Source organism: Heptranchias perlo, chromosome 26 (genome assembly GCF_035084215.1).
Source record: "Heptranchias perlo isolate sHepPer1 chromosome 26, sHepPer1.hap1, whole genome shotgun sequence".
Taxonomy (NCBI): Eukaryota; Metazoa; Chordata; class Chondrichthyes; order Hexanchiformes; family Hexanchidae; genus Heptranchias; species Heptranchias perlo.
In genome coordinates, this window is record NC_090350.1 from 10,258,437 (window position 1) to 10,402,615 (window position 144,179).

At 42.7% G+C, this 144,179-nt stretch overlaps 1 protein-coding gene across 1 annotated transcript; it reads right to left on the reverse strand.

Moving 5' to 3' along the window:
• Positions 1-22,389: 22,389 nt before the first annotated feature.
• Positions 22,390-108,849, reverse strand: LOC137342498 (protein tyrosine phosphatase type IVA 2-like). The gene is made up of 6 exons (XM_068006400.1): positions 108,722-108,849; positions 60,123-60,711; positions 54,753-54,845; positions 34,262-34,392; positions 29,188-29,262; positions 22,390-27,410 (listed from the first exon to the last, which is right to left on the reverse strand). Exons 2-6 carry the CDS (start codon positions 60,216-60,218, stop codon positions 27,299-27,301), a joined length of 507 nt encoding a protein of 168 aa, XP_067862501.1. The 5' UTR covers positions 60,219-60,711; positions 108,722-108,849; the 3' UTR covers positions 22,390-27,298.
• Positions 108,850-144,179: the final 35,330 nt, after the last annotated feature.

Sequence of the window (144,179 nt, forward strand, 5' to 3'; positions counted from 1 at the left end):
TGTGTATTGGATGCACTATTCCCTGGGCTGTGTATTGGATGCACTATTCCCTGGGCTGTGTATTGGATGCACTATTCCCTGGGCTGTGTATTGGATGCACTATTCCCTGGGCTGTGTATTGGATGCACTATTTCCTGGGCTGTGTATTGGATGCACTATTCCCTGGGCTGTGTATTGGATGCACTATTCCCTGGGCTGTGCATTGGATGCACTATTCCCTGGGCTCTGCACTGGATGCACTATTCCCTGGGCTGTGTTTTGGATGCACTATTCCCTGGGCTGTGTATTGGATGCACTATTCCCTGGGCTGTGTATTGGAGGCACTGTTCCCTGGGCTGTGTATTGGATGCACTATTCCCTGGGCTGTGCATTGGATGCACTATTCCCTGGGCTCTGCACTGGATGCACTATTCCCTGGGCTGTGTATTGGATGCACTATTCCCTGGGCTGTGTATTGGATGCACTATTCCCTGGGCTGTGTATTGGATGCACTATTCCCTGGGCTGTGTATTGGATGCACTATTCCCTGGGCTGTGTATTGGATGCACTATTCCCTGGGCTGTGTATTGGATGCACTATTCCCTGGGCTGTGTATTGGATGCACTATTCCCTGGGCTGTGTATTGGATGCACTATTCCCTGGGCTGTGTATTGGATGCACTATTCCCTGGGCTGTGTATTGGATGCACTATTCCCTGGGCTGTGTATTGGATGCACTATTCCCTGGGCTGTGTATTGGATGCACTATTCCCTGGGCTGTGTATTGGATGCACTATTCCCTGGGCTGTGTATTGGATGCACTATTCCCATCTCGTACCTGGTTCAGGAAATATACCCAGCCTCAGTGTACCATATCTAATACCCAGCGCATGGATTAATATGTGTCGTACCCAGCCTGAGTACATCATAACTAGCACCCAACACAGGTATACTGTAGCAAGTGCATAACCTGAGTATACCAGACTAAGTATATCAGTCTAGTACCCATTCCAGGGAATATCACATATAATACCCTCTGTGCAGTACCCACAGCAAACTCCCACAAACAGGAATGAGGTCAGTAAACAGATAATCTATTTTTAAGTGTTGGTTGAGGAATAAATATTGGCCAAGACTCTGGGGAGAAATCCCCTGCTTGTTTTCGAATAGTGCCATGGGATCTTTTATATTCACCTGAGAGGGCAGACAAGGTCTCGGTTGAACATTTCATCCAAAGGATGGCACCTCTGACAGTGCAGCACTCCCTCAGCAGCACACTGAAGTGTCAGTATAGATTATGTGCTTGAGTCTCTGGAGTGGGACTTGAACCTATAACCTTCTGACTCTGAGGCAAGAGTGCTGCCACTGAGCCACGGCTGACAGCACAAGGGACAGTGAGATATTGATATTAAAAGCATTGCTGTGGTACTGATGAAGTCTGTCAAACGGGAAACAATCCCAGTGACGACACCTTGACCTAAAAGAACAACCCCTTTTGAATACTCTGACAAACATCAGCAACATCTGAGTAAACCTGACAATTCCATCCTGATCAAGAAATCTCAAAGCTCTTGCAGAATATATAACCACAAAAGGTAACAGCACAGAAGGAGGCCATTCAGCCCATTGTATCTGTGCTAGCTCTTTGCTAGAGGAATCCAAAACTAATCCCACCGCCCTGCTCTCTGCCATATCCCTGTATCTTCCTCTGCTTCAAATGCTTGTACAATTTTCCCTTAAAAGATGAAATGGTCTCTGCTTCAACTATTCCCTGTGGCACAGCATCCTGTGCTCTAACAACTCTACATAAAGACAATTCTCCGAACCACTCTCTCAGTGATCATTTTAAATTGATGACCCCTCATCACTGACTTTGCAACTAGAGGAAATAACCTTTCCCTATTCAGCTGATCAAAAACCCGTCCATTGTTTTAAAATCTCTATTAAATCTCTTCTTAGCTTTCTTTACTCCAATGGGAATGGCCCCAGTATCTCAAGTCTGTCCTAAAATGATAACTATTATCACCATCATGTACTTCTAAAATTCTCATAATTGGGTAATTATTGGACAGGCTTAGCTATAGAAGAAAACAGCAATAACTTGCTTCAGGAACTTAATTTAAACCCTGGCTCCCAGCACAGATATGTGACTGTGAGAATTATTTCATTGTGTTAGGGCATTTAATTTTAAATATTCATTTTGAATTTTTATATATATATATAAAAGTAATTCTTCTTGTGACGGTGACATGAATATCATCTGTAACTTGACTGCAGGCCACTGATTGATGGTGGCTGAACAATTGGAATTCCATTCGGATTACATGGATTTTTGTTGGTCTTTTGGTGGTGAAATTGCATCCATTATCCCACAAATCCGTGGTGTTGATCATTCCATTCCAACGTGTGAAAAGAAGGGCAAGAAAAGACCATCGGCCCCATCAAGCACACAGTGCATCTTCACCCACCCCCTGAACACACTGGGGTAGAACTTCCGCAGTGATTCCCCACGGCCCCCCGCCCCCGATCTCTCAGCATAATTTTAGCGGAAATTCCGGAGAAATGGAGCAATGGGCTGTTTACGCCGTTTCTCTGGGGCTAGGAACGTAGGAATTGCTAGACGGAAAAAGCTCACGGTCCATCCTGGTCGTCTCATGATACAGTGATATTGGAGGTGTTGACTAATCATAGCAATCAACAGACCCAGACATGAGACGGGGTAAACCCCCAGTGTTGGAGAGCTTTGGGATAATCCCAAGCATGCTACACTTACCATATGTCATATCTCAAATGGCTCATAATAAGAAATATATCCACTAATTTACATTTGAATGAATCAACACTTTCTGCTACCACCGTCTCCCCAGAGAGCCTTTTCCATAGATTGACCACTCGCTCACCGAAATAATCAAAGTTTCGCTTTGAATTTACCCCCCTTCAAGCGCAGGCCGTGTCCTCTGGCTCTACTGTTCTGGATAAGGTGAAACGTGGTCTACATTATCTAGTCCTTTCAGAATCCTAAAAACAGCCATCATGTCACCTCTCAACCTTCGCTTTTAGAATGAGAACAGGCCCAATTTACATAATTGCTCCTCATAATCCAATTTCCCATCCCGTCAATCGTTCTGGTTGCTCTCTTCTGTATCCTCTCAATAGCTGCAATATCCTTTTTGTATTAAGGCGACCAGAACTGTACAGAGGTTTCTACCCAAATTATGGCAGGCGATTGGGAGAATTTCTAGGTGACGATCTCCTGGAAGAGGTGAAAATGAAAATCTTTTTTCATAAACTCCAGTATAGGAACACACAAATCACCCAACAGAACAAAAACAGGGTGAAAATTCCACATCTCTCACTCCCAGTCAGTGCCATGAGTGGCCACAGTAAAATATCTACCCCAATCTGCTCTTAATAATTAATACATTACAATAGTCTTTTGGATGAGACATTAAACCAAGGCCCCATCTGCCCTCTCAGGTTGATGTAAAAGATCCCATAGCACTATTTTGAAGAGGAGCAGGGGAGTTTCCCCGGAGTCCTGGGCCAATATCAACCAACATCATTAAAAACAGATGATCTGGTCATTATCGCATGGCTGTTCGTGGGACCTTGCTGTGTGCAAATTGGCTGCTCCGTTTCCTACATTACAACAGTGACTACACTTCAAAAGTACTTAATTGGCTGTAAAACGCTTTGGGATGTCCGGAGGTTATAAAAGGCGCTATATAAATGCAAGTTCTTTCTTTACAACCGAGTAACCACACAACATACACATCAGCAACAGATCAGCTGATGTCTAGTCATGTCACACACTGCTGTGTGGGTCTCCTTGCTTTGCAGACACTACGTCACCTGCTAAAAGTGACTGTGCTGTAAACATTGTACCGATGTAACATATTGTTGAGGTACACAGAGCGGTGATGTCCCACCGATCTGATGACGTTAATGTTTCCTTGGTGGCCGCATATCTAAATGCCTCTGAAGGTCAGCAGTCAGTGTTCATCATGCGAATTTTGTGTCAGTATAATTACTTTGACCCACTTAGGCAAGATTGGAGAGCGGTTTTATCACTCGGCTCATCCTTGAAGATGATCGCAGTGTGGAATGTTTCTGATAAAGCATTCGCTTTGTATTTGCCCAAAAGGAAATGTCAGGAACTTTGTGCCCCTGCACACACAGCTTTCGTAACACACTGCAGATGGAGGGAGGGGGAGACGGCACATCAAACCTCTCACTGGATCTCCTTCCTGGGACAATGCTAGACTTTAATCGGAAACAATGGAAACACATCGAGACATAGGTACAGACAGCAGCGAGATTACTAGAGAGGAGACACAATTATTTTATATTTGTAGGAGGTGAAAGCAGGTTTTCGTCTTACACTGAGCCTAAGCTCCAAACACTCCAAGTATTGAATGATAGACTGGCCCTATGGGAGCTTTTGTCTATTGGTAGCAAGAGGGTGAGGCCACCTGAACTAGTTAAAGGCTTTAAGCCTCTCTGTCTGGCGCTGTGGCAATATCGCTCCTGCAGCAGGAATTTCTGGAATGTCGTTTAATTAGAAGGTCCTGCAATAGTCTGTGGCCTCATTTTATGCAGGCTCTTCCAGGAAGAACAAAGACTTGGTAGGACAAGAAGAGAAGGGCAGAGGAAATTAAAAACAAAATACTTTTGACTTGCATCATGAAAGGGTAGGCACCAGAGCCAGTTTTTATTCCAATCGTGAATGGGGCGGTGCAGTTTGACTGGTTATTCTCAAGACACCAGTAAAAACAATCAGTCGCTTTATCGGTTGTGAGTGTGGCCCGTTTGCACGATGATAAAATATTCTGCATTTGATCTCTGGCACTGGGAAGAAATACATGAGGGCAGCACAGAGGGAAAGATTCTGCTGGGCCCGCTCCTCATACATGCTCGGAGTGCAGTTTGAAAAACGATGGATTCTCCGTCCATACGTCCATAATGCGCAATGCAATACTGCTCCGCTCCAGGAGTGGACCCTTAGTGAGTGATATCACACCCAACTTGCCAATGTGACCCCTTGCAATGGGTTTTTTTTTGCTTGCGCAGTATGTGAGTCCAGGAATCACTGATGGCAATAACAGCCGACCAATGCTTAGCATGTTCCTGTGTCTGCTAATTTAATGGAAGTGTCAACCCATCTAAAATAAACCTTTAAAGCATAAGAAAAAAATTTTAGACAAGAAAAACCCACTCCATTGATGCTTATCCCTCCATCACCTGAACAGTCCCATCTGAGCATTCCATTCACAAAACCTCATTATTTTGGGCTCTGTTACCCTATCCAGAGACACATCACTCTTTGAGTGAAGAAATCCGTCCTTATTTAGGTATCAGCCTTCGCTCAACCGAAGCACTCTTGCCACAAGGTTGTGGGTTCAAGTCCCACTTCAGAGAATTGAGCGTATAATGTTGGCTGACACTTCACTGGGGGAGTGCTGCACTGTCAGAGGTGCCGTCTTTCAGGTGAGACTTAAAACTGCATCCCCGTCTGCCTTCTCAGGTGGATCATAGAATCATAGAAAGGTTACAGCATGGAAGGAGGCCATTCTGCCCATCGAGTCCATGCCAGCTCTATGCAAGAGCAATCCAGCTAGTCCCACTCCCCCATTCTATCCCCGTAGCCCTGCAAATTTTTTCCTTTCAAGTACTTATCCACTCCCTTTTGAAGGCCATCATTGAATCTGCCTCCACCACCTCCTCGGGCAGTGCATTCCAGATCCTAACCACTCGCTGTGTAAAAAAGTTTTTCCTCATGTCACCTTTGGGTCTTTTGCCAATCACCTTAAATCTATGTCCTCTGGTCCTTGACCCTTCTGCCAATGGGAACAGTTTCTCTCTATCTACTCTGTCTAGACCCTTCATGATTTTGAATACCTCTATCAAATCTCCTCGCAACCGTCTCTGTTCCAAGGAGAACAACCCCAGCTTCTCCAGTCTATCCACGTAACTAAAGTCCCTCATCCCTGGAATCATTCTAGTAAATCTCTTCTGCACCCTCTCTAAGGCCTTCACATCTTTCTTAAAGTGCGGCACTTAGAACTGAACACAATACTCCAGTTATGGCCGAACCAGTGTTTTATAAAGGTTCATCATAACTTCCATACTTTTGTACTCTATACCTCTAATTATTAAGCCCGGGATCCTGTATGATTTTTTAACCACTGTCTCAACCAGCTCTGCCACCTTCAACGAATTGTGCACATATACCCCCAGAACTCTCTGTTCCTGTACCCCATTTAGAATTGTGCCCTCTAGTTTATAACACAGCAGAGGAGTGCCGTGTTTGAGAGGATGAGGGTTGTATTTGAGAGGAGGAGGGTTGTGTTTGAGATGAGGAGGGTTGTGTTTGAGATGAGGAGGGCTGTGTTTGAGAGGAGGGCTGTGTTTGAGAGGAGGAGGGTTGTGTTTGAGATGAGGAGGGTTGTGTTTGAGAGGAGGAGGGTTGTGTTTGAGATGAGGAGGGTTGTGTTTGAGAGGATGAGGGTTGTATTTGAGAGGAGGAGGGTTGTGTTTGAGATGAGGAGGGTTGTGTTTGAGAGGAGGAGGGTTGTGTTTGAGATGAGGAGGGTTGTGTTTGAGATGAGGAGTGCTGTGTTTGAGAGGAGGAGTGCTGTGTTTGAGAGGATGAGGGTTGTGTTTGAGAGGAGGGCTGTGTTTGAGAGGAGGAGGGTTATGTTTGAGAGGAGGAGGGTTGTGTTTGAGATGAGGAGTGCTGTGTTTGAGATGAGGAGGGCTGTGTTTGAGAGGAGGAGGGTTGTGTTTGAGAGGAGGAGGGCTGTGTTTGAGTGAAGGAGTGCTGTGTTTGTGAGGAGGAGTGCTGTGTTTGAGAGGAGGAGTGCTGTGTTTGAGAGGATGAGGGTTGTGTTTGAGAGGATGAGGGTTGTATTTGAGAGGAGGAGGGTTGTGTTTGAGATGAGGAGGGTTGTGTTTGAGAGGAGGAGGGTTGTGTTTGAGATGAGGAGGGTTGTGTTTGAGAGGAGGAGGGCTGTGTTTGAGAGGAGGAGGGCTGTGTTTATGAGGAGGAGTGCTGTGTTTGAGAGGAGGAGTGCTGTGTTTGAGAGGATGAGGGTTGTGTTTGAGAGCATGAGGGCTGTGTTTGAGAGGAGGAGTGCTGTGTTTGAGAGGAGGAGTGCTGTGTTTGAGAGGAGGAGGGTTGTGTTTGAGAGCATGAGGGCTGTGTTTGAGAGGAGGAGTGCTGTGTTTGAGAGGAGGAGTACTGTGTTTGAGAGGAGGAGGGTTGTGTTTGAGAGCATGAGGGCTGTGTTTGAGAGGAGGAGTGCTGTGTTTGAGAGGAGGAGGGCTGTGTTTGAGAGGAGGAGGGCTGTGTTTGAGAGGAGGAGGATTGTGTTTGAGAGGAGGAGGGTTGTGTTTGAGAGGAGGAGGGTTGTGTTTGAGATGAGGAGTGCTGTGTTTGAGAGGAGGACTGCTGTGTTTGAGAGGAGGAGGGCTGTGTTTGAGAGGAGGAGGGCTGTGTTTGAGAGGAGGAGTGCTGTGTTTGAGAGGAGGAGGGCTGTGTTTGAGAGGAGGAGGGCTGTGTTTGAGAGGAGGAGGGTTGTGTTTGAGAGCATGAGGGTTGTGTTTGAGAGGAGGAGTGCTGTGTTTGAGAGGAGGAGGGCTGTGTTTGACAGGAGGAGGGTTGTGTTTGAGAGGAGGAGGATTGTGTTTGAGAGGAGGAGGGTTGTGTTTGAGATGAGGAGTGCTGTGTTTGAGAGGAGGAGGGTTGTGTTTGAGATGAGGAGGGCTGTGTTTGAGAGGAGGAGTGCTGTGTTTGAGATGAGGAGGGCTGTGTTTGAGAGGAGGAGGGCTGTGTTTGAGAGGAGGAGGGTTGTGTTTGAGAGGAGGAGGGCTGTGTTTGAGTGAAGGAGTGCTGTGTTTGAGATGAGGAGGGCTGTGTTTGAGAGGAGGAGTGCTGTGTTTGAGATGAGGAGGGCTGTGTTTGAGAGGAGGAGGGCTGTGTTTGAGAGGAGGAGGGCTGTGTTTGTGAGGAGGAGTGCTGTGTTTGAGAGGAGGAGTGCTGCGTTTGAGAGGATGAGGGTTGTGTTTGAGAGGAGGGCTGTGTTTGAGAGGGGGAGGGTTGTGTTTGAGAGGAGGAGGGTTGTGTTTGAGAGGATGAGGTTTGTGTTTGAGAGGAGGGCTGTGTTTGAGAGGAGGAGGGTTGTGTTTGAGAGGAGGAGGGTTGTGTTTGAGAGGAGGAGGGCTGTGTTTGTGAGGAGGAGGGTTGTGTTTGAGAGGATGAGGGTTGTGTTTGAGAGGAGGGCTGTGTTTGAGAGGAGGAGGGTTGTGTTTGAGAGGAGGAGGGCTGTGTTTGAGAGGAGGAGGGCTGTGTTTGTGAGGAGGAGTGCTGTGTTTGAGAGGAGGAGTGCTGTGTTTGAGAGGATGAGGGTTGTGTTTGAGAGCATGAGGGCTGTGTTTGAGAGGAGTGCTGTGTTTGAGAGGAGGAGTGCTGTGTTTGAGAGGATGAGGGTTGTGTTTGAGAGGAGGAGTGCTGTGTTTGAGGGGAGGAGTGCTGTGTTTGAGAGGAGGAGGGTTGTGTTTGAGAGCATGAGAGCTGTGTTTGAGAGGAGGAGTGCTGTGTTTGAGAGGAGGAGGGCTGTGTTTGAGAGGAGGAGGGTTGTGTTTGAGATCATGAGGGCTGTGTTTGAGAGGAGGAGTGCTGTGTTTGAGAGGAGGAGGATTGTGTTTGAGAGGAGGAGGATTGTGTTTGAGAGGAGGAGGGTTGTGTTTGAGAGGAGGAGGATTGTGTTTGAGAGGAGGAGTGCTGTGTTTGAGTGAAGGAGTGCTGTGTTTGAGAGGAGGAGGGCTGTGTTTGAGAGGAGGAGTGCTGTGTTTGAGAGGAAGAGGGCTGTGTTTGAGAGGAGGAGTGCTGTGTTTGAGAGGAGGAGGGCTGTGTTTGAGAGGAGGAAGGCTGTGTTTGAGTGAAGGAGTGCTGTGTTTGAGAGGAGGAGGGCTGTGTTTGAGAGGAGGAGTGCTGTGTTTGAGAGGAGGAGGGCTGTGTTTGAGTGAAGGAGGGTTGTGTTTGAGAGGAGGAGTGCTGTGTTTGAGAGGAGGGGGTTGTGTTTGAGGGGAGGGGGACTGTGTTTGAGAGGAGGAAGGCTGTGTTTGAGAGGAGGAGTGCTGTGTTTGAGAGGAGGAGTGCTGTGTTTGAGAGGAGGAGGGTTGTGTTTGAGTGAAGGAGTGCTGTGTTTGAGAGGAGGAGGGCTGTGTTTGAGAGGAGGAGTGCTGTGTTGGAGAGGAGGAGGGCTGTGTTTGAGAGGAGGAGTGCTGTGTTTGAGAGGAGGAGTGCTGTGTTTGAGAGGAGGAGGGCTGTGTTTGAGAGGAGGAGGGCTGTGTTTGAGAGGAGGAGTGCTGTGTTTGAGAGGAGGAGTGCTGTGTTTGAGAGGAGGAGTGCTGTGTTTGAGAGGAGGAGTGCTGTGTTTGAGAGGAGGAGGGCTGTGTTTGAGAGGAGGAGGGCTGTGTTTGAGAGGAGGAGTGCTGTGTTTGAGAGGAGGAGTGCTGTGTTTGAGAGGAGGAGGGCTGTGTTTGAGATGAGGAGGGCTGTGTTTGAGAGGAGGAGTGCTGTGTTTGAGAGGAGGAGTGCTGTGTTTGAGAGGAGGAGGGCTGTGTTTGAGTGAAGGAGGGTTGTGTTTGAGAGGAGGAGTGCTGTGTTTGAGAGGAGGGGGTTGTGTTTGAGGGGAGGAGGACTGTGTTTGAGAGGAGGAGGACTGTGTTTGAGAGGAGGAGTGCTGTGTTTGAGAGGAGGAGGGTTGTGTTTGAGAGGAGGAGGACTGTGTTTGAGAGGAGGAGGACTGTGTTTGAGAGGAGGACGGTTGTGTTTGAGAAGAGGAGGGTTGTGTTTGAGAGGAGGAGGGTTGTGTTTGAGAGGAGGAGGGTTGTGTTTGAGAGGAGGAGGGTTGTGTTTGAGAAGAGGAGGGTTGTGTTTGAGAAGAGGAGGGCTGTGTTTGAGAGGAGGAGGACTGTGTTTGAGAGGAGGAGGACTGTGTTTGAGAGTAGGAGGACTGTGTTTGAGAGGAGGTGTGCTGTGTTTGAGAGGAGGAGGGTTGCGTTTGAGAAGAGGAGGGTTGTGTTTGAGAGGAGGAGGACTGTGTTTGAGAGGAGGAGGTCTGTGTTTGAGAGGAGGACTGTATTTGAGAGGAGGACTGTGTTTCTAATATTCCCACATCACACTTCCTTACTGCCACAGCAGATCACCAGTTCTGTCATCTTATTTTAAATGCTTGTAGCATTCATAGCATCTTAATATAGAATCATAAAGGTTACAGCACGGAAGGAGGCCATTCGGCCCCTTGAGTCCACGCCGGCTCTATGCAAGAGCAATCCAGCTGGTCCCACTCCCCTGCCCTTTCCCTGCAGCCCTGCACATTTTTTCGTTTCAGTTATCCAGTTCCCTTTTGAAGGCCATGATTGAATCTGCCTCCACCACCCCATTGGGCAGTGCATTCCAGATCCTAACCACTCGCTGTGTAAAAAAGTTTTTCCTCATGTCACCTTTGTTTTTTTTTGCCAATCACGTTAAATCTATGCCCTCTGGTTCTTGACCCTTCCGCCAATGGGAACAGTTTCTCTCTATCTACTCTGTCCAGACCCTTCAGGATTTTGAATACCTCTATCAAATCTCCTCTCAAATTTCTCTGTTCCAAGAAGAACAATCCCAGCTTCTCCAGTCTATCCACATAACTAAAGTCCTTCATCCCTGGAATCATTCTAGTAAATCCCTTCTGCACCCTCTCTAAGGCCTTCACATCCTTCCTAAAGTGCGGTGCCCAGAACTGGACACAATACTCCAGTTGTGGTCGAACCAGTGTTTTATAAAAATTCATCATGACTTCCTTGCTTTTGTACTCGATGCCTCTATTTATAAAGCCCAGGATCCCGTATGCTTTTTTAACCGCTTTCTCAACCTGCCCTGCCACCTTCAATGATTTGTGCACATATACCCACAGATCTCTCTGTTTCTCGACCCCTTTTAAAATTGTGCCCTTTGGTTTATAGTCTACAGGAGAGATAGGGAAAATGGAAGAGGGGGAGGAGTAGCCTTAGTGATTAGAGATTAAATCACTTCAATGATAAAGGAGGATATAATGAGAGGTAAGCAGCCAACAGAGACCTTATGGGTTGAATTAAGAAATAGGAAAGGATCTAAGACTATAGTGGGAGTTGTATATAGGACCCCTGGCAGCAGCTCTTTGAATCCCAAGTGCTAGATTGTATGAATGCAGAGATTAGACAAGCGTGTAAGAAAGGCATAGTGGTCTTAATGGGGGACTTTAACCTTCACATAGATTGGGAAAAGCAGACTAACAACTGTCAGAAAGGTAGTGAATTTCTTGAGTGTGTCCAGGATAGTTTTCTACAGCAGTATGTCCTCGAGGCAACAAGGGGGCAAGCCATACTAGATTTAGTAATGAGTAATGAACCAGATTTAGTTAATGGCTTAACTGTGCATGAACATCTATCCAATAGTGATCATAACATGATCGAGTTCAATGTAGTGTTTGAAAGGGAAAAAAGTGAATCAGCTGCTAAGATTCTAGACTTGGGTAAGGCCGACTTCAATGGGATGAGACAGAGACTGTCCACAGTAAACTGGGCAAATCTGTTAATGAGTAAAACGACTGATGATCAGTGGGAAATGTTTAAAGAAACATTTAATGAGATACAGAACTGGTTTATACCCCTGAGGGGCAAGAACTCTACTTGCCATAAAAAACAGCCATGGACAACTAAAGAGGTAAGGGACAGTATAAGACATAAGGAAAGGGCATACAAAAAGGCAAAAAATGGCACAGATCCTGGCGAATGGGAAAGATACAAAGATAAACAAAGGGTCACAAAACAGATAGTGAGAGCTACAAAAAGAGAGTATGAAAAGAAACTTGCAAGGGATATCAAAACCAATACGAAGAATTTTTATAGTTATATTAGGAAAAAAAGGGTGGTCAGGAGCAGTGTTGGCCCCTTAAAAACTGAAAGTGGGGATATTGTCATTGACAATGGGGAACTGGCGGACATGTTGAACAATTACTTTGCGTCAGTATTTACAGTAGAAAAAGAGGATAGCATGCCGGAAATCCCAAGAAAACTTATATTGAATCAGGGACAGGGTCTCGATAAAATTAACATAAGTAAAGCAACAGTAATGAAGAAAATAATAGCACTAAAGAGTGACAAATCCCCAGGACCAGATGGTTTCCATCCCAGGGTTTTAAAGGAAGTAGGTGAGCACATTGCAGATGCCCTAACTATAATCTTTCAAAGTTCTCTAGATTCAGGAACTGTCCCTCTGGATTAGAAAATTGCACATGTCACTCCGCTTTTTAAGAAAGGAGAGAGAGGGAAACTGGGGAATTATAGACCAGTTAGCCTAACATCTATTGTGGGGAAAATGCTGGAGTCTATAATTAAAGATAGGGTGACTGAACACCTCGAGAATTTTCAGTTAATCAGAGAGAGCTAGCATGGATTTGTGAAAGGTAGGTCGTGCCTGACAAACCTGATTGAATTTTTTGAAGAGGTGACTAAAGTAGTGGACAGGGGAATGTCAATGGATGTTATTTATATGGACTTCCAGAAGGCATTTGATAAGGTCCCACATAAGAGACTGTTAGCTAAGATAGAAGCCCATGGAATTGAGGGAAAAGTATGGACTTGGTTAGGAAATTGGCTGAGCAAAAGGCGACAGAAAGTAGGGATAATGGGAAGGTACTCACATTGGCAGGATGTGGCTAGTGGAGTCCCGCAGGGATCTGTCTTGGGGCCTCAATTATTCACAATATTTATTAACGACTTAGATGAAGGCATAGAAAGTCTCATATCTAAGTTTGCCGATGACACAAAGATTGATGGCATTGTAAGCAGTGTCGATGAAAACATAAAATTACAAAGCAATATTGATAGATTAGGTGAATGGGCAAAACTGTGGCAAATGGAATTCAATGTAGACAAATGTGAGGTCATCCACTTTGGATCAAAAAAGGATAGAACAGGGTACTTTCTAAATGGTAAAAAGTTAAAAACAGTGGATGTCCAAAGGGACTAAGGGGTTCAGGTACATAGATCATTGAAGTGTCATGAACAGGTGCAGAAAATAATCAATAAGGCTAATGGAATGCTGGCCATTATATCTAGAGGACTGGAGTACAAGGGGGCAGAAGTTATGCTGCAGCTATACAAAACCCTGGTTAGACCGCACCTGGAGTACTGTGAGCAGTTCTGGGCACCGCACCTTCGGAAGGACATATTGGCCTTGGAAGGAGTGCAGCGTAGGTTTACTGGAATGATACCGGACTTCAAGGGTTAAGTTATGAGGAGAGATTACACAAATTGGGGTTGTATTCTCCAGAGTTTAGAAGGTTAAGGGGTGATCTGATCGAAGTTTATAAGATATTAAGGGGAACAGATAGGGTGGATAGAGAGAAACTATTTCCGCTGGTTGGGGATTCTCGGAGTAGGGGCACAGTCTAAAAATTAGAGCCAGACCTTTCAGGAGTAAGATTAGAAAACATTTCTACACACAAAGGGTGGTAGAAGTTGGGAATTCTCTTCCGCAAACGGCAATTGATACTAGCTCAATTGCTAAATTTAAATCTGAGATAGATAGCTTTTTGGCAACCAAAGGTATTAAGGGACATGGGCCAAAGGCAGGTATATGGAGCTAGATCACAGATCAGCCATGATCTTATCAGATGGCGGAGCAGGCACGAGGGGCTAAATGGCCTACTCCTGTTCCTATGTTCCTATATTGCCTCTCCTCATTTTTCCTACCGAAATGCATCAACTTGCATTTTTCCACGTTAAACTTCATCTGCCATATGTACACCCATGCCACCAGTGTGTCAATATCCTCTTGAAGTCTATCACTATCCTCCTCACAGTTCACTACCCTACCAAGTTTTGTGACATCTGCAAATTTTGAAATTGTGCCCTGTACACCCAAGCCCATGTCATTAATATGTATCAAGAAAAGCAGTGGTCCCAGCACCGAACCCTAGGGAACACCACTGTACACCTCCCTCTAGTCCGAAAAACAAGTGTTCACCACTACTCTCTGTTTCTTGTCACTTAGCCAATTTTGTATCCATGTTGCTATTGCCTCCTTTATTCCATGGGCTGCAATCTTAATAGTAAGCCTACCATGTGGCTCCTCATCAAATGCTTTTTGAAAATCCATATGCACCACATCAACTGCATCGCCCCATCTATCCTCTCTGTTACCTCATCAAAAAACTATCAAGTTGGTTAAACACAATTTGCCTTTAACAAATCCGTGTTGGCTTTCCCTAATCAATCCACACTCGTCCAAGTGACTGTTAATTCTGTCCTGGATTATCGTTTCCAAAAGTTTCCCCACCACCGAGGTTAAACTGACTGGCCTGTAGCTACTGGGTTTATCTTTACATCCTTTTTTGAACAAGGGTGCAACATTTGCAATTCTCCAGTTCTCTGGCACACCCCCGTATCTACGGATGTTTGGAAGATTATGGCCAGTACCTCCGCAATTTCCCCCCTTACTTCTCTCAGCAACCTAGGGTGCATCCCATCCAGACCAGGTGACTTATTTATTTTAAGTACAGCTAGCCTTTCTAGTACCTCTTCTTTCTCAATTTTTAGCCCATCCAGTTTGTTAACTACCCATTTACTGTTAACATGTCTGTCGAAGACTTTTGGATTCCCTTTTATGTTGGCCGCCAGTCTATTCTCATACTCTCTCTTTGCCCCTCTTATTTCCTTTTTCGCTTCCCCTCTGAACTTTCTATATTCTTCCTGGTTCTCACTTGTGTTATCAACCTGACATCTGTCATATGCCCCTTTTCCCCGCTTCATCTTACTCTCTATCTCCTTTGTCATCCAGGGAGCTCTGGCTTTAGATGCCCTACCTTTCTCCCTCGTTGGAATGTACCTTGCCTTTTTTCATGTCTCCCAGTGTCAGCTTTTTCCTGGGCTCCTGTACATGTTTGTCTCTCAAGGTTACTGTGTCCATACCCAATTGTTGACGACCATCTACTCTGCAACTCATCCTATTTGGGATATAGTTGTCTTCCTGTCCTACTCTGCCCCACCCCGCCCCTTGCCTGTCCAGTTTAAGTGATTTTCAATTGCTGTATTAGTGTTCAGCGCAAGTCTCTCTTGTTCCTATTAGATCAATGTGTAGCCTGTCTCGCCTGAACCAGTCATTTTTGTTAGAATCATAGAATCTTACAGCACAGAAGGACGCCATTTGGTCCAATGTGCTTAAGCTGGCTCTTTGAAAGCTTCAATTAGTCCCACTCCCCCCTGCTCTTTCCCCATAGCCCTATAATTATTTTCTTTTCAAGTATTTATCCAATTAGTTTTTGAAAGTTACTATTGAATCTGCTTCCATCACCCTTTCAGGCAGTGCATTCCGGATCATAACTCGGTGCGTAAAAAAATTCTCCTCATCTGCCTCCTGGTTCTTTTGCCAGTTATCTTAAAATTGTTGTGATAATGTTCATTGGTTATTTATGAAGTAGCATTGATACCAAGTTACCAACCATTTAGTTACATCCGTAATTTTATTATTGAATTCCTCTTTCCCAAACACTGCAGTATACTAGCGAACACTACTTTTTATCCCCTATCTTTGAGTTTGGAGGCAATCCTCATGTATATGCCTTTTAAGGCCCCTGCACTACTTCTCCCGATGTTGTTGAAGCAGTGTTGCTGGCACTCCTGCAGCCACCAATGTCCTTAGAAACCTCCTCCTGCACCTTGTGGCTGCAGAAATCTCCTGCCCTGTCACTCTTTCCAGGGTCGTCTGCATGTGTGTGGTCGGCTAAAGAAAAAGAAAGAACTTGCATTTCTATAGCACCTTTCACAACCTCTGGACATCCCAAAGCGCTTTACAGCCAATTAAGTACTTTTGAAGTGCAGTCACTGTTGTAATGTAGGAAACAAAGCAGCCAATTTGCACACAGCAAGATCCCACAAACAGCAATGAGATAACAACCAGATAATCTGTTTTCGGTAAAAACCTAATAAAGCTCTGATGAAAGGTCATCGACCTGGAACGTTAACTCTGTTTCTTTCTCCACAGATGCTGCGTGACCCGCTGAGTGTTTCCAGCATTTTCTGTTTTTATTTCAGATTTCCAGCATCCGCAGTATTTTGCTTTTGTAATCTGTTTTAGGTGTTGGTTGAGGGCTAAATATTGGCCAGGACACCTGGAGAACTCTCCATCTCTTCTTCAGATCTTTACTATCTGCCTGAGAGGGCAGGCAGGGCCTCAGTTTAACATGTTATCCAAAAGATGGCACTTCTGACAGTGCAGCACTCCCTCAGTACTACACTGAAGCGTCAGCCTAGATTATGTGCACAAGTCTCCGGAGTGGGACTGGAACCCACAACCTTCTGACTTAGAGGCAAGAGTGCTATGACACTAAGTTACTTAGTGCATTAAGCAGTGTAGATAGGAGCAGAAGGTTGCAAAGGGACATTGACAGATTAGGTGAGTGGGCAAAACTGTGGCAGATGGAGTTCAATGTGGGGAAGTGTGAGGTCATCCACTTTGGACCTAAGAAAGATAGATCAGAGTATTTTCTAAATGGTGAGAAGCCGGGAACTGTGGATGAGCAGAGAGATTTAGGAGTTCATGTACAGAAATCACTAAGAACTAGTGGACAGGTACAAAAAATAATTAAAAAGGTGAATGAAATGTTGGCCTTTATTTCAAGAGGGCTGGAATACAAAGGAGTGGAAGTTATTCTACAGTCATACAGAGCTTTGGTTAGACCGCATCTGGGGTACTGTGTTCTGTTCTGGACATCGCACCTCAGGATGGATATCTTGGCCTTGGAGGGGGTGCAGCGCAGTTTCACCAGAACAATACCGGGGCTAAAAAGGTTAAATTATGATAGGCCTGTATTCCCTTGAGTGTAGAAGATTAAGGGGTGATCTAATTGAGGTGTTTAAGATGATTAAAGGATTTGATGGAATAGATAGAAAGAAACTATTTCCTTTGGTGGGAGAGTCCAGAACAAGGAGGCATAACCTTAAAATTAGAGCTAGGTCATGCAGAGGTGATGTCAGCAAGCATTTCTTCACACAAAGGGTAGTGGAAATCTGGAACTCACTCCCCCCAATAAGCTATGGATGCTGGGGGGGTCAATTGAAAATTTCAAAACTGAGATTGATAGATTTTTGTTAGGTAAGGGTGCGGAACCAAGGCGGGTAAAAGGAGTTAAGATATAAATTAGCCGTGATCTAATTGAATGGCAGAACAGACTTGATGGGCTGAACGGCCTACTCCTGTTCTTATGTTCCACTGAGCCAAGGCTGAGACCTACAAATCCCATTTATCCATCATCTCATGCATGGAAACCACCTTCACTGCCTGCATGAGATCTATGTTCCTGAATCATTGTTCTTTTGAAGTCTGGGCCACCAGACTCTTTTTCCAAGAATGGTCATCCCTTCCCTATCTGTGTAGGAACAGAACTCTCCCTCTTTCACTCCCAGATCCTCATGCTCACTAGTGCTCGGTACTTCACCCAGTGAAAACCCTTGTGACTCATTAACTACTTACTCCCGCATGTGTGTATCTGGGTTGTTGGGACAGGTAAGAATCCATCACACAGTTGGTGAAGATGGGGTAAAAGCTATGGATCTTGATGAGCCTGACTGTCGACCTCTTCCTCCACAACTTTCCCCGGGATTTCAAAATCACAAAGTTTCTTTAGCCATGTGAACACTTGCACAATTCCTTGAAGGCGCAGTGGTCGAGAGCATGGCCATTATTTGCCTTGTAGGCTCCTTTTTCTCTCGCAGAGGCCTAGAGACAGATGGCTCAGTGGGAATGGGGCAGTGACATGCACCATCTTGCTGTCTGTGTTGGGGCTTTGGTTGGGGTTGAGAGCACACAGGGAGCTCCATGACTGAGGCCCAGTGACCATGTGAGTGATGATCAATAGTTAAAGTAATGACACAGCCCACATCGGGCATGCAAGCCACACATTCTTAAAATTTATAACTGGAGCGGACGGGGTGATTTTGTTATACAGCATTAATCAGGTGGGGGTAGGATGGAGGTACGGTCCGCTCACTGAAAAGAAAGAGTGGGGCCCCAACCATTTTCGGGTTGGGCCTCATTAATTCGGCAAGCTGCCAGCGTTAAATGTGCTCCTTACAGGCAGCTGAGCTGGGGGCATAGGGAAGGGTCTTCAGTAGCACCTTAATGGGGAGGTGTGGTAGCAATTTTGAGCAGCAAGGAAAATTATTTGCAGCACCTACAGCAGCAAGGAGATTGGGAACCTTTAAGGCACAAACGACTACAGTAAAAACGAGTTCCAATCCTACTTGCAACTTTCCGACTGCAGCTAAGGATCGCTTTAAAGATAGCTCAAAATGCCCTCCTTGCAACTCCTACTGCCCAAGTTTGGTGGGTGGGAGCAGGAACTGGTGGTCATAACACAAGTGGGGGCAAAAAAGGCGTCAGGAGTCATATGTCAACTGACACCTGTTTGTACTTATTCACGAGACCCCCACCTGTTTCCAACGGGAGCTCTGGCTGCCTAAATCATGGTCCACACAAAAATCGGAATGGGCGGACAACCAGTGCTAAGTCGATTCTTCAATGACACTCGCTATTTTGGTGCTGTGACTGCACCATTTTTAAGCACAAACGGAGCCGTAGTGACATGAAAATCAGGCCCTTGATATCTTGTGTTTTGGTTCATCATAAGTAGGATTTTTAAAAATATATGACGAAGTATACAGCACACATTGTAGTACTATTTACTAGTTAATTTACTATGACTTGGGGGAGGGGGATAGAGTACAGGATTTTAAAATTCAAACCAGTGATCTCTGTAAAGGCTTAGCTCGAATAGTGCCAGAGAACCTCTGTACAGGCTTAGCGCTAATAGTGGCAGTGATCTTTGTAAAAGCTTAGCCCTAATAGTGCCAGTGAACCACTGTAGAGTTTTTCTTCAAATTTGAATGATTTGGCTTGTGTATATTTTGCAACTTGGGAAATATTATTTATAAAGCAACAAATGCAACTGGACTCAAAAGAAGATGGCAACTAAAACTGCTTTGATTTGTTAAGTTTGTGATTACTATCGAGCAGATTAGAAAAAATTAAAGCCACTGGTTTGTAGCTATTTGTGCCCATCTATATTTGAGCACATCAACAGCAGCCTAAAAGACGATGGCTATTTGAGCCAATAAGAAAGGCGTGATGACTTTTTATGCCAAGACATATTTAACGTGCCACCCTACACAGCTAATGTGGAACAGTTGTTATGTACAAGACTTTTAATTATAGGTAATTTATTTTGTGTGATGTGCAGAGGAAAAAGTCTATATGCAATCGTCCTCAATTCTGCACTTTCCACCACTTTATATGCCTTTCACCCTTCAGGGAAAGTGGTGACTTTTTTTTTTAGAAGAGTGCCTGAGCTCACATGTGCATACAGCTTGTTGTAAGTAAACAGTATCTCCAAGCCTTTCACAGACTTCAGAAACAGTCATGGGATTAAATGATAGTAGTTAAATTGAATTTTCTAACCCTACAACAGCTGCATCAGAGAATGAAAGTGTTTTTTTGGAAAATATATGTTTGTTTGAGACCACCTTTAACTTGTAGATTCAGAGTACTCCAGTACATAGATTCTTCAATCTGAAATGGTTCAACAGATGAATGTGGAGAGTCGTGTGAAATCCAGATCTAGATCACCGGGCATTTCAGTCATGCGTGTGCAAAGACCCAAAAACTATAGGAAAGGATGGTTGAGCTAACAAAGTAAGCTCCAGGAAAAAAGAGAAAAAACTGGATAAAAATAGAAAATGCTGGAAATACACAATAGATCGATCGGCATCTGTGAAGAGAAAAGACAGGTAGGTTATTGACATTTTGGGTGTGCAATCCTACCTCAAGATTCTGATGAAGAGTGCACACCGGAAACGACTAATTTTCTTTTAGCAGACGCTGGTTTCTTCCAGTTTTTATCCCAGAGATAGGGTAGGCCTTTAGGGGCAAAATTTATTGCATTGCTTACCATCAAGACATGGAAAGCTGTATGTGTAAGTTTAAAGATTTTTTTTTGACTGATCCATTTTTGTGCATTTGTGAATTGGGATTTTTTATTTTAGCTGAATGTATAGTTGGTGGGCTGGGGAAACAATGTGGCAACATAAAGAACGCTGTGGGGGAAAGAGAAGAGAACTCAGCAATTTGATTTGTTCATCTGATGGTGCTTCTTGGCTCCAGATTGGTAGCTTGGAAAAAAAGCCTAGTGATTTGATTGGTTGGAATGGTGTGGTTCACTGGTGCCCAATTATAAGCTGCCCCTACCTGCCTACATTTAAGCAAATCAGCTCAACTAACTTATCAGAAGATCATGATGGATTAATTTTTGTGCTATGGCCACATTTAAAATGCAACTAGGCAGAGTGGGTAAAATGCACAGATTGAAGGATAAACTGAGGGTGAAAAATGGGAACCATCATAAGAGGTCAAAAAACATTGAATTTCACCCCACCCCAATACTCTGGTTGGTCCTTGGTGTCATATGGTTGTATGGAACAATGTTGGGATTGGCTTGGTCTCAGTGTCAATTGGTGATCAATCAACAATGTTAGCTCATTATATTCAAACAGTATTACAAGCATGTGTTAGACAAGATTTTTAATAGGGAATTTTTCAAATCCACCACCCCCCACACACTTTCCTTGCTCCCCACCCCCCCGCATGCTTGCATGACTCCTTTCTGGACTGTGGTCCCACTGGCATACCCTTGTTCCTCAGCCAAGTGGACATATTTGAGGTGTGCACGTAGATGGTGAGTGTTGGCAAGCTGTTGAACCCCAGGCATCACAGCCACCCCCAATCGTGTCCTCATTGGATGTTCACACATACACATTTCCACCAGCAGAAACTGGATAGAGATCAGGAGCAGGAGCCCTGGCCCTTTACTCATCTTTAACCAAAAAGTGCACTGTAGGCAGAGAACTAAATACAGGTAAGGAACACAACTATGCTTCAGATACTCACTGATTGGGGAGCAGCAAAATGGCAAACTTTTATGGTCTTTTTTGTTTTTGAGGGGGAAAAAGAGTGTACTGCCCACTATAGTCTGTTCTGGTTTATCAAGGCAACGTTGAACCGACACAATGAGTGTTCAGTCCTGTTGGAACGCTACATCCTGCATAAATATAGTACGAATGCAGAGCATGGAGCAACAGCTTTGGAATTTATTGCTTAACAAGAGATGAAACTGTGACAGAAACTCGAGAACACAATCTGGCTAGCTACTCAAGTTGGGTCCGCGGCTACAAGTATCTCTTTCCATATCAGGCGAGCAATCAATGACAATATAATCATTCTATCAGGTTTGTGCACAGCATCGACCTATTTATACAATGGATGTAGTCCATTATGTTTCAAAAGAAAACAAACCTGATTGCCTTTGTAAGAAGGACTTCATCCTGATCTAACTGATTACAAAGGGAATCGACAAAATTGATTCAAGCAAATTGTTCACTACAGCTAAGGGCTCAATACCAGGGGATATGTAAAGAAATCTGTAAGTTACGGGTAAGGAGGGAAGTCAGGTGGAACGCTCAGCACTTGAGTAATAAACTTGTGAAATCAGTTACCAGGTTAGGCCATTAAAACAGAAAATATAATTAGATTCAAGAGACGTTTTGCTGCATTTCTGCAAGAGAAGGGAGTGAGGGATACGATGGGAATATTATGTTCCTGTTCCTACAAATTCTTATGGGTCTGTGGCCAAGTTGAAGCATTGCTTGGATCTTAGAACCAGCACATAGATGGTCACAGCAGTGAACTGCTGACTAAGATTTGGAACAGTTTCGAAATAAGTACTTAAGTTTTATTCAAAAAAAAGTTTTGAAAGAGTATCAATCACGATGGAAGCATTCAGTCCCAAAAGGCTCGTGATGAGATTTTGTCACAACCAAAGACCTGAGCACAAACGCTCTCACATGTTGCTTGTTAGATGTCAGCCTTGGCTCAGTATTAGTACTCTTGCCTCGGAGTCAGACGACTGTAGACTCAAGGCCCACCTCGTGAAAGGCACTATATAAATGCAAGTTATTTCTCTCGTGTACTATTCAGGTGGACTGCTGGTTGTGAAATACGTTGTTCTACACCATTCTTCGTTCCTCTCAGTTCCTGCCACAGGCATGCCAGCCCACAGAAGCAATGAGTTGGTAAATTCTAACTAGTCAGTATCCAGAGATGCTACTTTTTGCCACACCATAAAAGTGGATGCCTGCTCAACTGATTTTTATAACTGATTATTGAATCAAGAATGAAAACCAAAGTTATGAATATGTAGTCAACCTTTTTAGCCCAATGACTACTAAGCTGCATAAACAATGAAACAAAACGCAGAGTAAGAGAGCTCTGTAATGCTGAAGACACTTGATCTCTTTAATATCAAATCAATAAAAGCAGAATTTATGCTAGAAACACTATTCCAGAAAGACCGCATCCCTTTAGTCTACACAGGAGACAATAGCAGCTCACAGCAGGGGCAGCTTTCCCGCAACACTAAGCTGTACTTCCGACGTCATTTTATTTTGCAAAACTGTAGAGAGTGAATATATTTGCTGAATTCATTGTTAAAAAAATACTTTTAGAAAGCTAGGTGATTGATGGTGTGCATACACACCAACTGGGCATGCAAAGAATGCTCACAGAAATGACAGATCAGTGTCAGTCAACCTGGAAGATTCATGCCAGTGACGAGCATCGTGTCAAGCTGTCATTTTAAAGACTCAGCACTTCTCCTGCTTGTTTCAAATCACATGCAACAAAACATTGGCGATCTACTGTGATACACAAGGTATCACGATTGCGTGGGACAGGCTGGATGGACCAGAGGGTCTTTTCCTGTCCGTCAATGGTCGTACCTCAAGATGCCCACCTGTGAAACAGGAAACCTCACACTCCAAGGCCCTGCTCAAGTTTTAGATTTGGTAACTATTCTCATCAACTGGAGTTTCCCTCTGAGAACACAACATGTGATAACTTAAAAAGGAATGCAGTCTTTCCAGGACAGACATCACTAAGTTCTTCAATAATTCACCATTTAGCATAGTTTGTTAATTCTGAAATGACAGAAAATTGATTCTAAATACCAACAATCAGTTTGAAAGTGACAGACCAGCAATTAATGTAATCATTTCACCCTTCTGTGTCTATTTTAGCACCCAAAAGCACAGGTCTGGTAACATCAAAGTCCACGAGAAAAAAACTGGACATGAGTATAGGAATTGGGACATCCAAGCTCATCACTGGAAGTGACTCAAAGTGGACCCATAACTACGACCTGGACCTTTTCCAACACAGGTCTGGTGGCTGTAGTACTTGGATATAGGCACCAGTCCAGTATTCCTACCAGTCCGTCACTAGTCTAGATTTCTTAACTCAAATATGTTCTCCTAGACAAATATTTGAACTTGTCAGCTGCCATACTGAGGTGTGTACAAGCAAAATAGGTACCCAGCTGATATCTATAGACAAACATAAAATGCGAATCATTTCCAGGTTGGAGAAAATGATCTTCTGAAAAACTGTTATTGAACAATTTGCAAATATAACAATTAAGCTGCCTCTTCACCCCCAGAGCCTCACCTTGTTTCCAATGTATAAAATGTAGCAGGTGTCCCTACCACACCTAACACCAAACCCAACTCAGGAAACCCTCAGACTAACATGTCCTGTACAACCTCGAGGAAACGAGGGGCTAACTGCTCAAAGTTTTCTTCTTTAAATAAAAGGGTAGGTTCTTTAAGAAATAGGTATAATATCTGACTAAGTGAAACTGGTTAAGTTCCTAAAAGTCGCAATGGAACAATTAGTGCACACTCCAATATGGCAGAATTTGGGAGGTCCTTCAATTACAAGTAAAACATTTAAATACTTGAGATTTTCCTTCCAAATACCAACTATAATTTACACATAAGGCCAGATCACATTATTCCACATCCTTTCAGATCAAAAACAAGTGCAATTCCTTCCCCTCCCCCTTCCATGAATTTTAATCTGACTCACTTCCTTCCTGATCTCTTTTAGAGTTGATGGGGAAAATGGTTTGGCCCAAAACATTCTGGTCCTTATCAGCCAACAGCATGTGTGCTTTTTAGGGCCTGGGAAGGCCTTCTTACTGATTTCCACCCATTCCCTAGACTCAAGCCAATAACACAAGGCACTCCATCTAGAGCCCTGCTTTGCTTACCACGTAATAGATGTTACACATCAGGCAAAGCTGAGTGTCCAAATAGCATGCTAGTGACAAAGCTACCCAGGATGCCTAAGTCAAGTAGTTCAGCTGTTTCAAGTCTACATGCTTCTCAACAAGGATTCATCGTGCAGCTACTACTGAGGTCATTGACACTGATGAGATTTTTTGACTGTGTGTGGGTTAAGATATCTAGGACCAGATAGAATCAGAATTCTGACATTCATTGTGCTGCAATTAAGGCATAATCTTTTGGATGTTTTTTTTGGAGGATTGGGGATTCACCTAAAAACAAAAAATAAACTAAGTAACCCATTCCCCGTGACATACAATTAAAAAGTTCTAAACAAGATATAAAATTGGTTTAGAAAATGCTGCAGGAGCCTCTCATGTAATAATGGAAAAAGGCAAATCACACCAAAAATAGCCATGATAAATTAGTTAAGGACCATTTTATAACTAACATTGTTCCAAGGTTATATCAGGTTAAACCTTGCAAAAAATGATTTGAGGGGACAAAAAAATGGGTTGAATCAGGTTTAAAACACAAGATCATACTAGACAGACAGGCACAGTTACTGATTAGCCAGGCTTTAGCTGATATAACTGGTATGCTCCAGTTACTCAGCTCTCTTTCCTGTTTTGTTACATACTGTACATTACAAGATGACTGCAACAAGAGGTTGGCCACAAAACTGCTCCTGTTTTGTGGCCAAATTACAAAATTACACTTAACAAGCATTTGCCGGGTGCTTTGGGGGGATTTAAATTTCGTTACACCCTACTTTTCTGTGCTGGACCCCGCACCCCTGCAAACACATACTGCAAGCGAACAAGTCATGGTTAATGGATGGCAACAGAGAGCAGTGTGCAGGGTCCTTAAACGTTTAGACAACAGGAAGTCCTCTGGCATTAGTGCCATCTAAGCTAATAGGCACTGGTCACTTTATATTGTGTCAGCAAACAGCAGCTTGACCCCCACATTTAACGAGGAGCGTTGAAGGGGCACATTTTCCTTTTGTAAAATTAGTACCCACTAGAGTTGAAGAGAATTATTTTTTTCAAATTATGAAAAGGCTGCACATTTGCTCTGCAGAGTCTCAGCTGTGCATCTGTGCACACTTGGCCCTGTCTGTGATGTAAGCTCTTATAGCAGCCACACCCGTAGGACCAGAAACGGCCCGACTAAAACTGCAAAACTGTTTACCGAAGCAACCATTCTGTCCTTCTTGCACCATTACACTAGCATATCTGTTGCCGTTCATCCAGCAGCGGCACTTTCTGTACCACACAAATGCCTATCCAGAGATAACAGTTTGAAACATAAAAACTGAAGAACAAAAAAAATTAAACCACGGTTCTGGAGCATTTTCTCCTTAAGTATCAGGCTGGTCACTGGCCGCAACTAACAAGGTGCCCCCTCTCACCTAATGCCTACATAACAAGACAGACAATATTCATTTTACACATCAGCCATCCCATGAAATTCCTGCCATTCCTCTAAATTTAAAGTGAATAAAAATTAAAATAAGCCTAGTTTGTATTTCTTTTGATTTTTGTTTTATAAAGAGTTGAAAATAAATTTTATCTTGTAATAAAACCAAAGAAAAAAAATCCAATAAATCGACATTTTGCACGAGCTTAGGAGAGGTTCAGTGCTAAATCCAAACAAAACCATCCACAAGAAAGGGCGAACTTTCACAGTAGACAACTAAGAATTGTGATTTTAAATGGGAGCATTAAATAGATTTCCGTTCTTTTCTGCTGTAGATATGTTTTAGAATTTAATGTAACATTAATGGCCAGATGTTAGACATTTGTATTTTTCATTTAACCATTTTCCATCTCTTTTTAAATCCCTTCCTTTTACTCACCCCAGCCCTTCCATCGGCCAGCTGGCAAAGCCAGACAGGCTGCATGTTCTTCTGACTAGCAATTGATTGTAAATAGAAAATGGCAAGTGGGGTGGGGAGGAGAACAATGAGTTGGTAATGATAAAAAGGGGACATTGCTGTGATATCATTCTTCTGCTCTCAAGTCCACAGAACAATGCACATAGAAACAAGTGTTATGTTCAGAGGGGTTCACTTCTAGATCAATATCCCTGCTGGGATGGACTCAATATGTACTGGTCACCGACTACTGCAGACACTTATCTCTTTTGTGGGTTCCACAAAAGAGATGACACAGGAGCCAGAGTCAGTGTGGTAATTTACCCTTTTTCTCTGCCCGTCCAAAACCCCTTGCCCCAGAAAGAGACAGTATAGTGGGACACACTATGTAGCAAACTGGCTGAAAAAGGAATCCATCACAGTAATATTGGTACATAAGTTGGAGCTTTTGCCACTAATGGAACTCAAACCCAATACTGCAGAAATACTAACATGCACACATCCCACATCCTAGGCAATGCCTCATGCCCACATGCCAGATTGTCACTGCTTATGGGTTCCAAAGCAAAAATTGTTCACTTTCTAAACAAGAAGGACAGATACTTGCTTTCTCTCACCCCTCAACATGCTTGGATGAAAAACTGGTAGATTAAAAAAAAACTAAAATACAGATGTTCATACAGATTTAATTCTTTCATTTAAAAAAAAACTAAGTATCACACCAAGACAAAGAGATTATTCTCTAAGATTGGCATTGCTTAACTCCGGAAATCAAATACAATACAATTACAGTGCCAGATTCCATTTTTTTATTTTGCCTACCTGCTGTAACCAGAGGGATAAACTATTGCATCGAACCATATCCTCAAAGTCTTTGTGCAATGCAAGTGAGGTTTACAAAGTGAGGTGACAGCGGGGCTTTGCACAGACATAATCTTAACCCCCTTTTTACACAGAGGCAGTGAATTATTTTCTATACAGACCGTTTCAAGATGCAACACCTCCCTGATAAGATCAATCATAATATGAAAAATACACAATTCCTTCACCACAAAGACAGATTTCCTTTTTAAAAAAAAAATTCACTCCAAGATTGCTGGTCCTGACTTCATCGCAATGTGGATATAGCTCAATTTCTGTGTCCGCGTCACCAGGGTGTCTACAGTCCGGAGATACATCTCTACTGGATGCAGCAGCTAGTGCTGTTGGAGGCTCTGAAGCGCAAACGCAATTTTGGCCGATATTTCTCGAGGTAAAGTAGTTGCTTTGAATTAAAAGCTCCACGTCTTTTTCTGAAATGGGAAAAATAATGGAATGATTTGGTTTCAGTGGATTCACACATTTAAAAACAAAATCAAGTGAACTGTAATTCCTAATTATAACTCACACCTTTCACAAAAGCCTCCCCCCACCCCCGCTGCATCTGGCATTTTCTTAATTAACATTAGATTTCAACTTGCCCAAGTTACTTAATTTCACAACTGACAGTTCCCATAAGCAGGGCACTTGAGTTTTCCCAGTACTTATTTTCAGAGCTCTTTTTGGAAATGGCTTGGAACGCTGCACTCAATCATAGCCTCTTGTTACTGCTGCTGCTAAAGTGCAGCACTTGTAGTCGGCAAGGGAATCAGCTACAGCTTTAAATGGAAGTCAGCAGAATGAGGTGGTTCGGCAGGAGTCTGATTTGATAATTTGGATATCCATTCTATAGCGGACATTACCAATACTTCTATATAATCAGGTCGGTTTTGAGGATGGTGGGAGCAGAATAATGGAGATTTATGCAAATTAACTGACACTTGGGTAAGCCTGTTGCAGAATATTGCTGCTTTACAACCAATTATTCAGTAACATGATAAAACTAGATTCCAATGGCACATTGAGCAGCAAAACCTCCATGTCCTGGCCAGCAACAGGCAGCCACAGAGCTGTGATTACATTTATGTCATTTGTCTGTTAGTGAGTTTAATACCCATGAAAGTGAAAAATGGTTAATGCCAGGGAATGGGACACTTTATTTTGGGCACCCAGTGTCATCAAGCACTCCCAGATCAGGTTAGATGCAGAGTAAATCTTCCTCTACACTGTCCTAACAAGCACTCCCAGGTCAGGGACAAGCATGGGTTAGATAGAGTAAAGCTCTCTCGACACTGCCCCAAACATGCTGAAGTAGGTACCCTGGTTAGATACAAAGTAAAAGTCTTTCATTTCTGCTCTGCTCCAAGTATGTGCCTCAAGGCCAACCTTTAGAACAGGATCCATTTCCATTTCCCGTACTGGCCACTCTATAGCCACAGAGAGATAGCCAATTTAGTGTAAATTAGTGCTGAATTAGGGACGGTTTTATACTCGTGGATACCCATTAAGAACCAACTACAAGGGTCCTAATTTCATATAGGACTCTTGCAGCCAGAAGAGACTTTTATCTGATCAGTCTGGGATGAATTTGAATTCAGTCCCAGAAGGGCCCTATCTAAATCATTGCACCACCGAATCCAGGTGCTAGTTTGCCTCAATTGGTAACATCTTGCTTCTGCATCAGCAGGTTATGGGTTCAAACTCTCTACTAGGGTTTGGGCTAATAATCTAGGCCGACAGTTCAGTGCATTACTGAGGATGCACCGTCCATCGGTTGCAACATTAAACTAAAAGACCCATCTGCTGGTTCAGTGGATGTTAAAGGTCCCATTTGTTGTTTGACGAGCAGGGAGCTCTTTCTATGCCCTCATTGAGTACCAGCAAGAAACAGATCAACAGATCATTTACCAGATTACTTCTGGGATGTTGCTGGACTAGAATAACTGCTGTGTTTGCCTACATAACAGTCACTGCATTTCAGAAGTAATTTTATTGTGTGAAGAGCTTTGGGACACTTTCAAACAAAATAGCACTAAGTATGATTCAGAATGGATTGAGAATCAAATCTCAGAGCTTTGTGGTGTGTACGGTTCAGTTCCACACTAGGCAGTTCACTGACTGAGCCAACCAGGAAACTGTTCAATGCACACCATCACTTCCTATAAACAAATTTAAAACCATCTTTGCGAATAACTCCTATAGTTTACTTACTGTCGTATAAACTGAACAGCATCTTCATACTTCATTCCAGATTCAATCAATGCTAGTGCAACAAGAACAGGAGCTCTGCAGTGCAAGAAAATGGGTAGATTGAATGTCAGAGCTTGTTTAGCAAGGCTGCAATTTTTTGTGCAATGTTACTTGCTGTGCTTTTACAGAGATCATGAATAGAAAATAAAAAAGCCATTCAGCCCATTGAACCCGATCTCTCTAGCATCATAGATCTTCCATTACAGTATCCAACTGTGGAAGTAAGTATGCCTTACTTCATACCATTTACATTGCATATTATGAAGTCTCATTAATTTCCTCCTCCTTCATAACTCATCTTTAACTTGGGATCAGTCTTGATTGCTCCTCTTTGTAACTTTTCCAATGCATGTGGCACGGTGACCAAACTAAACACAATACTCCAAATATGGTCTAAGCAATGCATTGCAAGCCTCAGCATAATTTGTGCTCAAGTGTACTCTGCTGTTCCGGCTATATATTCCAGCTTTCTATTGGTTTAAAAATAAACTGTTTTGCCACAGTGTCTGGATAATGAAAGTGAAATGTTTACTATTCGTATCAGGTCCTTTTCCAAGTCTTGCTTAACCAATTCACTGTATACCTGTGATGCACATTCATAGGGAGATAGGAACAGGAGTAGGCCATTCAGCCCCTCGAGCCTGTTCAGCCATTCTATTAGATCATGGCTGATCTGTACCTCAACTCCATTTAGCCACCTTTGACCCATATCCTTTGATACCCTTACCCAACAAAAACTATATCTCTCAGTCTTGAAAATTTCAACTGACCCAGCATCCACAGGGAAGAAAGTTCCAGATTTCCACTACCCTTTGTGTAAAAAGAAGTGCTTTGTGATTTCACTCATGAATGGACAAGCTATTTTAAGATTATGCCCCCTTGTTACCCCAGCAAAGGAAATAGTTTCTCTACCTTAATGAATCCCTTTATCATTTTCATTCTTCAACCAATGCGTAATAATTTACATTCATTGGCATTTAATGTCTTTTGTCATTTGTTGGAGCAATAACATTACCAATCTAAATCCTAAACTGGATAGCAATTTGATATTCATGAGGATAATGCAACTAGAAAATATTACTCTTTAGCTTCACAATCACATGTATCTTTTAAAGTTCTGGCTTCCTCCCTAATTGTTTAGTATTGTTGCTAAGATCTTCAGCCATATTCATGTCCAGGGTCCTCACTGCACTTCTAATATCCCTTGTAAGCTTCCTGAGCGAGTTCTGATACTCCTCTCAGAGTCCTCCCTTCCTTCTCCTGGTATAATTTTATTCTTTTAATCTCCATTTTTTAATTGCTTGTACAATTTAGTTTACATTTATTTTTCTTTGGCATATGCTTATCTTGCACACTTCAACGTTAGTTTTTTTGCCCTAAACTTTTCAGCATCATTCTCCAGTTGATTTCTTTAAGTTCACTCATTCCTGTTGAAGTTCTCCTTTTAAAAATCATATTTGTGTCTTGGTCCTTACTAGTGCTCTTGGTCAGAAAAAGGTTTGCCAAACACATGATGTAATCATATATATCACAAGCGATGCATCATTACCTGTACATTTTGTCAAACATGATGCACAGTACTGACCTCTTCCCAAACTCAAAAACAAAAGTTTGCCAAAGACCTAAGTCTCCAATACACAGCTCAACGACTGCAAACTTGCACTCATCAGTATCAATACATCTTTAAAAAGGACTAAGAACAGTGTTTATTTTCTGTCAGTATCATAGGATTTACATCAACTAATATTCAGGTAACCATTTCTGTACAATTTTACAGACCCAGAGATACAAAACTCTGCAGGTAGTGTGCGTGACCATAGCACATTAGTTAAAATTTTCAGAAGACTCTCTGGGTTCAGACAGGCCACGCCTTACAATGACAGGATGTGGATGATGTGCACGATTGTCAATCTTGGTTGGATTGGTCTGGCTCTGGTGAATCGGGACAAAACATTTTGTCCTAAGCAGGAACGGAAAATAGAAATCAAGTTGGGTCTATCACACCACATTGCAGTAGGGGCCTGGGAACAAGTCGTCTGCATGTCTTCACAATCAAGGAATGGAGTGTGACATTAAAAAAGTGAAGCTTTTAAAAAAAAATTGTAGCAATTTTTCCTATTTTAAAAAATTAAATTCAACTAAAACTTAGATGAAAGAAATCTATTTTATCTCTTTTTTTACCCTACTAAAAGTATATAATTATACAAATACCTGTGTTAGAAGATCAGGTAGTGGAGTAGACAAGAATAAAAACAAAAGCCACGTCATCTCTACGTGTTGCTGAATGAGGTGCACTTCAACCAAATCACATGAGACTCACAAAATGATATGCTTTTACAAATCATACAGATTAGCAAATGTACTGATTTTTTGAGTGAAGAATTGATAAAACGTAACTGGGAACAATTTTGAAATCCAGGAATTTATACTGGTGATACATGGGGTAAAACCAAAGCTGAAGAGTCTTATAGATATTCATTATTGGCATTTTATTTGGTCTTGCACTGCAGTATAGACTCTGACCGCCTGGAAACACCTGAATCTTGATAAAGGGTAAGAAACAATATAAATGAGCTCCTTTAGTTGCCATATCAAGCTAAGACATTGGAGTGTTTTTCCTGTCAGGAACTATATTTAACACACAAGTTGAACAGCAAAATTGTCAGCTGGGAGTACACTAACTGGACGTGCTATCATTTCTGCTTTCCTATGCCAATAAGCGCACAAAGACTTACTGTTACTGATAACCACAGGTCCGAGACCTGATAACCCCAATCAAACCTGCTTAATTAGCTACCTTACATTTCGGTTTTGACAAACGGCAGCTCCAATGTTCTATCAGTATGGAAATGATGCGCATGTGCCTCCTGAGTATGGTGGCTGACGTACCAAAATAGGTCTTTCTCCTCTATCAATGCTGTCCCCAGTGCTAATGGCAGGATTGCGTCCTCTGTACACTGTAGGCAGGAACTCTCGCAAAAACAATGCCACAATCCCTGTCATTAGTACTAGGAATAGCGCTGACAGGAGAAAAGGGCCCATTCTACATTAGCCACTAGATTCTGGTAGGAGAAAGGGATGGTGAAAGAAAAAGTCTGGGATACAGCATCTCTGTGAACTGGGTCTGGATGGAGTAGAGTGTCTTTATGAACTGGGGCAGTGGGAGTTTAGATGTGAAAGAGTAATGGTCGAGCTAACCTTCGGCTAAGTCATCGTCTGGCTAGTCCACTGAAAATCCAAAGGTCACTTTTGTTTCTCATTTTTAAAGACGGAGATAGAAATGTTCCTTCCCCCTCAAACCCTCCCAGTTGACATTGACATTCTCTCTCCCCCTAGGTTCAATTGGGCACTCTTCTCCCCTCCAAACCAGTAAAGCTGATATTCTACTTCCAGTCACTCAATTCAAGCTAACACTCCATCTCCCAGAGTTCATGCTGACACTTCTCTCACTCTTCCCACCCCTCCCCCACCCCCAGCATTCTCCCTCTCCACTATGCTGATGCAGTCCTTCCTATCTTATCCCAAGGCACTGCTTCCATGTTCTTCCCAAGTCCTACCCCCAAGCACAGCGCTCAAGTTCTGCTCCTTTCTGGTCCCCTTCATTGCCATCCATTTCCCAGTCTCTCTATTGCTATCCATTTTTCTCCCTTTCATTACCATTTATTTCATAGAAACATAGAAAATAGGAGCAAGGGTAGGCCATTCAGCCCTTCGGGCCTGCTCCGCCATTCAAAATGATCATGGTTGATCGTCTAACTCAGTACCCTGTTGCTGCTTTTTCCCCATATCCCTTGATCCCTTTAGCATTAAGAAATATATCTATCTCCTTCTTGAATACATCTAATGACTTGGCCTCCACTGCCTTCTGTGGTAGAGAATTCCACAGATTCACCACCCTCTGAGTGAAGAAATTTCTTCTCATCTCAGTTCTAAACGGCACATCCTGTATCCTGAGACCCCTGGTTCTGGATTCCCCAGCCATCAGGAACATCCTCCCTGCCTCTAGTCTGTCTAGTCCTGTTAGAATTTTATATATTTCGATGAGATCACCTCTCATTCTTCTAAACTTCTCCTTCCCTTCTCTGTCCCCATCATTGCCATTAATAAGTAACAGTTCTTAAAACAAACCAGAATGTAAAAATTTAAAATTCCACAGGGGAGCGTGCCATTGGATTTCCCTAGTTTTCTGCCTTCAACATTTGGATTTTCCCTTCAGGCTTTCATGTACTTATGGGTTTTTTCCTCCAATACAAGTGGAGGAATTTGTGCATCTCCTACAACTTAAAGTACAAAGATCCTCAGGTTCGTTCTTCAATTGTCAGCTTTTTGGGGTTGTGTCAGTTTTTTTTGAAGCAGATGGTTAACTTTTGCTTGTTTTCTAGGTTGGCATGTATGCTAACTGGGCATAATTTGCAAATGGTTTGCATTAAATGGGACAGCAACAGATGATCCCCATACAATCTAAATTTAATGAAAAGCGGAAGCTGCCAAAACCCAAATAAACTAATGTAATGTTGAACAGATGTGTAAGCTACTGCAAAATATGTGGGAGATCACATGAGATAGTGGTAACTAAAACAGAAACAAAAAGAAATTAATAAGGAATAGCAATCTAGGTGTAAAAAGCTTTGTTGACCTTTGGAAGCAAGGAAAATAAGCTGGCCTCCAGACAGTAGTCTGCAGTCAAATAAGCAGTAATTGAAGGGGAAAAAAATGGTCAATTTTTTTTTGCATGTGTTCTAAAAGTCCAAGTAAACAGCTGCAGTTTTTTCTGATGACGCACCTACAAAAACACCTGACTGCTCGTCATACTGCTGCTTTGGAAAAAAAAATCTTAATTTATTGAGCTGCCAACTTGACAATGCTATTGGCATTCAGTCCTACTCTGGAAATGCCAGGGAAGATGACGTACATTTCAAGATAAGCCCGTCGTGTTTGTTTTCTTATGCCCATCTGTGAAGTGTCTTCAGGTGCTTTGTTACATTAAAGGCACTGTAAAAATTTGAGTTATATTGTAAACTAATATCTTCCTTACCGTCCCAGTCCTGCCACACAGTGCACAGCAATGCAGCATCCAGGCTCATCATGGAATCTTTCTCTTAACAGATTCAACCAGTCATCCACAATTTGAGTAGGAGGTGAGGCCCCATCATCAAAAGGCCAGTCCTAAAACAGAATATAAATGTGAGACAGATGCAGCAGAACTAATATGGTACAATACACATTACAGTTGAAAGGATCCTTTGCCCAAGCTTTTTGTCAGTCTACATTGATGCTGACACAAGTTACAGAACGTTGGATGCTTGGGGTGAATACAGTGTGCAACACTAAACTATTATGCAGTCAAAATGTTCTGTAGCAATTGGCAATCATATAGACATAAGCCCCAAATCAACGAGGGACAGCATGCGCAATTAGAAGCATATTCTACTGAATGGTCCATAATCCTAAATGTTATAAAAGGAGATGCCAGTACACTTCTCTGTCAGTCACTCCTTATACTTTATAACAGTCAGCTGGAAGTAATCTGTTTAAAAAAAAAGGTTCTTTGTTTGGAGGGTTCCTTGATGTACCATTATGAAAATGAGCACCCAACATGGTGAAGGCATGCTCTCCACAATCCCACCTTACTATTCATAGAGTCACTGGAGGGGAACTTCATGAGGTTACAATTCAGTAGAATACACTTCTCCTTTAAGTTTACACAGGCCAAAGAGGGGCCCCATTCATGTCATGACATTACTGCTTCAAAACAGCTTTTACACCAAGTAAAGTGCTGAGGCATGTTGGTGCTCCAACGAGCTGCTGTCCCTCTCTCTTCCCCCTACCCTCCCCTACCCCCACAAAAAGATTTAACAGCAGAGATTATTTGCGAACCGGCACAGCACCACCGTAACGCCACAAATATAGCACGCCACTAACCTCAATTGCAGAACTTTTCAAACACATAATTAGCATGATCAGTGTCGGGTGGGGGAAGGAAGAGAACCTCTTTGCTTGACCAAGTCAGCCGCATAATCCCATTTTAGATCAACCCTTACCCTGCTGAATAAACAGGAACTCCACAAAGTCACACTGTGAGGAATCCTTACCCTGCTGAATAAACAGGAACTCCGTACTATTACAAAACGAGGCTTCAACTTTAAAAGATTAAAAACACACAACAGCAATTTTAGACAGCAGGTACCAAATTGTTAAGCTTACTACAGTACTAGAAACAGACCTGCCAAATATCACTCACTAGAACGGACAGCCATTCATTCTGGTTTAAAGGCATGACATTTTACTTTTTAAAAATGAACATGGCCTCAGAATTTTCAAAGATTTTAGTGAAGTCAAATGTTGGGTGAAGTATTTTCTTCATTTTCCTTTTCCTTTCTCTCCATTCATTTTTTCTGCTTGAATGTCTCTCATATTTAAGTTATTCTTCACTACCCTTGCTGCTCACCAGTTTACATCCTTACCTTCTATGCTGTGCGCTCACATATTGCTTGATGTTCTCATCTTAATTCTGTCCCAACTAGTTGTACAATTCGATTATCCAACTCTTCCCTACCATCACTACAGTTTGAGAAAGCCAAATTCACACTAATGGAGGCATAGCGTACACATACACCTTAGCAAGAGTGAAACCGCTCCATGGTTTTCAGTGGATTGAACCCAAATCAACCACTAGACTCAACTCAGCATCCAGACATGGAAGGCTAATTCTTCAGGATACTGCTTTAGGACCAGAAAGAATCAGTGCTGCTCAGAACTTGAGTCCCTATCCAGGCAAAGGACTAACCAACACAATGCGATCTATGCAATAAGGACTGGAGGCCATTGGGTACCTAGAACTGTATTAGAGCATCTCTCCCTCCCACCACCACCACCCCCCCTAGAAGTAGAATTTAAAAAGGGCCAATTGTTCAGCATCACTGCAAGCTTCAGCCTGAACCATATATGATTTCACAAAGCATTACTTTTAGAGTTGGCCATCATTAGCTGACCAATAGAGGTCTGATCCCTCATATATTGAGCTCCCAATCATAGCCCCAACTATTAGGGGTGCCAAGCAGAGCTTAAAAGGGAGGGGGAAATAATAAGGGGTTACTCTTACAGCTCTAGCAAAGAGCTAGCACATATACAATGGACCTCATGACCTCCTCCTCTGGTTCTACTTCCCAGGTGTCTTAAGGGCTGCACCAGAAGTCTTCACACCAATTTCTCAATCAGGGAATAATGCAGAGTTACATTCTCAAAGCTGCTAAGCAATAGAAGGACCTGGGTGATATAGTGCATGAATCACAGAAGGTCCACGACCAGTGCCATAAGGCTACTGAAAAAGCAAAATCGAGTGTTAGGATATATTGCCAGGACGATCAAATGTAAAACAAGAAACATGATTCTGTCTTCGTACAAGGCCTTGGTCAAGCATCATCTAGAATACGGTGTCCAGTTTTGGAGAGCTGGGGCATTTTACTCAAGAAAAGCATAGATGATTTGATTGCGGTCTTTATAATGAAAGGATTAGATTAGGTACATGCAGATAGGCTATTCGAGCTAGATAGGTTAGGGAAGATCAGGAGAGGTGTGTACAAGTTATGCAAGCACAGAACTAGGTTAGACATTAGGGGATACTCATTTTTATCCCCCCGCCCCCCGAGTTGCCGAGATCTGGATCAAGTTGCCCAAATGTGCAGTGAGTGCGGATTTGCTACAAGCATTCAAAAGGGGGCTGGACTAGTTCCTGAGTGTGGCCAACATAACTGCACATAAAAAGCAAGTGGATATTGGGGGTGGGGGGGGGGGGGTGTCTCCAAGGTCTCCTGGAATTTATTTGATTGCCTTTAGGTCAGACAGGAATTTCCCAGAGTTTTTTTTCCCTTAAATTGACCTATATTTTTTTCTCTTGTTTGTTTCTCACAGGTGAGTCCATGGTTGATGGATGAGGGGTAATGGGATTAGAGTGTGCTGAAGTTGCAACATGAAAGCATGGGACAAGCTCAATGACCATCTTGTCTTTTCCTGGTCCTTTGTTTTCGTATGTGCGACTTAAAGCAGAAGGACAGAAATTTAATAGGGTCTAAGTTAGAAAGTATGAAACATGGCCTTTGTCAATGCTGCAGTGCAATCAGTCAAAAGACCAAAGATGGAGTCACCCACCACATTTTCCTCTCTGTGAGGAAGCCAGCCATCTTAGAACTAGAGTTCACTTGGGCTGTTCTGACTAAACATTTCTAAGAATTCTGAGCAAGGAGACTAGCTGACCTAGTAAAAAAAAATAAAACAAAGAGGAAACTCCAGCACCCTAAGGTCATATAGCAACTACTACTTGTGCAGCTCAGATGAAGCATGGTACATTGAAATATGATGTGGGTAACAAATTGTTTACATCAAATTACAACAGGTAGAACATAGGGATTTTCAGTGGGGAATGACATTAAGTATGTGTTGGGTTTATATTCTACCTGATATGCCTATGTGTACAGTATGAATTTAAATGAATTGACTAAAACCTCCTGTTAGTTCTAGGCAAAGCAACACTAACAGCATTAAGTGTGTAACAAAAAGAATAGAACCAATAGGCACTGCTGCTGTGAGCACTACCCTGCTGCTCAGAGTATCATTTACACCGTACGCCAACTCAAACTGAGCAAATACGACCACTCTTGGATTGAGGTACAAAGGCTGCTCTGAGACACCCGGCCAGGAAAGAGAACACTGGCACTATTTAAAGTGCTGGCATAGGGCCCACATTTCCAAGAGGCCCTCAGTCTCTGTTTACTAGTTACATGGCATTATGCAGGTACAAACTACATCCTGGTGCTGCGCCTTCCACTGACGCAGTGGATCAACAGGCATAGTGTGGGATTAGGAAGGTGCTTTGTTTGGGGGGGGGGGGGCAGCGGGAGGTAGAGAACAGATTTTTAGACAGTTGCAATTCAAAAAACAATTACTAGGGCTGAAATTATATCGATTTTAGGACGGTAAAGTTTATACAACATTCAACCATGTCTAGAACTGAAGCAGTCTCTAACCCATCCATTTTTTCCCCTTTCTCTGCCCAGCTGCCTCACCAGGCTGCTTCACAGCATGTAGCCAATGGTCATAATGCTGATGTTACCTAGTCATTCAGTGAATTTGACATTTTAACTATAAAGGATATATTGGTAAGAACAAAAAGGAATGTAGCAATAAGGAAAACCACCCAGCACACTCCATTATTAATATCTCATTTCCCTTCCTCCAGCCCACAAGATATGCTTAGCACAAAAGGAACAACTTTTTCTTAAATTATATATTTTAGGAAGAGATATAGCATTTATTGTTCGGATCAAACGCTACCATCTCGCCGTTCATGCTCCTCTTCCTCAAACCTAGTGTTGCTGTCCCAGGATTTAAAAAGCCCCACAAGCCCAGCTACATCTATTCGAGAATCTCCTGTGGTTTTGCTCACACTGAGTCGGAGGATCGTCTAAAGCATGATGGCTAAAGTGTAGCCAGTAATAAGTGTGATGCTTATGGGAAGTATGTGCTATACATAAGACTTTTAATATATTACTAACAGGTTTGCTGTGACAGTGCTCCTGGTAAGTCAGAGGATACGATAATTGTGTTGCTGGGTGTACCCATCTTGTCTTGTTCTCCCTGTCCACTCATTATTTTATCGTTACCGCTGTGGTCTTTTTTCTGTACTTGTCTTCTTTTGTGCTTGTAGCTCTTGTGTTTTCTGCCTTTTCTTGTATTTCATTTGTCTTTTGTTATGCTTTTTCAATTTGTTTTCTTCTTTTGTCAGTGTGAGATATAGGTGACTGAGGGAAGAGATCTGGCCAGGGTGTACAGTAGTAGTAAAAAATGTGAAAGGTGGTGGTCTGACCACTTTGCCCGTCTATTTCCCCAGTGGCAGCCCATCTCATACCCACTGCCTTCACCCCATACAACCGCTCCTCCTCACCCCATGTGTTCCAGTCGCCATTCTCGTATGACTTTCTCACTGTGTCTTGCTAGTCTGTCCCATCCCTTCTGCTGCCCATCTGCTGTTCCTGGTGCTCATTCCGATGCTCATGGTTGCTCTTTGTGGTTTCCTGAGTTGGGAAACTGGCTGTTTACTTTCTAAAGCACTTATTGTGCTTATAATCTATTTATTAGTGCAAGCTGCTTACCTCATCCACTGGGTCTGGGCTTGTTGGTGCTCCTCACTGGTTCACTTTTTAAAGCACTTGTAATGTATTTGCAAACACTGAGTTATAAAGTGTTTTAAAAAGTAAACAGTCATTAAATCAAACAGCATCAGTAGGCCCAGGAGGAAGGCAGGCCTGCTGTGTACAGCCAGAAAGCTTGTGGAAGAACAGGGTGAAGGCTCGGAAGCAGTCAAGGAGTAGGCCGAACAGGCAAAGACAACAGCCGGGGAGAGGGGGATGAAAAATAGACAAAGTCCAAGACAATGAGAGGAGGTGGTTGCCATGAAGAGCGAACAGCAAGGGAAAGAAAAGTGAGAATTAAAAAAAAAGACTAATGGCATCGAGAGACTGGGAGAACAGGCCTTACAGTTAAAAAGTAATACCCAGGCATTACAAACTCTTGATAAACAGGAAGTGCACATTAGACAGAAGACTTAATAAACTGTACACACACACACAGTCCAGTGTAGAGTGTGTACCACCCATACTGATTCTTACAATTAACTCCAAGACCTGCACTCTGCTGTTGGTCCGGAATTTCCTGAAAAGTCGCACCATTATTCTAGCACAGATGTTCTAGGAAATTATAGTGCGAGTGATTTATGCTAGTTTTACACCACGGTACAATTTCCTGGGGCATCTGCACCGCGCCGAGATCTAACCTAAACAGGTAAAGATTCAATATGATAGCCTCGCCTTCCATTCAACTGCCTTGATTCACACCAGTTTACTCACCGCTGGCAGGCATGCTGATAATGAACTGCGCACACGCATGTCACACCGTTCAAGGCATGCAAACGAATGTATACGAATGTCTGTCCGTCCGTCTATCTATCTATCTAGACACACACACACACACACACACACACACACACACACACTAAAGGACCCAAATTATTATTATTAAATATTATTATTTACAAAAACCTGAGCAAGAGAACCAGGGAGGGAAATAGAAGAATGAGCTGGTATCCATTCATTAAGCATTGAATAAAATACTTTGTACTTATCTGCTTAAAACCAGCCTTGTTATTTACATTTCCTTTGATTTTCCTACTATTACAGTTTGTTAATATACGATTACACTACTGTATTAACAGACATCACTACTACCCCACGTTTGACACACAATATAAAGCAATAGAAAATGAAATGTTTCTAGACCTATTTATTGCTCTTGACTTTGACTAGATTTATTTTCATACATCCTTTTGAAACGATGCCATCGTCCGTTTATAATTGCCAAATGTGTTTTATGCGATTACAGCCGAGAGTGTACCTAATAAGATAGCTGTTTAATGTACTGTTAACTACCTTTCTCCAATCAGAATTCACCCGTTGAATAAGTGGGATCAGTGGGTAATGTCTTGCATTATAGAAAAAGCTAGGCAAATAACTTATTGTGCAGAAATAATTTTCAAAGACCTCAAATTGTTACTGCCTTTTTACGTACGTGAAGGGATGTAAAATGGACTACTGCACAGAATGTTTTGACTCCATGGAAAGTTTTATATTCCAGTTGTAGCCCGTCGAAATATGACAATTTCTACTAAGCGTTTTTAAATAACTTGTAGTGTATGTTTTACAAATATATAAAAAGGTGACTTAAAGCAAGCTTTTGAGTTAATATCTAGCCAGCTCTGATATTACACGGATGAAATCCCTGTGTATGTTTTTTTATATATAAATACTAAATACACTGTTCTATTTAATCATAAAGACTTGTTCAGCTATTCATAAAAAGTTACAGCAGAAAGAATAATTTTCAAGAAACAAATAGGATTCCCCGATTATAATAAATCAGACAAAACTTTTGCAATCGCATAGATAAGTGGCTTTCTAGTGAGAATTAGTATCTGAAATTTGTAGAAGGACAACTGAGAAAAATCAACAAGTGTATGGGAGGGAGATAGAGAGTGGGTAAGAAATATGAAAAATATTAAAACTGGGATTAGATCAAACCAAACCTAAAAATATTTAAATGTGTGTATAAAACAATAATTGTTTTTTGTCTTTGGCTGAATTTGTGTGTGAAAGAATTCCCCTTGGTGCAGATGTATCCATTGGCTGTACCACTTCGGATTCAACACTATGCTCGCTGTGGGGTATTCAGATCAGTTTTCTAGTAAATTTTTGAGAATCAGGGCAGTCTAACATATAGCATTCATGGCCAATATCTTTGTTGCAGGAAATTCCCAGCCATTATGTATGTCAGCTCCTCCTCTTGCATCTAAGGAGGTGTTTTGTCCATCAAATTTGAGTGCCAAATTTCTCTAAATGCAAAATGACAAATTTATACCCGATTGGCTGAAATTTTATGTTGATCCAACTTGAATCAGAACAGGTATAGAGTCTATCAATCAAAAGATGATAAGTCAGTTGCGATGAACAGGAGTTCTGTCACAATTCAAATCCTGAAGTTTGGATATTTTTAGTATCTGTGAAATGTGATTGGTCACTTTAAATGTGTTATTGTTGGCTGAGCGTCCCTGGGTGAGGCAGAATCCACATTCTGTAGCTATTGCTGGAAAGTGTCTCGAGAAGAAATAGACGTGCAGCCACTTATGGCGGTCTTGACACTAGCTGGGCCCTGATATGTTGATTTTTAAAAATAAATTGCCAAGGTTTTTGCCATTGATCTTATTAGATGCACTTGCTGACACCTATCTGCATAGTTATCAGTTTATTAAATTTGGCTGATTGTCAGCTTGTCACCTTGGTTGGCTGGAGACGGAGAGGGGAGTGGGGGCTGAAGCTTTCAACTCCACTTGATGGACAGCTCGTTGGCCAGAGACTCTCAATTCTGAAGATAAATGGGACAGCTTTCCCCAGTTCATCGAGAGAGACAAATATCTGAAGACTCTATGGTGCTTAGGCAAAATCTCACAAACAAGTTTTATAATACAGGCACGAATCCAGGTTTACTTTTAAGAGTTGGCACAGTGTTGTGTTTTATTTTAATATTTGAGAAGTTGGTTAGAAATTCTGTAACCAAGTGAAGTTTGCTGTTTTAAGTTTTTATTAAATTAAATTTGTAGCTTAAATCACATGGTTTGACGGTGTTCATTCTTTTGCTACCCGAACACTACGGGAGCACAAGCGGATTCATGGCAATTCAGTCGACTAATTACAGTAACTAGGGCTTACGTTCAACAACTGGGTGATGCTACATACTGGATTTTATGTCTATAAATTCAAACCGTTTCACTATGAATGTGGGCTTGTTTATGGGAGTGGTCTTTGGCGCTCTGCATAATATCTGGATAAAGCCTAAAAATATAACCATGGGTACATAAACTGCCAATGAAAAACTAATAATGGCATATAAAAACAAATCAGTAAAGAGCAGTCAGTAAAATCTGCCAATAAAAAAGAAAGCAAACCAATGAATTTACTCCAGATACTTTTCAAAAATTCTTTTGGCCAGTTTTGAACTCACGAAACAGAAATTTAGCACAGGAAATAATGCAACATACAATTAAAAATTACAAAATTCACAAGGATATGATTAGACTTGTATATACAGTAATATTTGGTGTGTTTAAAATATGTAACCTTTTTGAGAAGCCTCAGGCTCAAATTCAAGGGGCTGTCTATAAGCCATCACTGTCAACTGAAGAGACTCAGGTAAGGTCAATAGCTATAATTCCCAGCATGCATACATTTCTGAGTTTGGTAAAAGTCCAAGATAGCAGTCAAAAGGGTTTTTAAAAATTGCCCAGAATCTTTGTGATTGGCCACTCTCAGAGCGTGCCAGCATTTCATGTTTAAAAATTTCATCTTTTCTCCAATCCTGCATATCATTGGAAAGTCACTGAGATTGAAATACCCCCCTCCACCTCCCCAGGCAACCATTTAAAAAAAATATTTTTAGGCTTTAACCAGCGAAACAAATGGAACCTGCTTTTTTCAAAACAAGCATGAACTCCAGCTTTTTCCTCAGTTCACTTCCCTGAAAAAAAATGTAGGTTATAATATTCAAAGAGCTTATTTAGTAAATAAAGCACATTACACAACCGACGACTAACTTTCCACTTCGAATTTCAACATAGTTTAATCTTTATATTTTGTAATGTATTTAAAATAGTTACACTAGCTGCATTTATGTTAAAACTCAAATAGCCAGTGAAACAAAATTATTAAAATGAACAGCGAGAATTCTAGGACTGCACCATAAGTTTGGAGGGAGGTTCTGAATTTAAACATATTTAGCAATACCAAAAACTGTTGTAGCAACATTTAGTAAAGGTGCAAATTGGATTAATATTTTAAGTTTACATATTTCCTTAGCCTTGTTAGAAGAGCACATATTCAACAGGTGGACAGAAAGGTAAAATGCTGCTAACCCCTGCGGTAGATTTAATGTAAGTAAGTAGTTGGAGTACATGTAGAGAAGGGAAGAAGGGGCATGCACTGTACATGTTAGTCTTCAGTGGGTTAAAGAAAATACTACCCCTTCCACCACCCCCCCGCCAGCCCAATTAGAAACACTTACTGCACTCAGAGTCTTTATAAACTTCTTTCCATATTCCTTCACTGGAGATGGGCATCCCTCCCACAGTTTCACCCAGCACTCCTCTCGCAACAGTGACACACTCTATAGGATGTCTGCCAGCCTAACAGTGTCCAGAACTGGTATATTTGTAAACTTCAGTCACATTTAGATGTTTAGCCCAAATTTCTAATTTTTCGAACTGCAACAAATCAAAACTGAGCAAGTAGGGAACACAGCAATCAAAAGTGAGCACTTAAACTTCCAATAAAAAATTCTAAGGATATATGAAAACAACGAATCAACAATGTTAAAAAACTACCATAAAAAACAAACGAAAATCCCTCCAAAAAGCTTTTGAAAATTTGTTTACAAGAAAATGATTAAACTTACTAATGCAGCAATAGTTTGTGTTGCACATTTGGTATTGTAGGTAAGCTGCTTTTGAAAGGCTGAATAAAAGTAGTTTTAACCACACCTGCTTACTCCTGGGATGGGGAGAAAAAAAAGTGACAGAAACACATCCAAGATTACCCCAGTGGGAGGTCAAATACCTGGTAAAAGGTGAAGTGCCTACTCCCCCATCGAAGTGTACAGATTTATTTATGTAACTGTGATACATGAGGGAATAAATTTATCTATCTGCCTAGAATGGATAGGGAAAACACTATTTATTTTGCAGGAACGAATTAAAACAGCTTGAATCGCTCTGAGCATGCTCTCTCAAACTTCCTCCCAAATCCTCTCAGTGGCAATGTACCCACCTCCACGTGCCATGTCCCAGGGCCCCCTTGCAACAGCATAACTTCTGACTCATCTTCAGCAACACCACTGGTGATCCAATAGTTTCAATATAGTTTACTCCCATTATTTGTATTCCACTTCCACCCTCCTCACTCCATAACGCAAACATTTGCTCAGTGTTTCAAGAGACATTGCCTTCACAAGTGTGTTTGGTAATTATTTTTGTTTTGCTTAGGGAGGAGTCAAACATTATTTTCACTATTACATTAAGTGGCGCAGTAACAAAAATTTCAGCAAACACAAAGGTCTGAACAAATTTTTTTATGAGGCCCGTGCTCCTTTAAGTAGATCAACTGTTTCTGTTCTGAATACATAAAAATATTTAGGATTCCCAATTAGACCATGGGTTTCCAACATTCCAAAACTACAAAGGTACAATGAGCAATAACCCCGGTAAGGTAACTAACACGCAGCCTCCTTCGTTACTAATTACCACAGCAGGTCAATCCAGTGCATTTTATATTTACTCTGAACTTTATACTGGCGTGTGCACCAGAGGGCAATCCAGCTTTTTTGACTCCTAGAACGGCAAAGGTAACAACTTGCAGAATACAGCTCATAATAAGTTTACTAGAACTCAGCAGTGCACAGTCAATTATGAATTAGCATGCGAGAAACATGTGCAAAATTGGACAATATTAAACTTAAAAGAAACACTCCCAGGACCTGCTAAAGCCTCTCTAAAGCTGAGCAAACGGAAGGTGCTATGGGCACGGCGTAGTGTAACTTTTTCCAAATGGAGGTACAGAGTCTGGACTCCATTTGGAACCTCTTTTTTGCAAATTTGTTCATGGGATGTGGGCGTCGCTGGTGAGGCCAGCCTTTATTACCCATCCCTAATTGCCCTCAAGAAGGTGGTGGTGAGCCGCCTTCTTGAACCGCTGCAGTCCGTGTGGTGAAGGTTCTCCCACAGTGCTGTTAGGAAGGGAGAGCCAGGATTTTGACCCAGCGACGATGAAGGAACGGCGATATATTTCCAAGTCGGGATGGTGTGTGACTTGGGAGGGGAACGTGCAGGTGGTGTTGTTCCCATGTGCCTGCTACCCTTGTCCTTCTAGGTGGTAGGGGTCGAGGGTTTGGGAGGTGCTGTCGAAGAAGCCTTGGCGAGTTGCTGCAGTACATCCTGTGGATGGTACACACTGCAGCCAGTGTGCCGGTGATGAAGGGAGTGAATGTTTAGGGTGGTGGATGGGGTGCCAATCAAGCAGGCTGCTTTGTCCTGGATGGTGTCGAGCTTCATGAGAATTGTTGGAGCTGCACTCATCCAGGCAAGTGGAGAGTATTCCATCACACTCCTGGCTTGTGCCTTGTAGATGGTGGAAAGGCTTTGGGGAGTCAGGAGGTGAGTCACTCGTCACAGATTACCCAGCCTCTGACCTGCTCTTGTAGCCACAGTATTTATATAGCTGGTCCAGTTACTTTTCTGGTCAATGGTGACCCCAGGATGTTGATGGTGGGGGATTCGGCGATGGTAATGCCGTTGAATGTCAAGGGGAAGTAGTTAGACTCTATCTTGTTGGAGATGGTCATTGCCTGGCACTTGTCTGGCACGAATGTTACTTGCCACTTATCAGCCCAAGCCTGGATGTTGTCCAGGTCTTGCTGCATGCGGGCACGGACTGCTTCATTATTTGAGGGGTTGTGAATGGAAATGAACACTGTGCAATCATCAGCGAACATCCCCATTTCTGACCTTATGATGGAGGGAAGGTAGTTGATGAAGCAGCTGAAGATGGTTGGGCCTAGGACACTGCCCTGAGGAACTCCTGCAGCAATGTCTTGAGGCTGAGATGATTGGCCTCCAACAACCACTACCATCTTCCTTTGTGCTAGGTATGACTTCAGCCACTGGAGAGTTTTCTCCCTGATTCCCATGGACTTCAATTTTACTAGGGCTCCTTTGTGCCACCCTCTGTCAAATGCTGCCTTGATGTCAAGGGCAGTCACTCTCACCTCACCTCTGGAATTCAGCTCTTTTGTCCGTGTTTGGACCAAGGCTGTAATGAGGTCTGGAGCCAAGTGGTCCTGGCGGAACCCAAACTGAGCATCACAACAGCACAGTGGCAATCACTCCCACTCTTTATACAGCCACAAATCCAAATCAGGATCTGGCCAATCCTTGGTACACTACAGAAATTTAAGTACTTTGAAGAGCACAATGAGGCCAATAGGTACTGAAACAAAAAAAAAATCAAAAAATTCTCTGAAAGGCCAAAACAGTCAAAAACAATGGGATATTCAATTACCTGTTTATATTTGTGACGTTGCTGTCAGAAACCCCAACGTCAGCACTATAATGGAAACGATGGGGTGGCTGTTCTGCTGTTGCTAGTCGAAAATCACCCCACAAAGCAGTTTTCTATGGCATCTCCAGAGACAGCAATGCCACCATCAACTGTCAATGGCCATTGCTAGAAGGACATGGATTACTAGTTCTCTGGCCAATACCACTTTAGCACTGCTACCCGTTTAGACCTTCGCCAGACATGAGGAAAGGTCCAGGGCCAGAGGTGCACGGTTGTTTCTCCGCTTCCAACAGATTCCACAGCACCAACAACCTCAAGATAATACAAGACTACTTCAAGTAAGAGTTCTGTAACACTGACTCACTAGATTTAAATCAGTGAAGTTTCAGTGTTGCTTAAATAGATACTGATTTTTCTTCCATCTAATAGGCAATAAGACAGGCTTCAAAAATTACACATTTAACCTTAAAAAGGAGGGAGGGTCTCATTACTAATTAAAAGGAATTAATTTATTGATTCTCATGAGTTTTAGTTAAGGTTACCTTTCTAAATTTGAGGTCTCAGCCATTACAATTGTATGAATTAAATATTTCATCAGTTCCACAAGGATTAAGCATACTCCTCCTTCAGAAAGTGTACTTCACAGATACACAGCAAAAAAAAACATAAAATGGCTGGGTAAGTGGATCGGATCCTTTAATTGTTTCTTCCTCCTCAAAACAGAGGTCACAGTCATCTTAAAATATTAACTACCTTGTAGTTGTAACTGAAGCATCTTATAGTCATGCAGGGAGTCAAGAAAAAGTGCTTCCCCAGCTGGGAACAGGAAATGCATCCCAGATGATTTGTTCGCGTCCCAGTTGCTAGTTACAGAGCATCACCAACCCAGTTGTGTGTAAGCAATGGTAGCTTCTCTCATTGCCCTGGTTGACATCAAGTGACTCAGCACAGCCTGGGGATTTAAGATGGGACCTTCCAGGTCTGCTTGGTTTGGCTTGGCGAGTCACTGCCTTAACCAGAAGAGCCATCAGGAAAGTGCTGCTTATACTGAACTTCGAACCTAACATGCTTCAATTAGACGCAGATCTCTCTCATTTTTTAAAAGACAACTGAATAGAAGCCATAACCTAATCTTTCACTCCATGCTCTGAAGTAGCACTGATGGATATATTAGCTCAATATCCAATCTATATTTGGAACACCAATCAGCTGTAAAGTTCAGCACTTCAAGTTCTGGTTTTCTGATTGGAAGAGAACTATATTTTACCAGAGTGATTCCTGGGATGGCAGGACTGACGTATGAGGAGAGATTGGGTCAACTAGGCCAACGTCCCAGACTCTTCCATCACCATCCCTGGGTATGTCCTGTCCCACCGGCAGGACAGACCCACCAGAGGTGGCGGTACAGTGATATACAGTCAGGAGGGAGTGGCCCTGGGAGTCCTCAACATTGACTCTGGACCCCATGAAATCTCATGGCATCAGGTCAAACATGGGCAAGGAAACCTCCTGCTGATTACCACCTACCGCCCTCCCTCAGCTGATGAATCAGTCCTCCTCCATGTTGAGCACCATTTGGAGGAAGCACTGAGGGTAGCAAGGGCACAAAATGTACTCTGGGTGGGGGACTTCAATGTCCATCACCCAGATGTAGCACCACTACAGACCGAGCTGGCAGAGTCCTGAAGGACATAGCTGCCAAACTGGGCCTGCAGCAGGTGGTGAGCGAACCAACACGAGGGAAAAACCTACTTGACCTCGTCCTCACCAATCTACCTGTCGCAAATGCATCTGTCCATGACAGTATTGGTGGGAGTGACGACCGCACAGTCCTCGTGGAGACGAAGTCCCGTCTTTGCACTGAGGACACCATCCAACGTGTTGTGTGGCACTACCACCGTACTAAATGGGATAGATTCAGAACAGATCTAGCAGCTCCAAACTGGGCATCCATGAGGTAGTGTGGGCCATCAGCAGCGGAATTGTATTCCACCACAATCTGTAACCTCATGGCCCGGCATATTCCTCACTCTACCATTACCAACAAGCTAGGGATCAACCCTGGTTCAATGAGGAGTGTAGAAGAGCATGCCAGGAGCAACACCAGGCGTACCTAAAAATGAGGTGCCAACCTGGTGAAGCTACAACTCAGGACTACATGCATGCTAAACAGCGGAAGCAACATGCTATAGGCAGAGCTAAGCGATTCCACAACCAACGGATCAGATCAAAGCTCTGCAGTCCTGCCACATCCAGTCGTGAATGGTGGTGGAGGAGGCTCTGCAAACATCCCCATCTCAAAGATGGCGGAGTCCAGCACGTGAGTGCAAAAGACAAGACTGAAGCGTTTGCAACCATCTTCAGCCAGAAGTGCCGAGTGGATGATCAATCTCGGCCTCCTCCCGATATCCCCAACATCACAGAAGCCAGTCTTCAGCCAATTCGATTCACTCCATGTGATATCAAGAAATGGCTGAGTGCACTGGATACAACAAAGGCTATAGGCCCCGACAACATCCCAGCTATAGTGCTGAAGACTTGTGCTCCAGAACTAGCCGCGCCTCTCGCCAAGCTGTTCCAGTACAGCTACAACACTGGCAACTACCCGACAATGTGGAAAATTGCCCAGGTATGTCCTGTCCACAAAAAGCAGGACAAATCCAATCCGGCCAATTACCGCCCCATCAGTCTACTTGCAATCATCAGCAAATTGATGGAAGGTGTCATCAACAGTGCTATCAAGCGGCACTTACTCACCAATAACCTGCTCACCGATGCTCAGTTTGAGTTCCGCCAGGATCACGCGGCTCCAGACCTCATTACAGCCTTGATCCAAACACGGACAAAACAGCTGAATTCCAGAGGTGAGGGTGACTGCCCTTGACATCAAGGCAGCATTTGACAGAGGGTGGCACAAAGGAGCCCTAGTAAAATTGAAGTCAATGGGAATCAGGGGGAAAACTCTCCAGTGGCTGGAGCCGTACCAAGCACAAAGGAAGATCATAGTGGTTGTTGGAGGCCAATCATCTCAGCCCCAGGACATTGCTGCAGGAGTTCCTCAGGGCAGTGTCCTAGGCCCAACCATCTTCAGCTGCTTCATCAATGACCTTCCCTCCATCATAAGGTCAGAAATGGGGATGTTCGCTGATGATTGCACAGTGTTCAGTTCCATTCGCAACCCCTCAAATAACGAAGCAGTCCGAGCCTGCATGCAGCAAGACCTGGACAACATCCAGGCTTGGGCGCATAAGTGGCAAGTTACATTTGCGCCAGACAAGTGCCAGGCAATGACCACCTCCAAGAAGAGAGAGTCTAACCACTTCCCCTTGACATTCAACGGCATTACCATCGCCGAATCCCCCACCATCAACATCCTGGGGGGTCACCATTGACCAGAAACTTAACTGGACCAGCCATATAAATACTGTGGCTATGAGAGCAGGTCAGAGGCTGGGTATTCTGCGGCAAGTGACTCACTTCCTGACTCCCCAAAGCCTTTCCACCATCTACAAGGCACAAGCCAGGAGTGTGATGGAATATTCTCCACTTGCCTGGATGAGTGCAGCTCCAACAACACTCAAGAAGCTCGACACCATCCAAGATAAAGCAGCCCGCTTGATTGGCACCCCATCCACCACCCTAAACATTCACTCCCTTCACCACCGGCGCACAGTGGCTGTAGTGTGTACCATCCACAGGATGCACTGCCGCAACTCGCCAAGGCTTCTTCGACAGCACCTCCCAAACCCGCGACCTCTACCACCTAGAAGGACAAGAGCAGCAGGCACATGGGAACAACAACATCACCTGCACGTTCCCCTCCAAGTCACACACCATCCCGACTTGGAAATGTATCACCGTTCCTTCATCGTCGCTGGGTCAAAATCCTGGAACTCCCTTCCTAACAGCACTGTGGGAGAACCTTCACCACACAGACTGCAGCGGTTCAAGAAGGCGGCTCACCACCACCTTCTCAAGGGCAATTCGGGATGGGCAATAAATGCCGGCCTCGCCAGCAACGCCCACACCCCATGAACGAATAAAAAAAAATATTCACTCGAGTTTAGAAGAATGAGAGATGATCTCATCGAAACATATAAAATTCTAACCAGACTGGACAGACTCGATGCAGGGAGAATGTTCCCAATGGCTGGGGAGTCCAGAACCAGGGGTCACAGTCTCAGGATACGGGGTATGCCATTTAGAACTGAGATGAAGAGAAATTTCTTCACTCAGAGGGTGGTGAACCTCTGGAATTCTCTACCACAGAAGGCAGTGGAGGTCAAGTCATTAAATATATTCAAGAAGGAGATAGATATATTTGTTAATGTTAAAAGGATAAAGAGATATGGGGAAAAAAAGAGGGAACAGGGTACTGAGTTAGACGATCAGCCATGATAATTTTGAATGGTGGAGCAGGCCCGAAGGGCCGAATGGCCTACTCTTGCTCCAATTTTCTATGTTGCCTTGTCTTTTGCAATTGTCATCGGTAAGGCCTGGCATTCCCATTGTTATGCTAATGCTAGCTGTTTCCTGATATACAATGGGAGCTTTGCATCCCTCTCATTTGACTACTGGCATGTCCTAATGTTATCACTTCTAATAGTTTTACTACTGGCTGGAATGGTAGAGTCACAGGTTTAGATTCCTGACATCAATGGGGCATCAATGGTCTCAACTGCCTTTCCCTCCCACGAGCACTATGTCAGACACAGTGAAATTCTTGATTGGATACCTGAAAAGTTTTTTTTATTTAATGTGCCTTCCTCATTATAGGTCAAAATCTGAGCTACTGATAGTCCTGTAATTTGCTGACTTGCTTAAGCTGCCACACAGTTGAAAATCCTTTTTAAAAAAAAAGTTACAAAGCATCCATGAAATGCTGATGCTGAGCTGGTTAGGTAGTAGTGTAGCCATATTTACAGCAGTATTGGTATAGCTTGAATGAACTTGCTCAGGAAGGATGTGTGTGAAAGAGGCTGTCTCGTGCAACTATCAGCAGCTGTTCCATCCAGTATAAGTATGAAAAGGTTAGTTGCATCAAAGTTGTACTGAAGAAATGATTGATTTGGCTTGCTTGACTTTCCTGAGTAACAGCAGACATTCTTATCTTAAAATGAGAATGCAAAGTAATTTAATACCTAACCCTCGCTATATGCAGCTTGCAGGACAACTGATAACAACTAACCGTTCAATTGCTAGGCAGACTCTGGTTTGCCATATACCAACATGCTCTTCGCTGTCAATCATCTGGATGACAGACCATAAATACATGAGGGATGGAGATAAGGGAACTGAAAATAAACAGCAACAGAGTGTGTGTCAAAGCTTAGGAATCTAACAACTGACAAACAGTGCTTTCCAGGAACGTACACGGGTTATCGATAATTCAGGAATATCCTTGATCTGTCTGGTTTCTGGAGAACCTAACCAGATTAACAAGGGACAACTGGAGTAGTTTCCAGGAGTGTGGCATTTAAGGCAATACCTTTCTAACAGTAAGACACCAACATTCCATTCCCTGCCCTCAAAAAACTCAAAATTAACACAAGAAGTGACATTAAATGGAAAAAGGAAAAAACTTGCATTTATATAGCGCCTTTCACGACCTCAGGACATCCCAAAGCACTTCACAGCCCATTAAGTACTTTTCAAGTTTAGTCACTGTTATAATGTAGAAAATGTGGCAGCTGATTTGCACACAGCAAGGTCCCACAAACAGCAATGTGATAACAGCCAGATAATCTGCTTGTGATGTTGATTGAGGAATAAATATTGACCAGCATAAATACTGGGAGAACTCTGCTGCTCTTCGAGTCGTGCCAAGGGATCTTTTACGCCCGAGGGCAGTCGGGGCCTCGGTTTTACATCTCATTCAAAACATCCCTCAGTACTGAGGTGTCGGCCTAGATTACGTGCTCGAGTCTCTGGAGTTTGAACCCATGACCTTCAGGCTCACAAGGCAAGAATGCTATCACTGAGCCAAGACTGACACTTCTGAAGCTAGCACTTCATTATTGAAGACGTATCAGAAAGTTCAGGCAAAAATATTTCATTTTGACTGCAGCAAAATAGATTTGGTAGATTTGTTGGCAGTCAGATCCAGTGACGCTCATCCAAATTAAGATTCAATGTTGTTTCCTCTCTTTTGCTCTCTCCAGCAGAAGTAGCCAAGGGAATGTTTTTAGGAGTCAGGGATATTCCACCTTCCACACAGCAGGTGAAAGGGGCCTAAATAATACTACATTATAAAACTATGGTATATCCTGCCTACAGAACAACTGCCCAAAGTGGCACGATTGAAATCAGGAGCTCCGTGTGAGCGAGGAACAGCAAATGCAGACTCATGTACCGTTTGGGTTTCAGCGTTCCAGATAGTGGCTCTCAAGCAAATTATGGCCCTCAATAAAAAGTTAGTGGGCATCATCAGTTCAGACCTAACTATCCCTTTCATTTGGATTCAGGAAAAGCAAGTGCCGCGATCACTGAATGGTTAAAAACTACTGAATTTATTTTAGTGCAATAATGGGAACTGAGTTCATAGATTTCAGTGAGAATTGCAGAAAGATCATAACTGTGAATATTCCACAGTGAAAGCGCATGAAGTTCAGCAACTTTAGTTATCGCCCAACAGATAGAGAGCATGTCACATTACCAGTGCAACAGCAGTATCTTGTGAGATGGACAGAATGATTTATAGTCAGTCAGTCTCTCAGACACAATATTTAAATCACAATGCTGATCGTTATTCTATTTATAACAGATCCCGGGATTGTTATTTCCATGTAACAAAGTAAAACCCGATAGAATCGCAAGTCACAGCAACTGCTGCTGGTAAAAAAGCGTTGTTAACTGAATAAAACTACTGTCATGAACCTGTATGTATAATATTCATATTAATGACTATATATATGTATACCAAAGACGTACTCAGCATTCAACTTGTGGCAGATTTAAAATTTTAAAAATCATATTTTCGTAGTCTGGGAAAATCAGTTGGGAGTTTTGTGATACCACAGATAAATGGAGGGTCTTGCTATTACTTGTCTGCATGAGGACTGGCAGTCTGCGTTTTCAATGAGAATTTTGATCCCTTCCTGAAATCATTAGTCTATATCCGATGTGTCCAACCTGCAGCTCCCATGCCCTTGCAATCTGGCCATCGAAGCCGAGGCAACTGAATCCTATTTTGCACTTCAATTTTTTATTTGCTGGTTTGTCCTGTTTGAATTTTGTGGGCTTGGAAGTTTGGAAAGGTCCGTTTTCAGCCCTATTGCCTCACTGATGATGCATCCTAATCAAAGCATCAAGATCTAGTTCGTATCAGCAACTGGAGAACATTCATCTATGTGGCCTTCGAGACTCCATGGTACGCACTTGTACAGTCCATGAAGTCAAAAGCTTGGATAACCATGTGCAGAGTATTAAGCAAATGAAACCTCAAATTTTGTCAAATCTATTTCTCCCACCTTGCCCCCTTTCTTCCAGCTCCTTTGCCTATCGTACATATTTTATCCCTTAAAAAAAGCATAACAGGGGCAGTGTGCGATCCCCAAATCCCTATAATTCTCACTCTGCAATCAGCCAGCCCACCCTTATTGGGGAATCTCCTTCTACAGGGATTCTGGAAGGCCAAATGACCTTTTCTCATCCTTGACTTTTTCTGGCTTTGTTCAATGCCTTTTCAGATGGTTCTATTGGAGACTGTGAACTTATTGGGACAAAGCCCACATCCTACAGCTCCAGGGCACTGCGCGTCAACAGGTTATCTCCAGAACTTGGAGCATTTCAATTTGTTTGTAATTAACAGCTACTCACCAAAACCTGGATGCCTTCATTTTCAACAGGAGCCTTGTCGTAGGTGGCTTCACAAACTCGAACCAGCGTGACAACACCATATTTTTTGAGCTCCTGGCAGGCACAATAATAGTTCACATTAAAAAACGAGTTCTCGGGCAAGTTTTTTTTATGTTTCTGCTTTCTCTCATTGGTTGATTTGAATGGTAAAAATAAAAGCAGCCTCAATTTATACATATTCCTGCTTTGTCAGAGGGGACAGGCAACTATGGGCAATTGGATAAGGCAATGCCAGCTTGCAGTCCACAATGGGGAGTGACAAGCTATTGGATAAATGAAGCAGACAGTCTCACACAGTACTTGAAATTTTAGATGTCAATTAAGGGAGAGAGATAAGCTCAAAGGGAGAGAAATCATCATTCTTCTAAGGAAGTTCTCCACATTCCACACACCACGGCTAATGACCTAAGCCAGCATACAAGTTTTCGTTATCGCTTGCCCTTTAGGAGTACACAGCTCTTTCCAATGGCGGTTCTTTTCTCATACACTGCATTTATTTCCTCTCTCTGTCTTCAGTTACTTTATTACTGATAAATGTGACGTACTGGCCACTGGCAAATAGATTTCATATTTAAATATTGTATAATTGATTGATAAATTTACCCAATGAACAAGTACTTGATTCTCCCTTCTTGAAAGAGAGCCCCACTGTGTCCAGTATTTATACAAGTGGAACGAAACATGCAACACACAACTAAGGTGACTATATGGATAGATTTATACACATACTGCATTGCAATAAAACCTGTATGAAAGCTTTTATTTATATATGAAAGCTATATCACAGTGAACTTTGTGATTACATGTGCTATTAGGATTGTTTTGTTTTCATATCTTCACACTCTTCCCTTGGAGAATATTGTGAAGTGGTGGAAGGATTTGTAGGCTAAAACCATCATTATACCAGCTGATAGGGTGGTTAGTCCTATACAATGGATGTCAACCCAGAATTGAGACATGGAGCTCTGGTCTCTGCTCACCAGGTCTGTCCGGAGCGGGGTTCAAAACCTGCACTTTTTGACTCAAAGGCAGAACTGCTACTCTAAGACAACGGTTCACTCATCATTAGGGTTTGTTCAAAAAAAATTGCATGATTTACTTTTAAACTACTTTTTATTTTCACTAAAACTGGAGTTTACTTCTGTTTCAACAGAAAGTTAAAAATCAGTGCAAAATAGGGAAAACCTGAAAAACAGAAAAGTAAAGTTAAACTGCTGAGTTTAATGATGCATTCATATAGGTAGTCAGGTCAAGAGAGCTTATACTACCAAGAACTGCACAAACCTGAACTGGCTACCTTTTGACTTTTTTCCCTTAATTTCTGTGGGATTTTAATTGGTGTTACTGAAAAACACTGACTCCAAATTTTATTTTCAGGTGATGCTTTATCAGGTTTATTGGAAAATTGAAAACCTTAGGTAGAATAAATGGACATTATTGCATTGCAAGGTAAGTCACTCACAGTGTTGGTAATTGGGCCCCCATAGTGTGCAGATATTAGTGGCAATTAGAAGTAGAGGCCTCCGAGCTGGGACTGTAGTTCAGTTGTTTCTACTGCATCATGTGAGTTTGTTGCAAATTAAATAATTACTGTAACTTAGTGGAACTTCCATAATTCCAAGTATTCAAAATGCCTTTTTGACAAAAAGGACATTTAAAGTTTTCAGTGACAGGAGTTTGAGTGTGGTGTGTGAAAGGCATTGCACCTTTTTTAGCCTAATACTTTTATTACTTTCATTAAACCGCTTCAGCGCCAAGATGTTAGCACTTTGAGATTTAACAGATTCTCCAGTCAACTCCATCCAGAAGAACTAAACAAGATGGGCGTGTTTATCTTAGACTAATGGTTTACTCTGTAGAAGGTGGTGAGGCCACTAAGATGAAATTTCATCAGCTGAAGGGACAGCTTGTGGTTGAAAATAGCGCTGGGGAAGTGACATCATACCTCTTCAGGAGGGCACAGCGCAACTGGAAACAGCAGCAGGTTTTATGCTCTAGACTCTGTTAGCAGTTTTTTTTTGAGAGTACTTTATCTACTCAGACTCGTACTTGTAGTCTCCCCAGGGTTCAAAACTGTAATGGAAAATGAGTGGTCATTTCTCGGGCATTTGCTAATCTCATTCTGAAGCTGACCAACTAGGAAGTGTACGATCGTTGGAACAGAAAATGCTGGAAACACTCAGGTGGTCAGGCAGCTTCTGTAGAGAGAGAGAGAGAGAGAGAGAGAGAGAAAAACAGAGTCAACGTTTCAGGCCCGTGACCTTTCGTCAGAACCGGTTCTAACAAAAGGTCATCAACCCGAAACATAACCTTCCTTGCTCTACAGATGCTGCCTGCCCTGCTAAGCATTTCTAGCAATTGATGCTTTTATTTCAGATTTCCAGCATCTGCAGTATTTTCCTTCTTGGTATACAAAAGGTAGCCTGTTTAAGTCAGTCCCTTCCTGTGGGGAAGCCTCACAGTACCTTGGCCGAGATTAGCAACTCAGTGGAATGGATAAAAGTGCTTTCCGTGGATGGTGCTAGTGCTCCTGCTCCTGCTCTTCCCATCAATTGTACTTTTCAAACCCAGGATTTGTACAAAACAAATCCATTAAAAACAGGATTCGAACCCTTTCTGCACTACCACTATGCTGATTTTAAGGAGGCCCAATATTTAAGGGGAACTTAGATAGGCTTACGGTCTGATTTATAGATTAAAGTTGGGTATATGGTCATAGAACACCCACAATTTTCAGCTTACCTAATGTCAAAAATGAAGAATGTGATTACTTAAAAGTTCATCAGGGTTAGTGACATTGTGCAAAAATGCTTTTAATGGGGAAAAATCGCTGTCAGATGATTATATAAGACAAAAATATGGCAACCGCTCATACTTCTGATAAAAATTCCAATGTGCGCCACTAAACTGATTCTTCAATTCAAGCTGTGAGGCCGAGATGTGCTTAGCTCACCGATTCAGTTTCCAAGCACCAGCATTAACTCAGGAGATCAATAGGGAAAAAATAGCTATTATGTGAAGTACATTTATAACAAATTTTCATAAATACTTAAAATTTGTTGGCAATTTATAAATTCCTGCAAGTATTCTACGATATGCGTAGGGTCCATATACATTAAAACAGAGCTTCTTAAACAGATTAGTTTCTAAAGTTAAACTATTTCATTACAAATTCATACATCTATTATTCAACACCAACATATCTAATTATACATGTGCAATTTAGAACAGCTTTATATATAATAAAAAATTAAAAACTGATATGAGAGTACCTTTTACACACAAATAAAACCTAAATTTCTCGTGTGATTGCCGAGGAGAGAGCACAATATAGGAGGCATACTTTATATTTCTGATTTGAAATTGTGCTTGGAGAATTTTGTTAAAAACTGGCAAACGGGGCATTATTCAATATCATTTAATAAAATTAAGGTTGGTGAACCAATCGTATAATATTAACATCCCTGACACCTTGGATTGCATGTATTTAGATTTGTCTACAACCTCCACTCATCTTCAATCAACAGCAAGAGTAAAAGACGGGTGGCGTGCTAAAAACTTCTTTTGGAAAAATGAGTCCCATGCACAGGGCAGCAGAAATCACCTCAAGAGTACGGACAAAAACAACATCATTTTAAGAATGTTTGTGACAAAAACTAATACCCTTCACTCTTTAATTGGAGGGAAGAGGCAGCATTAGGACAGCACTGGAAGGAAGGTAATGAGGTTAATACATCTCTTGCACAGAGCAATTCCTGTCTGAAACATGTCACTTCAACTCTTAAATAAAATGGATCTCTTGCAGCCTCTGTAGACACAGCAGTCAAAATGTGGAAATTTCTACTGCAGGAACCTCAAAACCACATTATACATTTACTGTTAACTCTCATGAACAAGTCATTACCCATGTTCCACTGCTGGCTTTTTTTGTAGTACTTGGAATTAAACACTTCTAACTCAGTCACTATCAAGCACTTGGTCAAGAACAGCTGGAAATAGAGCTAAGTTCCCTTCATTCTACCTCAACATGCTTCAACTTCAAAATCGCAGAACAATCCCTGCTGCCCACGAGTGTGACATTTCCATTTCCCATACCAGCCATCCTTGGAGCTCCACAGTGAGATTGCATCATATTTGAGTTGTATATACACTGCAAGCTTCTGTACATTAGAGCTGTGCTGACTGCCCAAACTGATTTATATAGGACTCCACAGGCTGCAAAGATACTTTCACTTCTACCTGAGGTGTTAGTCCAACCCATGCTGCTGGAATCAAAGAACATAAACAATGTTAAGTCCCTGCATAACTTGGTCACTTAGTGAAAATGTGAAGTCAAGAATAATATGGTAACCATAGCAGCTCCAACACACTGCACTATATGGAGTAGGGGGATGCAGATTCACACTTTTAATTCCCATGTTGAGACGTACCAATATCAGCTATGCACTGGTGGTGGTAATGGTGGTGGGGGTGGGGGTGGGGGGGGGAGGGGGAGTACACCTGTACACTACATTTTAGTGAGCATTAATTTTTTCCTCCACCTACTTAAGGAGGCTATTTATTGTAGGTGACATTTGACCTTTTGAATCACATGTATACACTCCAGAAGTCTCAAAGTAATTATTAGTTTCTGCTTAGCTGTGGCTACTAATTAGCAGTGACTTTTCATCCTTTTGAGTTTAAATTCTTGTACCATTTTACTTCTTTTTGCAAAATATTAAGGGGATTAATGTTTAGAAAATAATGTTTAAAAAAGGGACATAGGCTGGTGTTTTTTCACAATGTTTTTCCCCCCTAAAGTTAAGCACCAAAGTCAGACACTGCTGGTGTTTGCATAGCATCATGCCACAGTCACCAAGGTGAGGCTGAAAACACATTTTTCCAATTGGCATCTAGTGGCTACAGCAAACAGCCAGCAAATTAACACTGTCGACCCCACATTATGTGCAATCGATCAGTTCAATTCATGCATTCTCAATCCAAGTGTCATCTTTCAGCAAGACCATCCAATGGTTGCCTATGAATGCTGAATGTAAAGGCAGTTTTGTTTTGTGGACTTCTGACCATTGGTGCTAGACTATAAATATATTTGTTTTGTTTTGGGGGGTGGGGGCAGAAAGAGAGAGAAGAGACCTTATTCCTCTGTCTGAGCTGGGTTTGAAATGCCAAAAGGTGAAAGGACATCACCTTGTACCATTTGTTTCCTTTTAAAAAAGGTTTCATCCTCTCCCTCTGAGCCAGAGGGGATTGCACAGTACACTAAAAACATTGCATCAGTTTCCCTGATCAGGCTATTTATAAAATTGGCATGGAAGATAAGTTTGTTTTTACCTCTGTGAATTTGTTGAGGGTAGCATCAGTTGGGTTGTGCGTGATGAGAAACCTCATACTCTCGGAGCTGATTTCTACAGGGGCCGGGCGGTTCATTGTGGCTGCAATACTTACAGAACTTCAAAAAAAAAATTTAAAGAAAAGAAAAGAGACGCTGAAGCAGCACGTGTTCCTTTTCACTGTTGGTACTTGTGCTTTTAAAACCTCCACTCACACGACTGGACTTAGCACACGTGATGTAAAGTCCAGTTCAAACTGGCACTCTTCAATTGGTGTTTCTGTGCAATGGTGCTCCTTAAAGCATCCAATTGCACAAAACACGAGCAGATTTACCCCATCCAGACTAGGTTATTGAAAGAACAAATGTCCTCTGCTTCTCACAAGTTATCCAATCTTTAAATCCAGTATCCAGATGAATCCCAGTTTGTTGTTGGCACTTTTCTGTTTAAGGTGGTTTCCTAGTGGAGTCGTTGAAACGGGAGACACTTCGAGTTCACTTGTCTGCAAGGAGGCCGTGCTGTGCCTGGCAATAGTCTCTGCTGCCCTTCAGAAACTCCATAAATGAGCAACCGGAAATACCAATGAATTGCTGTTGAAGAAGAGGAGGAATCACTCAGTAAAGGGTTACAGCTTGTACACAGTACAACCAAAATAACAGTCATGCACTTCAAATGTAACTCGTTATGTGAAGTGCTTTAAATGTTGACGCAGTAAGGTGCCAAATAAATACAAGCATTAATACTCTTTCCATATACAACTAAGGGCCCTGCCACTGCACACATTCCTCTCATCATCAGTTGCGTATATACTTTCTCCCCAGTTCCACTACACAATTAACACTCACTCTCCCCTGCGCTCCCAAAAATCCCATTGTGTTTCTAAAGATAAGTATACTGCTCCAACTGTTTGGATGTCCAAACAGTTGAAGCAGTATACTGATTCATCTTTAGAAACACAATTATATTTTCCCAGAAGCTTCAGATGGAATTTTGTTTTCACCAAAGCTTTCGCTGGGCTTTTGGCTTTCCAGGATTACTAAATGAGCTTGGCACTGTCACTAGGGAAACTTTAACTGGAAGTACCTGGAAGATATATGCCTCTCCCTTTTAAAGAGGCAAAAATGTGACAAGGTTAGCTTTTGTTTTGCAATTGTATTCCCATTCTCCCTTCTTGAAGGCACTATGTCTCTTAGGTTTCCACAAGGTGCACTCTCGGACCTTGTTCAAGTTAGCCATAGCTGTGCGGCAATTTTGGGGCGGCATCACGACCAAGGCCAGTCTGCGCGCGCATGCACGCACCTTTTACTGGAGACAGCTATAAAGAATGGGAACACTGGCACTAAAGTACACAGAAGCACCCCTATTATCACTCTGCGATCAGCTAACTGAAGAGACCAAGAATCAAACCCTGGCCTGTATGGCTTTGTTACATCCTTACAACAGAGCCACTGGGGAGGTACAGGTCTATAATCATGCCAGTGGTAGCTAACCATCCCACTCATATCCCACAGAGTGTACGCTGGGTACGCTCTATAATAATGCAATGATATATCACATAACAGAACTACTGCTGCAATAATAAAAATCCAACTGCACTAACCGTATTAAATGGATGTCAAGTTTAAAAAAACACCCTCACCAAATATATGGCTCGTTAGTCAGAGGGAAAAAAAGACCAGCTGAAAACTCATCAAGGCATCATCCACAAGCTAGGGGTATACAGGAAATGAAGTACCTGTATTACTTTTTTCTGTTCTCAAAGTAGCAGCAGTTTGAATCATTCCAAGTTTAAGAACAAACTACGCTAATTATCCATGGTGAGGCTCAGTTTCATATTTAAGTTGAAGTTCAGCTCCCTTCCTGGCACCCCAGCTCAGTGAGCTGCTGCAGATCTGGAAGGCAGCTCAAGTTCTGCAATTACGTGGCAAGATCTTGTCTTGGTGCATTGCATTCCATACACATACTGCACACAGCCTCTCAACACAAGCTGTAAATTGGAACACCGAGCACTCGGCTAGGTTTCATACCTCGAAAAAGTCACTACCGCTGGGCTTTCAAAAAGGCCCTCAAACATTGGCAGCAACAGCTGAGCGCTTTCTGCTCTTACACTACAAATGTGCCTCAGAAAAGGTTATAAGGATCAGCTTTCAAAATATTTTCCGTACCCGAGCAAGATTTCAGATTGAATGCGTACTTCTTAAAACTGGACCCACATGTTTATTCTAAACATAAGCTTGAATTTTTACAGATTATGGGATGTTGCATGGAAATTAGTATAAGGCAGGAGACGATAGGAAAATAATAATTTTGCATCAGTTTTAGAAGTCTCTTTTGCACAGCATGGTGGTAACTTTGAGACTAAAGCACAGTGCCAACAGCAGATTTCTGATATTCCAACATAAATATGGGACTTGCCTGGAGGATAGCAACTTGGAGCCCAGATTACATCCATGGAGCTATCGGCTGAAAGTGCCTGGAGCAAGAATCCTGAATATCAGAGCACAGCTAAACAATGTGCCAATGCTGCTTTCAGACTCCAAGACACCCCTAAAGTGGTGGTTTCAAATGGTGCCTCTGTAGGCAGCACAGTCATGATGGCAATAAAAATTTAGCTGCTTGAAGCATAGCCATCCAGCTTTTAGACTAAGCAACTCAGCCTGCCTAGCAAAGAGTTTTTTGGGGCAAGTTAAATAACTAGCCTGTCAGTCGACTTCTATTGGGCAAGTTACAGCAGCTTGAAATAAGTCACAAAATGCAACCATTAAAACAACCGTGCAGCTGCAAGCTTGTGCACACATTGTTTTTTTGTTGTCCTTATGCTGTCGAAGCCTGAAGTGGTTGTGCCTCCTTCCTCTTCCCCCGCCAATCCAGAACATCCTGGTTCGGATATTGTAACCAGCAATTAAGGTTTACTCCGTTTCTAAATACCAAATTTACCTCCTGCATCATTCCAGAGTGGTTACTAAGAATACAGGGATGTTGTAACAAAATTTCCACTCAAGACATACGTCACAATGTTATGACATATTTACACAGGGTTTCCTCCAGTATGTATTGCAGCCTACACTGTAGTCACCATCTACACTGAAATTGTGTTTTAAAATTCTCATCTTCCAGTTCAAATCCCTCCATGGCCTTGGCCCTCCCTATCTCTGTAACCTCCTCCGTTTCCCCCACCCCCCCCATACCCAAGAACAGCGTTTCCATCCACCCCGCCCCCCCCCCCCCCCCCATCCACTCCGGACTCGTGCATCTCCCACTCTCTTTACCTCACCATTGGCAACTATGTTTTCAGCAGTCTAGACCCTGAGCTCTGAAATTCCCTTCCTAAACCTTTTCATCTCTCTCTTCCTTTCAGTCCCTCCTTAAAACTTACCTCTATGACCAAGCTTTTGGTCACCTATCTTAATATGTCCTCCTTTGGCTCAATTTAAATTTTTGTCTTATTCCTTGCGGTGTTTTCCTACGTTAAAGATGCCATATAAATGCAAATTGTGGTTTTAGATACCAGTGTGGAGTATTGCTGGTTACAGGTCTGTCACTGGTGATGGTATTGGCAACTGGAGGTGCACTTGAAGCATATTATTACATGATGTTAAAATATCAGGATTGCATTATTTTAATGCATTTTTGTTTAGCAGTTAAGTTTAGAACAATAATTCAGCCATTCCTTTTAAAATTAAGAAGGATTACAGTTAATAGTTTAATTTCTCACCAAAAGATCAAAATCATTTCTCTTAATTCCCCTCTCCCCTAGCCATAACACGTTAATACTGTAGGATTTCTTTGCACAACAAAGTTTCAAATTTCACTGAGCTGTAAGGAACACACACAGCAAGCTGGGAAGTATACAATTGTCACAATGAGATGTAACATTTTCTTTTTGGACACTGGCTTGGTTTTTCTATATCAGCCATGAGCCATTTTCTACATACTAGAGAGGAACGCCAAAATATGCAAATTTACATTTTGTAATACAGCAAGTGCCGATTATTTTCTCCAAAGTTTGATGTCCTTCATCATATCTTGATTAAAAGAACCCACTTTCTGCTAATCTGACCATTTCCAATGTTCATTAAAAACTCAATGTAACTGTTTCATCAATCGCAATAGGATGCTCTTCATAATGCTAGACTTAACTACAGCAATAATTTATCGAACAAAATGTGACTTAAAGGCAGGTGTAAACACAGATCCCAGTGCATTATAGTCTGGATAAATTCCACGGTCAAAATCCCTATTTAAATCCCATTTTAAAAAAAACAATTTTTACATGTCAACCAAAACTCTTGGCTCCATAACAACTCAATTAACATTGAGCAGGAAAAGAACTGATTTAACTAGGTTTTTCAAAATAATGAATCTTGGTCTGTCAGAATTCCTTCCTTACCCACAATTAATTCCTAAATAACCACAAAGCTTTATCTAGAAAGGTATGAAAACTAGGGTGGAATGAGCTGGTCTAAATAACTGCTTCCATTGCTCTTTCATGATGACAGCGGCGACTAATGAAGTTTGTGGTATGATATGTAAAGTCTACAAAAAGGACCCTAATGGTTTAGTGCAAGGATGTTCAAGCTTTGTGCAGGACACACAGATCCATATCAAGGAGCCTTGGGGGCCATTTATAGTTTCAGTCCATGTTTTCAACACTTGACATTTATTTCATATTACTAGTACCAACAGATTTCGATGTTCTGATTTAGGATTTATACACCAACGAGGCAAAAGTATAAAAACAGTTCTTTCCAAAACACAACCTATAAAACAGGACAAACCAGTGAGTGTGAAATACAAGTGCAAAAGGACTGAATTGCCTGGGCTTCAGGACCTGGATTGCCAGGACTCCAGGGTGACGTGTGGCCTAAAAACCTGCTGTTGGGTCACCCCTGGACTAGTGGATAAAGACACTAAGTCATATAGGCCAAATGGTAACAAGTTTGACTCCTGGTCTGTGCTGGTTAGCTGATCTCAGCTGGAATATCAGCAGGGGCATTATAATTGGGTCTTGGAAGAAAGTTGGTCAAGCACTCCGACACCTGATCTTATCCAGTAAGTCACACAAATAAGGTGAGAATATCACCAAGTTCAGTGATGATATACTTCATGATTGAATAGTCTACCAGCGCTTACCCTTTGGGCTGACACGCTGAGAATGGTACCACAAAGCTGTCAACATCATGGAACTGCACCCCAGCAAGTTGCATGTTCAGGAAAGGAGGGAGGGGAAAAAACAACTTACAAAAGGGAGAAGCTTCATTCAGGAAGCTCCTGAAAGTTCTAACTCAAAATGGTGGTATGAGCCTAGATAGGCTACAGATGATGGGCTATTCCACTATGGTGGGTAGGAGTGTGAAAGAGAGAATACAGCCAAGACTGATCAGATTCTCTCTTCATTCAATATCCATATACATCCTCCCAGTAGGATATCTGAAGTAGAAAACTTAGCCAATTTTTCTTCTCCCTACTTTGGAGATACTGAGGTGAAATGTACAAGCTCAGACTATTGTTTAATTATACAAGGTGAACAATTACTACAATTATAGTATTTACTCATATATAGGCCAATCTTGAATTTAAAAAATGCTCCCCAATTTTTAACCCTATCCCAGAAAAAAAATTACAGCGCTAACCTGTATATCGCCCACATTCTGAACGTAAGCAGTTTTTGCACTTAAAAAGTGCAACTTATATGTGAGTAAATATGGTCCAGTATTTCAGGAATTACACGTGTTATTGATAAAAAAAGCAGGTGTTGTAAAACTGACAGTTCAAAGACAAATCAGCGGCTCCTCATTTTTAATACCTTATCAGTACAATTATACTTCTCAGCAAATGGATTATAAAACAGTTTATGTTGTCCCTGACTGATCAGCAGCAACCTTTACCTGCACGAGAAGACTTTCTGTACAAATGCCAGAGAACAATGCTTCAGTAAGCTTGTTCAACAAATTTCCAAATGGAGTATTTGGTCCGTCTACTGATAGGACCATTCATTGCAGGCTGTTTTTTTTAAACTGAAGTGCTATTTTTATACACTAGAATGCTGAAAGTTATTGTAATTAAATTTCATTGAAGGCAGAGTGATCTATAAAAAAGCTCTGTCAGCAGACTCTTACCTCTGAATTAATGGTGCCTTGTCTCAGCTCCCTCATGTGCGGCAGAATGATTCCATTGCTGCAGTGGAGGGAGCCTTGAGAAGGCATCATCAAATCAGAACCAAAAACTTTCACAACAGCTTGGAAACTTACATCAGAACCATTGTGAAATTTTGAGTAAGAATTAATATACTGGTTTACTGTGGTTTCAGCCTGAGTCCCAAATTATGGTACTCAACTAGCAATTGATGGGTCAACTGGGACAATTACATTTTTATTTCCTCAACCATCAGTAAGCAATGGCACTTATTCTGTTTAAATTCTAAGCCTGTGTGTTGCTGTGCTATTCTGAAATTTCTTTGCCGCAGTCAGATTCAAGACTTAGAGTTCACTTTTCAGACAATCAACCCTGACATAGTTTGTGCACCTTGCAGTTTAGAATACTGACTACTTGATTTCTGCTGAATTGTGTACTGCTATCTGTTCTCTTACATACTTTTCACACAAAGTCAGCAGTGCTATCTGTACACTCCTGACCTTCATTTCTGAACAGCAGTGGGGCATTGACTCATGACGGGAAGATTCTAGATGGAACCTTGTTACCACAAAGTCAGCTACTATCTCCCATCACTGATGAACGCCCTTACTGCAGAGCGGAAATATGTTACACCATTCAGGATTAAGGCAACCATATTTTGTTCATTCAAAATGGTTGGGCTTGGACAACTAAAGGATCACATCATTTCTTTAAAAGATATATATATATTCCTACACATAAAAAGCATTTATAAGCATTAGAATCACTCTCGAGTGTATATACCCATCTGCCCTCTGAGGCGGACGTAAAAGACCCCATAGCACTATTTCGAAGAGCAGCACAGGAGTTCTCCTTGATGTCCTGGCCAATATTTATCCCTCGATTAACATCGCTAAAACAGATTATCTGGTCATTATCACATTGCTGTGCGTAAACAGGCTGTCGCATTGCACTATATCAAAACAGTGACTACAATTCAAAAGTACTTCATTGGTTGTAAAGCACTTTGGGACTTCCTGTGTTTGTGAAAGGCATTGTGTATAAATGCAAGTATTTATTTTCTTCTCTCTTTATTGGAATGCTTCTTCCCACTATAAACATCTTATTCAATTGAATTCACGTGCAATTTATAGCCGAAGTTAAAATAAAGGGAATTTGAAATAAATTCCTCCTCTAATTTCCAAAAGCAGATAATTCTTGCTGGAATTTAATGACAAGTCCAATTTTCAATATTAGGTCAATTATTTTTAAATAAAGTGTTATAAGCTGAGTCTGTCCATAGCCTACTGAAAAGGATGCACAAATGTCTAAAGTCGCTTTAAAAATAAGTCCTAGGTAGGTTTGTAGTATATCTAGCTTTCAGTGTGACAGCACAGCAGACTTGCGCTGCAGTTCCCCAAAGCAATGTTTTGGTTTGTAGCTTACCTGCCATACTTAGTTCGCAGAATCTTGCAATCAGGAAGCAGCTGATAAAGGGGACGTGCAGCCACTCTGCACAGTTACTCTCATTCCTGGAATGTAGACTGTCAATGTCAAGAGGTTCCTTAAACAAAAATCCAAGCTCCCAGTTCTACTTCAAACAGGTCAATATGGATATATAGACCGAAAGACATTCCTGACTTTGTCACCATAAATATACTTGCAATTTAACTGCTTGATTTCATTGTTGCATCCACTTCTCCACTATCCTAGTGGAACTTTAACATCTGTGAACAGACATTTCATCAGTCTGCTCTTCACAGGCACAGCAGCAGAGTATATGCCAAGATTAGACACACTTTCCTCAAATAAGCCTGGCTGCGATAATATAAGATAGATATATAAAAAAATCTTGCATCTGCGTGTGCTTCCTGTCAACTTTTTCCTATTACAAATTCCTGTGTCCACATTTCTAATAGAAACTACCTATGTAAACTTTTCACACTGTGATTATACCCTCCCATCAGTGGTGGCATCAGATTACTTCACTTGCATCTCCCAACTCCTCTGCCTGTCCGCCTACGGTCCAACCAGCTCTACTTCTCTGGTTCCCAAATTGTGGTATGTTTTGCTATTTAACTAACTTTAAATAATCTAAAATGAAAGTACTTTATCAAAATAAGGACCCAATACATGACCCTGGCCCAATTATCCCCATCCTCTAACCCACTTCTTCTGAAGACCACTTGGCCTCGACATATATACAAACGGTAACTGAAGTAACTATATATAACATGCTACCTCAATTGGCATTCTTAGTAGCGAACAGTAACAGAGCTTGTGCTTTGAGGTCCCTGCCAGTTTGAATAGACTTTCTGACTGCCCTGGCAGAAGGAGGATGCACATTATCTAGTTTGGTATAAGATCATCAAGAGCGATAGTCAAAAGTTTAACAATTTCGACATGCACCACGATGCTTGGATGGGGTACAGAACAGAAAGTTCTCAACTTGTGCTAAAGTTCTTGTAGCTCTTCTGTCATAGGCGGCTTGTAAGTGCAGCAGTGCAAATTGAGAACGTCTCTGTTCTAAAAGTCCAATTCTTTTACAAACTTCCTATCCTTATAAGGTAATTAAAATTTATCAACTAATATTCATCAGCAACAAATCAGAATTTAAGCAACGGCAAAGGGAATTTAAAGCTAATCAAAACACTTGGGAAATTGGTTCCTTGCCCCCAACCCAAGCTAATTTATGACAAAGTAAGAGTTATTAGTAACTAGCCACCATGCAAGAAGAATACAAGTAGGAATTTCTAGGATGTGCAGCATACTTTGTGAAGGCTGGGCTTGTTCACATTTTTAAAGCTATAGTTAAAAAAATGGTTTCTTGTATTTCACAGCTGTTAAAATCAAGAAACCAACCAAAACATTAAGGATAAGGAAATCAAAACAATGTTTTTAAATCAGGACTGTGTCACTTAACTGCAGGAGTATTTGGCTCTTGAAAGCGCCCAGAGTAATAGGCAAAAAAGATGAGATCCCTCAAATAGATGCACCATGAACAACAGCTTTCATACAAAAGGAGAATAGTATGCACACAGCAAATAAACAAGGGCAGCCCACAAAGGTAGCAGCAGCAAACTCTTCATTTAAAAAAATGTCAATCTGTCCCATCAAATTTTTCTTGATTGCCTTAACATCTGCCTCACACCATTCATCGACAGAAACAGGGAGGCTACTTCTAAAGCAATCAGAAGTACGTGATCAAGGGTTCACAGTAAAGTTGGCCTTGAACTCTCCTCCCTTGGGATGTCTTGCCTCCATGCACAATTATCCTTAGCCTGACTTGGATGAGATCGGAAACTCATTGAGAATTGCTTAGCAACTTGCACGTGACAACCTGTTGTTGTGACACAGGACTGTCAAAGTGTTTAAGATGCAAGAGCTGTGTCTCGGAAAAAGATTCAAAACATTGTTGTGAGCATGCTCCTAATTGCCTGTGTCATAAACACTCACAGCATTTCTTTTTCTTACTGTGCAAGGTTCTAGTTTCCTGAGCAAGGCAAGAGTTAAAGAAGAGTTTTTGTAAAATACAAAAGAACATTGCTTTTCATCTCTCTCAGCCCATAATAAACACATTAACCCAGTTATAAAAAAGGGAAAGCTGCAATAAAGATAGGTCATTTTGCAAATCAGGAGAATGACTGGATTTTTGGCATACTGACAAGCACAGGTTCATGGTATTAGGCAACATTTTCCAGTTACTTGATTCAATCTGATTTAATGCTCAGTGGGATTGGGGGGGGGGGGGGGGTGGTGGAAGAGAAGGAAGAAATGGGAAGAGACAGTTGCACAGAGTAAACAGCCTGCAATGAAGAGTGAATTAGGATATGTCACAGGTCATAACGTATTGCTGTCTTTATTGAATGTTAAAAAGACTGATATTCTCATTGGTACTGCTGCTAAGTAAGGATCATTGAGATATGATAAGTCTGTCCATTAAATGTTGCTAAAATGCGTATTTGTTGCTCTACTTGTCAGCAGTCCATTTACTGCCACAGGGTAGCAACAATCCCAAACCTCTTACAAACTTCACACAGCTGGACAGGTAATAAAAAAAAAGTAGGGATTCACAAACTAATCGAGTTCACATTTGTAGTTTAGGATCTTTTCTGTACCTCTCTCTGACTACCTCTCTCTGACTGTGCTACCACCTTCAAATACACTAAGCCATTCTTTAGGTTAGGACTTTTGCTCCAAAGCTCTTTTCCAAATCATTTTAAAACTCCTGGTGCTCCTGGCAAAGCCAATATGCCCCCTCCTCTCTTTCCTCAACCCAACAATCACAGACCTCATGAACTTCTCAATTAAATATTACACGGATACTTACTGGACTCAAAATTAAAGCTTTAGAGTTAGAAGGCAAAACCAGAGTCAGATTGAAGTTATTGGTCTGACAACATAAAATGGAAACTTTTATAAAGTGCACATGCTGTACCTTATGTTCAAGCTTTGTTGGAGGCAGTTTGTAAAAATGCCGGGACACACAACTCCTTGTGTGTAGGAGCAGAGCACGGCACTGAGAGACTTTCACCGGTCCACTGATACTCCCTCACTAATCTCACTGTAGGAAACCTGACCCTGTGCATATTGTAAGTTCGGAACTACAAAAGGTAAGAGAAGGACACACATTTTAAGGATTATATACCCACACAAGTCACAATGAAACCACTAAAAAGGAGAGCAATGCATTATAGACTGCCATATTGTATTTTGGGTTTAATGTAGTGAATCTCAAGTTAATTCAGAGTTACTGCCGTACAAACTGCCAACGGTTATATTAATAAAAACTAAAAAGGTTAACATTTAAGCTATCGAACATTTTGGCAACTAATAATAGCAAATAACATATGGTGCAGGAAATATTGTAAGAACATAAGAAATAGGAGGAGTAGGCCATACGGCCCCTCGAGCCTGCTCCGCCATTCAATAAGATCATATGAAAGGAGTCCAACGGTTTTATTTCAAATAAAACTGTTGGACTATAACCTGGTGTTGTAAGACTCCTTACATTAGCCCACCCCAGTCCATCACCGGCATCTCCACATCAATAAGATCATGGCTGATCTCTTACCTCAACTCCACTCTCCAGCTGATCCCCATATCCCTTGATTCCCTTAAGAGTCCAAAAATCTATCGATCTCAGTCTTGAATATTCTCAATGTCTAAGCATCCACGGCTCTCAGGGTCACGAATATTTGGAATTCTCTACCCCAGAGTGAAGAAATTCCTCATCTCAGTCCTAAATGGCTGGCCCCTTATCCTGAGACTATGTCCCCTAGTTCTAGTCTCTCCAGCTAGGGGAAACAGCCTCTCAGTATTTACCTTGTCAAGCCCTCTTAGAATCTTATGTTTCAATGAGATGACCTCTCATTCTTCTAAACTCGAGAGTACAAGCCCAATCTACTCAATCTTTCCTCTCAGGACAACCTCTCCTCCCAGGAATCAATCTAGTGAACCTTTGTTGCACCGCCTAAGTTCACAAAGCACATTGTATCGTATTACGGTACAGTCGGGAATATGGTTTGTCCGCCTGAATTAAGACACTGTGAACATAGCACTCTTTCTTAAATTCAAGAAAAGAGATGATTATATTTGGAAATGTGCTTCAAAGTAGCAACATACAACAGGGTCCTGAAATGTTGATAAACTGAACATTTACGATTTCAACCGAACTCTTCAATGCATTACTACCTTGAAACAAACTCCCACAAATTACACACAGAATATTATACACAATGTTATTCTCTTATATATTAGACAAATCTGATGTACAACTTAACAGGGTATTACAATATTAAAGGTCTGTAAACATACTGTGTATCTAATCACCGAGAAGTAATGAAGGATAACCAATATAATTATCAGATAATAGCCAGATAATTTCAGTTTAAAACCTGTATGCACACATATATACACACACACATGGATATATATTAACTGGGAATTAACTTAAAGGCTGAAGTTCAATACAAGTCCAGACAATATTCATGAAACAGCCGGGGTATGTTCTTCTAGTTTAGGATACCATCCAAACCCAACTCAATTACATCACTGGATATTGCTGACAGATTCCTAGCATTGTACAAGGATGTCACACAATCTAGTTGATGTTCATCTTTCAGGTCAGGTCTGTAAACATTACAGAGCAATGCAGACTTATAATTCCCAACTATCCAACTTACTGTACGCATATTCACTGGATAATAGCTAAAACATGTTCTGGGTTTTCAGTACTAAGCATCATGCTAAATTTCACAATCCCTTTTTCATTTAGCAGAATAGAGTGTAATACTAAATATCCTCTGCATAATGTTCTTTACACTCTACTCATTAACTCATTTGAAAAATCAGCAATGATAAAATCACTTCAAGTACTTTGAATATAGTTGTCTTCTATTTTATACTGTATAGATGGTCTTGTCTTATAAAATAGGACAGCCTCTGACTAATCCTGAGCAGCTCCACAGGAGATCCACTAGCAATGCATTATAAACGATACAGGCAGCAAGACTGCAAACTGTGAAAAGACCACACCCTTAACTGTTCAGAAAAGCTGACTGTGATGTTACTCATCCACCTCCAATCAAAGGGTTTCAGTGACCAACTTCCAGCCTTTTGACTCAATAGCACCTGGTCTACATTGGGAAAAACCGGAAGCAAATGTAGCTAGGAAAGCTGACACTGCAGTGAGTGGGCTCCAGAACCAGAAAGCAACCTATCAAGCAGACTTGTCTGCATGGTTTATGTCGCTGCTCAGGCCTAGATAATGAGGTGGGTATTCTCCACAGCTAGCCAAAGGCGGCAGATATACTACAGACCGGATTTGTAAACCACTGAAGTTATAAGGGTGAGATCTGAGGATATGAAATCCAGAAAGAAATTAATAGAAATATGAATTTTAACAGGTGTCTCCAAGTAGTATTATTGTTTGTGGGAATGCAGTCAATCATTGGGAGGAGAAAGGTTGAGGAAATGGAGAGAGAATAAATATTTTAGCTTTTTTTTCCCTCCACCCACATACCCAAACTCTTCTGAGAGAGAGCAGTCATCAATCCCTGGGTTTCACCACAAGAGCTATGTTTGTTTTTATAAATGCACAGGTAATTAGAAAGGGCTATGACTATAATGCAGGGGTTGCAATCCAGTGAAAAATTATTGAAATATGATTATAATGTACTACCAGTCACAAGAACATGACTATCCTTTAGGTTCAATGTCACCTGGAATGATCATATCCTTTAAGTTATTAATCTCCTGGCCCTGCCAGTAAACAGGCAACTTTATTGCTTTCACCAACTCCTCCAGGTAATTCTAATATGGCTTCCCCCACATTACTTTCATCTTGTGAAATGTTAGCTACTACTTCCCCTTTTCGATTAATATTCTACTGGCAATATGGACCTCTTTGAAGCTTACTTCATTTATAATGCATTACTAGTGAATCCCCCATGGCACTGCTCATGGTAAAACAAAAGATACATTCTTTTATAAATGACAGGAACATTATATCATGTAAAACAGAACGTAGGTGCGCATGCCTTTAAGGCTAGAGGAGTAATTGCACTGCATTCTTGAATTGAATGGTGGGTTCACCTAGAGCCTATCTAGTCACATATGACAATTCTGATTTTGTTTCATTAAGAAATTAATAAAATATTTGTATATATGATGGTCCCAGAATTTTCAGAGTGGAAGACAGCTAAAGCAAGCAGCATTTTAAGATTGTTTTACATCTGTAAAAGATAGCAATGCAGGAGGTAGAAAGTGAAGAAGCATTGTTTAAAAAGTTCCTACGTTTATACCTAGTATGGAATTGTTTGCAGTTTGTTCTAACATACTTCATGGTCTGCTGCAGCTCTTGGAAAGTGTTGGCCAGAGTTGGAGTCCATCATGTGGGGAAAAATAACAGATGCGGTAGAATAAGTTTACCTCAGTTAGAATAAATTTGCTGATGTAGAGGCACTATAGAAATGTTACTCAAAAATGTTACAGTAACAGTGTGACAACATGCACTATACAGGAGACTTATTACTAGTTGATTTCTTGTAGCATTGTTTGTGAAGAAAAGGTGCCCATCTTCTTGTAACTATGTCTGTCTTTGTGTACCACTAACTAATTTTTGTGTTTTTGTCTTGGAATGTTTGTCTGCTTCTTTGTGTATGCCTGTGAGGCATTTTTAGACTGGATGTTGTTTCAGTATCTTTTTGCTTGTATTTGACTGTTTTTATTATGTTTCTCTCTTTCTGTGAGTCTGTCTCATATTCTGTATATATGGATCTAAAAATGTTTGTTTTTGTACCTGTGTCTACTTGTACATCATGTGTGACATGAAGGGGACTTGTCTTTTGTACTGTGGGCAGGGAAGAAAGGGTCTACAATGCAGTCAAGATAAAGAGTTGAATTTGCTTCTACCATGGACTGCAACAGGGAGACCAGGTGTAAAAGCATCTACAGGGTCTGTGGTGTGGCCTGTAATATTTTGATCACCTAGTCTCCAACCTTAAACCGCAATTATTTGCATTAAAGATTTTAAAAGTTTATTTTTTTTTTAAAACCTATATAGCACACAAGAATAAGTGTATAAGAGATTTTGCTGTATTTTTGCTCACCTACCTACGTGTGCTATTTGAAATAACTTACTAGGAAAGGCTATTGAAGCACCGTATAAATGGCTTCAATTTGTTCTGGAAATAGAGATTGAAGGTCGGTGTGTGGGATTGATTTCTGAAGAAGGGACAAGTCCAATAGCCTTTTTCTGCTCCTAAAAAAAATCAGTTTACTTCAGACCAAACTGTAAGTCGTGCATACCAAACTTCAGAAATGGGAGACTGTAAAGATGCATTTAAATTGTTTTAGCAAACAATCATGTTAAACAACTAGCAACGAAGGCCAATCACTGGTCTAATTATCCTTCCAGTTTACATAGCACAGATATAAAAAGTTTAGGAATAATGAATTAGAATCATAGAAAGATTACAGCACGGAGGGAGGCCATTCGGCCCATTGAGTCCATGCCAGCTCTACGCAAGAGCAATCCAGCTAGTCCCACTCCTCATAGCCCTGCAAATTTTTTCCTTTCATGTAGTTATCCAGTTCCCTTTTGAAGGCCATGATTGAATCTGCCTCCACCACCCCCTCGGGCAGTGCATTCCAGATCCTAACCACTCGCTGTGTAAAAAAAAGTTTTTCCTCATGTCACCTTTGGCAAAAGAACCAATCACCTTAAATCTGTGTCCTCTGGTTCTTGACCCTTCTGCCATTGGAACAATTTCCTTCTATCTACTCTGTCTAGACCCTTCATGATTTTGAATACCTCTATCAAATCTCCTCGCAACCATCTCTGTTCCAAGGAGAACAACCCCAGCTTCTCTAGTCTATCCACGTAACTAAAGTCCCTCATCCCTGGAATCGCTAATGTGAACAATGAAAAGCTCAGATTTATAATCTCATTTTAAATTCTGAATGATTTTACGTTTCAGTTACAAAAAAAGGACTGCAATATTAAAAAAAACAGTACCTTATATAAACAGTGCAATAACCCACTATATTTTTCAAAACTAGTCTCTCTACTCCATCCAAAACATTGAAAATGACTACACTGGTTAATGAGATGGCATCAGACAGAGTTCAGAAAAACTCTCACACTAACTAGTTTCTCTTGTGCTGTAAAGCACTTACTGAATAGTACCAAAGTTCATTTCACTAAGTGTTTTACCTTAGTGTATTTGAAGAGCACCACAGTCATAGAGTTATACAGCACGGATAGAGGCCCTTCGGCCCATCGTGTCCGCGCCGGCCATCAAGCCCAGTCTAATCTAATCCCATATTCCAGCATTTGGTCCGTAGCCTTGTATGCTATGGCATTTCAAGTGCTCACCCTGCAACACTCAAAATTAAAGAGAGACATCAAGAGTTATCAGCTTTCAAGCAAAAAGAACCAGCCCAGCTCATGCTATTCTATTCTGGTACACACAAACCTTGCAAAAACAGTGTACACAAAACAGCCGAGTGCCATGCTATAAGTAGACACCTGTCTGAGAATGCATTTATTGGCCCAATGACACTTCTGATTTGCGGGTTCACTACCACTTTAACCTCTGTTTAACAATTAATTTGAAACCCAAGGGCAAGAGCAACGATATAAACTACGATCTTTCAAGCTGAGGTCCCATACCTCTGGAATCCATTATGGGGCAATTCATCCTCAGGTCTTTCCATGTGGTTGGCGGAGGGGGGGTAACCATTCAGTGCCCAGGCCAAACATTTCTAAGATCCATATTCATAACTCCAGTGGACAGCTTTCCACAGTTTAATACCCACTGTACAAATAGATATCCAGAACATGCAGAAGTAATACAAAAAGCATCCCAAGTATATGGAAGAGGTATTAACTCAATAACCGTTCGCTCAAATTAAGTGAGTTAACAGGAGCAATCATAATGGGTGTAAACAGAAAATATGGGACTTTTAAATGTCCATTTACTTATCAGTCTCTTAAAAGGAAGGAGCCATATAAATTTCTCCTTTAAATAAGAAATTTAATGTGCATAAAAGAGTAGGATTCTGGATTTCATTCAATCAACATCAATAACTAACTAGTTTACAGTTTGTTTAAAGAAAATGATGTTTCACGATCGTCAAGAGCAACCAACATTTGAGTGTTAATGTAATCCAGCAGATCCTTAATTGACCCTCTGCAGAGGCAGCCGGGGTCACTGCTCTACATTATACAGTATGGTGCATATAACAGTATTTTAAATGCAGAACCAGAGCGCAATTTTAGTTGATATATTTAACCTACAGGTCTCCTATCAACAGTATTTCTAGAATCCATCTCGGTTTGTAGCTGTCCACTGTGGATAGCATGCTGAGCAACGAAAGCTCGGGTTGTTGTATGCTAGTTCAGTAACAGAAAAAATTTAGACCTTCAGTATATACTCAGCACACCATCAAAATTGATGATTAAACTGGTGGATACTGTGCTTGGTCTTTCTAATCCTTGGCTAAAAAGTTTTTTAAAAATAACATACATTTTACTGAAACCTTGTTATGCAGACACCAACTTTAGAAATAAAACTTGCAGACACTGAAGATCCTGATAAAATCAATGCTCCAGCTTCACGCTATTCCCCCTCCCCGCCATGCTATTCACCATCCAGAGGACAAGGCGGCAGGCAGCAACCTGTGACCAGGTCTTGTGTCATTATCACACTGAATCCAACCTCAGGCATTTGCCCACCGCAAAATATTTTAAATCAGCAACTCGATGCCACAGGTACTGCCGGCACAACCCACATCCTATCAGTATCGCTCTGCAGTGCCATACAGCAGCTTTGCAATGTTCCCACAGCACCACAATGTCAACAGTTTACTCCTATCCCAAATAAAATTACAACTGAAGAAGTTTTGAAAGAAGAAAAATATACTTAACAGGTTTAGCCTCTTGCTACAATTTTTGTTCTCTAGACTACTAGGTTAGAATACAAACAAAGTTTTGAACAGCACTGGCACCCAAAAATGGTACAGTTGACACATCCAATCACAAATCGACGCTGGTTTTTGCGGAATGTATGGAATCCCAACACAGGTTACAAAATTCTAATTGTTCCCAATAAACTCAGCCTATTAGGGGTAAACATGAGTAAAAAGAGGCACTTGATTTTCTCCAGCACCAATCAGAACAGGCAGATTTAAACAGCTTTTAACTAAAAAGAGAGGCCAAGAAATGGTACTCACTTTAAACAGTCAAGAACACAACTTCTGGATAAGCAATGTCCTTTTGTTAAGGAAAGACATTTGAACGTTATAATGATTTCTTAAATAATTCCTGAAACTTGGGTTTTCAAAAGCCAAGTAGAGTGGTGATACTTTATAAGAATGTCCTAAATCAGCAGTGCCCTAGCGACAAAGGCTGACAGGCAGAGGACAAGTTACAACTTGTCTGGCAGTACATGCTACCTCCTGGTACTTGCATTAAACTTTTATGCAACACAAATGCTGTAACAGATCCAGTCTTTCAGGTCCTTGTACTGCTAACCTCATTTACATACAGCACAAGGGAGAATGTCTGCAGGAGTCCATCTCCATCATTTTTGAAACACCAATTAACATGCTACACAGTTCAGATTTGTGAACAATGTACACAAGCAGGTAATGCATGTCCTAAGCCTTTCATTAAGATGGCATGCACAAACTGTGTCCAGGCTTCCTAATATTCGGCGTGGTAGCTAGAAGGTACGAACAGCAGCAGTAGAGGTTGACTCAGGAACATTGGAACAGGAGAAGGCCTTTCTGCCCCGAGCCTGTCCGCCATTTAATTAAATCATGGTTGATCTGTACCTCAACCTCATTTACTTGCTTTTGACCCATATTCCTTGATACCCTTATCTAACAAAAATCTATCGATCTCAAGATTTGAAAGCTTCAATTGTCCCAGCATCCACAACCTTTAGGGTGAGCAAATTCCAGATTTCTGCTGGAATACCAGTTCTGACGAAAGGTCATCAACCTGAAACATTAACTCTGTTTCTTTCTCCACAGATGCTGCCTGATATGCTGAGTATTTCCAGCATTATCTGTTTTTATTCCAAATTTCTATTACTGTCTGAAATGCATCCTGATTTCACTCCTAAATGGCCTGGCTCTAATTTTATTATGCCCTCTCGTTCTGGATTCCCCTACCATAGGAAATAAATTGTCTTTATCCACCCTATTGAATCCTTTTAAACAACTCGAATAGATCATCCCTCAATCTTCTAATCTCAAGGAAATACAAGCTAAGTTTATGCAACCTATCCTCATAATTTAATCCCCGGTATCATTGTGGTGAATCTGCGCTGCACCCCGTCCAAGGCCAATGTATCCCTTCCTGAGGTGTGCTTCAGAATTACTCTCAGACTGCCCCTCCCTCTGGGAAAGGTTAGCCAAATAGTTATTTCCACTAAACCCATATTTTTATTGTCGAATCCTCGATGAAAAGAGTTGTAAACCCCCCCAAACTGTCTGAAACTTGAGTTTAAGAAAGAAAGTCGTCAGACGGTCCAGTACACCATCAATATCCTATTGGGTACTTTATAGCATCACTTTTTATTTTAACCTACACAGCCATAGGCAGGAGTATGCCCATGTGCACAATTTGTTCCCTTCGGCAGGAAAATAACTGCTGCAGTGGGAGCTGACTTATTTACACTTTAACCCATAATTTGCTGCCCCAAAAAATCTTGCGAATAAGAAAGTGAAGGAGTCTTTCATCCTTTCAGAATCACTGCTGTAGCATCCCAGGTCTCCCACAGCTCATTGCTACTCCACTGCCTACTCCCCACTGCACCTGCACCTCCACCTCCCCGTTTCTTCAGTAAGTGTGAAGATCATATTATAGTTCAACTCTTAGTCACTAATTGGGATCTTTTTAAAACAGCTTATAAAAGCAGAAGGCACCAAACAAGACCTTCTCTTTTAAGTTTAACATTTTAAAATATTTTTTTTAAAGAAACGCTTTCATTTTAAAAAAATGATAAACAGGGGGTTAGCATCCTATGGACAGAAAGACCAGGTTCAAATCCTGTATGTGCTATATAGGAATTTTACAAATTCAGGACTGCTGCAGATATCTACTCGGGTTCAGTGCGATCAGTCGCCTGGACACCTGCTTCTTACGGAAGTTGACTCCCACTGTCCTACATCTAAGCATGGTAGCAAGATTCAAGAACATAACAATGAAACTTCCTTATGCTCTGGACCAGAGCTTGACATCTTATGTGCAAGTGCTCAGTCAATATCTCCAAAAGCAGGATCAAGTTAACAATAGGAAGATGACATTCGGTTCCAATGGCAAGCTGCTTTATTCCACAGTAGGCAAAGTATACAGAACAGACATTTGGTATTATCAGTCTAACTTCTGTTTGCGTATTATAACAAAAATACTTGATGTAAAACAACCTCCCCCTGAGCAGGGCAGATATTGTCACCTCGCAGCCTATTGCTACCTTCCTTTTTGGTGTCTCTTGATTTTTTAAAAGCCTCTCTCTCTGACCCATTTGTCAACAGTAAGGTGCTAGCTACCTTTCTGAATGGCCAGACATTGCTAATGAGCAGCCTGTTGCTTGGTTTCGGAAAGAAACTACATCCCAGTCACATACAGAATTACAACTCAGAATGCATTTCAAAATAACTTATGCCCTAGTCTTTTGATGGGGAATTGGCCAAAGAATTCCAAACCATGACCAAGGATTGAAAGAAAAAATCTCATATCTTCTGCCACCAAGGATTTTTCCTTCAATTTTTTTTAAAATTTAAAGGAAAAACATTAATGCAGAATTGGAACCCTTGATGTACTTCCATGTGTTATTGTGGGACACTAAATAAAATCAAATCAGGTACTTTACTGGCCTTTCAATTTTAAAAGTAAAATAAATCAATGATTTTATAAAGAGACAAGAATACAATCATAGACAAACAGTATTGAAGATGCTGTTGATTATTAGCAGATTGAATATTTAGGCTAAAATTATGCAATTTTTTTTTTAAATGAAGTTTATACATTAAATATTTATCTATATATAAAGTTAACTCAAAAATGCTGTAAAATGCACCAAATAAAATAAAGAATTGAAGTTTTGAGGTCCCCAGACCCATCTGGAAATCCCAATGCTCACAATCCCCTTCAGAAATATATAAAGTTCCACTGTTTAAAGAACTTGCATTTATACAGTGCCTTTCATGGCCCCAGGATGTCCCAAAGTGCTTTACAGCCAATTAAGTATTTTTGAAGTGTAGTCACTGTAGGAAACGCAGCAGCCAATTTGCATGCAGCATGGTCCCACAAACAGACAAACAGCAATGAGAATGACCAGATAATTGGTTGAGGGATAAATATTGACTAGGACACCAGGGAGAACTCCCTTGTTCTTCTTCAAATAGTGCCATGGGATCTTTTACGTGTCTCTGAGAGGGCAGACGTGGCCTCAGTTTAATGTCTCATCCAAAAGTGTAGTACTGAGGGAGTGAGGTGTTAAGCCTAGATTATGTGCTCAAGTCTCTGGAATGGGATGAACCCACAACTTTCTGACTCAGAGGCGAGAGTGCTACCACTGAGCCAAGGCTGACACTTGGTCTGGTGCCACTTCCCCTTGCTGTCTACAACTAAAAGTTAAAGATTACTTTGGTGGAGTCAAAGATTACACAAGGCTGAATCATAAATACCCCCTAACAAATTCCACTAACTACTGGGAGAAAATGTTGAGTTTCAATTATGCATGCAGTTGTGAATCAAGTCAAAACTATGTATTCTGAGCTCTGTATTCAAGTTGTGGGCACACAAACTAAATGTATACTTCACAGTGCTGTCTCACTAAGTCTATTTAGTGCCCATCCATATACTATAGCAGGTAAAAAACATATCTAACCCAATGGGCTTTGATGCTGTGCTAATACTCTTCTTGTATAAACTCAGTTCACTGCAAATTGCTCCCACCATTGCCAATGACAGACCTACTTTCACCAGTGCTTCCAGTCACAATTTTGGGTCAGGCTCTTAACAATCGACATTGGAAAACGTTGACGTCAACATTTCCCATTCAATTTTGCAATGTCAAGTGTCACAACATGAAGGCTCTGGCCACAAATTTCCGAAGTCTCTCTCCGAACTCCATTACCATCTTGTATACATAGAAAAAAAATCTCTACATTCGTGAACTGACAGCGGGCAATTTGCAACTCAAAATAATGACTAGCTAACGGGAACTTACCACGTTCCCAGAGAAACGTTCACCTGTCACTCAGATAAGGGACACATCCTATTCAAAGGGTCTGATGTTGCAGCAACTTTGCTTTACTGGGAACAGATTCCTAATTACTAGTAAATGCACAATGGACAAACCATGCCACACAGACTCTATTCATGCAGAACAATTCACTGGCACAAAAATAGCAAAATTACAGGCTAAACAGAGCTCATCACCAGCACAAAAATAACCCAGACAGATCCATACAGAAATTGAGCACATCTAAAGACTTGTCTGGGCAGTCACTGTGGACTGATGGAATCTAGGAGCAGCAAAACTTCAGCCAAATCATTTCAGTAATAGCAGTTTGCAATGTCTGCTCTGATCATTATTAATGTCCCATGAGAATTAAATACTTGACAGAAATACAGAGAAAGATTCAGAATATATCGAAGGCTGAAAAGTATTTCAAGACTGAGAATTGCTCTCAGTTCAAACACTAATTTCTTGATTTTGCAGAGGGAAACAGCTCCTGTTCAAACTTGGCTCTTAAAATAATCATATGGATTTACTTTTTTCTGTTGCTTTGTGTACTGAAGAATGTTAGAAGCTGAGGTTAGCTCCCATCGAAATTATTCATTTGAAAGCTGCATTAAATCATTAATCAGCACAGATGTATTTTTAAAAATATATAGAAGCATGATAGATAGGGGCAAAAGGTTTAGGCACCGAATCTCAGGAAAGATGTATTGGCCTTGGAAGGGGTACAGTGCAAATTCACCGGAATACCAACAGGGCTAACAGGGTTTTTTAAAAATTCATTCATGGGATGTGGACGTCACTGGCAAGGCCAGCATTTATTGCCTATCCCAAACTGCCCTCGAGAAGATGGTGGTGAGCCGCCTTCTTGAACCGCTGCAGTCCGTGTGGTGAAGGTTCTCCCACAGTGCTGTTAGGAAGGGAGTTCCAGGATTTTGACCCAGCAACGATGAAGGAACGGCGATATATTTCCAAGTCGGGATGGTGTGTGACTTGGAGGGGAACGTGCAGGTGGTGTTGTTCCCATGTGCTTGCTGCCCTCGTCCTTCTAGGTGGTAGAGGTTGCGGATTTGGGAGGTGCTGCAGTGCATTCTGCAGAAGGTACACACTGTACCACATTGCGCCGTTGAAGGGAGTGAATGTTTAGGGTGGTGGATGGGGTGCCAATGAAGCAGGTTGCTTTGTCCTGGATGGTGTCGAGATTCTTGAGTGTTGTTGGAGCTGCACTCATCCAGGCAAGGGGAGAGCATTCCATCACACTCCTGACTTGTGCCTTGTAGATGGTGGAAAGGCTTTGGGGAGTCAAGAGGCAAGTCACTCACCGCAGATTACCCAGCCTCTGACCTGCTCTTGTAGCCACAGTATTTATGTGGCTGGTCCAGTTAAGTTTCTGGTCAATGGTGACACCCGGGACGTTGATGGTGGGGGATTTGGCGATGGTGGGGGATTCGGCGATGGTAATGCATTGAATGTCATGGGGAGATGGTTAGACTCTCTCTTGTTGGAGATGGTCATTACCTGGCACTTGTCTGTGGCGCAAATGTTACTTGCCACTTATCAGCCCAAGCCTGGATGTTGTCCAGGTCTTGCTGCATGCAGGCACGGACTGCTTCATTATCTGAGGGGTTGCGAATGGAACTGAACACTGTGCACTCATCAGCGAACATCCCCATTTCTGACTTTATGATGGAGGGAAGGTCATTGATGAAGCAGCTGAAGAGGGTTGGGCCTAGGACACTGCCCTGAGAAACTCCTGCAGCAATGTCCTGGGGCTGAGATGAATGACCTCCAACAACCACTACCATCTTCCTTTGTGCTAGGTATGACTCCAGCCATTGGAGAGTTTTCCCCGATTCCCATAGACTTCAGTTTTACTAGGGCTCCTTGGTGCCACACTCGGTCAAACGCTGCCTTGATGTCAAGGGCAGTTACTCTCACCTCACCTCTGGAATTCAACTCTTTTGTCCATGATGGAACCAAGTCGGTAATGAGGTCTGGAGCCAAGTGGTCCTGGCGGAACCCAAACTGAGTATCCGTGAGCAGGTTATTGGTGAATAAGTGCTGCTTGATAGTGCTGTCGACAACAACTTCCATCACTTTGCTGATGATTGAGAGTAGACTGATGGGGCGGGAATTGGCCGGATTGGATTTGCCCTGCTTTTTGTGGACCTGGGCAATTTTCCACATTGTCGGGTAGATTCCAGTGTTGTAGCTGTACTGGAACAATTTTGCTAGAGGCGCGGCTAGTTCTGGAGCACAAGTCTTCAGCACTACAGCCGGGATGTTGTCGGGGCCCATAGCCTTTATTGCATCCAGTACACTCAGCTGTTTCTTGATATCACATGGAGTGAATCGAATTGGCTGAACACTGGCTTCTGTGATGGTGGGGATATCGGGAGGAGGCCGAGATGGATCATCCACTCGGCACTTCTGGCTGAAGATGGTTGCAAACACTTCAGCCTTGTCTTTTGCACTCAAGTGCTAGACTCTGCCATCATTGAGGTTGGGGATGTTTACAGAGTCTCCTCCTCCCCTGTTAGTTGTTTAATTGTCCACCACCAATCACAACTGGATGTGGCAGGACTGCAGAGTTTTGATCTGATCCGTTGGTTGTGGAGTCGCTTAGCTCTGTCTATAGCATGTTGCTTCCGCTGTTTAGCATGCATGTAAGCCCTGTGTTGTAGCTTCACCGGATTAGCACCTCATTTTTAGGTATGCCTGGTGCTGCTCCTGGCATGCACTTCCACACTCCTCATTGAACCAGGGTTGATCCCCTGGCTTGTTGGCAATGGTAGAGTGAGGAATATGCCGGGCAGTGAGGTTATAGATTGTGCCGGAATACAATTCTGCTGCGGCTGTTCACCCTCAGCGCCTCATGGACACCCAGTTTTGAGCTGCTAGATCTGTTCTGAATCCATCCCATTTAGCACAAAGGTAGTGCCACGCAACATGTTGGATGGTGTCCTCAGTGTGAAGATGGGACTTCGTCTTCACAAGGACTGTGCAGTAGTCACTCCTACCAAATACTGTCATGGACAGGTGCATTTGCGACAGGTAGATTGGTGAGGACGAGGTCAAGTAGGTTTTTCTCTCTCGTGTTGGTTCGCTCACCACCTGCCGCAGGCCCAGTCTGGCAGCTATGTCCTTCAGGACTCGTCCAGCTCAGTCAGTAGTTGTGCTACTGAACCACTCTTGGTGATGGACATTGAAGTCTCCCACCCAGAGTACACTCTGTGCCCGTGCTTCCTCCAAGTGGTGCTCAACTTGGAAGAGGACTGATTCATCAGCTGAGGGAGGGCGGGAGGTGGTAATCAGCAGAAGGTTTCCTTGCCTATGTTTGACCTAATGCCGAGATTTCATGGGGTCCGGAGTCAATGTTGAGAACTCCCAGGGCCACTCCCTCCTGACTGTATATCACTATACCGCCACCTCTGGTGGGTCTATCCTGTGGGACAGGACATACCCAGGGATGTTGAAGGAAGAGTCTGGGATGTTGGCTGAAAGGTATGATTCTGTGAGTGTGGCTATGTCAGGCTGTTGCTTGACTAGTCTGTGGGACAGCTCTCCCAATTTTGGCACAAGTCCCCAGATATTAGTGAGGAGGACTTGGCAGGGTCGACTGGGCTTGGTTCGCCTTTGTCGTGTTTGATGCTGGGTGGTCCGTCTGGTTTTATTCTTCTTATGACTTTTTGTAGCGAGATTGTACAACTGAGGGGCTTGCTAGGCCATTTCAGAGGGCGATTAAGAATCAACCACATTGCTGTGGGTCTGGAATCTGGGTAAGGACGGCAGGTTTCCATCACTGAAGGACATTAGTGAAGCAGATGGGTTTTTTTTTTACAACAATCCAGTAGTTTCAGGGGCCACCATTACTGATACTAGTTTTTTTTTTAATTCCAGATTTTTTTAAATTTAATTAATTGAATTTAAATTCTCCAGCTGCCGTGGCGGGATTTGAAATCATAACTCCGGATTATTAATCCAGGCCTCTGGATTACTAGTCCAGTATCATAACTACTATGTTACTGTGCCCAAAAATTAAATTCTGAGGACAGGTTGCATAATCTTGGCTTGTATTTCCTTCAGTTTAGAAGGTTGAGGGTATTTAAAATGATTAAGGGATTCAATAGGGTACATACAAAGTATTTCATCTGGTGGGGGAATCCAGAACAAGGGGGCATAATCTTAAAATTACAACTAAGTCATTGAAGAGTGAAATCATGCAGCATTTTCTCACAAGGGTTAACGGAAATCAGGAATTCGCTCCCCCAAAAGGCTGCGGATGCTGGGTCAATTGAAATTTTCAAAACTGCAATCGGTAGATTTTTGTTAGATAAGAGTATCAAGGGGTATGCATCAATGGTGGGTGAATGGAGTTGAGGTACAGATCAAATTGAATGGCAGAACAGTCTCAAGAAGCTGAACTGTCTGGGTATGGTAACGTGAAGGATGTCCTGTGTGCAGAGAAGCAATGTGGCAGACAGGGTGCAGTTTGCAGGGCAGAAAACACATTGCAAAGGGTGGTTCCACCCACTGATGAGGTTATCATCTTGTACACTACTTATCTGCCAAATACACAGTTACTCCAGTTGTGCCTCAATTCTGCCCACGTCCTGTTGTTCGATATGTGTAGCTGACGAATCTGTTACTATCCAAGTTGGCTGCTCTCTGATCAAATGCTGATGCACGGTGAACTATATAAATGGATTCATATAATGGAGCGTCAGATGCTTCCCATCATAGGTCTTTGTGCAGCATGTTCTGAAACTACGTGAGGGGGAAGGAACAACTGCTCCTGGTAGAATTAGTTGAAATTATTAGCTGTACTTGGGGTACAGTGGTTTAGTGGTTATGATACTGGACTAGCAACAGAGGTCATGAGTTTAAATACCACCATAGCACGTTACGAAATTTAATTCAATAAATCTGGTAATTTGTGGGCTGGCACTAGAAAATGACGATGAAAGCTACCGTTTTGTTGTAAAAATCCAACTGGTTCACTAATGTCCTTCAGGGAAGGGAACCTACTACCCCAAACCCACACTACATGGCTGACCCTAGTGCACTCGGAGCAACTAGGAATGGGCAATAAATACTGCCTTGCCACTGTCACCGACATCCAAGAAAAAACAACAAAACTGTTGTTACCAGCCATTGTTTTTGTTCTAATAGGAATTTGTGTAATGAGTTTCATTCATCAAGTGCAACTCATTGCAAGAATTACACAATGGATGCAAGTCTTATAAACTGAGCAGTGCTCTCATTAGCACAATGCCTTGCGACCAGGCCCTTCAAAAGGTCTAAAATAGAACGAACTGCAAGCTGTTGAAGACCATTTTCACAATTCAAAATAGCATCAAATGTGAACTGCCACAGGTCAGCAAAGGGAGGACTCAAACACTTGTGGACAGGCCTTGTTAAACAGCTCAACACAATAACTTAAACAGGCAACATTTCACATTTACAAATACAACACCCAGTACAGTGAAAAAACAGCTCTCACACCTTACCTTAGATTACTGGTGAACACGATTTAGGATACTGGTCAATTACCATTATTTTCATGCAACAGAAAATCAAGGCATTCATCTGTAAACATAAGATGATCTTTCTATTTTGTGGTTATTTATAAGAGCAGCTACACTGTCTGTTAGATGCAAGGATAAACTTAAAAGCATTACAGCAACACTACTGGTGCAGGTATACTGAATTTGACACCAACAGTACTATAAACACTGCACTATGCTCAGGCAGCGCTCTGCACATATCTTAGAGATACACAGAGCTCAGCTCACTGGCCAACCGTCTAGGCTTACCTCATGAAGTACAGCCACTTCAACAACAACAACCACCTGCATTTATATAGCATCTTCAACGTAGGAAAACATCCCAAGGCACCTCACAGAAAGGTAACCAGACAAAAAGTTGAACTGAGCCAAAGGAGCTATTAGAAGGGGCAACTAAACACTTGGTCAAAGTGGTAGGTTTTAAGGAGGGTCTTAAAGGAGGCGAGGTGGAAAAGGTGGAGAGGTTTAGGGATGGAATTCCAGAACTTAAGGCCTAAATGATTCAAGGCACGGCCACCAATGGTGGGGCGAAAGGAGTGGGACTTGAGCAACAGGCCAGAGTTGGAGGAACACAGAGTTCTAGGAGGGTTGTAGGAGGTTACAGAGATAGGGAGTGGCAAGGCCATGGAAAATTTTAAATTTAAGGTGTTGGTGGACCAGGAGCTAACATAGGTTAGCAAGCATTGGCGTGCTGGGTAGGCAGGACTTGGTGCAGGTCAGGATACAGAAAGCAGAGTTTTGGATGAGCTCAAGTTTACAGAGGGTAGAGGATGGGAGTCTGACCAAGAGAGCATTAAGTCGAGTCTGGAGGTAACAAAAGCATGGATGAGGGTTTCAGCAGAGGATGGTCTGAGGCTGGGATGGAGACGGATGATATTACTTCGGCAATCTGATGGAGAGCTGCTTGAGCCTGTGGAACGGTACCCCAGCACAAATTACCATCATGAGGAGAGGAAGGAAGAAAGTTGGATAAAACCATGACTTTCCCAGTTCCATTCTATCATTAAAGAACTGTAAAAAGGAATACTTCTGTAAGATTTGGATTTTCAGCCAAGTTTATAGATACCATGCTGTACATCAATCAAAGTTTTGACCTTAATTATATCAAACTACTAAAGGAAGATCCAATTGCAAAAATAAAAGCAGCATGTCCATTTTAGAAGCCATCCTGTTAAAAAGCCACTTCTGAAGTTTAGCAAGAACTTTGCTCTCAACGATCAGGTCTGAAATTAACAGTTTCAACTAATACCTCTAACACTGGGGCTTGCATATATTCAGTTTGAACGATTTTAAGGAATGCTGGCATCCTGGTAACATGCTTTGCATTTAATTATACAAAGTTTGCACAGTACAGATATGCAAAACTCAAATGGCAACATAATCACACTCCATTACAGATCAGGTCTAAGCTTAAAAAGTAGTTAACTGAAAATTCAAAATATCGCCACAAAATGGCACCATCATAGTTCACACTGCAACAAACGTAAAATGTTACCACAGTGTAAACTTTCCACTGTGACCAATATGGCAGCTGTGAAGTAGGGTGCTTTTTGGTATAGGCTATTCCAGGAACAGTGCGCCAGAAAAGAACACCAAGATTTTAATAATGCCTTTTTAAAAGCAAAGTTTGAATTCCTAAGTTCAAAAAGGAGTTTTGTACCATAAATTTGGCTCAAATGCCATTTTAAATAAAGGAGCCATTAGAATAGCCAGTTTTAGCATTTGCCAGCAGCAGCATCCCTTTTCATTTTTTGGGTGAAGTCTATGCTCTTATAATGAAGAATGTCAGTGCTGGAAAGCATACATTTTTTTCCCACGATCAGCTTATCAACATCAAGCACTCCCCAGTCTTGTACAGCACAGCCAGCTGCAGAGCAAAACTCCTCATTCTGCCCTAGTGATTGCACTTCAGGAAGCATTCTGCAATACCAGCACTGGGTGCTAGGTGCTGTAGAGACTGCACGGTTTATATTGTGGGGAAACCACACAAGCGCAAGTAGTTCACAACAATGCAAGAGCCAATGGCTGGGGGAAAAGGCCATACAGGTCAGCGAACACAAAACCATGACTGCCTTCACCATTCTGTTTATGTTGCTGCTGAAAGTGACTGCACAGACATTCTCTCTCGGTGGTGCACAAGGCCTTCAACAGTAGTGCTGTTGCCTTCTTTAGACCGCCAACTGGCTACCAATAGCAGAGTGATGATTTGTCTCAGGCTAGAGACATAAATGCAGCATTAGCTTCAATTTCAGCACAATAGCCCCAACTGAAACAGTATAAATTTTTCACACTTTGGTAACTTCTGAGACAGCCAATTTATATATAGAGTTTTGTGCCATGGGCTCTCACCCACTATGAGCTAAGTTCAAGCTGTTGAAATTCATTTAACTTTATCAGCCTAGCCTCGATTTAAGCCTTGGTCCCAAAGGTGAAGGGGTAATGTGCGATCCAACAGCACTACCCACTCCCTTCAAGATTCATTAAAAAAATTTATACAATTTATGTGAAATGAGTCTCAACCCAGTTCCCAGCATCATAACTGATAGCACAAGATTGCTCCTAATATTAATTGCCACTCTCAAAGAGGCTACAGGATGGTGGTCATCACCAAAAATGTCACAACTGTGCAATAGGGAATGTTCTTCCCAAGTTGAGATTGGGGTACATTGTTAGAACGGAGTGGAAAAGGAAGGCATGGTTACTTTGCAACTAGCCTGTGTTCTTCCTGACCTCGGAGCGTTCGATGTAGACGCTGCACAACCAAAATGATATTCTATTTGCTAACAGCTGACGAACACAAAATTTAGGGAACAAGATTTTTTTTCAAAAAGTAGCATGCATGATTGGACATCTTAGCTTGATTCCAAAATGTTAAGAAAATCAAGTATTCAAAAGGACGACGACAATCTGGTTCTAAACGTTTAAGCAAGATCAGGGGCATTAAACTGTTAACACTTTCAGTGACTAACTGTGGCTCATTTTCTTTAGAGTCTTAAGTATTTAAAAATGATTTTCAAACAAACTACTACACAGTGCCTAAATAACTCATGGATGGCATTATGTCATAAGCTTTCCCCCGTTTCTACGTGCTGTAAAGGGGACAAGAATCCAATTATAATGAAAATGTGTAAAGATCAAGGAAACCAGGAAGAAATGATAGCCCAAGAGGATTTTTTCATGGCTTTGCTAACGATAATTCCTTGGCTCTTGGTTCAAAGCAAACTACTGAATAGTAATGTGGCTGCACACTAAATCCAGCACATACTGCTGGTGAGTCATTTCCCGTTTATGCTAACTAGGCCATTGAAGTAGTTCCGTGATATAATCTCCCAACAGTATCACACCCACTCTTGTCCAAGGTCACTGTGCGTGTAAAAATTGTATTTCTAATGGAAAGCTTCACTCAGTGCATTTAATTTAAAGGATTCAAACATTTACTACCTTCATCTGAGTTCTACAACTGGAAAAATCCAAGAGTATATTAAACAGGTGACAGAAATTAACCCTCAGAATTCTGTACTGCTTCATTTTGTCCTTCAACTTGTCTTTCAACTACAGAATTTTCAAGAAACCACTAATGCAGCTGTCGAATGACTCAGAGGTAGAGTTTCCATCTCTCAGCCATGTAGAGTATATAGAAAGATATCAGGTTAGATCCCTGGATGTGGTGACTTAGCTGACTCAGAAGGGCAATAGGAGGGATGCTACAGTTGGTCAGAGACCTTGGGTTAGGAAGGTGAGAACCCCAATTCTGCTAGGGTTCCCACTCCCGTTCACTATACATTGACTGCTGCTGGAGTCATTAGGAGTGGAAGACAGGCGAGAACAGGATCAGGTTTGATTGTGATGTTGTCCACAGTTGGCAGTCAATTGTCAAGGTTCACACACAAATAATGACCACGTAGACACGATATCAAAAGGGAGACCACACTCCAGTGAGGGAATATCAGACGATGGCAATTTATAGATATTTCAAAGAAATACTGGCTTCAAAAGAGATATCCATGTTTCAACATCACAGCTTCAGATGAATGCTTCTCAAATCTAGCCAGGAATCATCAACACACTTTAAGTGATTGTTCCCATAAAAGACATTGCAAATTTGTGTTCTATTCATTGATCTGTCACAAATCAATTCTGTGTAGATGAAGCAACAAAGGGCTTCAAACATGGATGCACAAAACACATATGTGGCTCTGAAGTTTTGCAAGTGAGGTTAGAGCAATGCAGGAAATGGAGATGAAAGTAGAACGCAAACAAATACCATGTGATCATACATCTATGCAAACTAAAACTGAATGTGCCTCTGCTTGTACTCACACTTATCTCAAGTGCAGGCATCGTTACTCAATGTCATACAAATAAAGGTAACTGGAGAAACTGCAGGAAGCAGTTAACGTTGCTCAATAAGACCATAATAGGAGGAGTAGGCCACATGGCCCCTCTAGCCTGCTCCGCCATTCAATAAGATCATGGCTGATCTTCGACCTCAACTCCACTTTCCCGTCCTAACCCATATCCCTTGATGCCCTTAGAGTCCAATAGTCTATCGATCTCAGCCTTGAATATACTCAACGACTGAGCGTTTACAGCCCTCTGGGGTAGAGAACTCCAAAGATTCACAACCCTCTGTGAAGAAATTCCTCCTCATCTCAGTTTCAAATAGCCGACCCCTTATCTTGAGACTATGACCCTTAGTTCTGGACTCTCCAGCCAGGGGATACGGCCTCTCAGCATCTACAGGCTTCAAGGTTATACCAGTCACCAGAAAAATCTTCCATTTACCCAACTACATGACAACAAAAAAAAACTACTTCTAACTAGTCAAGCTGAAAAATGTTCACCTTCCAAAAGTAGAGAAACTTAACTTTAACTCCAGACATCCAAATGGATGTTCAGATAAATAATCACAGGATGTTGGGTTAAAGCACATCTTCCTGTGTTATAAGAGAGCTCTTCCACAAAATTTGAGGCTTCACCAATACCTACCCAGGCTCAGAGATAATTAAATAAAAGCTTAATGATCAGGGCCAGGCACGTTGCTTAACCCGAATCACACACTGCAATAAAAGGCAACATCTCATCCTACCTTCTCTAGAATTTGAAAGCTTAGCAATGTGTCCACTTCAATTCAGTGATCTATTTGGGCTGTTAGTCTATCCGGCACATTTCTATACCACCTCTCAATCACAACCAGATAGTAGATGGAGTATAATGTGGGAAAATGTGAACTTCTCCACTTTGGCAGGAGGAATAGAAAAGCAGTATATTATTTAAATGGAGAGAGATTGCAGAACGCTGAGGTATAGAGGGATCTGGGTGTCCTAGTACATGAATCACAAAAAAGTTAGTATGCAGGTACAGCAAGTGATTAGGAAGGCAAATGGAATGTTGTCATTTATCGTAAGGGGAATGGAATATAAAAGTAGAGTGTTGTACAGGGCATTGGTGAGACATCTAGAATACTGTGTGCAGTTTTGGTCTCCTTATTTAAGAAAGGACGTAATTGCTTTGGAGGCAGTTCAGAGAAGGTTCACTTAACTGATTCCTGGGATGAGGAGGTTATCTTATGCGGAAAGGTTGGACAAGTTGGGCCTGTATACACTGGAGTTTAGAAGAATGAGAGGTGATCTTATTGAAACATACAAGATCCTGAGGGGACTAGAAGGGGTAGATGCTGAGAGGATGTTTCCCCTGTGGGACAGACTAGGACCAGGGGCCACAGATTAAAAATAAAGGGTTTCCCATTTAAGATGGAGATGAGGAGAAATTTTTTCTCTGAGGGTCGTGAGTCTGTGGAACTCCCTTCCCCAGAGAGCAGTGGAGGCAGGGTCCTTGGATATTTTTAAGGCTGAGTTAGATAGATTCCTGATTAACAAGGGAGTCAAAGGTTACAGTAGATAGACGGGAAAGGAGGGTTGAGGTCACAATCAGATCAGCCATGATCTTATCAAATGGCAGAGCAGACTTGTGGGGACGAATGGCCTACTCCTGCTCTTCATTCGTATGTTCGTAACCACTTGATGGTTTCAATGAAGATTTAAACTGAAAAAAAAACGACATTTCACTATGTAAAATGGGGAGTTTTCAGATAATGCGGATGAAGACATATTTACACTGCATCCAGCAACCCCACTTTATTTTAAAGCACTGCTGAGTCTGATGGCTTCAAAACTCACTGAAAGAGGTGGGTTTTGCCAACTTTGCCAGAGGCAGTGCTATCCCTTGTGGGAATATAAACAGTGAGTGCCTCCCTTTTATTCTGGCAGCCCTTGCTTTGGTATGGACCTTCTTCAGCTGTTGGGTCACACATAGTGGATCACACAGCGCCAAGAGCTTCAGGCAATATTACTAAACTGCTTTCTGAAGTGGTGCTGCAAAATAAATACAGCACAAATTATGCCAATGACCAAGTGTTCACCGTAGAAACTAGAAATTAAAAAAATCTCACTTGCAACCATCATCCATAGCCTTTTCCCAACGTGACTTCTTCAATGAATGTTAGAATTCAACGTGTACAATGCAGAAAATGAGTAACCAGCACCTGTACAAGTTAGTGGGTACAGCTGACTGTACCCACTAACTTGTACAGGTGCTGGTTACTCATTTTCTGCATTGTACATGTTGAATTTTTATACCCTGTAGTACAAATGAAGGGCAAGAAATAGGGTGAACTATACAAAAGGACTAATATCCAATTCACCAACCTCCTTAATTGTAATGAGAAAAATTAAACTTAAAAGCATACAGGATGCTGGAACACAAACTAAAGGCATGCACCACAAGCCATCTCTAAACTGCATTGTGAAAACAGTTACAGTAGCAGCTCACGTTAAAGGTTAACGCATATTGGAATTATAAATTAGCCATTAATAGGAAGACTTTGTATAGAATAAATAAATAAAATAAAGAAGTACTTTCATCTCTTTTCCCCTCACTTATTACCCTTTATATGGAATGCAGGGATTATAAAGCGCTGATCGCTGTACCCATCAACTTGCTACAGGTGCTGTTCACATATTGTAAGCTCAATACAATTAATCAAATGTTATCAGTCAATGGTGGAGATAAAACTCAAATGGATCCTAAAGCAAATCTGGAATACCGAATGCCATTAATGTTCATTTTAGAGTTTAATTTAACGTATTGACAAAGAAATAACAAATAAAATTAAGTTGTTAGGGCTCAATTTCTCAATCTAATTGTAATTTTTATGGATCCAGAATTTTATTTGTGAACTCCTCAGTCACCAACTCCAATTTATATCGACAGACAAGCGGTTACAAAAGTTAACAATGGACTCCCCTTTGTGAATCATTCATATCAGTGCAAGCTTCAATTAGAACTACTGCAAACTTTTAACCCAACTATTTTACTCCATTACATAAATAGAATTACTATCAGCTAAAGTGGCAATTCAAAAAAAAAGTATCTTGACAGTAAATTGTGCTGATGTATACTTCCCTCAGCAAAACCACTAGCCAATACTAAGGCATAATGCTGAAAAACAGTTTGATGATGGGAAGATGACATGTCTAAAATTACAAGATAAAGGAAGTAAAGTTTCCTTCAATAATTGGTGAGAGGCACTGTGTTGCTGAATAAATAGATGTATGCAGCTGGAACACTAATATCACACCTTTTCAACGTGATAATTGGACAGTTATTGCAACTGGCACTAAGCAATTGTACTCAACTCCCAACAAGGAGATTAACAGTTCAGGTCCCTAGGCCACCCGTCATGTCCAGCAGTTTCTCTCAACTGGGTGAGATGTGTTAGTTCAGATGTAGATTTCTGCTTTGAAGGGATAGTGTTAAAGAAAATAGCTTTTCTCCTTCTGGGATGGAGGAGGGTAAAACCAAAGGGAAAAAAAATGAGCAGAGGAATACCAGCACTGTTTGAAATTAAACCGCCTTCTCAACTATTCAGGACAGCATTGAACAGTGGTGATAGCAACAGGCACAAAAAAGAAACTTGTGATTGCATCCTAATCTGTACGAATGTAGTGATCACATTCCAAAAATCAGTAGACATGTTGCTTAAACTGGTTGTAACCAAAGAGAAGGATGGGAAAATTCTGCCATTAGATCCCTAACCACAAAACATTGTATTGCCTCGATGTAACCTCAATTCCAGTTATAATCATACTTACAAAATGTCAGCAGGATTTGAAATAGGCCGAGCCAGCTACTTACGATTTTAAAGGATTGCAAACCCAAATTACAATGGCAAATCCTTTACCAAATGTCAACTGCACTTTTTAAAATGAACAAAGGTTAAATCAGATCTTTTTATATCCTTGTAAGTAAAAGAACAAACTGGCACTACACAGAACAAAATGTTACCAGATAAATAAGGATAATTAAAGTTCTTTATTAACTACATTCCATTGAAATTCCTGGGTTTTGTTTGGATTAGATTGGCAAGAACAGTTCCCAATTTTTGCGAGCAAAATACCAAGCCTTCACAGGTCCTAAAATCAGCTCATGTTAGATAACATATGTACACGTGTACAACATGCAGCACAAACATCGTGCAGTGTGTGTAATTACTTCACTAATGGAAAGCCTGTGGATCCCTGGATATGATTATGAGTGCCAAGTTCTTGTAGGGAGTCCAGACTTGAGACTCCTGGTTGGAGTATTTACCCTTCCTCTGAAATCATTGGAAGAATATTCCTTTAAAGGGACTGAGTAGGCTAGCAACCCAGAAAATGTTTTCAACAAATAATATTGGAAAACAAATATGAATTCCTCTGAATAGGGTTACATAAGGGAGTTTGCTTCTTTTCAGTCTTTGTGTATCTTAAAACAGGAACCTCATCTTCCAAGTAACATAATGAGAGGTTTTAGTCCAACACAAGATACACTTCGAGAAGGACTCTTAGACTCTCCAGAAAGATTGTGGTTTCCTGACTGAAAATCCACTGCAGGGAAATGAAACATTTCCCACTTTTTCCAGCCAGTATCAGCATTAAGTACTTTGAGTCAGGGTTGGCAGGGGGCAGATGCTGCTTCCACAATGTATTTTAGCCTGACTCACAAGACATGATTGCACTAATGACAATTCACTTTCCCTAACCAGTCATCTTTGTAGCCTGTTTGAGTAAGATAGCAAAAGTGTCAAATTATGGGCAGTGTGTGTTATGGATTAATGATCATTAAGAACTGGATTAAGGCTGTGCAATTTACATTAAAGATCCAAATGAACCACCTATAGAAAAAAGTGCCCATGAATAAAGCAAAAACCAGAAAAGATCAGATACTTTAGGATATAGTCCTTCTTTAAGCAGCTAAAAAAGTTATTTATTCACAGTCTAACAATCAAACCATTTCCACTGGTCAGTGAGTCTGTAGCTAACTAGAGGGTATAAAGATAAGATCACTAATAGAAAGAAGGGAGGCTACAAAGATTTTTTTTTAAATTTTAACATTTTCTACCAGAAACAATGGTAGAAACAGAATCTGTAATGACATTTAAAAGTGCAGATAAATATTTGAAAGAAAAAATTGAAACGATATGGGACTAAATGGTTACTGTTTCATACAGCCAGCAGAAATAACTGGGTTTGTCATTTAGCTTAACTGTGCCTACTTGTAAGTCTCTTTCTTGTTTTATTGCGTTGTAGTAATGTGCCAAATAAAAACCGATTTTACCAATTTTCTCCAAATTTATCCTGATTTTTTGTCCTCCAATTTCCTTTCAGTTTTTTAACACTACAAACAAAATCAGAAATACACCCAGAAAAAAGGTTTTAAAATCGGCAATAAAAACTGATATTAAGTGATCCGTACAAATAAAGTTACAAGATGCAGCAGCCAGGCATGGAATATTTACTGAGTATCTCAACCACGTACCAACAAGTAGAACACAGAATAGGCAGCCAGCCATTTTTTATTCTTTATACCATTCAGTATTGAGAGGTAGTCACCGGCTTCAAGTGACTTGCCAGTGCTGTGCAGCTTAGGTAAGAAAGTTGCACTGAATGATGTAACTGAAAAGGTAATGAAAATGCTTGATCACTTGCCCAATATCCTAGTGGGTAAAGGTGAGCCTGGTATATTAAAACCATACAGACGAGATGGTCCCTGGTTCAATTCCCTGCCAGTGTCAAGTTAACCTCCCTTAGCTGGATCACTACAGTTGGCTGGTATCCCTGGACTTGGGAAGGGAAAAGAGAAATTGGTCAGGGTTCCTTTCTGTTTATCCAGTGAGCCCTGTGGGAAAGTGTGTATATGTCAATGTTAAACAAGGACAGATCGGGCAGGCTCAGCTGCGTTTCCCCTTCCACTGTCAAAAAGCCGACCACCACTCTCAGTGTTGGCACACACGCAAAGAACGGTCACAGGAGCAAGGCACCTGAGAGGAGCTCACACCTGTGAAACTACACTCCAGCAAGAGTCAGCACCTGCAGGAGAATTGTAAAACAAAAACTAAGAAAAAGTTTTCAAAAAAGATTAAGATGCCTCAAGCAGCTGGTACCACAATGTTTCTTGGTAGAAAACAATATGCAATACACAAACACCATAAAAATGGCTTACAAGATCAAGGGCAACAAGTTTTACAAAACCCTGCTCACATGTTAATACTGTCCATAAAAGACCTTCATTAAAATTTCATAGAATCTTACAGAACAGAAGGAGGCCATTCGACCCCATCATGCCTGTATCGGCTTTGAAAGCTATCCAATTAGTCCTACTCCCCTACTCTTTCCCCATAGCCCTGCAAATGTTTCCCTCCCTTCAAGTTTCTCCTCACTCTATCAAAACTCATTATTTTGAATGCCTCTATTAAAACTCCACTTAACTTTCTCTGCTGAGAACAATCCCAGCTTCTCCAGTCTCTCCACGTAACTGAAGCCCCTCATCCCTGGTACCATTCTAGTAAATCTCCTTTGCACCCTCTCCAAGGCCTTGACATCCTTCCTAAAGTGTGGTGCCCAGAATTGGACACAATACTTCAGCTGAGGCTTAACTAGTGATTTATAAAGGTTTGGCATAACTTCCATGCTTTTATACTCTATTTAAAAAGCCAGAATTCAAAAATCAACCTAGAAACACAGAAAATTAAAAACAAATGCCATTAATTTCCACGGGTCTTCTCTCAATTGCCTACTGTAACTTTGGTGGAAGAACTCTGGAAAAGTGTTGTAGTTTCTCTTCCACTGAAATTACGGCAGACGATCGGGAGAACCCCCACAGAAATTCAACCCCATATTGTTCATTTAATCTTTAACAAATAGAATCAGCAAACTCTAAAGACATAAAATACAACATACAAGTCATACGGCCCTATTTCCTGTCTGCACATTTCAGCGGTACTGACTCAACAGCCAACAAGCGAGCATGGAATAGAATAAGGGAGTTAGAAATAGATTTAATTAGGTGTTACGATGAATGACAGAACTGTTTTTTTTTAACGACAGGACTTAAACCATAAATGTCGATTCAGAAATAGAGCAAAAACTAAAGTGCTCAAGTTTGCTCACTGACCAAACTAGGTCATTTTGTGCTTTTTTAAAAAAAAACAGTAAGCTTCACAAACATGTTATGCCAATACCGTAGTCTATTTCTATCAACTCTTTGAAATTTGCTCAATTACAAAGATCACAGTGCCTTGAGTACACACGCCCGATTTTCAAAAAAATGCTCAGATATAAAACTGAGGTCGCTGCTATTCCTTGGTTCACAGACATATATGAATGTAAAACAAAACTATGAACAAATTTCTGATAATTCTGCTCTGCCAGATCAAGCTGCAAATTTAGCGATGGACCAGTAACAAAATCGCCTTCTGATGAGCCGATTAATGCGGCCACTAGCGAACCTAACATTTTCATATACAGGCTTTATGCTATGTGGTCACCGGAGCAGTGCAGTAATATTTCAACACAACAACCTTTTTGTAACCATGTTAGGTTTATATCTCTTTCCGTCCTTTCAACAAGTGCAACACAGACAAGGCTGATCCCCAACCCAGCACATACCTGACAAAAATATTACCAAGAAACCTTGTCACCTTCATTCTCTCATCTTTTCTCAAGATGCTGTGATTCACAGCTTGCCTTAATTCACAGCTACAGTTTACAGAATGCCATTTAATATCTTATTCAGTTAGACGCAGCTTGCATTCCCACATCTATAGATATAAACAGACCAGTGACTAATCAGATAGGAGGTTAACAGCTACATTTGGCCCTGAATGAAGGTAGGGTACAAGCAAAGCCAAATCTCATGTTAAAAACCTTGCTTGCTACATTCTACATACATGGGAGTGAGACACTTCTAAAATGGCAAACGACATTTTTAAAAAAAAGAGAAACTAAAATAATACTCTAACACTGTTATAACGAAGGTTCCAGCAGGGTAATGGGCGACAAGTTGAATCTTATGCTTTAATTAGATCAGGATTCCTCCAGCAGAACATAATTATAAACAGCACATTTGGCTCTATTAGAGCACTACAGGTAACCATCTCCGTACACAATTCTCTCAACATCTTCAAAACTATAAAGCAAAATCACTTGATGTTATCTTTATTTACAAAAGGTGCTTCATGGATCCCATCACCCTTCATCTCATCGAAAAATCCCCTTCAGCGCCTAGACTCTGCAGGACAAAGATCTCTCCTTCCTGCTCCCCAGCTGGGTTTTCCCTTTTTACTCATGTCAACATGTATTAGTTAATAGCCTCTCTATGATAACAGTCAAATTCTTTAAGGATTTACATATGGTCTGGTGCCTTTTTTAATTCACAGCAGTCAGATTAAAGAATGAGGGTTTCTATCGGGAGCTGAATTACACCAGCACGCCCTGGTCCAATTATCCTCTGACCCTGCTTCACCTGAAGATCACACCTGGTCTTAGTTCCACATGTGCAACAGCACAGGAAATCGATTCATTGTGATTTTGGTCCCTACGAAACTGCCACTCAACCTGGGGGCCAGCCCCTGCACAGTCATCCATGTCCCAAGCCCTTACATGATCAACAATCCACCATCTCCCTATTGCACACTCATTCTTCGTCGTACCCGCATCCTTTGTTCCTCTCATTCTCACAAATCTGTAATGAGTCATCCCCATAATGCACACCTCATACTTCTAGGGTTGCCAACCCTCCAAGATTTCCCCTGGAGTCCGCAGATACTGAAGATTAATCTCCTGGACAGTGCTGCAAGCAACCCAGAAGAAAAATCATAGAGGCATTAAAAGTGAGGTTTTTTTCCCCCAATTTTTTTTGGACACTTTCATTTATTAGGCTGTTTTACTGGGCAGGGCAATTGGAGGCAGAAGGTCATAAGAGGAAACCTCCAGGAATACGGCCAGAGTTGGTAACCCTATACACTTCCATCTTTGTATCTCTGCACACGGCCACCAACTCTGCATTTCTCGGCAGCTTTTTTTTTCATCTCATGGAATCGTCAATTCGATTTTGTGAATTCTCTTTTCTGCTCTTACTATGGCATCATACCTGGCCTCAGATTGGCACTAATTAATTGCACAGTCCCCCAAAGTCTGCTGTTAATTCCAATCTTTCTCACCAATCAACAATCCAGCTTACCTTCCTCCTCACACTCAACTGCTGCCTGCTCTTTTTGATTTCAATCTTTGACCTGTTCCATCTGTGGCACCGCATCTTTGATGACGTCCTTGTATACGTTCACAAAAAGAGGTCTCGAGCTGACAGGGTTTATTCCAAATTGGCTATCCCTGCCTGCCTACTACACTCATTTCTATTAATCATTCAACTTATACTGCAGAAACTGGGATGCACTCTGGTAAACATTCAACTCTCAGAGAGTAGACCATCTTCAGCTTTTATAACAATTATTGACCACAAACTGATCTATCCACTTCTAATGTAATTTGATGTGCAACTGAGGATGTCATAACCAAACACTTAACTAAATTATCCAAATTAATCGTTTAAAGACAATTTAAATTATAGTCTGGTTGTGCTGAAACATCCTAGTTAATAATATTGATAATCCACCACAACCATTTAATACAACATTTTACAAAAAAAAAATGGAAGTGATATTCTATGGCAGGAATGCAATTAAACATACAGTAAACAGAGTTCCAAATCAGGCTACAAATCTCTAGGACAACATGGGCAATAGCTACTGTTTGGTGAGAAATAGTGTACCAACATAATAAGAAACCACGATATTTATTACACTTCATAACAAGTTTGTCGAGATCAACTTTCAAAAGAGTGAAGCAGCTTCCAGCATGTACATGTTTACGAACTTGCAGCGATGCTGATTTTACAGACCTTTAACGCTTTCAGAACAGTCAAGCTGATCCACCTGCAACACGTTTGTTAAATGGTGTCAAGTGCAATACACTGCTGCAGTGGAGTCAGGGCCTAACACAAAGGCTTATTTATAAAAATGTTTATAGGGCCATGAAAGTGGTTGTGTTACCTACATCCGAGCAACTAATCTCTGAAATATTTTCATTATGGTCACACAAGTTTAATGCACTCTCTCATCTAAAAAAGTCTAGGATCAGTTATTTAGCTGGAATAGCTAAGTTTCAAGCCGAGATATTGAGCCAGGGCAAGGGCCTATTTTCAGATCTCATTATCATCTAACCAACTATCAAAAGCACACAGACAGGCCAATTACTGAACATTTCCTAATTCTATGCCTAGGATTCTTCTACCACCTCAATTATGACATTTTAGAGGTTCTCACAAGTTGCCCCATCAGTTTATATTTGCATAAATTGCTGGAAAGAGGGAGGGGTGCACAAGTATTCTGTCAAAAGGCTGACTCAAATCTTCTAGATAATGTATTTTTAAAAATGACTTCATTAAAGACTTATGATCTTGTAGTACTCCATCCAAACTAATTATTTCCATTTTAACACACGAGGGAGCAGGGAAACGTTACAAAAGTAAAACCATTATTTTGCTAAAGGCAGATGTTTTTCTCTTACTGACATAATTAATTTGCTATCCAAAGACACTGTCATGCTGCATAGGCAACAAGAGTTCTAAAAAGCTCCTTCACTTCTCATAGTCAGGTGTAAAAGTTTGAAGTGGCTTACTGAATACTTAAAAGCAAACCTTGAAGGAATCTACAAGATAGCATACATACTTATCAAAAATGAATCTGTACAGTTAGTATCAGATGGCCTGGTAAAGTTCCAAAGCCTTCCTTCCCTCCCTCCTAGCACAAGCTGACATATATTGGGACAGTGAAAGATGAGTAATCCAAAGTTAGTTATTGTGCCTTTGGCACTCAGCAGCTAACACCGTGCAGTCATTGAAAATTTAAAATCGGGCTTCACTTTCGCTATATCGTGGCTGCAAAATACTTGAAATGCAATCCTCGGTGCCTAAAAATTATCTAGACCCTCAATGGTGTCTCAGCCCTCAGTAACCAGCACACTGTATGGCTAGACTCCAAAATATTATTTGGTTCTTAAAGGCTGTGCTTGAAAAGCTGGTGTACTAGGCTAAATTAATTGAAAGCATGGGGAAAAAACGTGACTGTGAAAATCAAACCATCCCTGGTGTACACGAGTACTAAATACTTGCCAGTATTTCAGTTGTAACTGAGACAGTCCCTTTTATTGAGCAATTTGTCCTATGTCCCATTTTGACGATCTCTTCACTACATAAAACTGGATGGGGACATCTTCCCTCAAAATAACAGGAAAACACTTCCTGTGGTAACTTTTAAACAAATATTCACTCCCCTCCCCCACAAAAGAACATTACTGTGATTTTCCCATGGCCTAGAATAAAATCTTAAAGTTAGCATCACAGTGCCACGTTGAATGTCAGCACGGGTGATCCACAGGAAAACATCTCCAACACATCAGCAGATAGCACGTGGTCTGATTAAGATCAGCTGGTTGGTTTCTGCTTTTATTAAGCACTCTCACACATAAGAAACCAATCATTCTCACCATTCACATGATGGTAAACCAACTTTAGTATGAAAACAGCACTCTATCCCAGTCAGGAAATGGACAGCTATTAGCACCAAAATATACTTTGCACCTCTGCCAAAAAGATTTACAATGGTGTATAAAAAGGTAATTTCACAGTTATGGACCTCTTCTGCAAACTGTTTGAGGTTTTTCTACATTTAATTTTTATCATGCAAATTACGTTCTGATGAAAAAGATAACAAATGCAAACTACAAAACTTTTAACAATGAACTGTATTAATGCAAATAGGTTATTACAAGAAACTAACTTACACCATTACATAATATCCTAACAATTAGCAAAAGTGCACAATCATATCTGAATTACTGATATACAGAATAATCCAATATATAGGGTTGGTTCTCACTCTTTCATTCCTTCTTTCCTCCCACCCCCACAATGTCTGGCCACAGAGATATCTCTCAGCACATCATTCTAACTCAAAGCATTAAAACATATTTTGTCCACAAACCTTACCAGTTCCATTTCAAAATATCACCAATCTTTCAGGAATTGATTGGGCCAGTGAAAACCATCATCTACAATCTAGAAAAACTTAGAATGTGTGTAACAAACTTAAAAAAAAAACTCTACACTGACAGCCCCAGCAAGCCTACAAGCTTTCAGCAGGAGATTTAGAAACAGCTGATCCTAATTAAATCAGGAGCTCTTATATCTCAAACTCCCCCAGCAAACACTGAATCCTGACCTACATTCCACATCTCATACTGAATTTAGCTTTTACATCTCATCCCCACAAGTCTCAACACACATGATTACTGACCTCTTCTAACCCACAAAAGAATGACCAGTACTAAAATACTTCAGATCAGGTGGGAATTTTTCCTCAGATCCATCTGTTCAGACACGTGGCATTTTTCTGTTTATATGACCCAATGTTTTTGTACTGAAAATCCATCATTGAAAGCACGCTTCCCCTCTCCTCTAAGGAAACTAGAAGCTTTGTAACAGAATGCATCCAAAGCCACTTTAGATCTAAAAAGGATAGATCAGAGTACTTTCTAAATGGTGAAAAGCTCGAAACAGTGGAGGTCCAAAGAGACTTAGGAGGTCCATGTACATAGATCATTAAAATGTCATGGACAGGTGCAGAAAATAATCAAAAAGGCTAATGGAATGCTGGCCTTTATATCTAGAGGACTAGAATACAATGGAGTAGAAGTTATGCTACAGCTATACAAAGCCCTGGTTAAACCACACCTGGAGTACTGTGTTCAGTTCTGGGCACTGCACCTTTTGAAGGATATATTGGCCTTGGAGGGAGTGCAACGTAGATTTACTAGAATGCTACCTGCTCTGCAAGGAGAGATTACACAAATTAAGATTGTATTCCCTGGAATTTAGAAGATTTAGGGGTGATTTTTTTGATTGATGTTTTCAAGATATTAAAAAGGAGAACTAATAGGGTAGATAGAGAGAAACTATTTCTGCTGTGTTTGTTGTGGTGTTTTTGTTGTGATGTTCTTAATTCATCACCTCAAATTCCTCCCAATGCTTCCTCAATCATTGGTCTATTTGGTACCAGTTCTTCACCCATGTTCTAGATCAAGTGGCACTCTTTAGGCACAAACAAGTTTGGAATGACAAAATCCTTACACTGCTGGGACTTTTTTTAAATGCTATGATTTGAAACTTGACCTGCCCACTTTATGGAAATCCCAACGAAAACACTAAATGTCCATCTGACAGGTCTACATAAGTGTCTTGAGGGGGTTGAAAGCAGAAAAAGGAGTTACCAACATGCACAATGTTAGGAGGTGCAGCAATGTGTATACTAATCTGAGGTAGGTCACTGCTCCTCCCACTTCCATGTCCTATGGAAAAACAAATCTGCATCATAATGGAATTTTAGAAAGGCATTTAGGCATGAAAGAACACACAGGTGTAGAATAGGCTTGTTATTACGCATTTCTTGCTTTGTACAATTCGTTCAGCTGCTGAAACTATTTTGTTTCTAGTCCCCAAGTCTCTAGTCATAGATCCAAAAATATACTTAACATTTGCCATGGGATTAATTTAAACTGTAACACCAAGACTCACTGGGATTCCAAGTATAATTAAAGTACAAGACATTTTAAATATGCAGCCTCACCAATAACAGGGAAACAATCTCAGTTCTTCAGGTTTAAGGGTAACTGAAACCACTTAGAAACAAAAATGCAATATTAGAATTCATATCCTTCATTGAGTACACTCCTGTTTAATGTGCAAATGTAAGCAGTTTACAAACTGATAGAGCCATAAGATTGAAAACCCTACCAAACACACTTAGTTTATGATTTAAAACAGCACTGTTTCACCAAACAGGAGCACTGAAAGCAATAGCAGCAGTGTGACATGGTAAATGTATATTTTATTTTATATATTATAGAAGTGAACATCATACAGCATTACATGATACAATATTTCTCCTGCTTAGTCATTGTATAACATTATCAGTTTTTCTTTCCCTGGTAATTGATTACCAGACCAAATAAAATGTCACTGACAGTCCTACTTAAGTGTCACTCATGAGCCACTGGAGCTTATTTACTGACCATTCTTGGCAAGTAACTGCTCATTTTTGTTTGATAAACTTACAATATCAGCCTCAATCACTAATCTTCCCTTGCCAATGCATATTAACATACAGCACACTGCCTGTTGACAACAGAAGAACGGAATAAGATCTCAAAGTTTACAGTATACACTGCAAAAAATAATGAAGACAGCAATGTAAGCTTGGGGTATAGATTACAACTGCGACTACACTTCAAAAGTACTTTATTGGTTGTAAAGCGCTTTGGGACGTCTTGAGGTTGTGAAATGCATTATATAAGTGTAAGTCTTTCTTTCTTTAAACCATTGGTTTTGTGCTTGTGTTCCATAAGCTCATCTGAACCAGATATTGCTTTGCAACCACCCTGAACTATCCATTACACTTTTCATTTGAGAAAGCAGCATTTTGTATTGTTTCTGAAGTAACCTCTAGTGAGGTTCTATTCTTGTTCCTCTGCTACCACCTTTGTTGGAACATCTATGTTTCTGCATAAGACCAGTGCTATGCACCACTCCACGAGGAGGCTGTCCAGTACTCACTCTAGCAGACATGCCTCACTGTGAAATGCTGGACAATGAGTGCGGTCAGGCTAAATGACCATTGCTTTATTATCCTGGCCTTCATTGAAACCTCATTTTCTGACCAAAATATAGTGTTGCATAGTGACCAGAAACACTGGCTTGCACCTGGGATCTTTCAGATCTGATCTGTATGGCCCAGTGCCAAATCATACAACAGACTCATCCACTGTAAACTGTAGCTCACAGGTTTTACCCATGTCAAAGGCATATGCACTTAAAACATTGTAAATCTAAATTTATATTACATTTGGGTCTGCAGACATTTACTTTTTACAACAAATCAGTTTCTGCAATGAGACAGGATACAACGATCATTAGCCCCTTTAAATGTATTAAATTTCAGTATCAAAATCACACTGACAGCATTAGTTCCATCAGCTTTCAAGCTTAAAAATACTTCCACCTCCATAATGTCAAGACAACACAACTTCAGAGAAAAAGTCAGGAAATGACACCACTCTCATGACTTCTTTGGAATATGCAGGTAAGTATCTTTTAAAGTTTAAAAGGAGCACAGCACCTTTTTAAAAAAAGGTATTTTCTGTCTCCATTTTCATTTTAATATATACTTCATGATACAATGACCTTCTAGCCACACTTCCAAAGTCCCAATCATCCCTCAACAATTCTCCCTCTACTTTTCCCACCACATCAGCATGTCCTCGACATAGATCTGTGACATAGATCTGTTCCTTCTCTTACATACTGCCCGAGTCTAAAACTTCCCCTAGGTGCAGTAAAACATAGTGGTCTAACGGTATTGTGCCCACTCAATACATTTCCTAGAAACAGTGTCCATTGCTTTCCTTTTCTATTCTGGGCCATCATTCAGTGAACGTGCTTCTCCCTATAGTGCGTTTATCTGTCATTTTTCATGCTTCAGGAACTCACTAGTCACACACCAGAGAGAGAGAGAGAGCGAGCACACATGACCATGACCCTATACTACTTCCTTCCATCACTCTTTAATCCAAAAGTCTATTCCTCTCCCCTGAATTAGAACACAGCTATGGTAGAAGATTTCCTCTATCCACTAGGTGTAGCAAAATTATAAACCCATTATTTACAGACATTTTTACAATTTTGCTATACCTAGCACAGAGGAAACCCATCCAGGCCACGTGTGCATCTCTCCCCCTCCACACAGCCTCACCACAAACTTCCTGCTCACATACACCTCCCTCTCTTCTCTCCCAATCCTTTGTCCCCAATACATCACAACACATGCAGCGCCCCAGGAACACAGGAATTGTTAGACGAGAAAAGACCACGGTCCATCTAGTTCGCCTCCTACCATCCTGGTAGTCGCATGATACAACGATAATGGAGTTATTGACTAATCAATCTCTATCAATTAGCCTATAACAGACCCAGGTGAGGGAAATCCACAGTGGTAGAGAGCTTTGGGAACCATAGATCCAGTCACCAGTTGCTATAAAGCACCCAGCTTTCTGCCCCATACCTCTGATCCAGCCAGTGTGATATATTTCCCTCTTGCCCCAGTCCCAGCACTGTTCCCAACTCTTTCTTTCTCCCCCCCTCCCCCAAAATTGCCCTAGTACCAACCCACATCCCTTTCCTCCTCCATGGCCAAGCCGCAGCGTGTGACCACTAATTCCCCTAGCAACCCGGATCACAACCCAGGGAGCAACGCCCCTTCGCTCCCCCGACTTGCACTCGCATTTTACTTCTCTTCCAAACCCCCTTAAACCGGACTTGTTCTGATGTGGCCGGCACCTCCCCTCTCCGGCCCAACTGCCGGTGCCTCTCCTAGGCCTCCACGTCGTGTTGGACGCACTCTCCTTCAACCTTTCCTTCCTCCGTCAGCCCGTGCCCCGCGCAGCCACTCATTCACTCGATCCCCCAGGGCTCAGCTTGACAGCCAGCCGCGGACAGTAAGCAGTACCCCTAGCCCCATCACCCCAGGACTCGCTCCACGGGGCTTGGGCCACCGACTGACCGACACACACAGCCTCCTGACAGGCCGGCGAATCTGAGGTGAAATGGCGGCTCCGCGTTCACGCCGATAGAGGTTTGATCAGCAGGTATAGGCCCAGCATACTCACAGTAACCAGCCTGTTCATTGAAAACTACTAAAAGCCGTGCAGTTCTGAGCAACGATTCCGACACAGACCACCCCGCACGCACTGTCACACGGTCTCAGCGAGACTGGCGGCTCCCAAGACTCCGAGCGGCCACGACTTGGGCCGAGTGCTGCCGAATGAACCCGAGCGGCCTCGACTCGGGCCGAATGCTGCCGAATGAACCCGAGCGGCCTCGACTCGGGCCGAGTGCTGCCGAATGAACCCGAGCGGCCTCGACTCGGGCCGAGTGCTGCCGAATGAACCCGAGCGGCCTCGACTCGGGCCGAGTGCTGCCGAATGAACCCGAGCGGCTTCGACTCGGGCCGAGTGCTGCCGAATGAACCCGAGCGGCCTCGACTCGGGCCGAGTGCTGCCGAATGAACCCGAGCGGCCTCGACTCGGGCCGAACGAACTCGACCGCGGTTGAACCGAGCCGAATGAGTCCGACTGTTGCACAACTGATCCGAACGCCCCCTATCAGGACGAGCGCTCGCCGAATGAGCCCGAGGTGTTCCGAAGCGGCCCGAGTGCTTCCGAGAAAGGCCCTGCAACGCCGAGCAGCTCCGCCCCGCCAAGGAAAGCGCTGGCGATCGCACGAAGTAATTGGGGGTTGATTACCAAGCCCCTCCCTTTCACTTACCTCACCGTCGTATATCGGCAGGGAACGTGGGAGACGACAGGTAGAAAAGAAATCGCAAGCCCCTACGCCGCTGGCACGACGGTCACAATCAAGCAGCGGCTGAGCCTCCCGGCTTCGTGCGCGGGTTAAACAACAGGCCGCGTTTTAAAATGGCGCCGATACATTCCCGCCTAAACGCGGCCGCTCCACTGCGCCTGCGCAGTGCCTGCTCCCGGGCGAACAGGGGGGCGAGGTTCCCGCCTTTAACGGCGCATCTCATTGGCCGCTGCTTCTCGGGCAAGCCTGCTTGCAGACTCCGCCCCCCCTCCCCCCCCCCCCCGTGTTGCTAAGCAACGTGCTGAAGGTGCCAACTCCATCTTTCATTCTCTTCAACCTGCTGTCCGCTGCTAAAACAGGAGTCAGGAATGGCATCCTCTGACTGTTACTGTGGTGCCTAATCCCTCCTCGACCCCGCTGCAGTCTTTGACACGGTCGAGCGCACCATCCTCCTCCACTGCGTCTCCTCCGCTTAGGGAGACTGCCCTCGCTCGGTTCCACTCTTACCTAGCTGATCGAAGCCAGAGCGCATCTTCGGCAATGGCTTCTCATTCGGTCCCTGCACCACTACCTCCAGAGCCCGCCCCCTCCTCCCCCCAGGATCTGTCCTTGGCCCCCTCCTCTTTCCCATCTACATGTTCTCCCTTGGCAACATCATCCAAAGTAATGGGGTCAACTTCCACATGTATGCTGACCACACCCAGCTCTACCTCTCCACGGTCTCTTTCGACCTCTTTACTGCCTCTGCATTGTCAAAGTGCTTGTCCGATAACCAATATTGGATTAGCCACAACTTCTTCCAGTGAAACACTAGGAAGATTGAAGCCATCATCTTAGGCCGCCACCACAAACTCTACCTTTGCTACCGATTCCATCCCCATCCCTGGCCATTGCCTCAGGCTGAATTAGACTGTTTGCAAGTTCAGCATTCTATTCGACTCATAGCTGAGTTTCTGACCCAGTATCCTCTTCATCACAGAAGACTACCCACTTCTACCTAAATCCTGCCTCAACCTATCTGCTGCTAGAACCCTCATCCATGCCTTTATAATCTCCAGACTCAACGATCTTCTCCTGGCCATGGTAGGGGAAAGGAAGGGACTCAATGGTAATGATAGGTATCAGCCGTCTCTGTTAACTTCAGCTCATCCAAAACTCGGCTACTCATATCCTATCCGGCACCAGGTCCTGTTCACCCATCACCCCTGTCCTCATAGATCTACATTGTCTCCCGTTTCCCCCAATGCTTCAAATTTAAATTCTTCATCCTTGTATTTAAATCCCTTCACGGTCTTGCCCTTCCCTATTTCTGGAACCCACCCTACAAACCACCCTTGAACTCTGAATCTGGCTTTTTGTGCATTCTCCTTCCCTTCACCCCACGATTGGTGGCTGTGCCTTCAGCCATCCAGTCCCATGGTCTGGAATTCCCCCCCTAAACCCCTTGCCTCTTCCCCCCTCTCTCCACCTTTAAGAACCTCCTTAAAGCCCACCTCTCACCAACCATTTGCTCATCTTGTCAAATAGCTCCTTCTTTGGCTCTGTGTCCATTGATGATGCCTGTGTGAAGAACGTTAGGACGTTTTTCTACATTAAAGACTCTATGTGATTGCTTGTTGGGTTATTAGAGTCATCGTTGCTGTCATCCTTACACCTTCCCTGCCATTGGAGTGTCCTTTATCCACAGGTAAAGGCCACGGAGGCTAGAGATTTAAACATTATTATAAATTCAATTGTAAAATGAACCTGTGTCAGCTCGTTAAATAAATCCCAAGTCACTGCCAGCCACAGCGGAAAACAAATCATATCATCAGTGAACCAAAGAAGGAAAATGTTTTAGAAGTATCCCTGGGACCGGACAGAAGGACTGCTATGGTCTTCTCCAATACTATACATTCCTATGTTCCAAACTTGTTCTCAATACACTCAGGTGTGGGGGAGGGAGTTGGTAGAGCTGATGTTTATAAACTGGATGATCCTTGCTCTCATTTCAAGTTATATAACAGGCCTGAAACACAATGCAGAATGATGTAAGGCAACTCGGGTTGCCAACCCTCCAGGATTGGCCTGGAGTCTCCAGAAATTGAAGATTAATCTCCAGGACACTGCTGCGAGCAACCCAGGAGAAAAATCATAGAGGCATTAAACAAAATTGTGGGTTTTTTTCATTTGCTTTGAACACTTTCATTTATTAGTTATAAAAATATTGGAGATGGGGAAAGGAAGCTGTTTCACTAACAGTTAAGATTAATCCAATTGGGTAACGAAGAGTCTCTTCCCTCACCATTGGCTGCTGCTTCTTGGGCAAGCCTGCTTGCAGACTCCACCCCCCAGTGTTGCCAAGCAACGTGCTGAAGGTGCCAACTCCATCTTTCATTCTCTTCAACCTGGTGTCCGCTGCTAAACCAATGGCGGAGGTGTGGGGGAAGGGTGGTTCAAGATGGGAGGTCATGTGAAGAAACCTCCAGGAATACACCCAACCAGTCCTAAAGGCAACAGAAGAAGTATCTGGAAAAGCAAAGAAAACTTGTACAAAGACACAGTCTGCGAGTGACTGCGAATAAGGGACTCTTCGCTCAGGAAAGTAGATAGTCATGTGTATTGTAAAGATAATATCTACAAGATAGTGAGTTGTCCACCTGGACCTAGGGCCGTACATGTTAAGGAAAGGATAGTAGGGGAAAGGAAGGGACTCAATGGTAATGATAGGTATCAGCCGTCTCTGAGTCAGAAGGTTTTAGGTTCAAGCCCCACTCCATTGTGGACATAATCTAGGCTGACACTTCAGTGCAGTAGTGAGGGAGTGCTGCACTGTTGGAAGCGCGGATGAGATGTTAAACCGAGGCCTTGTCGGCCCTCTCAAACGGTTGTAAAAGAACCCATGGCACTATTTGAAGAAGAGGAGGGGAGTTCTCCCCAGTGTCCTGGTCAACATTTATTCCTCAACCAACATTACTAAAACAGATTATCTGGTCATTATCTCATTGCTGTTTGTGGGACCTTGCTGTGCCCAAATTGGCTGCCACCTGACGAAGGAGATAATCTCCAAAAGCTTGTGATTTTAAAATAAAATTGTTGGACTATAACCTGGTGTTGTAAGATTCCTTACATTTGTCCACCCCAGTCCATCACCGGCATCTCCACATCATGACTTTTCCTTCATTACAACAGTGACTACACTTCAAAAATTCTTCATTGGCTGTAAAGTGCTTTGGGACGTCCTGAGGTTATGAAAGGCGCTATATAAATGCAAGTTCTTTCTTTCTTAGTCTGCGTAAGAGTAAATGACGTAGGGAGAAATAATATAGGAGAAGCCTGAAAAGCCACATACATGAGATTCGCCTCAAAACTCAAAGATAGGTGATGCAAGTAGTGTTCTCTGGTATACTTCCAGTCTTCGGTAAAGGAGCAGAGTTCACCAAGAAAATTGAGAATGTAAATGTGTAGCTGACAACTTGATGTAAAAACCGTAATGCTATTTTCATAAATAACTGAAGATACTTACGGAATAAAAAGGAATGTTGGAGGTGACTAGGGAAGACATGGGCAACATATCCTCCCCAAACTGAGCTAACCAAAGCAAAACAAAAGTGCTTAAAACAAGTAGATCCCCAGGAATGGATGTTATTTATACCAGAATGCTGAGCGAGACTAGGAAGGAGGTTTGCAAGGAATTGCTAATCATTCTGAGAGAGTTGCTGAACGCTGGGGAGGCACCAGTAAATTGGAAATGGGTTAATGTGATGACCATATTCACAAAGTGTGAGACAACAGACACAGGCAATTACAGACCAATTAGTCTTACTTCAAAGTTCCACATGGAAGTCTATTAATTAAGCTCAAAGCTATAGGGATTCAGGTAAATCTTGGGAATGGATAAGAAATTGGCTAAATCGTAGATAACAATGGGTACTTGTTTGGGGCAGGGTGTTATGTCAGATATGGGGAAATACTGAATGGGGTGTCCCAGACTTGGCATTGGAACCGCTCCTGTTTCTAACTTAAACGAGCGACTTGGACTGAAAAGTCCATTGCAAATTGTTTGAATTTGCAGATAATATCAAACCAGAAAGGGTAGTGAAATGGTGGTGGAAATCTGGAACTTTCTCCCCCAAAAAGCTGTGGATGTTGGGGGTCAATTGAAAATTTCAAAACTGAGATTGATAGATTTTTGTTAGGCGAGGGTATTAAGAGTTACGGAACCAAGGTGGGTAAATGCAGTTAAGATACAGATTAGCCATGATCTACTTGAATGCTGGAGCAGGCTTGAGGGGCTGAATGGCCTATTCCAGTTCCTATGGAACGAGACAGCACAAAAATTACAGAATCATTTGAACATAATATGTATGTGGACAGAACAGTGGCAGATGAAGTTTAATGCAGACAAGTGTGAAGTACTGCACATAAGAAGAAAAAATGGGCCATACACATACTCCATGAATAGTGTTAAAATAGCATTGAAAAAGCCATTGTAGTCTCAGTAAATTTGGCACTTAACATGTCCAACCAATGCAGAGTAGCGTTTAACAAAGCCAATTGAATTACAGAACTACAGAGTCAAAAAACGGACTGCAGCGGTTCAAGAAGGCGGCTCACCACCACCTTCTCAAGGGCAATTAGGGATGGGCAATAAATGCTGGCCTCGCCAGCGACGCCCACATCCCATGAACGAAAAGAAACCCAGCAGAAATAAAAGTCAAAGGAAGTCATGGTCAAACTGTCCAGTGCTCTGATCAGGCCACACTTTGAGCAATGTGTCCAGTTTTGGTTGTTGAGAAAGAAAGGAGGCATTCAAGCACTGGGGCCAGTGCAGAACGTGCCACGACACTGATCCCTAGTGTCACAGACTGGAGCTATGAGAAAAGGCCAGAGAAACTTTTGCTTTCCAGCATGGAAAGGAGGTGATCTTATTAATCTGTAATATTACTTCAAATTAAATTGTGAGAGTAAGACAAGGTTAAAACTAGTAAAAGATAAATTTAAGACTTTGATCAGTTCTTCTTCACACACACAGTGATCAACACATGGAATGGACTCCCAGATAGAGTTCTGGAGACAAAAACCCTGGAATCATTTAAAAAACAATTTGATAATTCAAAGGGAGATTGTAGGATCTCTCTACGTGAATGAACTAAGATGGGCCAAATGGCCTTCCTCATCCATAATTATCTTGTCTTCTTGAAATCTTGTGAGGAGAGATGGGCTGCAAAAGTGGGAACAGAGAGCCTTGCAAGTAAAATAAAGGAAAAAAGAACTTGCATTTGTATGGCACCTTTCAGGATCTCAGGACACCCCAAAATGCTTTACAGCCAATTAAGTACTTTTGAAGTGTAGTCACTGCTGTAATGTAGGAAACACAGCAGCCAATTTGCCCAGAGCAAGGTCCAACAAAGAGCAATGAGATAACGACCAGGTAATCTGTTTTAATGATGTTAGTTGAGGGCTAAATATTAGCCAGGACACCAGGGAGAACTCCCCCTACTCTTTTTTAAATAGCACCATGGAATATTTTACGTCTGTCTGAGAGGGCTGACAGGGCCTCGGTTTAACATCTCATCCGAAAGACAGCACCTTCAGCAGTGCAGCATTCTCTCAGCACTACACTGACGTGTCATTCTATGTGCTCAAGTCTCTGGAATGGGACTTAAAACCACAACCTTCTGACTCAGAGGCGAGAGTGCTACCACTGAGCCAAGACTGATATTTGGCGTGGTCCCACTTTCCCCTGCTGCCTGCAATTAAAACTTAAAGATTACTGGGGTGGAGTACTGCATTGGAGTGTCAGCCTAGATTATGTGCTCAAGTCTCTGGAGTGGGACTTAAATAACATTTAGACAAAAATTGAGAATCGTTTACATCTGATAGGTGAGGGGGAGGTCATTGGGGAGGGCAGCGAGGAAACTGGATCCCAGTAGAATGTAGGGTAGCAGGTAGTCAGCAGCTGGGTATGTGCACGGTAACTCAGAGCTGCATACTTAAAGTGGAGACCAGGAAAAGGCGGACACTTGGGAGTCATGAAAGGAGGCAAACCTACATTAGGATGTTTCCCCTGGCTGGAGAGTCTAGAACTAGGGGTCATAGTTTCAAGGTAAGGGGTCAGCCATTTAGGACTGAGATGAGGAAAAATTTCTTCACTCAGACGGTTGTGAATCTTTGGAATTCTCTACCCCAGACGGCTGCGATGCTCAGTCATTGAGTATATACAAGACTGAAATCGACAGATTTTAGGACACTAAGGGAATCAAGGGATATGGGGATCGGGCGGGAAAGTGGAGTTCAGGTAGAAGATCAGCCATGATCTTAATGAATGGCGGAGCAGGCTCCAGGGGTCGTATGGCCTACTCCTGCTCCTATTTCTCATGTTCTTATATTCATGAACTCTAGAAGCAATAGAAACAAAATGGAACTGGAGATCGTTGTGGCAACAGGGAGGTATGATGTAGTAGCAATCTCAGAAACAGCCTAACCCCAGATGATGGAAATGAATATAATATTCAGGGGTAGAGTGTTCTGAAAGATAGAGTGGACAGAAAGGGAAGTGATTGAGCGAACCATGTCAGGAACAACTGAGAGGTAAATGAAGTTGATCCTTGTGGGAGATAGAAAGCTGCACAGTGGATTACTTTGGTTAGACATCTCTAATTCAAAAATTCCAACTTAATACTAGCAGCATGCTATGGACTACGAGGTCAGCACATGAAAGAAGACTATTTGCCATTGTGAAGAGATAGGAAGGGTATGTGAGAATATAAAATTAATATTAATGGATGACTTCAATCAATAATTTAAATTGAGAACACCCAGAATCAGAGTTGGTAAATGTGATGCATGACTGTGTCATCACCCAAGTTGTCAAGAAAGTCATGGGGAGGCCAAAGGCTTCCTTGAGGGACCTTGGGCGAGCACTCCTGCTCTTTCTGGCCCACATGGAGTGCTGAGCCACTTACTTTGGGGAGCTGGCAGCTCCCGCCTCCGTTTCACTGCCAAGTTGCCCAACCCCTGGGAAATCCGTCCAGCAGCAGTAAATTTCAAATCAGGCTCCCGATTACGCTGAGAGCCCAATTCAAATATGTTGATTAAGCATCCAGATATCCGCCGCCATAAAAATAGGGTTGCGTCCCGTGCATTTCACTTTTTAACGCCCCCCCCCACGACCTTCTCCCACCCATGATGGGGAGGATAAATAGCGTGGCCCATGGCTTTTCCTCCCAAAATGTATTACCTCACTTCTCCACGTTAACCCCTTTGCCCATTTTGCTAACCTGTTTATGTCATTCTGAAGTCTTTTACAGTCCTCTTTGCTCTTTGCCTAACCGCCTACTTTTGTGTTGTCAGTAAATTTCTATATCGCGCTTCCTACACATAAATCAAAATCATCTTTGGACACATCCAGAACAAAAGTGGGCTCAACATTGAGTCTTGCACCATGCCACTTCCAACCCTTCTCTGCTCCGAGCAACACCCATTAACTCTAATCCATTGTTTCCTGTTTGTCATCCAGCGTTCTATCTATACTGCTACATTTTCTTTTATATCATAGGCCTGAAATTCTGTAACAAGCTTCCTGTGAGACTCCTTAATGGATAGCTACTGAAAATCTATATATGCTACATCTACAGCATTCCCTTTATCTATTTAATCAGTCAACTCTTCAAAAAACTCTATTAAATTTGTGAAACTCAACTGACCTTGATTATCCCTTACATCTCTAAGTGCTCACTAATTTGATCTCACACTATAGATTCTAAGATTTTATCCACAGCTGACATTAGGCAAACTGATCTGCAGTTATTGGTTTATCCGACTCTTCCTTTTGAACAGAGGTGTTACATTGACAGCCCTCTGCTATAGTTTGTATACCTAAAGGTGATTGAGAAACTGTGGGCAGATTGGAATTACACATCATAGATCGTGTATACAATCACACATACAAAAACATTCTGCTGCTGCGCAACTCCCCTGTACAATCATATAAATCAATGATTTTAACTATGCCACCAAGTAACTCCCTTCCCCCTCCCTGGGTTGCCTATCTGGAGGAATTAATAAATGCATAACAAGCATTCCACAGTGACTTTGATCTGCAGTTTCACCTGGATCAGGGATGTTCTGTTGTAGCCTGTGTCCTCCTCTGTACTTTTGCCATCTGCTCTGGCAATTACCCCAGGTCTATGTTCTTGCTGTTCTAAAATCTAGGTGTGCAAAGAGCCTGATTCTTTGTTTATGTCCCGTGGCCTTTTTAGGTCCCACAGTTCAGCACCTTACTGTGCCAGAATGGGAGGAGCCTGAGGCTGGGACACACTTCACTGGGTGTCCAAACTTATGCCCTCTGGACCTCTGCGATGGCACCTCCATTTTTGGGTGCTCTGGTATGGAGGTGTCCAGAACCCTCAAATTACCCCACCCTTACCCAAGCACTTTACAATGTTCTTACTGAAGGACCAATGGGTTGTGTGGCCTCCTTGAAGGGGCGGGGACGCGAGGGAATTCTAAATCGATGGCTAATACATTCGTGCACAGGTGCTAGCCCATAGAATTCATAATGCAATGGGTACTCAGTCTTGAATAATAACCTTTGACTCAAATTCCCCTGCTGCCTTTTCACTCATTATTGCGCGAGCCCAGTGCAGGTGAGATAGTACTAAAGACAAGATAATCCATTTTTTATTTCAAAAATTTAACATTTTATTTTTTAAGTTGAACTAATCATATCCTTATGGGTAAATAAAGTCCCCTAATCAGGATTTTGAGGATTTCAAATCTAAATATGTATATGTATATGTATATATGTATAAAACATTTTTTATTAGTGGAGGAGATAGGAAGTTTTGGAGAGGCTCGGTCCTCTTGCATTGAGTGGGGAGACAGTGGGAGAGACCACAATTTGGAAGAGATTTGGGCCACTCAGACAGAGAGCAGGGAGGCTGGGAGAGACATTACCCTATCTCTAATGGCATTGCCTGCTGTCGGCCACACAGATGAGATCCATAGGGACAGACCTGAATCAGCTATTCGATAATAACTGAGACGGCACCATCCTGGTGTAGTGTCTGTTCAACAAAGGTTCCAAAGTCTAAACTCTATCGGAAACCTACAAACAAGGACTAGAGGATCCCACCAGCTGGCTGACTCCGGTGACACAGACATCTGTACCTGTATCTTGAGCACCTCCCAGAGGAGTCAGAGTAAGAAATGTAGCAGCAAATTCTTACCACCATTGAACGATAAAACTGTTTTCACACTGGTGACAGCTGTGTCAGCTCTGCCGATAATCCTGGCATGGACTGAAATTATCCTATTTTATTCACTTTGTACATAATGGCATGAAAAATACAGTCATTGTTGACCCTCATGATCCAGCCTCTCATGGGTACACATAAAGGTTTCTTCGTACCTATCGAGGTGGACAGCAACATGAACTTTGCTATTTGTATTTGGAGACAGCCAAAGGCAGAGGCCTCTTTCCCAAAAGAAGTCAACCCATGACCAGAAAGAGCTACCTGTACCAGCATGAACACTTTTTATTATTAGTGCTCTCCTCATCTCAAGTTCTGGCCAGCTCTTCAGACACACAAATGAAAAAATCATTCATCTGATTGAAACACTATGGCTATGAAGGTGACAGTCTAAACAGGGTATGGAATGAAGAAGAACTATGACGATGACCTATAAGTCTAAATAGGAGTATTTTTCAATAGAAGGTGCAATGACCATCAACATAATTCAAGGATGGCCATTATCTAATTGGCATCAGTTAATAGGTTGTAAAATTGCCCATTACCCCTTATCTAGGTCGCCAAGGTTTGTGCATATGTTTTTATTGATTAAAGAGGGCTCTGAAGACAAAAGGTCAATTAGTACATGTGACCTATTATTTAGAAAGTTGATAGGAAAATCTAATACAAGATAGTAACCGGTGTTATTTTGCTAACTCCAGCTACATTTATGGTTGTTTTCAAGAACTCAATTTACCTTATTCCAAATCAGTGCTCATTACTTTTCATGCTTTCAGCATAAACCATTCGTATCACATTCCCTAAAATAAATCTATAATAAACGTAGTGAGCAATTCTAAAAGCAAAACCAAAGCAATGCAGCTGGTTCTGAAAAAAGGAAAGTAGAAAGAAGAGAGAAAAGGAATGAAGTAGCAGAGAGTCAGAAACTGAAGTGAAGGAGCAGAGTGAGAAAGAGCACGCTTTTATCTAATGAGATTGCTCGACAGTGAAACTAAGGTTTGGAAGGGTCACACAATACATCGGCTCCCGGTCCGGGAATGCCTGGATTTTAAAATTCTCATCTTTATTTTCAAATCCCTCCATGGCCTCGCCCCTCCCTAGCTCTAATACCTCCTCTAGCCCTACAACCCTCCGAGATCTCTGCGCTCCTCCAATTCATTGCTCCTGTGCATCCACGATTTTAATCACTTCACCATTGGTGGCCGTGCTTTCAGCTGCCTAGGCCCTGAGTTCTGGAATTCCATCCCTAAATCTCTCCGCCTCCCCACCTCTCTCTCCTCCTTTAAGACGCTCCTTAAAACCTACCTCTTTGACCGAGCTTTTGTGGCTTGGTGTCAAAATTTTGTTTGATAACACTCCTGTGAAGCGCCTTGGGACGTTTTACTATATTAAAGGCACTATATAAATGCAAGTAGTAGTTGTTGTTGTAGTGGTAGTATTAGGCAGTGAGGTAATTGGATTGTGACACCACAGTCACATGATTGCTACTAGCTAACGAGATTGCTAGTAAGTGTGTAGGGGTGGTGGTGTGTGTCAGCTTCGCCTCTGACTTCTGAGCGGTTCTCGACCTTGGACTTATTTGGGGGTTGTGACAAAAGTGCAGCAGACAACTGGTTTTGGTGCAAGAAACTTCGATCTTTATTCAAGAGAGGAAATACAACAAAACAATCTCAACACTCTAATAAAATGGGGAACACTTCGGTACACACGAGGGAAGTTACAGTAGAAAGATACCTCACCCCTCCCAATCCCACTTTACTAGCTAAGTTGGGCTCTAAAGGACCAGAGATAATGTTCACCAAACAAATCCTTGACAGTTGAGCTGGTTCGCGATTTCGGGGTTCGCTGTATGTGTTGGTTGGTGTCTGCCGTACCCCGGATGCGGTAGAGGGCTTCAACTGTGTAGCTGGTCAGTCTTCGCGAGTCCGCTGATGCAGTAGGGTGCGTCTTGGATCTTTCGGGTGAGTACCCACTTTTCTTCGTAAAGTGATAGGATTTAGAGTCTTTTGAGTAGAAAACTCACCCAGAGGTAAGTCAGGAATAGATTGTAGAGTGGAAACTTTGCGGATCTTCGGTTTTCTCCCGAGTTGGTTTTCTTTGGTCGCGGTGGCCCAATATTACCCGGTTGGTTGGTGGTAATATTCGGTTGGTTGTTTCATAAGGCCCTTGTTGCCGCGAGGTGTCCGATGGTCACTGGGGCTGTTGCTCTGGTTTCTTCTTGTGTGTCGGCCTGCTTCTAGAGCTGCTGACCTTCTCTGTTGAACTTCTTTCTGTTGCCCCCTCGCCTTGTTGAACTGTTGTCTCCCGAGCAGTCGAACTCCTGGCTGAACTGAACTTCTTGAGAAAATGGGCCTTCAATTATACTAATTGAAGCCTCCTTATCTGCGTGCCAAATCTGACCCAGTTTATTGTAAGATTTTGGCGGGCTCGTTAAGAGTAACTTGTTTATGAAATGTGTGAAGTGGTTTCGGGATGGTTTCATGAGTTGTTGAGCTCTTGCTTGATTGTAGTCATTGTGCTCAGGTTTCGAGTTTCCTGACTGGGCCTGAGATTTCTATGGAGTGGGCTGATTGGATTTGTTTTATGCATGTTTTGGATGGGTCCTGTAATTTGGGTGGGGACTGCTCTTCTGTGGGTCTATTGTCTGAATGTAAATGTCTGGTAGGGGCTGAGTGAGGTCACACAGTTCCCCAGACAGTTTGATTAACTCCAATACTCAAACCGTCTATTACAGAGATTGATCCCAACTCCTGTTGCAGCCTTTTTTTTCCTTTACAAGCCCAAACATGCCTTTTTAAAATACCAAATCTTGGTTTTTGACCTTGAATAACCCTCTGTTAGGCCCAATATTTCATCACCCTGAAATGGTTAGAAAAGAGTCCAAAGTCCTTTTCTTAAGGATTTTTCTCCGAGTTTTGGGGGATCTGTGAATTTTGAGAATCTTACAAGCTGGCTCAAAAGTGACAGTCACCATTTTTTAAAATTTGTATATAAAGAATAGTTATGATTAGGATTTTTTTTTGTTTATATTGTAGTATAGACGAATATTCTACCATGACAAGAATGCAGCTTATCTATACGCTGGGAAACCTAATAGAAGCTAGGAGACAACATTTAGATATTTTTCCCGTCTCATTTTATTTTCATCTCCGTTTAGATCCTTCTGCTCACCCCCCCATGTTATGCATCATTCTCTATGAGTAGACAGCCGCTACCAATGACCAGCCACTATTAAAGGCCCAGCCTAACTCTCTTGATGGTCATCCCTTCCTCTTTGTGTGAAAGTACCTAGCCTCTGGTGCTTTTCCTCGTGGCACAGGGGAGAATGGGAATTCACAATGTTGAAAATCACTAAACACGCACCTACAAACTGCCCTGTGAGTTCAAAGACTGAGAACTTGTTGGTGCTGATACTTTTTTTTTTAAACCAGATGTAGTTTGAGATGTTACGTGAGATGTTTTTGCCAGATGGATATAAATAAGATTCGAGGAACTTGCAAGATACTGGCATGAAGGTGCATGCTTACATTCCTGGAATGCAAGGTTGTAAAGTTGTAAGAAATAAGAGTATTAGAAAGCTTTGATTCAGGAGAGCCCTATTGTACATGTATAAATCTGAGCCAATAAAATCTAATCAACAAAAAGAAATATTTATGAGTCCAGAACTATAATCTAGCGGCAACATTCATGTCAGTTGGAGGTATAAGCTGCTTTTATGTTGGAGATTGGTGCTGGTCTCACTAGCCCTCGACAGGTGGGTCTTGTACAGAATCCCCAAAGTAAATTTGCCGGATATGCTAAGGCCAACCGCCGGGAAGACCTGGCAAAAAGAACAGGCCCTCCAGCAACTGGAAGTGTGGTGTGGGGATACCATTGGCCGTGTGAGACCTGCTATCTGGAGTCAGTAGCACCAGCGTGGGTCCTGTCCAATATAAAAGCCGTTATAGATTCCCCCTTTTTCCTGGTGGAACCAATCAGCTAAACAAATTCATGTCCATTTCCTATCTGGATATGTCTGGGGATGAGAGTGGTTTTCCTAACCCACAGGGTCGAGTACAGGCTGGTACAGGGTTAGAAGCCCCGATCTTAACCTAACCTGTTGGATGGGAACGGGACGAACACCCGTTTTAGGCCCTATCTGAAATCGGGGGTGGAGGTTAAAATGGCCGTCCACCAGGAACCTGCCCCATTCCTGCTTAGGGTTAGAGTCAGGGATTGGGAATCAGTCTCCCCTCTACTCAGATGGATTTAAAATTACTAGGGGAGAATTTCCCCGGGAGGGTTCCCCGATCTCACTGTAGATGAAGCAAATAAAGCTTTGTGTTTTGAAAATAATTTCAAATTTTAATAATTAAACACATGACAATTTGAGAAAGAGAATAAATATTCCTGACAGAGTTTACCCAATTGTTCCCTGCAGTAGGTAAGCTTTTGATTTTTTGCATGTTACTGATCCAAATAGAGATGCAACATCAGAGGTTCAATCCCAGTGTGCCGAGAAAGGGGACCGAGCGTTATAGAGTTGTTGATGGCATCGCTTGATTGTTTTTAGGGGTGGAGGAGAAATGAATTGAGTAGGGGATCAATAGATGGGAGAGGGACGTCATGATAGAATAATCTATACGGACACTGATGGAACGAGTTTGGTGGGCCGAATGGCCTGTCCTTGCTCGGGACTTTCTTTTATTTGCCCGAGTTTGTCTCAAGTTGCACTTGTTAACATTAATGGTGATGTTGCAAATGGCACTGGAAGAAAAATAGTCGCCAACTGTCAGTGGAGAGGGAAATGTCTTTCTAGGAGGGTAGAAATGGATTTTCTGACGCAACGGTCATTAAAATCCCACTATCAGACAAATGTATTATTTTCTCTTTAAACTATTAATATCTCAGCATATAAACTCTGTCCAAAAAACTCTGAGGCTATTTACACAACTGTCATTGTATTCAATGTTTGAGCAGACTTAGTAGTAAATATGCAATATAGTTGAATAGGTTGGTTGAATAAACATGCTATACAATATGCCGTCAAGGACAGGACTGTAGGTAGGTGAAGGCGTTAGTTACTGAGGATAAACCTAGTATCTAATTGCTTTTGTCCCTGCCACCAATAGTACCATTCCCCTCTCCCTCCCATATCCTGCACCAGCACTCTCGCTTCCCTGCTGGAAACTCCCTATTGTTACGTCTGAATAACCACACAAATTGGTGGGGTAATAGCTAGCCGCTTTTATTTCCCAAACCCTCTAGAATATTCCAGTCAAAGAATAACAAAAGTTATGCAAGTGATACCTTGGAGTGTAATTACTACAGTAGGATAACTCCCGTCAGCAGACCATCTAGTGTTCAGTTATCAATATGCAAGTACCATATGCAAGAGATTGCAATATGCAAAAGAGTGGTAGCACTCTCGCATCTGAGTCAGACGGCTATGGGTTCAAGTCTCGCTGCAGAGACTTGAGCATATAATGCTAGGCTGGCACTCCAGTGCAGTACTGAGGGAGTGCTGCACTGTTGGAGGTCTGGTCTTTCATGTGACGAGACATTAAACTTAGGCCCCGTCTGCCCTCTCAGGTGGATGAAAAACTGCCCACGGCACTATTCGAAGACGAGCAGGGGAATTCTCCCAGTGTGGTGGCCAACCAACCAATCCCTCAACCAACATCACTAAAACAGATTATCTACTCATTTATTTCATTGCTGGGATCTTGTGTGTAAATTGGCTGCTGCATTTCCTACATTACAACAGTGACTACACTTCAAAAAGTACTTAATTGGCTGTAAAATGCTTTGGGACATCCTGGGGTCATGAAAGGCTCCATATAATGCAAGTCTTTCTGTACCGTACATATAACGTATCACTCAAACCCAGGAGAGAGATCAAGATTGGAAGCCTGAAAATTACTGGTGAATAACTCTGAAATATTGGATTTGCAAACAAATTAACATATACATTAATATCAAGAGATGCCATTTTAAGCAACTAGACTAATAATACAGATTGTTGGTTATGGCCTTTGCCTGCCTTCATCAGTTTTAACTGCACAGCAGCTTCAGTAATGTAGGAAATATATGAATATGGGTCAAATGGGGCTTTGTGATTATTCACCATGGCAACACCTGCCAAGTGTGGTTGATCAATCATCAGGTGGAACCCTTTCCTACAGGCTCCATTCCTGTGGTTACAGTTGTAACTAAACTATTTGTAGAGTGGAAACTTACAAGGTGCCTCAGGGTCACAGTTTAAAGTGTGTGCACATACTTTACACACTGGGTATTGTGTCCTGGTTCCTGCACAAGGGCATTAAATTTACCACATACCTGACATGCCAGCGGTCACTTGTTTTGAGGAAAAGTTGCTCACCCACTGCAAGATCAGACTTTTCCTGAACATCACATTTCCCTGTAAGTAGCTCGTTGCTTTTTCTGCACACGTGAAAAAAATAGATCAAGAAAATTATGAAACCAGAGAAATTGCACTAAATTTTTGTCAGGCAATGCAATCAGTGCGAGAGCAGAAACGCTCAGCACATGGAATGGGAGGATCAATCCCCTCTCTACTCAATTCCAGATCTGAGGTGTGCTGGAAGGAACATAGGAGCATTAGGAACAGAAGTAGGCCATTCAGCCCCTCAAGCCTGCCCTGTCATTCAATTAGGTCATGGCTGATCTGCATCTCAACTCCATTTTTCCGTCTTAGCTCCATCTCCTTGGATACTCTTGCCTAACAAAAATCTAATCTTGAAAATATCAATTGACCCCCCAGCATCCACAGCCTTTTGGGGGAGAGAGTTCTAGATTTCTACGACCCTTTGTGTGAAAAGGGAGGTGCACAGGAATGGCAAAGTCCAATGGGGTTCATCAGGTTAATAAACAAAGGTTTACCAGGCTGATTCCTGGGATGGCAGGGCTGACGTATGAGGAGAGATTGGGTCGACTAGGCCTATATTCACTCGTGTTTAGAAGAATGAGAGGTGATCTCATCGAAACATATAAAATTCTAACAGGACTAGACAGACTAGATGCAGGGAGGATGTTCCTGATGGCTGGGGAGTCCAGAACCAGGGGTCACAGTCTCAGGATACGGGGAATGCCATTTAGAACCGAGATGAGGAGAAATTTCTTCACTCAGAACCTGTGAAATTCTCTACCACAGAAGGCAGCGGAGGCCAAGTCATTAAATATATTCAAGAAGGAGATAGATATATTTCTTAATGCTAAAGGGATCAAGGGATATGGGGAAAAAGCAGGAACAGGGTACTGAGTTAGACGATCAGCCATGATCATTTTGAATGGCGGAGCAGGCCCGAAGGGCCGAATGGCCTAATCTTGCTCCTTGTTTCTATGTTAATATTGTACTCGTCCTATTAGATGATAAAACGGGCAAAGATAGAGGTCTGGAATGTGTCTGCGTTTGCCCTACTTGTGGCAAAGGCACAAAAACTAGGCAGGGCCTACAAATATGGGGGACAAAATTAAAAATGTGCACTTTTCATTGGTGGGCGAATAACCTTACTAAAAAAATACAATGCAAGTGTGTCTCAAATAGCAAATAATTCCTCTTTCCTTGCCTGGCTCTGCAGTTTTCAGTATTTGTGACTCAGGTCTGTTTGATGTTCCTGTTTCCTACTTGCACATATAAACATACAGAAAGAAGGATGAGAAAAGATCTTGGGCCCATCAGTGCTCACCCTGTCTGTTAGATGATGCAACATTATGCATCACCCTCTTCAAACACTAACTTTTAGGGGAGGCAAAAAAAAACACAGAAATACCTGTGGGAAATTTCAGGGGAAACTCTGGGGAATTCCTCTCAAGAGATAATGGCTTCCCACGATATGTCACTTCTCATACTTAACCAACCCCTCCAATATGCCCCAATATCGATAGGAAAATAGGACTGTACAGGGCCAGAAAAGACTATTGTAAACAATTTTACAACACCAAGTTATAGTCCAACAATTTTATTTTAAAATCCACAAGCTTTCGGAGGCTTCCTCTGAGGAAGGAGGAAGCCTCCGAAAGCTTGTGGATTTTAAAATAAAATTGTTGGACTATAACTTGGTGTTGTAAAATTGTTTACAATTGTCAATCCCAGTCCATCACCGGCATCTCCACATCAGAAAAGACTATGTCCATCCATCAACTGAGTCCAGCGGTCACAGACTTCCTACCCCTGCATGATCTTCTGCGTCCTGCCCCACTGGCTACTTGTCTCCAGTCTCTTGCCCCATTTCCCTTTCGATCTCCAAGTCCCACAACTTTCTTCTAGATATTAAGCGCCTTGTTTCTAGGTGTCAGTAATTTTTTCAGCAATAAAACAATACCTGGATGGTTTGATATGCTTGCCCATTGGGAATAGAGGTTACAAGTTTCCAATCCTTCCAATGGTTGTTAGAGTAAGCTAGTTCATTCACTACCCCATGGACAGCCAGTGCAGCATAATAGGACGTACAAACATACCAAAATGACAGGCTGGAAAAGACCAGCTGGTCCATCAAGCCGGCCCTACATTCATGATGCCTGGAGCATCGTGACTAGACACTTCCTATCCCCAGCAGCCATGTAATCTCATTGAACAGACAAAAAAAAAGAACATCTGTGACCAATTTCAGGGACAGTCCTGGGAAATCCCTCCCCGACTCCCTAAGGCAATGGAGAAAGCTCCCATGGTTACCCATGATACATCACTAGACAAGCTCTCTTTTGAAGCTGTGTATAGTGACAGCACACGCCGCACAACCCGGCAACTTGTTCCAAAGGCCCACTACTCTCTGGGAAAGGAGAACTGCCTAACATCTGGCCTAGTCCTACCCTTGCATAGTTTAAACTCGTGACCCCTGGTCTTCCCTGATCTGTCAGACTGAAATAATCTATTAATGGGAACGCAATCCAGCCCTTTCATTATTTTATATATCTCTATCAGGTAGCCTCTAAGTCTACGCTGCTCTAAAGTAAATAGACCAAGGTCCTTAAGCCTATCTGAGTAAACACTGCACATTTACAGAGTGGCAGGATTCCCCAAGGTTCAAGGTTCGTGATTGCACCCATGTGGCCACACATGCTCCTTAATTAATGCCATCACATACATCAACAGCAAAGGATTCCACTCACTCAACATCCAGTTCATTCACAACCAGCATCTGAATGCTCTCTTTCCTGAGAGCTGCCACAATGCCTTTATTTTAAGGAAGTACACCAGGCCAGCTTTCTGTGACCTGGAACAGCAAGTCTCTAGCTGGCTCCTTCGAGATCAAAACTACCCTCTAAAGCCATGACTGATGATGCCTGTGTGCTTTCCCAGCGTGCTAGCTAACCTCTGCTATAATAAGGAGTCATCATAGAGCATGCAATTGGAAATTTGAAGGCACACTTCAGGTGCTTGGATGAGTCTGGAGGTGCTCTGCAATATAGTCCGGTCTCAAGGATCATGAGAGCGTGTTGCCTGTCCCACAACTTTGCCTGACAAATAGACCTCATTGTGAGCAGCAGGGGAACCAATCAAAGGAGCACCAGCAGCCTGAAGAGGGTGTGGAGGACAACCCATTACTGGCTGCAAGACACATTTGTGCCGATCTGATCTGATCTTCTCTTGACTTTCACATCTGGCCACTGTTATGAACAGACCTGTCCACATCTCCCCGATTTCCATCGCAGATATATTATCATCTGCAGACTCTTCTCCCTGCACTTCAACTCACACAGCTTCCAACTGTGCCACCTCATCAAAGCCACTTCCCCAATCTTGGCAAGAACAATGTCCGCCTGTAGAAGAACTTCAGCGCTACCACCATTTTATGTACAACCCATACTTTGTGAGTGTGCCTCATGCTTCTTACGACCATGCTTAGCCTTGGTGCCAATGTGTGGTGTGTGAACTAACCCTGGTCTAGAGCTTGTGCTCAGTGCTATTTGAGCAGCAGGAGTGCATGAGGTGTATGTTGAGTGAAACCTCTTAGGACTGAGGTGGCCCTCATCTCAGGGCGGCAAAGTGCTGAGATGGACCTACTTCAGGCCGCACCTCTTGTGCTGCTGAATGGGTGGCCTGGCTCTGCCTCTTTTTTGCCACCACCTCCAGGCATCTGAAGAAGCTGTTGGGAGTGCGAATGTGCTGCTATCGTACGAGGCAGTACCATCTAATGAGCGCATTCGAGTAGAATCAGGCAGTAGTTCTGCATGGTCACTAATCTGCAGGAAAACAGATCGAATGGATCCAGTGAATTCAGTGAAGCCCTGTGAGATACTTCTCTCAATCCCAGCCCCAACCGGTGGCCGGGAGAGATAGCTTTCTCCAATCAGTTGCTCCAGGAGCCTATGGTAGCAGAATGAACATCCATGGAGGAAGCACTAACTGCCCTTAGGTTGTGGGTGCTGCCACATGCTCCAGGGTGAGCGACATCTGTCAGGGTACCGTGGGTACCAGGGTATTGGACTTTCCAGTTGACCCGCCATTTGCTATAAGATGTCAGAGACCATCCCCAGAGCCTACACATGCATTTGATGCACTGCAAGCAACCCTCTTGTAAAAGCAGGTCCCATGAGATCTGGATCCCCAGGGTCTTCAACCAAGGAGTGACGTCTCATGTCCATCCAGTAAACAATGTCTTCTCATGTTCCACCCAATCTGTCCTGCTCACTGCTCTGTGTTTCACCCTGTGCAAATCCACACTGCCTCGTTCTCTAATTCCTCTGTCTCTGGGCTACTGCTTCTTCAGAGGGAAAGACTGAGCGACATCGCGTGCTGGCAGAGCCAGATGCAGACGGCCCTGCTTCTCGTCCTTCCTCTGCACCTTCTTGTTCCTCAGGCACATCGAGAAGATAAAAAGAGGAAGAGAGGTTACTATGAGTTTCCATCTCGTTCAGAAGGAATGACAGGAGGGTTTCATGATCGTTTGGTGACGGGTAATGTGGGGTTCAGTAGGGTGAGATGGACGAATCGGCAGCTGGCAGCTGCTCTCCTCACTTCTGATCCCCTCTGCCATCTCCCTTCCCAGGATTGCAAGGACTTCTTCCTTGTGGGGGAAGGGGGTGGATGAGAAGAGAGAAAATGGGCATCCACGACCTGTGTCATTTCTTGTCCCTGTTCTCATGGGCTGCCTCCTCCTTTAAAAAGAATGCAAAAAGTTAGAATTATCTTTGAGTATCACAAGAAGCTGCAAAACCCAGGTGTTAGTAAACAGCCCATAATAGGTGCGATGACAGGTGCATACACCATGCAATTAGAGTCCATGTGAGGCGTTTAGTGGGCTGTGTGCATGTACGGCTGTGAGGGAAGTAATACTCTCCAGGCAAAGGGAGTATAAATGACAGTGTTCTGCCTCGTGGCCATTGATAATAAGCAATTCACTCACTTCAACACAAGCTAAGGTCACTGTAAGTGGCTGACATACTTTGTCCAATGCTTTCTTGTAAGGTGCTGCTGACACCTCTTGCCTGTGCTGGTAAAGTCATTAAACTTTTTGCAGCATTGAGCTGCCATGTGTAGTATGGTACTGTTCAAACGCTCGCTGTCCTGGCCACTTCCTGTCATTGCTGCTCTCCTTTGCGGCCAGCGTCTCTCTGACTCAAACAGTATGGGCCTCCTCAGCACACTCACTGCCTCCTCGGTGAACTTGGGGGTTTGGGGGGGGGGGGGGGGGGGTGGAGGTGGGGGGAGGGGGGGGACGTGGCGGGGGTGAGTTTAATACCTCCTGCGTACTTCCCTGACATGAGTAGGTGTCACCACTTCAAGTAATGCTACTAGGAAGATGATGCTGTGTTGGCTGCAGCAGGCCTCGAAACCCTGCTGTGGCAGCACTTAATATCGTGCCCCTCCTTCAAATGGCAAGCTCCCAATCAGAGACAACAGGAATACTGGGAGTTCACCGGGATCATTAAAATATGGATAATCCCGGTAAATGCAGCCGAGTCAGTCGACCGCACTTCTGGCAGGTGCAAATTTTGCTCCAGCATTTTTCCACTCCGATTTTTTGCACAAACAGAGCTAATAAACCAGCCATAACTGAACTTGTTATTGTTCTTTTATCACACCAGAACTTTACTGTTGCCCTATGCCCAGTCAGAAATTCATATAACTGGAGGGGCACAAGCAAAGATTATTGTGTTCTTTGCAGTAGTGGAACACGTGTCTATGGTGTGCATATGGTGCTCCCTGCCCAGGAAAGCTCCTTACTTGTCACCCTGTGTTATGGGCCTCTGAGGTTTCAGACCTCCAGAAAGAGTTGCAGTACAGAGCTGCGCATTCCAGTGAGGCAGCAGATAAATTGTGGTCAGCACTAAGTGATATGACAGACATACTACTGCAGGTTGGTTAACTGACTCCATGTCGGACACAGCAGCAGGCAGAGTCTCTTCATGCCACATTCCCTGCATCAGTGAAGTTTTTACTGAAGCCAAGGATCAAGATGATCCTTCACTATGCTCCAATGTAGTGGGCAACCATCAGTGTAGTACATTATGGATGTGCACTGGAAGCACTCAGTAATCACCTGGAAGATGGAGGTGTTCATCACTGAGATAGATGCCTGTGTCCTGCCCAACGTTTGGTCCACCATTGTGTGCACGGTGCCTATAACAATGTACGCATGGTGCCTGTAATAATGTGAGCATGGTGTCTGTAACAATGTATACAATGATGGCTGTAACATTGTGTGCGTGGTGTCTGTAACAATATATACATGGTGCCTGTAACATTGTGTGCATGGAGACTATAATGTTGTGTGTTTGGTGCCTGTAACAATATGTGCATGGCGCCTGTCGGAATCTGTGTATGATGTCTGTAACACTGTGTGTTTGGTGCCTGTAATGTTGTGTGCATGGTGCCAGTATCATATTGTACATAGTGTCTGTAACATTTTGTGCATGGCGTCTGTAACACTGTGTGCGTGGCGTCTGTAACACTGTGTGCGTGGCGTCTGTAACACTGTGTGCGTGGCGTCTGTAACACTGTGTGCGTGGCGTCTGTAACACTGTGTGCGTGGCGTCTGTAACACTGTGTGCGTGGCGTCTGTAACACTGTGTGCGTGGCGTCTGTAACACTGTGTGCGTGGCGTCTGTAACACTGTGTGCGTGGCGTCTGTAACACTGTGTGCGTGGCGTCTGTAACACTGTGTGCGTGGCGTCTGTAACACTGTGTGCGTGGCGTCTGTAACACTGTGTGCGTGGCGTCTGTAACACTGTGTGCGTGGCGTCTGTAACACTGTGTGCGTGGCGTCTGTAACACTGTGTGCGTGGCGTCTGTAACACTGTGTGCGTGGCGTCTGTAACACTGTGTGCGTGGCGTCTGTAACACTGTGTGCGTGGCGTCTGTAACACTGTGTGCGTGGCGTCTGTAACACTGTGTGCGTGGCGTCTGTAACACTGTGTGCGTGGCGTCTGTAACACTGTGTGCGTGGCGTCTGTAACACTGTGTGCGTGGCGTCTGTAACACTGTGTGCGTGGCGTCTGTAACACTGTGTGCGTGGCGTCTGTAACACTGTGTGCGTGGCGTCTGTAACACTGTGTGCGTGGTGTCTGTAACATTGTGTGCGTGGTGTTTGTAACAATATATGCATGGTGCCTGTAACATTGTATGCATGGTGTCTGTAACATTGTGCACATGCTGTCTGTAACAATGCGTGCATGGTGCCTGTAAAATTGTGTGCATGGTGTCTATAAGGCACCATACAGGATGCCTGTTGTGTTATGTGCATAGTGCCTGTAACAATGTGTGCACAGTACCTGTAACATTGTGTGCATGGAGACTGTAAAGTTGTGTGTTTGGTGCCTGTAACAATGTGTGCATGGTGCCTGTCAGAATCTGGGTATGATGTCTGTAACAATGTGTGTTTGGTGCCTATAATGTTGTGTGCATGGTGGAGGATTTTATTGTGTATGATGCCTGTGACATTGTGTGAATGGTGTCTGTAACAATGTGTGAATGGTGCCTGTAATATTGTATGCATGGTGCCTGTAACATTGTGTGCATAGTGCCTGTAATATTGTGTGCATGGTGCCTTTTAAAATGAGTGCATGGTGCCTGTTAGATTGTGTGCACGGTGTCTATAACAATGTGTGCATGGTGTCTATAAAAATGTGTGCTTGGTGCCTCTATTTTGTGTGCATGAGTTTGTAACAATATGTGTATAATGCCTGTCACATTGTGTGCATGGTGTCTGTAGCAATGTGTGCGTGGTGCCTGTTACATTGTGTGCACGGTGACCGTTACATTGTGTGCATGGTGTCTGTAACATGGTGTGCCTAGTGTCTGTACCATTGTGTACATGGTGTCTGTAACATTGTGTGTGTTATGCCCATAACAATCTGTGCATGGTGCCTGTAACAATGTATGCATGGACCCTGTAACGTTGTGTGCATGGTGCCTTTAACATTGTGGGGGGAAAAAATTGGATAAGGGCCAATTTTGGGCATAGGTAGCGTAATGTGCTATTACCTCGCGCCCAATGACCGCTGCGCAGGCAGGAAGCAAGTTTCAGCCAGCTCAAGGACTCACCGACAATCAGCGTTCCATTCCGGGCCTTGCATGTGGAATCAATGCAATTTGCACTTTCCACCACCAGGGGAAGCTCAATCTCTTAAAGTGAGGATGTTTCTTAGAAATCTCTTAAAGGTAGCTGGTACCTGTCATTTAACAGTCCACTGTTTGCACGGAGTCTGAATGGAGATCAGACATCACACACGTAAAACACAAATGCAGGTCCCATCCGTATGTTTACACACTGATGAGTGATGTTAGAACATTGAATAAAGGTTAGTCATAGAGTCATAGAGTTATACAGCACGGATAGAGGCCCTTCGGCCCATCGTGTCCACGCCGGCCATCAAGCCCTGTCTGATCTAATCCCATATTCCAGCATTTGGTCCGTAGCCTTGTATGCTATGGCATTTCAAGTGCTCATCCAAATGCTTCTTGAATGTTGTGAGGGTTCCTGCCTCCACAACCCTTTCAGGCAGTGAGTTCCAGACTCCAACCACCCTCTGGGTGAAAAAGTTCTTTCTCAAATCCCCTCTAAACCTCCCGCCTTTTACCTTGAATCTATGTCCCCTTGTTATAGAACCCTCAACGAAGGGAAAAAGCTCCTTAGTATCCATCCTATCTGTGCCCCTCATAATTTTGTACACCTCAATCATGTCCCCCCTCAGCCTCCTCTGCTCCAAGGAAAACAAACCCAATCTTCCCAGTCTCTCTTCATAGCTGAAGCGCTCCAGCCCTGGTAACATCCTGGTGAATCTCCTCTGCACCCTCTCCAAAGCGATCACATCCTTCCTGTAGTGTGGCGACCAGAACTGCACACAGTACTCCAGCTGTGGCCTAACCAGTGTTTTATACAGCTCCATCATAACCTCCTTGCTCTTATATTCTATGCCTCGGCTAATAAAGGCAAGTATCCCATATGCCTTCTTTACCACCTTATCTACCTGTTCCGCCGCCTTCAGGGATCTGTGAACTTGCACACCAAGATCCCTCTGACCCTCTGTCTTGCCTAGGGTCCTCCCATTCATTGTGTATTCCCTTGCCTTGTTAGTCCCTCCAAAGTGCATCACCTCGCACTTTTCCGGGTTAAATTCCATTTGCCACTGTTCCGCCTATCTGACCAACCCATCTATATCGTCCTGCAGACTGAGGCTATCCTCCTCGCTATTTACCACCCTAACAATTTTTGTATCATCAGCGAACTTACTGATCATACCTTTTACATTCATATCCAAGTCATTAATGTAGACCACGAACAGCAAGGGACCCAGCACCGATCCCTGTGGTACCCCACTGGCCACAGGCTTCCAGTCACAAAAACAACCTTCGACCATCACCCTCTGCCTTCTGCCACTAAGCCAGTTTTGTATCCAAAGTGCCAAGGCACCCTGGATTCCATGGGCTCGTACCTTCTTGACCAGTCTCCTGTGGGGGACTTTATCGAAGGCCTTACTGAAATCCATGTATACCACATCCACTGCGTTACCCTCATCCACACGCCTAGTCACCCCCTCAAAAAATTCAATCAAATTAGTCAGACATGATCTTCCCTTGACAAAGCCATGTTGACTATCCCTGATTAATCCTTGCTTCTCCAAGTGGAGACTAATTTTGTCCTTCAGAATTTTTTCCAATAATTTTCCTACCACTGATGTTAGGCTCACTGGCCTGTAGTTCCCCGGTTTTTCCCTACTCCCCTTCTTGAATAATGGTACTACATTAGCGGTTCTCCAGTCCCCTGGCACATCCCCTGTGGCCAGAGAGGTTCTGAATATATGTGTTAGAGCCCCCGCAATCTCCTCCTTTGCCTCACACAGTAGCCTGGGATACATTTCGTCCGGGCCTGGGGATTTATCCATTTTTAGGCCTGCTAAAACCGCCAATACCTCCTCCCGCTCGATGTTAATATGTTCGAGTATATCACAGTCCCCCTGCCGTATTTCTATGTCTACATCGTCCTTCTCCATAGTGAAAACAGATGCAAAAAATTCATTTAGAACCCCTCCTACATCTGCCGGCTCCACACACAGATTGCCATTTTTGTCCCTAATGGGCCCTGTTTTTTCCCCAGTTATCCTCTTACCCTTAATATACTTATAAAACATCTTAGGATTTTCCTTTATTTTGCTCGCCAGTGTTATTTCATGGCCCCTCCTTGATCTCCTAATTTCTTTTTTAAGTATCCCCCTGCACTTTTTGTACTCCTCCAGGGCTTCCTCCGTCTTTAGCCTTTTGTATCTGCCAAAAGCCCTCCTTTTTTTCCTAATCCATTCTCGTATATCCCCTGACATCCAAGGTTCCCTGGAGTTCTTGGAACCACCCTTGACCTTTATGGGAACATGTTGCCATTGTATGGTCTCAATCTCCCTTCTGAAAGACTCCCATTGCTCCGATGCGGATTTTCCTACAAGCAGCTGATCCCAGTCCATTTTGGCCAGATCCTGTCTTATCCTATTAAAATCGGCCTTCCCCCAATTTAGAACCTTTATTTCCGGCCCCTCCCTGTCCTTTTCCATGACCACCTTAAATCTCACCGAATTATGGTCACTGTCACCAAAGTGCTCACCTACTAGCACTTCTTCCACTTGGCCGGCCACATTAGGTCCAGTACCGCCCCCTCTCTTGTAGGACTTTCTACATGCTGGCTCAAAAAGCTCTCCTGGATGCACGTTAAGAATTTTGTACCCTCTAAGCCTTTTACACTCTGAGTATCCCAGTTAATATTGGGGAAGTTGAAATCCCCCACTATTATTACCCTATTATTTGCACTATTTTCTGAGATTTGCCTACATATCTGTTCTTCTGTCTCCCCCTGACTGTTTGGGGGCCTATAGTACACTCCCATCAAAGTGCTTGCCCCCTTTTTGTTTTTAAGCTCTACCCATATGGCCTCATTAGAGGAACCTGCTAATATATCATCCCTCCTTATGGCAGTAATTGATTCTTTAATTAATATTGCGACTCCCCCTCCTCTTATACCTCCCCCTCTGTCTCGCCTGAAGATTCTGTACCCCGGAATATTGAGCTGCCAGTCTTGCCCCTCCCTCAACCATGTCTCTGTGACAGCAACAATATCATACTCCCATGTGTTTATCAACACCTTCAGTTCATCCACCTTATTCGCAAGACTCCTTGCATTAAAATAGATGCCATCCAGCCTTGCCCTCACATATTTGCCCTGTCTTCCAAGCTGACTTGTTTTTTTCTCTATATTTGGCTGCACATCACCCCCTATTGTAGCTCCACTCTGTATCCCATCCCCCTGCCAAGTTAGTTTAAACCCCCCCCAACAGTGCTAGCAAACCTCCCCGCAAGGATATTTGTCCCGCTCTGGTTCAGGTGCAACCCGTCCGACTTGTACAAGTCCCACCTTCCCCAGAAGCAGGCCCAGTGATCCAGGAAACTGAAACCCTCCCTCCTGCACCAACTCTTTAGCCACGCATTCATCTGTTCTATCCTCCTATTTCTATACTCACTAGCCCGTGGCACTGGGAGTAATCCAGAGATTACAACCTTTGAGGTCCTGCTCTTTAATCTTCTACCTAGCTCCCTAAATTCTTGATGCAGGACCTCATCTCCCTTCCTACCTATGTCGTTGGTCCCAATGTGGACCACGACCTCTGCCTGCTCACCCTCCCCCTTGAGAATGCCCTGTAGCCGCTCAGTGACATCCATGACCCTGGCACCAGGGAGGCAACAAACCATCCTGGAGTCACGTTTACGGCCACAGAAACGCCTGTCTGTTCCCCTTACGATAGAATCCCCTACCACTATAGCTCTTCCACTCTTTTTCCTCCCAGCCTGTGCAGCAGAGCTACCCCTGGTGCCAGGAAGTTGGCTGCTGCTGCCTTCCCCTGATAAGTCATCCCCCTCAACAATATCCAAAGCGGTATATTTGTTTGAGAGGGGGACGGCCACAGGGGACCTCTGCACTGCCTGCCTGCTCCTCTTACTCTGCCTGGTGGTCACCCAATTACTTCCTGCCTGTACAACCTTTACCTGCGGTGTGACCATCTCACTAAACGTGCTGTCCACGACGTTCTCAGCATCGCGAATGCTCCATAATGAATCCATCCGCAGCTCCAGTGCCGCAATGCGGTTTGTCAGTAGCTGCAGCTGGATACATTTCCCACACACATGGTCGTCAGGGACACCGGAAGGGTCCCTGATTTCCCACATAGAGCAGGAAGAGCATAACACGGGGCTGGGCTGTCCTGACATGACTTACCCTTTAACTAATTAATTCAAATTAAATGAATCCCACCAATTTCACTTCAATTAAAAGGTATACTCAAGGGCCCTTGCTAAACAGCAGTCCCCCACTACACAACAGAGACCCGAGAATCCACAAACTCTAACTTTAGACAAATTCAGCAGGAAAATACTCACCAGCCAATCACTTACCTCTTCCTTGGTGACTTCCCACTTGGATTACTTTTTGCTTCTTATTTATCTTAGGTCCTGGAGTTAAGTCCCTGAAAACAAAATATAAAATCGAACCTACCCTTTAAATTCCCTCTACCCCCCAAAAGGTTAGAGGAGGTGGGAGGGTGGGAGTCACTACTAGTGTAGTGTCTCGGGTTTAGCAACCGCTCCACCTATATACGGGTACCAATGAATTGGCCCTGCCCCCTGCCTTTGAAAAAGCCCGCGAAGCTCCCTCCCCGCTGGGAAAAAATTACTCACCTCAGGCCTCCGCTGCTCCCGCCGCTCCTCCTTCCCCGCTGCCGACCGCTCTGTGGGAGAGAGAAAGAAAGGCTCCTCCTCCGCCGCTGTCGACGCTGGTTGTGCACTACTAAATCCCACATCCTCCAATCTGCACGCCAGACCTCACCAACCTGCCGATCTGAGTTGGTACCAGGCCTGCGAAAGTGCGTGCATCAAGGTTCTCTGCTGATGCACTAGAGACCCTTGGTGCAAGAGGTTGACAGAAGGAGGGACATCCTATATTCGCGGGGGGTTGGAGGGGGGAGTTGCAGAGGCCCTCCAGACATATATCCAAAAGACAGTGGGAGGCATGAACATGAATGCAGTGCAGGAAGAAGTTCCATGCTTTGATATGAGTGGTCAAGGTGAGTGAGGTCAACTGTCAAGTGGCATCTCCTGCCAACTACACAGTAGTCGCATCCACTGCTCCATGCACTATACCCCCCATCACCCACCTACCAACAAACTCTTTCCATCAGTACGCAACTCTTCCAATCAGATGCTTCCTCTCACCCTTACACCTTACCACTGTTGCATGCCGCCCACCCATAACTCACAGGTCACACACACTGGCAGCTATTCAACCATGACAGCCACATCGCCCAGAGATATGTCCCGCTTTCTTGAAGAAGAAGGTGGCGCATAACAGGAGGCAACAAGTGGCCGTGGCATTTAGCCCCTCGAGCCTGTTCCACCATTCAATGAGATCATGGTGGACCTGTGACCTAACTCCATATACCCGCCTTAGCCCCATATCCCTTAATACCCTTGGTTCACAGAAATCTATCAATCTCAGATTTAACATTCATAAGTGAGCTAACATCAACAGCTGTCTGCAGAAGAGCATTCCAAACGTCTCCCACCCTTTGTGTGTAGAAGAATTTCCTAATTTCACTCCTGCACGTTCTAGCTCTAAATTTTAGGCTATGTCCCCGCATCCTAGTATTGAAGTCTAGGAGACCTCCAAAAACAGTTACAAATGTCTCGGCAGCCGGAAGCAATAATCCAGCCACTAACCTGTAAATCCGGCATGGTCCCTTTAAATAGCGCTGGTGGGAGATCCTCCAGGCACTCTAAACCACGTTCAGATGGTCGGGGTTAAGACTGTGCATTGAGTTAGGTGTTAAGTCTCAAAATAGTGTCGATCACTTTAAATCACCATTGCACACTGATTGAAGCCATTTTCTCCCTACTTTACATGATTCCATCTTGGATGTCGGAGAGGCCATGTAGTGCCAAATCAATGGGCGGTACACCGCCCAATTAATGCCCTGTGGTTTGGTGCCTGTAATAATGTGTGTATGGTGTCTGTTGGAATCTGTGCATGAAGCGTGTAACAATTTCTGTTTCGTGCCTTGTGTCCATGGTGCCAGTATCATTTTGTGCATGATGTCTGTAAAAATGTGCACATGGTGCCTGTATTTTGTGGGCAAGAGTTTGTAACATTGTGTATATAATGCCTGTCACATTGTGTGCATGATGTCTGTAGCAATGTGTGGATGTTGCCTGTAACAATGTGTGCATGGTGCTTGTAACAACGTGTGAATGATGTCTGTAACATGGTGTGCATGGTGTCTGTAATAATGTGTGCATGGTGCCTGTAACATTGTATGCCTGGTGACCGTAACATTGTGTGTATGGTATCTGTAACATTTTGTGCATAGTGTCTGTGCCATTGTGTGCATGTTATCTGTAACATTGTGTGTGTTATACCTGTAAGAATGTGTGCATGGTGCCTGTAAAATTGTGTGCATCGTGTTTGTAACATTGTGTGCATGTTTTCTGTAAGGTAGCATACATGTTGACTGTCGCGTTTTGTACCTAGTGTCTGTAACAATTTGTGAATAGTTCTGGTATCATTGTGTGCATGGTGCCTGTAACATTGAGTGTTTGGTGCCTGTAACGTTGTGTGCATGGTGCCTGTAACATTGAGTGTTTGGTGCCTGTAACAATGTGTGCATGGTGCCTGTAACAATGTGTGCACAATGCATGTAATAATTTGTGTTTGGTGCCTGTAATTTTGTGAGCATGGTGCCAGTATCATTTTGTGCTTGGTGGCTGTAACATTTTGTCCATGGTGTCTGTAATAATGTGTGAATGGTGTCTGTAACAAATGTGCATGGTGCCTGTTATATTATGTGCATGGTGCCTTTAAGATTGCATGCACGGTGTCTGTAACAATGTGTGCATGGTGTCTGTGACATTGTGTGCATGGTGCCGGTAACATTGTTTGCAAGGTACCTGTGACAATGTATGCATGGTGCCTATAGTTTGTGTGCATGGTGTTTGTAACAAGGTGTGTATGAGACAAATCACATTGTATGTATGGTGCCTGTAACAATGTGTGCATGCTGCCTATATTTTGTGTGCATGAGCTTGTAACAATATGTGTATAATGCCTGTTTCATTGTGTGCATAGTGTCTGTAGCAATGTGTGCATGGTGCCTGTAACATTGGTGTGCTTGGTGACTGTAACATTGTGTGCATTGTGGCAGTAACATTGTGTGTATGGTGTGTGTAACATTTTGTGTATGGTGTGTGTAACATTTTGTGTATGGTGTCTGTAACATTATGTGCATGATGCCTGTAACAATGTGTGTATGGTGCCGATGACATGGTGTGCATTGTGCCTGCAGCATTGTGTGCATGGTGTCTGTAAAATGTATGCATGATGTCTGTAACAATGTGTGCATGGTGCCTGTAACATTGTGTGCATGGCATATGTAATATTTTGTGCATGTTGCCTGTAATAATGTGTGCACAGTGCCTGTAACATTGGTGTGCCTGGTGACTGTAACATTGTGTGTATGGTGTCTGAAACAATGTGTGCATGGTGCCTGTTACATTGTGTGCATGGTGTCTGTATCATTATGCGCATGGTGCCGGCAACATTGTGTGCAAGGTGCCTGTAACAATGTATGTATGGTGCCTATAGTTTGTGTGCATGGTGCTTGTAACAAGGTGTGTATGACACAAGTCATATTGTATGTATGGTGCCTGTAATAATGTGTGCATGGTACCTGTAACTTTGTATGCATGGTGTCTGTAATATTGTGTGTATGGTGTCTGTAAGATTTTGTGTATGGTGTCTGTAACAATGTGTGAATGGTGTCTGTAACATTGTGTGCATGGTGACTGTAACAATGTATGTATGGTGCCTATAACATTGTGTGCATGATGCCTGTAATGTTGTGTGTTTGGTGTCTGTAACAATGTGTGCATAGTGCCTGTGAGCATCTGTGCATGATGTCTGTAACAATGTGTGTTTGGTGCATGTAATGTTGTTTGCATGGATCCAGTATCGTTTTCTGTACGGTGTCTGTAACATTGTGTGCATGGTGTCTGTCGCATTATGAACAGGGTGCCTGTAACAATGTGTGCTTGATAACTGTAACATTGTGTGCATGATGCCTGTCACATTGTGTGCATGGTGTCTGTAACAATGTGCCTATGGTGCCTGTAATGTTGTGTGCATGGCACCTGTATCATTGTGTGCATGGTGTCTGTAACAATGTGTGCTTGGTTTCTGTAACGTTATGTGCATGGTGCCGGTAACATTGTGTGCAAAGTGTCTGTAACAATGCGTGCATGGTGTCTGTAACAACGTGTGCTTGGTTTCTGTAACATTGTGTGCATGATACCTGTAATATTGAGTGCATGGTGCCTGTAAAAATGTGTGCATGGTGCCTTTAAGATTGTGTGTATGGTGCCTATAGTTGTGTGCATGATGCTTGTAACAAGGTGTGTATGGTGCCTGTAACATTGTGTGAATGGTGTTTGTAACATTGTGTGCATGCTTCCTGTAAGATTGTGTGAATAGTGTCTGTAACGTTGTGTGAATGGTGTCTGTAACATTGTGTGAATGGTGTCTGTAACATTGTGTGAATGGTGTCTGTAACATTGTGTGAATGGTGTCTGTAACATTGTGTGAATGGTGTCTGTAACATTGTGTGAATGGTGTCTGTAACATTGTGTGAATGGTGTCTGTAACATTGTGTGAATGGTGTCTGTAACATTGTGTGAATGGTGTCTGCACACTGTGTGCATGATGCCTGCTGTATGAGAACAGGATCGCACTTGCCTGTGATGACTTTGACTGTCGAATAGCCTGTTAATGCTCAGTGTCACATGATCATTGGTCGCTTGCGTCAGAGCAGAAATTTCCTCCAACTAAATATTGAGACGAGCGAAGCCATTGTCTTCAATCCCCACCACAAGCTCTGTTCCCAAGCCATCCTATCCAACCCTCTCCCTGACCATTGTCTGTGGCTGAACCAGACCATTTGCAACCTTCGCGTTCTATTTAATCTTGAGATGAGCTTCCGACCACATATCCGCTCCCTCACGAAGACCACCTACTTCCACCTCCGTAACATTGCCCCTCTCCGCCCCTTCTTCAGCTCATCCGCTGCTGACGCCCTCGTTCATGCCTTTGTTACCTCCAGACTTGACTATTCCAATGCTCTCCTGGCCAGCCACCCATCTTCCTCCCTCCATAAACTTGAGCTCATCTAAAACTCTGCTGCCCCCATCCTAACTTGCACCAAGTCCCATTTAACCATTGTCCCTGTGCTCGCTGACCTACATTGGCTCCCGGTCCGGCAACACCTCGATTTTAAAATTCTCATCCTTGTTTTCAAATCGTTCCATGGCCTCGCCCCTCCCTATCTCTGAAACCTCCTCCAGCCCTATAACCGTACGAGATCTCTGCGCTCCTCCAATTCTGGCCTCTTGCGCATCCCCGCTTTTCATCGCTCCACCATTGGCGGCCGTGTCTTCAGCTCCCTAAACTCTGGAATTCCCTCCCTAAACCTCTCCACCTCTCTCTCTCCTCCCTTAAGACGCTCCTTAAAACCTACCTCTTTGACCAAGCATTTGGTCACCTGTCCTAATATCTCCTTATGTGGCTCATGTCAAATTTTGTTTGATAATGGCTTCTGTGAAGCACCTTGGGACATTTTACTATGTTAAAGGTGCTATATAAATGCAAGTTGTTGTTGTGAATGGTGGCCACCAACCATGGAACCAAACCCCAGCAAGAGCGGTCGGTGTCAGGAAAGGAAGGGAGAAACCTGCAAAAAGATAAAAACAAATGTGCTGGTAAAATTTTAAATTAAAAACCAAAACAATCTAAATCATTTAATGTGATTTCTTGTATTAGTTTCATGGATCCTTGCAGAATACAGTGAGCAATTTAATATTTCCTGTTGTGCTATATTGCTGGAGTTAATCTGTTTGATTGACAGCTGAAGATGTTTGCTCTCTCTCAAAAGGTGTTTCCTTTGCAGTTTTCCTTTGTACAAAGCAATCTACAATCAAACATCCTGTGAGACAGATGAAAGCCTCCACCTGCCAATCAAAGGTTTAACTCAAGCAACGAAGCACAAAGAGGGAGTCCTGGCAGGCAGCGGGTAAATAAATTCTCCAGCAACCAATCAAAGTTCCTTTGAGCACTGAATGTCACAGATTTCAAAATACAAATGTTCCTTGTTGTAAGACATCTTACAAAACAGCTTTATTATTTATAATACTCAACAGAAGGAAAGTGTCCTTAAGTCATATTTTTCACAACATGTCATTGTTTCATCGCTGAAAACTCGCCAAGCATTGACGATTGGTGTACACCCGTTTGACAGACACTCAGTGGGAAAAAGTTACATGACAGAAACATTATGATATCAGCCTTCAGCTCAGGGGGAGCCTCTGATTTCACCACCCCCACTTCTTTGATCCTCTCCTGCACAATTATGCTAAGAGTGGCTTTTTCGAATAGGGTTGGGGACTAGAATTGTTTTGGTCCCCTAGCAATAAGATTTTGCTCCTCTCATATGACAACCAGTCAGAATCCAATAGTTTCTTAATTAATATCCAGAGTTTTGGCCCCTGTTAACCTATCTGAAAGTTCAATCTAAGTGCTCATTCGTTAGAGTCAATAATATGATACAGACACAGTAACACTGGGACCACTGCTGTTCGGGCACAGTGTGCACCTGGCCTGAACTGAGCTGACCTCACACCATAAAGGCATGAGGTACAATGCACTGGGGGCTCATCAGGGATATCGGGTGCAGTAGCTCTTGTGTTCAAATCCCTCCATGGCCTCGCCCCTCCCTATCTCTGTGACCTCCTCCAGCCCTACAACCCTCCGAGATCTCTGCGCTCCTCCAATTGTGGCACCTTGTGCATCCCCGGTTTCCATCCCTCCACCATTGGTGGCCGTGCCTCAAGTTGCCTAGGCCCTAAGCTCTGGAATTCCCACCCCAAACCTCTCCGTCGCTCTACCTCTCTCTCGTCCTTTAATTCGCTCCTTAAAACCTACCTCTTTGACCAAGCTTTTGATCGCCTGTCCTA

Bases quoted from the DNA above. Each gene is read 5' to 3' on its own strand.
- LOC137342498 (XM_068006400.1), bottom strand. From the start codon at position 60,218: ATGAACCGCCCGGCCCCTGTAGAAATCAGCTCCGAGAGTATGAGGTTT. The intron at 29,263-34,261 runs GTAAGGAAGATA...CTTGCACTGCAG, and splicing joins TGTGTGGCAGGACTGGGACG to AGCTCCTGTTCTTGTTGCAC. The intron at 27,411-29,187 runs GTAAGTAAACTA...TTCCCATTTCAG, and splicing joins GCTGTTCAGTTTATACGACA to AAAAAGACGTGGAGCTTTTA.